The sequence below is a fragment of the Dryobates pubescens genome, chromosome 18 (genome assembly GCF_014839835.1).
Source record: "Dryobates pubescens isolate bDryPub1 chromosome 18, bDryPub1.pri, whole genome shotgun sequence".
NCBI classification, from domain to species: Eukaryota; Metazoa; Chordata; class Aves; order Piciformes; family Picidae; genus Dryobates; species Dryobates pubescens.
Window position 1 is genome coordinate 20,145,674 of NC_071629.1, and position 140,703 is coordinate 20,286,376.

The window sequence follows — 140,703 nt, forward strand, 5'->3', positions numbered from 1 at the left end:
GAAATTCTCTCTTACAGAGTTCAAAGTATCTCCCACAGAGAGTTTATCTAACCTGACTGTGCACTCCACATCCTGCTTGTGCCTGATCCAAAGCAGAGCAGGCTTTGCTATGAGTCTCAGGGAGCCTCAGCCCTATGATTTCAGCTGATTTCAGTCAGTTCTTTAGCCCTCAGCATGGTTTAACTCCACCAGGAACATTGTCTTTGCCCTGATGGTACCTCCTGTCTCAAAAAAGATCAGGGACAGTGTCCAAAATATTGAGTCACACCACTCTATATGACACTAAGTGTGTGCTGAGAGCACCTAAAATTGAGATCATAGGAACACAGAAGGGGGTGGAAGGGACCTCTGGAGATCATGGAGTCCAATGCCTCTGTCAAAGCAGGATCACCTAAGGCAGGTCACACAAGAACACATCCCTGTGGGTCTTGAGAGTCTCCAGAGAAGGAGGCTCCAAGAGCCTCCCTGGGCAGCCTGCTCCAGTGCCCCAGCACCCTCACACCAAAGTTTCTCCTCATTTTGAGTGGAACTTTCTGGGTTGCAGTTTGTGACCATCGCCCCTTGTCCTATCACAGGACACCACTGAAAAGAGCCTGGCCCCTTCTTCCTGACACTCACCCTTCAGGTATTTGCAAACGTTCATAAGATCCCCTCACAGCCTTCTCCTTTCCAGACTAAACAGCCCCAGGAGCTGTCCCCAAACTGGAAATTGGATTTATTATTCAGGGATGAGTCCTAACGTTCCTGACATCATCTTAACAGATCATCATCATCACCTCACTGAAGCTGAACACTTTCATGGCATCAGTTGTTTATTTCACTATCATTTTAGTTGCCAACCCCACCTCTAAGCCACTACTCATAGCAAAGCGCTGTGCAATGGAAGTGTTGCATTTTACCCTAGGCATTTTTCACCAGATATTTCTCCACCCTCCCCAAAAAAAAAAAAAGGAATCCAAAATTTCATCCTCATGTCTATTTACCATTGCAGAAAGTGACAAAAGTGGACAAAATGATTTACTTGGAGCAGAATCTCTGGTGCCTCGTGAGCTGTCCCTGCCTCTGCTAAAGGCTTTCACCAGCACCTTCCTTGGCCTTCCTGCCATGGAATCCCTAGCTGCACAAGGGCCTTTTTCGTGTTGTTCTTACCCATTTTTCCCACAACTATGAAAAACTGTGCCAAGCCCTCACTAAGGAGGCAAGAAAAATCAACCCTGCCCTGTAGTTCTTGCAAGCTAATTTCAGACATGATCTAATGAGTGGGTGGTAACAAGACAGCAAGGCGGGACGGGAGAGAAAGGCCCAAGCAGCGCTGCTGAGGTTAGAAGGGAGCTCAGCAAAAATCAAGTGCCCAGGAGAACAAAACAAAGCCCCTTTCATTCTCAGATATTTATTTTATTTTGTGAAGGTAAATAATGAAGAACAGGAAGTGAAGGCTCATCTCCTGAGGTGTCTGCTAGGTGTTTGGAAGGGGAAAAAAAAATGACCGACCAACAAGTTTGCAGGAAGAGCTTAGGCAAGGACAAAACCTTGTCTTGCAAGACCAGCTTGCTTTGTAGTGGCTTGGAAAAGGGTGATGGCAGGAGCAGGCAGTGCAGCAAGCACTGCCAGCAGCACAGACCAGATGGGAAATGCAAAGAGCTGAGGCACAGCAGCAAGCGAGAAGTAGGTGTGCAGAGTCTTGAGGAGTCAGCTCGAACATGACAGGGTAGGAAAGAAGGGCACACGGTGGAAGAGCTGCACGACTTTGTCAGGCTGGAGAAAAACAAACAGACAGCAAGGTGCTCCCTGCAGGTGCTTGTGCCTGGATCTGAAGACATTTGCCTCTCTCAGATGAGGTATTTATACCAGGGAGGAACACAGAAAACAAAAATGTCCTCTCTCTTTTATTTTACCCTTCTGTCTCTTAAGGTTTGCATGAGGAGAGGCTGTTGTGCTTATTCTGGACTAAGAAAAGAAAACATTTCACTCTCTCTGGACTTGCTATCTTTGTTCCTGTTTAGCACTGCTGGCCTTGCTCAGTACAGACTGAATTACTGAACTTCCTGATCTCTCAGGCCCCAGTTTTGTCACTTCCTTGCACTCAGCTCAGGTTTTGTGTGTTAAGTTTGAAGGTTTGTTAGCAGCAAAGGAGAACCTCAAATCCAGATGCTCCTCCTGTTTACTTGCTGCATGCTCTTACCCAGTTTGGGATACGAAAGCAACCCCAAACTGGACAGGGCTGCAAGGACAAAGCCTTCTCTTCCTTTCAGAAGCTTTTGGCAATTTCCAAGCCTCGAAAGCTAATTATTTTGGCACAAAGAAGCACCAAAGAATCTTTTATCTCTGACATTCCTGTGTAACGTTTCCCTTGACACTTTTGTCTGAGAGGAAAGAGAGGAGTATATATAAAAAAAAAGGCCCACATTTATCTTTTTTGGTTTTTTTGAGCTACAGAACAGCTTTGCTATGAGAAGAAATTAGATAGACAAAAGCTCTTCAGGTTGGCAAACAAACAAACACAACAAAAAAGGAGACATCTGCAGAGGAAAATGGTAGCAGCCTAAAATGCTGAGCGGAGAAGGTGCACACAGAGTAATTGTTCACTTTCTCTTGCAGTACAAAAGCTGAGGGGGCATCCAACTAAGTCATTAAGCAGCAGGTTTAAAACAAACACACCCAAAAGGAAGTACACTTTCATACTGTCCCTAATTGCCTTGTGGCTGTCAGTGCCTCAGGAGGCTGTGGAGACTGAAAATGGATTTTGAAAAGCATTAAAACACATTCGTGGGGGACAGTGTGAGCAAGAGCAAACAAACACAGTGGCTTAGGTGAAACTTCTGGGTTTCAAACCCTTACCCAGCTGCTTTCCCGAAGCTAGGAGGAGACACCCAGTCAGGATGATTGAGTGTGTGGCCCTTTTTCTTCATCACTAAGGGTGTGCCACTGGCTGTTCCCGGGAGCGGCGTGGCAGTCCCTGTTGTGCAGCGCTGAGCTGCGAGCCTGAGCGCTGCGCATCGGTAACAAGCAGCAAACTGTCCTCTCGCATTCTTCTGCTCAGCTCTTCTCCATCTTCCAGCAGGCTTCCTCCGAGGCAGGAGATGCTTCTAGCAGAGCTCTGCAATCCAACCCTCCCCCTCATTTTTCCCTAGAGCAACCACACTTATAATTGTGCAGAGAGAGAATATTGCATTAGCTGGTGAAGTGCAAAGCTCAGGTTAAAACAAGGAAAATTGTAATCCTGTGGTCTGGTATTTTATTGTGAGCCTCTGTAGCTCATACTCAAAGGGTTGAAGATGCAGCTGCCTTCCACTCCAGGTCAAAAGGCTCCTCAATAATAATTTGGTTCTATCTAGAAAAGAAAAACAAAACCAAACCCCAACCAACCCACAAGCAAGGCAAGAGAAGGCAACCAAATTATGGGCTCCCCAGAGCCAAGTGAAAGTAACACTTTACCTCAAACAGCAAGGAAAAACAAATAAACAAAAGGAAAACCCAGAAACTCCACCCTGAAGTCACTCAGCTTCATGTTAAAAAAGAAAGAAAATCAATAAATAATAGGAACTGCAAGAGAAGGTTTTATATGCAACATTTATGCAAGACAAGAATGTACAATTATGCCCAGCCTATTATTATTATTATTGGTTATCATAATGCAAATCCTCTCCCAAACAGTTTCAGAGCAGAGTCAGGAACATTTTCAAACTTCAATAATTGCCTATTCAGCTAAATTCATTGTGTTTGCAAGGAAAATCCAACTGAGCTGGGAGCGTGTGCCAGCTTTTCCCCATGTCACAACATGCTCATTTGTCACCCCAACACTTCTCCAGCCTTGCACAATGCACACTTCACGGCATCCCCAAGCCAAGGACAGACAGCTTGTCCCCTAACCCCTCAGCAGCCCTACCCTCTGCTGCTGCATTCTCCCCTCTCCTCCTCCTCCTCCCTCATTTTAGCATCCAGCAGCAAGGCAGAAAAGACAAGAAAGAGGCAGAGAAATGGGAAGGGGAAAGGACATGGGGGGGTGATTAATGCCGAGTACAGGCTTCACTTAAATGTAAGAAATGAAGCAGGATTAAAGACCCCAGGGGAAAGACCACAAAAGCCTAGCAATGGTCTAGCACAGTGAAAAATCTGTGAGGAGCTACTGATGACTCAAGGTTTCCACAGCACTTGTACTCTCAGCTCATCAAGCAAAAAAAAAACCTAAAGCAGGAGGTATACTTACACTAAGGCAAGGCGGGGGGGGGTCCTAAATTGTTTGGCACCCCTGCTAACCTGGTGTTCCTAGGAAGAGAATAATGCATACTAGACTGTGCCCTTCAAGGGTTACTATCTCAGTGGCAATGCTTTGCAGCTTCCTACTCAGCTCACAGCTCTGTTGCCCCCTCCCTGGAAGCATTCGAGTTGGACTTAAGCAACCTGCTTTAGGGGGAGGTGTCCCTGCTCATGGCAGGGCAGTTGGAACTAGATAATCTTTAAGGTCTCTTCCAATCTTTAAGGTCTCTTCCAACCCAAACCATTCTATGATTCCATGCTCAGTGCTCACACATTAAGGAACACAGCCAGGAGAGAAATGAAAATGGTAGGAGAATGGATGTATGAGCGCAAGATAAAGAGAAAGCACTTTGAAAAGTAGTTGTGGGGGGAAAAAAAAGATGTAGATCAGAAGGGAAACAAGCACAAGGAGAAGCACAGTTCCAACAGGTTCCTGATGCTTTTTAGGATGAATTACACAAAATGCAAAACATAATAAACTGAAAGCACAAACTACCCTTTGATAGAGCTCACCTGGCAACCACAGTCACCTGATAAAACTAAAATGACCATAAACATGCAACTTATTATTATTATTATTTAGAAATTAGGAGCAAGGAGAATAAAAAAGAAATCATAACAGGATATCACATCTCAGTGCATCAAGGGACAACACTTCAGGATGGTGGCAAAAAAAAACCCAACCAGAAACATTAGCCTCAGCCTTGCAAGGAGAATTTCAGGGGAACACAGACATTTCAGTTAATAGGCTCTGACTGGGGGTATTTTAGCTCTAGGCAGTGCAGCCTGGTGCACTTGGAGTTTAATTCTCTGAGGTATCAATCACTGGAAACTCCAGCTGAACTCAGTCAGATGAGCAGCTGATGCTAGTGGGAGTCAGGCACAGCTGTCCTGAAATGGTTAATCAAAGGCATTCCAAAACGTGTATCCAATAAGGTTTTGACAACCAGGGATTAATCTGTAATAAGACTGAGAGGGCAGCAGGACCCTAAATCCAAGGATCCTGCTTGCATCTCTGGCAGAGCAATAAACAGAAAATGGGAAGACTTTTGTTCTGACAGCGATATCCAAGCAAGCTCTTTTCCATATGCAGCACAAGCTGCAACGTGCAGCAGCCCTGCATGAAGCAGGGCAGTCCCTGGGCCTGGAGAGAGCAGGACAGCACCTGCAGCTCTGTGGGCTGTGGCTCCTGCAGGGAATGCTGCTAGGGCCCTGCATTCCTTGCTAATTAAATACAGTCCCCAGGCTGCCAGCCAACAACCCCTGCAACCCTCCCATGGCCACATTTGCAAACCCCTGGTCAAGGAGGGCTGTATGGAGAGCTTTGAAGGTAAATAATCTCCAGTTTAAAGCCCTGCTGCGTACCAGATGCAACCATCCTATTTTTTGTATTTGGTTGCTAATTTCAAACAAAAGCAGCAAAAGGTATCTGTCACCAAACTATACTCTTACATTCCATCTTGTGGAGCTGCAGCTCACTTGCAGAAGCTCAGAAAGCTGCCCTGTGGGCCCTTCTTAGAATCAGAGAATGGGAGGGGTTGGAAGGGACCTCCAGAGATTATTGAGCCCAAACCCCCCTGCCACAGCAGCATCGCCTAGGGCAGGCCACACAGGAATGCATCCAGATGGATCTTGAAAGTCTCCAGAGAAGGAGACACCTTCACCTCTGGGTTGCAGGACCTAAACATCCACAGCATGCCAGCTACCAGGAGCTGGTGATGTGGCAAACAAGAGGACAATAAAACAAGGCAGGGCAGTGCTGCAGCAACGCCACGGCAAACTGCTGTGCTGCCTGCCAGGGTGACATGGAGACCATGCAGTCAGTGGAGCTCTTTGTCAAAGTACAAAATGAGAGTCTTATCTTTTCCAAAGGTTTTCTGGAAACACCATTCAAGAGCTGCCTGTGTGCAAGCATTATGCTCAGCTGCTGCTTTTCCCAGTAGATAGGCAAAGGAGTGCTATCTAATTGCACAGCCTGGGTCCACACTCCACCTTCTGCCTCAAAACAGAGCTCTTCCCTGACGTCACTGAGTGAGGCAAAGCCCATCTGTAAGAAATGGGACTCTGTGGACAAGGGACTTCAGGGGGTTGCTAACTCTTCTTTCCTACTGAGGTTTATTTTCCCATCACAGCCTGATCATGAGTTTCATGGAGGTACAGAGCATAGACATAACTCAGCAAGGCAGCTGGCGTTGGCCACGTCCTGCCTCCTGCCAAAATCCACTTCTGAGGATCGAAAGAAGTTTGGTATAAATTCTCAGTTTTGTGATTGCTCTCCAACCAAGAAATGATTCTGTCACAACCAGGCCTTCCCACACACCCTTCTTTCATCTTAATTTTTTATTCATAGGAACATGCAAATTTCCTGCAACACGGGCTGGAAATTGCTTCTGTTCCATTTCCAAAAGGCTCTGGAGGAGTTCAGCATCAGTCTCTGTCTTACACAGGCCATAAGCCAAATGTTAACAGACAAGAGTGGGGAAAAAAGCAAACCCTGAACCGAGAGCTAGTATGACAAAGGTACAATCTCAGTCCTCCCTCTGGAAATCACTTTTGTTTACTGCTGCCAAGGCCAATGAAACTCTAAGCAAACTGCCCTAGCAAACCCTACAGATTTACACATGCTGAAGCCTTACATCGTTAGGTCTGAAGGTATTTGAAGAATGGTAAAAATCAGAAGAAGGGAGGCCTCAAATACAGCAGCTGAAAAAAAACCAACTCAGTGGGCTTGAGAGGCATCAAGGCCAAGCTACTGATTCTCCAACAGTTTCCCTTTCCTTCTGAAACTGGGGTGGGAGGAGCAAACACACCAATTTTCAGGGAACTCAGTGAATTTCTGGCACCAAAGGCTAGGGACAGCTTGGAAATACCCCAGGGGGACCCAAACTTCATCCAGGGGTCTATTCCAAAATCCCACAAAACAAGGAAAGAAGATCCAGCTAAACCCAAGTATAACCAGACTGGGAGAAGTTCTCCAGATGAGCCCAGATCTGGGTGAGGATCATAACAAAGTGAAACCCTTCCACCCAGCCATAGTTCTGGGCAGCTCTAGTAATAAATTCTTAGTTTGTGAGAAAGCAAAGTCTTCTGTATCCCAGCAAAAACTAGAGAGGAGAGCAAAAACAACCAAGAAGTCTGGGAAACAGTGACACTATCCTATTGTTGGCATAATTGCCAACGTTTTGGTGAGTGACAAATATTTAACCCCAACTGTTAACAGTCATTCAAACTCCCTCACATCCAAGATGCTTCACATGGTGTCTTTCATTTTCATTCACTGGGGTGGGGGTGGAATCAAAGTCCAATCAGTAGGAGCCAAAGGCACTGTGTCACTGAGAATCACCTTGGCTGCTGTGTGCCTCCTTTTTTTTCACCACAGTGTTGACTATTGCAATGGTGCATGTCTGATATATTTTTTAATTAATGTTTTTAATGTCACACTTTCTGCCCTTTTAACTTAAATTAGGTGACACTTGCAGTCTAGTCTAAATGCAGGACAATACAGGCAATGTAAGGCCCATCCCTGGACGTGTTTCAAAGAGGCAGAGATGTGGTGCTGAGGGACATGGTTTAGCCTTGGTAGAGTTAGAGAATGGTTGGACTGGATGATCTTAAAGGTCTTTTCCAACCAAACCAATTCTGTGCTTCTAAATAAGAGCAGACCCTCTATTTCCTTACTTCCAGAGCTTTAACTGCTCTTCAGTGCTGCTTCCCTTACTGCAATAGCAAAGTATATACGCAGGCAGCTCCAGTTTTCAGGTTATATGATCCCAGCCTCCCTCTTTTGTTGTTGCTCATTCATCCCTTTTATGTAACTGTTGCCTTAGCTGTGAAAACCATAAAGGTCAGCTTGACACTAAACTGCATCACTGGGGAAGAGTGATCAAAATCATGGGCAAGGCATAAAAGCTTGCCACCCATTTCCTTGGTTCTGGGGAGAACGGACGTGGGGAACGTTAACTCTAAACACAAACTGCACTCAAAAATCCTCCTGCAATTGAATTTACTGCCCAAGATTGTGTGTGCAGGAGGGGGAAGCTGTAAATAAATGGCCCAGACTTGCTAATGGCTGTATCTAGGGCAGAAGTAAGGGCAGATGGCAGCGCTGTTGTTTTCAATAAACTCAGTGGATCTGATTTTTATCTCGGCCCGCTACGATTTCAGTGGTATTAGTTTATCAGCTTTTATCCTAATATAATCTAACACATCCCAACTGTACTGTGTTGCTCTTGGAACTTTGTTATGAGTGTAATAAGGCTCTGGTGAAGTTATCAGTTTGGCCACAATGAGTGTAAAGAAACTGAAAAATAAGAATAGACCAAGTGCAGTATCTGTGTTGTCTACGCCAAACTCTGCTGGGGAAAGGAGCAACCCCAAGGCTGCTCCAAGCCAGAAGTTTGATGAGGATCTGTGCTTCACTTGTGCTGACATCCCCTTACCCACTCCAAGCCCACTTTTACTGTAATTAAACGCTTCAAGCAGTCAACACTTTGCTCATAATCTCATTTCAGGGGAAAAGCAAAAATTCTGAGAGCATTTGGTGTCCTGCTTTGGTATTTCCCCTCCGGAATGATTGTACTGTGATGTGTAGCAGAGTGGCTGTACACACACAGGGTACACCAAGCTGTAGTGCCAGAGACTCTACATCAAAATGGACATTTCATAGAATCACAGAATCAACAAGGTTGGAAAAGACCTCAGAGACAAGACCAACCTGTCACCCAACACCTCATGACTAACTAAACCATGGCTTCAAGTGCCACGTCCAATCCCCTCTTGAACACCTCCAGGGATGGGGACTCCACCACCTCCCTGGGCAGCACATTCCAATTTTCAGCTACCAGTCATGCCTCTCTGTTCTGAACACTGCAGTTTCACCCCAAATAGCAACCTAAACCTCACAAAAACAGTGAAGAGGATCTTTCCCTCCAGCATTGCTTGTGGAATTGCCTGGTTTCTTCCATTTCCCTCTGGAGTGAGGTGGGTGCTGTCCTGCAAGAAGAACATGGCACAGAATCCCAGAATGGTAGGGATTGAATGGGACCTCTGGCTAACACAAGGCCACCCAGAGCAGGTTGCACAGGAACATGTCCCTCTGTCTGGATGTGTTCCAGTGTGGTCTGCTCTAGGTGATCCTGCTCTGGCAGGGGAGTTGGACTGGATGATATTTTGAGGTCCCTTGCAGCCCCTGACATTCTGTGATTCTATGATGTCCAAGTAGGTTTTGAAAGTCTCCAGAGAAGGAGACTCCACAACCTCTCTGGGCAGCCTGCTCCAAGCCTCCAGCACCCTCAGAGCAAAGAAGTTTCTCCTTAGTTCAAGGGAACACTTCTGTGTTCCTGTGTGTGCCTGTTGCCCCTTGTCCTATCACAGGACACCACTGAAATGAGACTGGCCCCATTTTCTTGCCTCCCACCCTTTAGCTATTGATTAGCACTAAGAAGATCCCCTCTCAGGCTGATCTTTTCCAGGCTAAACAGCCCCAGCATCACAGAGATGCTCCAGTCCCCTCAGTATCTTTGTAGCTTCCCTTGGACTGTCTTCAGTAGTTCCCTGTCCCTCTTGAACCGGGGAGCACAGAACTGGATGCAATACTCCAGGTGTGGCCTCACCAGTGCAGAGTAGAGGGGGAGGAAAACCTCCCTCGACCTGCTGGCCATGCCCTCTCTCTTCTTTTATCAGGAAGGCTGCATAATCTATTCTATTCTAATCTATTTGAGCCTCCCTCCACACACAGAGCTTTGCAGCTCAGGCTGCTTTCCCCACGCTCACTCCTGAGCTGGCAGGCTGGTGTCTTGCTGGGCAGTGCTCACCGGGCAAAGCTGAGGAGGAGGTGACAAGCAGCATGTGGAAATGCAGCAGGAGGCTGAAGCAGGGCCTGCTGAGGTGGCAGCATAGCGGTGGCACGGCAGGCACTTCCCACAGCAACCCACAGCTGCCAGAGCTGCTGCACAGGCAGCACTGAGCTGGCACAGCTGCGCTCTGAGCATCGGGGAATCTGGAAAGAAAGGTTGCAGGCTTCAGACAGGCAGAGATTAGGCTCCAGCAGGGTTGCAGCTAGGCATCATTTAGGCAGCCTCCACCCCCCCCAAGAAACCGCCCCCACCAGCGAGCTGAGCAATCCTTTTGCTGCACTCAGGCTGTGCAGGGCTGCAATTAACCCCAGGTTAGGCTGCAATTCTGCCAGTCCCAGTGGACATGTGGGAGTTTTATTGCTACCCTTGTTCCCACTGACAGACTCATGGAGTTGTTTCAGCTGGAAAAGCCCTCTAAGATCAGCAACCATCAGACTAAGACCACCATGGCCACTAAACCATGTCCCAAAGTGCCGTGGTCACAGGTTTCTTGAACACCTCCAGGGATGGGGACTCCACCACCTCCCTGGGCAGCCTGTGCCAATCCCTGACCAATCTGGCAGCAAAGACATTTTTCCTAAGAGGCAACCTAAACCTCCCCTGGTGCAACTTGAGGCCATTTCCTCTCCTATCACCTGATCCTAGGGAGCAGAGACCAACCCCACCTCACTCCAACCTCCTTTCAGGGAGTTGTAGAAAGCAATAAGGTCTCCCCTCAGGCTCCTCTTCTCCAGCCTGAACAACCCCAGGTCCCTCAGCTCCTCCTCCTTAGCCCTGTTCTCCAGAAATCTTCTCCAGCTTTTGTTACCCTTCTCTGGACATGTGCCAGCACCTCAATGTCCTTCTTGGAGCGAGGGGCCCCAAAGCGGACACAGAATTCCTGAGTTTCCTGAGTTTTCCTGAGTTTCAAAAGGGAGGTTACATCTGCAAGTTGGTCATCACCACCCTCCCCCCACCACCCCCCAAAATAATTACCAAAAAAAGGGAATTAATTTAAAATACACTTTGTTATGTTTCCATTTCAGATTAATTGTTAATTTGCAAGAGAACAAGAAGCTAGGTGAAAGGAGACTTAGAAATGTGCTTGCACATGAGGCAGTCAGAGATGATTGATACGGTGACTGATACTATAATTCAGCTTTTTATGCAGTTTAAATGAGCACTCAATCCTGTACCCTTTAATCAAAAGTGGCATTTCACCTCATGAGTAGTCAGCTGCAGTTCAGTAGAAGAAAGACTGCCCAACAAGAATAGGCAAAGTAGGCTGAGGCCTCCAAAACCAAAGCAAAAAAACAGCAGATCAAAAACATTACTTGAAAAATGAAATATTAATGTGGGCAAGGCTTCCAACTAAATGTTTCCTCTGGTATTTGCTCAAGTGAATGTTATACCTCTAGTGGCAGTAGAAGTGAATTACTTAGCATAATGACTCTGGAAAATTCAGCCTGGATGGAGTTCAGCAGTTTCTACATCTTGGGCATAGGTTTGTAGACACAAAGGTCTGCATCGTTTTGGGAAAGCAGGGTGAGGAGAAGTGGCCTCCAGTTGCAGCAGAGGGGGTTTAGGTTGGAGATTAGGAAAAATGCCTTTGCTGCAAGAGTGGTCAGGGATTAGAACAGGCTGCCCAGGGAGGTGGTGGAGTCCCCATCCCTGGAGGTGTTCAAGAACCGTGTGGCTGCGGCACTTAGGGACCTGGTTTGGTGGTGTTGGGTTGATGGTTGGATCAGTGACCCTAGAGGTCTTTTCCAGTCTTAATGATTCTATGATTCTAAATCCCCATGCCAGTAATTCACACTGCTCAGAGCCTGAAAGTCAATCAGGAGATGTGAGCAGGCCCTTCCAAGTTAATGCTGTCATTTGTCCAAATAAGATGACAGAATGCAGGCTCACATCCAGTGCTTGGATGTGCCCATGGCTTCTGCTAAAGTTACCAGATCACAGGATCACAGGATATTAGGGGTTGGAAAGGCCCTCCAGAGATCATCAAGTCCAACCCCCCTGCCAGAGCAGGCCCACATAACCATAGAATCTAGTGCAGATCACACAGGAGCACCTCTGACCAGGAGAGTGAGGCACTGGGCACGACTGGTTTGGGCTGATGACAGTGCCGGGAGCCTGGCTGTGGACACGTGTCCCCTCCCAAAGGCAGCTGTGTTGACAGCAGAGTCCTCCCCCGGGCTGCCCGGAGGCTGCTGAGCACTGCCCTGCAATAGGTTGCCACCCCTCTGATCTGGATATACTTGTTTGAACACTCCCTAACCTATTTCAGCGAAGAACAGCTGGGCCAGCAAACACTTACTGCTTAAAATGCCAGCTCAGAGTTGTGTAGACATTTTTTCTGGCCTGCAAAGCCAGCTCCAGCTATTTCTACTCTCCTAATCTTTGGCTCTGCATCCCCCACCCCACTGGTCTATGCACTGTTTAATCTATTTTGCCTAACCTAAGTTGTTGTGAGTTGAGGGTTTGTTTTACACTGGATTCCCCACACACAACCTGATCAACTTAAATAAATGCCTTGCTCCGTGTCAGTACAAGAGGAGATGGCATGTGGCTGGGAAAAATGGCCAGGAGGTCCCTACACCAGATTTATCTGCAGAATAAATGCCTGCAGGAAAACATGCTCTGGTACTCCCCTGGCCTTTGGTAGACTGCATGACTCAAGTCACATTACAGTCACAGGATCACAGGATCACAGGATGTTAGGGGTTGGAAGGGACCTCAGGAGATGCCATCCAGAGGGACCTGGACAGGCTGGAGAGGTGGGCACAAGCCAACCTCAGGAGCTTCAACAAGACCAAGTGCAGGGTCCTGCAGCTGGGTGGAGGCAATCCCAGGCACAAATCCAGGCTGGGCAGGGACTGGCTGGAAAGCAGCCCTGAGGAGAGAGCCTTGGGGGTGCTGGGGGAGGAGAAGCTCACCAGGAGCTCTCAGGGTGCACTTGCAGCCTGGAAAGCAAATCAGATCCTGGGCTGCAGCAAGAGAAGTGTGGCCAGCAGGGCAAGGGAGGGGATTCTCCCCCTCTGCTCAGCTCTGGGGAGACCCCACCTGGAGTACTGCCTCCAGTTCTGGAGCCCCTATTGCAAGAGGGATCTGGAGGTGCTGGAAGGTGTCCAGAGAAGGGCCACGAGCATGATCAGAGGGCTGGAGCACCTCTCCTGTGAGGACAGACTGAAGGAGTTGGGGCTGTTCAGTCTGGAGAAGAGAAGGCTCCCAGGTGACCTCATTGTGGCCTTCCAGTATCTGAAGAGGGCTACAAGAAGGCTGGGGAGGGACTGCTCAGGATCTCAGGTAGTGATAGGACTAGGGGGAATGGAATGAAGCTGGAGGTGGGGAGATTCAGGCTGGATGTGAGGAGGAAGTTCTTCCCCAAGAGAGTGGTAAAGCCCTGGAATGGGTTGTCCAGGGAGGTGGTAGAGGCCCCGTCCCTGGAGGTGTTTAAGCCCAGGCTGGCTGAGGCTCTGGCCAGCCTGATCTAGAGAGGGGTGTCCCTGCCCATGGCAGCGGGGTTGGAACTAGATGATCCTTGCGGTCCCTTCCAACCCTGACTGATACTATGATACTAGATCAAGTCCAACCTCCCCTGTCAGAGCAGGACCATAGAATCTAGCACAGATCACACATGAATGCATCCAGGTGGGTCTTGAAAGTCTCCAGAGAAGGAGACTCTCATCAATGGTCTCAGTCTCTCGTTAGCATCCCATTCTCTGGATCCACCAAACTCAACAGGATCTCCACAATCAATTATTTATTATTTATTCTTTAGCCTGGGCCTTCATGTAAGTCAATCAGCACATGGCTGTTGCTGAGTTGTACCCTCCCTTACACAGTTCAGAATATGCCCAGGGCAGGTTCCTTCTAATGCCTTGAGCCAGCGGGGTCACCACAATACCAGATGTGGAGAAACAAAATCTAACCACTGCGTGTACTAACCAGCTACGGGGTGGATCTGTGCTGCTGCTGTCCTCTTCAAGTCAGTGCACACAGTCTGCACTGTACACTTCTCAATCATTGGTGGCATCAAAGCAGAGATCCAGAAAGCTCTTGAATTTCCAGGTCAGAGCTCAACAAACCCAGGCTGCTTGCCCTCTCTGCGGCATGCTTGCGACATACCAAAGACCGCATGAAGTAAGTGCAAGACCATCTGCTTAGCTGCAACAACAGCTTCTTGTTCTCACCTTCCAGCCTGTTTAAATCCCCTTGTCTTTGTCCTGCTGACCACAGTAGGGAATGTGTTCAGCAGGAAGGACAAGTGGTTTCCAGAGTAATTCCCAGCAGAACTCCAAGAGGGAGCTTGGGGCGCGCCTTGGCGCCGCTGCTCAAGAAACAGAGCCTGCCGCATGGAGAGCCCTCCAGAGAGCGGCCAGGATCAGAAAGAGAAGGGCAAACAGTACTCGTGGTCAACTTTGAAAGACAAATCTAACTATCAGGGTAGGCATTTGCTAAGTGGATAGGCTGCCCTGCCTCCCCTCTGCACTGCACAAAGCCTTAACAAGTCGCACGTGTAGAAGGCTGCAGAGGCGGAGGTGCAAAAGGGATTGCATTGAAGTGCAGCTCTTAATAAGATTTTGATAGCAGTGATTTTTATGTTAATCTCCAAAGAGTTTGCTTTTGTAACATTTAACTGATGAGCATATAATCTAGTTTTAATTTAAGCTCTGCAGGTGTTTCCCAGCAGTAAATGTTAAATTCTTATTGCTTCCTCGGGCAGTTCCAGGAGGGGAAATGTCTGGAAGGGCTCCGACTGTCCATTTGTATGCAGATAGCACCGTGGTTGATAATGGCTGTAAATCTGACAGCATAGCCTCTTACTTTGGAGATGACATCATAAATAATGTGTCAACACCGAAACAAACATCTATGGCAGGAAAATGAAATAGAGATGTTATTAGAGGTCTAATGAAACAGCCATAACTGCTTAGTTATAAGAGATGAATGCACATCTCCTTGAAAGAAGCCGAGCCCACGCTGGGCTTGCAGCTTTCTGATGAGCAGGACAATGGAGATTCTCAGCAGGGTCCTACAGACGACACAGAAATAGATCTTACACTTCATAAAGATGATGACTGTCTGTAAAACTTTAAATGTTTGCTCCCTCTGAGGTTTCTAAATGATTATAAATACCATGGTGTCTAAGACTCAGTTTAGAATCATGGAATGGCACTGCGTTGGAAGGGACCTTTAAAGGTCACCTAGTCCAATCGCTCTGCAGAGAGCAGGGACGTCCCCAACTAGATCAAATTGTTCAGAGCCCCTTCCAGCCTGATGCTGAATGTCTCTAGGGATGGGGCCTCCACCATCTCCCTGAGCAACCTGTTAACAGTGTTCCACCACCCTCCTGGTAAAGAGCTTCTTCCTAATGTCCAATCTAAATCTATCCTGTTCTAGTTTCAAACCGTTGTCCCTCATCCTACTGCTCCAAGCCGCTGCAAATCGTCCCTACCCTGCTTTTTGTAGCCCCGATTCAGGTACAGGAACTCTTTCACAGAGCTTCATGCAGCAAAGCAGATGTCAGGAGCTGCCACATGTAGAGCTATAAGGCACCAAGCACAAGGAAGTGAGCCCTGCTACCTGTCTGAAGTGTAATGCAGGCATACTTTGGGCAGAATTCACTCACAGTATCACAGTATCACAGTATAACTAAGGTTGGAAGAGACCTCGAGGATCATCGAGTCCAACCTGTCACCACAGACCTCATGACTAGACCATGGCACCAAGTGCCAGTACACTCAGTGCACTCAGTACAAGATCTGAGAGGGACACCTCTGGTTGCTTGTATCTTACACCAGTTGCCTTCTCAAGAAACAGCATGCATGAATCATAGAATTGTTAGGGTTGGAAGGGTCCTCAAGGATCATCCAGTTCCAACCCCCCTGCCATGGCCAGGGACACCTCACACTACAGCAGGTAGCTCAGAGCCACATCCAGCTTGGCCTTAAAAACCTCCAGGGCTGGGGCTTCTCCCACTTCCCTGGGCATCCTATCCCAGTGCCTCACCAGCCTCATGGTGAAACCTGCCCTTGTTTACATTTAGTATAAAATACAGCTTTAGGCTGTATTTCCCCCAAATCATGTTATCTGCTCTGCAGAAACCATGTCTCTCTAGGGTGCTGTGCTCACCATGTCCATTGGCACAACTTGGAGACCCATTAGCATGGCAGAGGGCTGAGCTAAAGGACTTCTAAGGTGAAACTGGCTTGCCTCCAGCCACTGTGGATCATGGGCAGAGACAGCTTCAACTGCCTTCACTCCTGTATAGGCATGCCCTGGAAGGGATTACACTTTAACAGAGGTCTAGATATTTCCTCAACGGTGCTTTGATATGTGGCTCCCAAGGTCCACATTATTAATCAGAAAAATAAACAATCCAACCTCTGACACACACAACACACACACAGAAAAAACCATCCATGCTAGTCCCCAGTGACAGGCAATGGGAATGCAGCATGCTGCCACTGGAGGGGGGAAGCTGAAAAGCTGCCACATAAGCAAGTCAGGAAAAGCCTTTCACTGGTGAAATAAACTTACAAGAACAGCTTGGACAGCCGAGGTTGAGAACTTCTTGTTTCTGTTGTAAGTCAGAACGTGCATGCTGCTTTAAGGGGGGTGGCTGGAATGCAGGATTTTGGTTCTTTTGATGGGCATTTAAAATAAATTAAAAAAAAAAAATGGAGCCCCTATTGCAAGAGGGATCTGGAGGTGCTGGAAGGTGTCCAGAGAAGGGCCAGGAGGATGAGCAGAGGGCTGGAGCTGCTCTGCTGTGAGGACAGACTGAGGGAGTTGGGGTTGTGCAGTCTGGAGAAGAGAAGGCTCTGAGGTGACCTCATTGTGGCCTTCCAGGATCTGAAGGGGGCTCCAAAAAGGCTGGGGAGGGACTGCTCAGGATCTCAGGTAGTGATAGGACTAGGGGGAATGGAATGAAGCTGGAGGGGGGGAGATTCAGGCTGGAGGTGAGGAGGAAGTTCTTCCCCATGAGAGTGGTGAAGCCCTGGAATGGGTTGTCCAGGGAGGTGGTTGAGGCCCTGTCCCTGGAGGTGTTTAAGCCCAGGCTGGCTGAGGCTCTGGGCAGCCTGATCTAGTGTGGGGTGTCCCTGCCCATGGCAGGGGGGGTTTGGAACTAGATGATCCTTGTGGTCCCTTCCAACCCTGACTGATACTGTGATACTAAATTCAACATATACTTTTAAATAAATTAATTAGAAGGAAAACTCAGTTTTTCCACACAAAGACAGGACAAAACCAGCGCAACATGGGCACAAAGGGAAATGCAGCCACGTCATTTCCTGACTGACCTCAAAGTCAGAAAGGATTCACGTTGCTTTGCCAGCTGTCACTGGAATCATAGAATCACAGAAGGGCTTGAGTTGGGAGGGACCTTAAAGATCCTCTAGACCCAACCCCACTGCCATGGGCACCTCCCACTAGAGCAGGTTGCTCAAGGCCTCATCCAAGCTGATTGCTCAGGGCGGTGGTGGAGTCACCATCCCTGGAGATGGTCCAAGAAACAAGTGGACATGACAGTTTGGGACATGGTTTAATGGCCATGATGGTGTTGGGCTGAGGATTAGACTTGATGATCTCTGAGGTATTTTCTATCCAAAACAATTCTCTGATTCTCAAAAAACCCAAAGCATCTCATTCACTGTTAAGAATTAAATGCACCAAAAGCTAGAGGTAAGACTCTCATACACAAAACCTTCAGGTCTCTGCTGTCTGCATGCAGTCCTCTTCCTATCAGACTTTGTCACAATACAATTTATTCTGTGTTCCTGCCTCAGAATGGGGATTCATGAAAGGATCTTCCCTCACAAAGTGCTTGCAGTCAGCCTCTCCAGCTGTACCAGTGTCACACATGTGCCAATGGGACAGGCATCCTGGGCTAGCACAGAACCCCAGAGCCATGCCCTCTGGATCTAAATGCTACACAATGTCCTTATGCCATGGCAGAGGAAGTGGAACTTTCTGCTCACTGGTAGTGAAAATGACAGGGAGCAGGCATGATGCTGTGTTTCTCACAACTTAAGAAAATCTTCTCCATGACAGACAGGAGTTGAGAGTCTCCCATATAAAGTATTTAAACAGATGGATAATCACCACAGCAACCAAAACCACCACAGAGTCATTCAGGAGCAGCCTCTATCTGCAGACTCCAGTCTCAGGTTTCGTGCTGCAAGGAGGCAATATTTATGTAACAGAAGCCTAGCCAATGCTGGTAGGGAACCCTCAGTGGTTTCTATGGTAGGTAACAAAAAAATCAGAGGACCAAACATTAGCTACAGGAACCAATTTTTTTTCACACCTCAGATCACACCATGCGAGCTGACAAACTTGCTGCAGATCACCTACTGCATCCTGTGTCTCTGCTCCCTTGCATCTGTATTTCTGACTAGTTCTTCCCCCCCATTTTTTTCTTCCCAGCTTCATCAGCATCCCAACAAGGGCTGCAACCTCAGTCTGCCCCTGCCCCCACAAATAATTAATTATTTGGGCAAAATAGAGCAGCCCAAAAGAGGAGAAAGTGAAAGAAATCATTATTATGACCTAGAAAGTTTTGACCAGATGATCCTTGAGGTCCCTGCCAACCTGGCATTCTATGAGTCTGTGAAAGAACAGAACAGAACAGAACAGAACAGAACAGAACAGAACAGAATAGAATAGAATAGAATAGAATTAACCAGGTTGAAAGAGAGCTTCAAGATCATCATGTCCAACCTATCATCCAACACTATCTGATCAACTAAACCATGGACTGAGGAAAACAGAGAAAACTTAGAATCATAGAATCAACCAGGTTGGAAGAGACCTTCAAGATCATCCAGTCCAACCTATCCCCCAGCCCTATCCAATCAACTAGGCCATGGCACTAAGTGCCTCATCCAAGCTTTTCTTGAAGATCTCCAGGGACACTGACTCCACCACCTCCCTGGGCAGCACATTCCAATGGCAAATAATTCTCTCTGTGAAGAACTTCTTGCTGATATCCAGCCTGAACCTCCCCTGGCACCACTTGAGACTGTGTCCCCTTGTTCTGTCACATGGCAGTGGTCTCCATCTCCCACATCACAGAAGAGCAGTCTAATCACAGTACATGACATGTGGGCACACTCACAGACATCCTGGCAGTGATTTTTTTCACCCCCCTAAAGCACTGAGCCTTGCTGGCAAGGCAGTGAGAGGAACAGTAGGGCTGTGCCAAGCCAGGCTTAGTGCATGCCCCAAACCAAATTGCTCAGCACCATTGAGTTTACCAATCACAGAATGACAGAATCATAGATTGGTTTGGTTGGAAAAGACCTCTAAGATCATTGATCCAACCATCAACCAAACACCATCATGGCCATTAGACCATGTCCCCAAGTGCCATGTCCACACACTTTTTGAACACCTCCAGGGATGGGGACTCCACCACCTCCCTGGGCAGCCTGTGCCAATCCCTGACCACTCTTGCAGCAAAGACATTTTTCATGATATCCAAACTAAACCTCTCCTGGTGCAACTTGAGGCCATTTCCTCTTGTCCTATCACCTGACACTACAGAGAAGAGACCAACCCCCACCTCACTCCAACCTCCTTTCAGGGAGTTGTACAGAGCAACGAGGTCTCCCCTCAGCCTCCTCTACTCCAGCCTGAACAACCTCAGTTCCCTCAGCTGTTCCTCACCAGCCCTGTTCTCCAGACCCTTCCCCAGGTTCTGTGGGCCTGCTCCAGCCCCTCAATGTCCTTCTGGGAGTGAGTGGCCCCACAAGCAGGTCTGTACATTTTTTGCATATATCAGTGCTGGTTAAATACTGCTGGCAGAGGAATACCTTTAATAATGTCTGGGGTAAGTCTGCAATATTGCAGAATTACTGTCAGAGATGTGGGGTTTGTGCTTTCTGAAGCGTCAGGCACTAACAACAAGGACAACAGAGCACTGACTCCTGCTGGTATCCATACAAGTTTTCACATTAATTGGAGTTAACACCAGGCTTTTAAACAAACAAAATAACTGAGAAGCAAGCTGCAGCAAGAGATGGGTGGCAGAAGGAGGAGGCCAGCACCACTGCTGGTTTTCAGCAGGTGGGCTGTGGATATACGCATTAAATGCGTGAGAGACAAACCAAAGCTGAATTCTGAGTAACTCATGAAGGGAGACCTAAAACCTGCTTTTAGAGATCCTGAAAGCCCTTGTAAATCAGCTGGATGAAAATACCAACGTGGCTAATGTGTGTCCTTTTTCAGACATGTGGAACAGGCTGCCCAAGGAGGTGGTGGAGACACCATCCCTGGGGATGGTTCAAGAATAGTGTGGCCAGCAGGAGCAGAGAAGTCATTGTGTCCCTGTACTCAGCACTGGTTAGGCCACACCTTGAGTCCTGTGTCCAGTTCTGGGCCCCTCAATTTAAGAAGGACATTGAGACACTTGAGACTCTTGAACGTGTCCAGAGAAGGGCAACAAGGCTGGGGAGAGGCCTTGAGTACAGCCCCACGAGGAGAGGCTGAGGGAGCTGGGGTTGCTTAGCCTGGAGAAGAGGAGGCTCAGGGGAGACCTTCTTGCTCTCTACAACTACCTGAAGGGAGGTTGTAGCCAGATGGAGGTTGGTCTCTTCTCCCAGGCAACCACAGAATCACCGAATCACCAAGGTTGGAAGAGACGTCAAAGATCATCAAGTCCAACCTGTCACCACAGACCTCATGACTACTAAACCATGGTAACAAGTGCCACATCCAATCCCCTCTTGAACACCTCCAGGGATGGTGACTGCACCACCTCCCTGGGTAGCACATTCCAATGGCGAACAACTCTCTCAGTTAAGAACTTTCTCCTCACCTCCAGCCTAGTCTTCCCCTGGTACAGCTTGAGACTGTGTCCTCTTGTTCTGGTGCTGCTTGCCTGGGAGAAGAGACCAACCCCCCTCCTAGCTACAACCTCCCTTCAGGGAGTTGTAGAGAGCAAGAAGGTCTCCCCTGAGCCTCCTCTTCTGCAGGCTAAGCAACCCCAGCTCCCTCAGCCTCTCACCACAGGGCTGAGCTCCAGACTCCTCCCCAGCCTCATTGCCCTTCTCTGGACACTTCTTAAATATCCTTCTTAAACTGAGGGGCCCAGAACTGGACACAGTACTCAAGGTGTAGCATTGCAACAAGATGGGTGCTAAAAGACACATCTTGGTCAAGCTGCTAAATGGAAAAATTTGAAAAAAAAAAATAAATTAGTGTCTTCCACGATTTTAAATTAATAAAACCACTATATTCCTTCATGTCCTGGGTTGTTTCATGACACTGTTGTGAAATGCTAATGGCTGCTGTGCTTATTTCACCATCCAAGTGCATTCATTTTACCGGTGGGTCAAGTCTGGTAATGGGTAAAGGATTTTCCAAGCCTGCTGACTGGATGGCTCAATAGAAGTCTTAAATATTCACCCAGCTTACCCCCACAAAGCTTTTTGCTGCACCAGTAACCTTAAAAAGTTGGGGGTGCTCTTAGGTGGCAACTACACTGCTGCGTTTTTAATCATGCGAGGCTTAAAAACCCAAGGAAAAGAGGCAAGAAAACACCATAGCATAAAATGAGCTAAAGTTGACCAATAGTTTGATTTAATAAATACACGGTAAGTAAACAAGAGGAATATGGAACAAAGGTAACAGGAACCGAGTTTGCAGAGCCAACGCGCCCCATCGGAGCCGTGCTGCTATACGATTAGAGGCGCATCGCTGTCTGTTCCCAGTTCTGTGCTCAGGCAGGTGAGGCAGGCTGACCCTTCCTGCCCCACGGTCTGTAAACCAAATCCGAACGGCTGCAGCCCCACAGCCCAAGGGAGCTTGAAGCCGGACCGGCATGGCCCCAAGTGACCAGCAGCGAGAGCCCTGAGAGGAGGCCAGGAGCCCATTCTGGGGTGGGTCAGAACTCAAAAACCGTTAGATGAGGTAAATTAATTACAAACAAAAACTTCCCATAGGAAAGGAGAGCCAGGCCAGCTGCATCCCGCCCCGCTTCCCACCACTAGGGCCTCCCTCTTCTGCAGCCCGGAAAGCACACCCATGGCGCCGGCGTTCCCTGGGGCCGGGCCGGCGCTGCGCTGCAGGCCGGGGGTCAGGCGCCTGCCATCCCCCCGCGAGCAAGCAGCCGACGAACAAGGACACAGAGCCTAAGACATACACCGGCAGCCCCCCGCCGCCCGGCCCAGGCCGGGCCTGGCCGAGCCGAGCCGACATGGCGCCGGGGCGGGCGCAGGCGGAGGCGTGCCCAGGGCAGGGCGGGGCGGGAGGGGGCGGGGCGCCGCCCCGCTCGCGATGGCTGGCGCCGGCAGGGGGAGGCCGCCGCCATCCCGGCAGCCATAGCGACGACGCTACCTGCAGTGACGGGAGCAGGCGGGGGGCGGGGGGGGCGGCGGCGGACAAAGGGGGCGCCGCCGAGCCCGCACCCAGCGGCCCCGGAGGGGTGAGTGAGTTCGGGGCGAGGGACACAGCGCGACATCTCCGGGATGGGGCGCAGGGGGGAGAGGGAGGAGCGACAGCTCTCCCCCCTCTCCCCTTCCCCCGGGCAGTTAGCTGGGCCTGGGCGGTGAGGGGCCGTGACAGGCCGGGCCTCCTTTCCCCTTCAGCAGGGAGCGCGGGGCTTGTCTTCCGGCGCCGGTAGTTCTGGCCGTGCCGGCTCGGGTGGGGAGCGCTGGCGGACCGTGGTGCCCGCGGCTCTTCCCTTCGGCAGGGCCGTGAGGCGGAGCGGGGCGGCGGCCGCGCTCCAAGGCCCCCGGCAGCTCGGCGCCGCCTTGCCCGGTTGGGCCCCTCTCACCCGCGGGGTTTCCCGGCGGGGAGCGGAGAGCCGGAGCCGAGCAGGCCCGAGGGGGTGAGTGTGGGCTGGCTGCCGGTGAGGCCGAGGCTCGCTGGCAGCGGCTCCGAGGTGTCGGAGGGGAAGCCGTGCAGGACGGCGGAGCTGCCGGCTGCGGTATCGTCACTGGCAGGGCGCAGGCTGTGGGGAGAGGCCGTTAGAGCGCAGATGCCTCAGTCTTTATCTCTGCTGCAGGTTGTTGGAGAACAAAGAGGATCAATTAAGTGTGTGCAGTTATTGCCGCGGCTCTGCCTGCAGTAGGTGCGCTTTGGAGAGTCAAACTGCGCTGCCTTCCCCCCCGTAGCTCTTTGAGGAAAGAGTGTTTTCCTCCGTTAATCTGTGGCATCTTGGCATTCGAGCCGAGTATTTATTCGAACCTGCCCTGAGACAGGGGGAAAGGCCACGTAGCACTAATGAACACCACACACGATTTAAAACCAGCCTGTTTGGTGCGTTAAACACGACCTGAAATTGAGACAATCGAAACTAAAGCAGATGTGCCCTTGAAAGCCTTCCACGGGTTTCTTCGGAAGTGTGTGGGAGAATGGATCAAAAGCGATGCACAGCTGTCATTTCATTTTCCCTTGCTTTTGCATGTCTCTTAAGTTGCATTTGAGTGGAGTTTTTTTTGTGGCCGTCACCTTTTCAGCATTTGAAAAATAAAAGGGGGGGGGGGGGAGGGAAGTGGTCGTAATAAATTTTGCTGTCGGTATCAGCACGATTTATGTGTGTTGTAGTCATCCGCGCTAATAGGTAACACTCAGACTAATTTTACAGCATCCTGGAGACAGTTATTAATTCCATTTCTCGTCAGCCTGTGAAGAGGTAAACAGTAGCATTATTTTGGCCCGGGCTTTGCCGAGTATCAGAGCAGTTCTGCCAGTTTAAAGGTGACTATCCACCTACTTAAACACTTTGCCAAATGTGTGCCTTCGTAGGTTAGCAAACCGAGGTGAGGTTAACCAACTTGCTCAAGGTCATGGAGTGTCAGTGACAGAGTTAGCAGCAGTGGAATGCAGCCATCCTGGCTGCTGGGCTCCGGGCTCTGAGCGTTGGTGACTCTCCCCAATAATTGCCGGTAGTTCAAACATTGGCTTGCGCAAGTGCACGTTGAGGCCTTCAAAAACTTCGGGAGAAACAAAATGCTGCTAGATCTGCCTCGGATAGTGTGCTGTGTTTACGTGGAGCTTCAAGGACTCGCTCAGCTTTGGCAGGAGAGGGAGTTTTGAAGAAGACTCGGCGGTTTGTTTTGTAAATACGCTCTCAAAAGGCATCAGTGCGTTGCCTGTGCGCTGTAGAAAGGCTTATTGTGTAGATTCAGGGGGGGAGGCTGTGAAATGCATCAAAACCAGATTACATTGTAATCAGCCAGTTTTTAACAGGGAAAAAAGGTGGAGATTAGAACTGTAAAGAGCTTATTTCTGAATAAAGTGTTTACTGGGTGACATTCTATAGAGTTATTTGCAGTCGTTAGGAGGGGGGGAAAAAAACCACCCCAACAAACGTCCTCGGAAGCCCGTGGTGATGGGGCTGTTGGCAGTTAAAAGGGGAACAAAAAACTTCCTCCCTTGATTTATTTTCTCAGCAGATACTTGTTAAGTGAAAACAAATCACAATTGGTGGTGTTGCTGACCCTAGGGAGAAGTTAACGTTTCGCTTTGTGGGTGTTTTTCTTCTCTCTGTCGAGTTTAATTTCCAAAGGAAGGGATTTCAAAGGAAACGCTGGCAGATCCGTGCTATTGTGACACCAGCAGTATATATTTAGTAACTTCAGGGAGGAAAGATCCTTATTGTGCTAAAAAAAAAAATAATATAACATGTAGCAGTGACAATTGTTTGTCCGGATTTCAAAGAGCCCTGGAAGGCGAGCTGGCGTTGCTCAGGTGTCACACTTCGGCCTGTGTCCTGTTCTGAGCCTTGCATTTGGCACATCCTGCCCCTGCGGGGAGTCTCGCTGGCAGAACAAGGAGAAGCCCATCTGTGCAGTGTGGGTCATGGAGCTCAGACCACAGGGCTTGGGTTTGTAGCGTTTCTGACTGCTTTTAACGTTGTGCAAATAAATCTCGGTGACCGTTGACCACAAAATTCAAAGGTGGTGGTGGTGGCGGTAAGAATCTGCTGTGCTGTGGCAGGCAAGTGTCCTTTCAGTGGTTGGCCCAGGTGTGCTGACCCAGCAGTGTGCCCAGGTGGCCAAGAAGGCAAAGGGGAGCCTGGTGTGCCTCAGGAATAGCTGGGTCAGCAGGAGTAGAGGAGTTTGTCCCCTCAGACTCAGCACTGGTGAGGCCACGCCTTGAATACTGGTTTCAGTTTTGGGTCTGCAGTATAATAGAGACATTGAGGTGCTGGAATGAGTCAAGAGCAGGGCAAGGAAGCTGGTGAAGGATCTGGATAACAGGTGTGGTGAGGAGCAGCTGTGGGTACTGCAGTTGTTTAGCCTGGACGAAAGAAGGCTGAGGGGAGACCTCCTCACTCTCCACAACTCCTTGAAAGGAGGTTGGGGTGAGGTGGGTGTTGGTCTCTTCTGGCAAGTCACAACTTGTAGGACAAGAGGAAATGGCATCAAGTTACACCAGGGAAGATTTAGGCTGGACATTAGGAAAAACCTCTACACTGAAGGGGTTCTCAAAAGACTGGAACAGGCTGCCCAGGGAAGTGGTTGAATCCCTGTTGCTGAATGTATTTACAACCCATCTGGATATGGTGTAATAGTGGCCCTGGCAGAGTTAGATAATGGTTGGACTTGATGATCTTAAAGGTCTTTTCCAACCTTAGTGATTCTGAAGGCAGGCTGCTGAGCCTTGTTCTGACCATCAGTGCTACTTTAGGGTTGAGCTGTGCAGAAGTCTGATGGCACAGCCTTCCTCTCTAAAAGCCCTTACAGTTTCTTGTTGATGTATGCAATATGATGGGTCAATACTAAGCCATCAAATCTCCCCAGGAGATCTGTCATTTATAATGCAGGCTTTGGGAAAAGTACTTTTAGTGATGCCACTTGGTGAGATGAGGTGAGTAACAAGCCAAAATGATGATCTCAAAAAAGGACACTGGTTGCTTGCTTGCTTAGAAACCCAGACATTTATCTTCTGAATGACACTGCTGGGTCAGCAAACGTGTCTGCTATAGGACTGGGTTTGCCAGGCTTTCCTTTTGCTGGTTTGAGTGGTAACTTCTCATCCAGCCAAGTTAAATAAAAGGAAGCAATCCCAGGATAGACTTTAGAAAAGATTGCTGCCTTTCCTCCTGCAACTTGTGGAGTCCTGGGAAGTTTGTGAATTGTGTTTTCAATGGCTGCACGAGAAAAACGAGCTGGTTAGGAGGCTTAGTGATCCATACCTCCAATAATGTTGGGATCTGCGGGGTTTGGGACACCTGAACTCAGCTGCTAGCTGAGCAGAGGACACTGAAATTGTGGTGTGATGGCAGGTATCAGAATAAAACACATGGAGTGTTCACATAAACGAAAGCACCAAAATGATCTTAATTATTATAAATGTATATCTTTTTTTCATGTAGCCACTTAAAAATACCAAGCAGTAGCTCACAACTGGTTATATGGTTTAAAGCATTTCTTAGGGGGAAGAAAACCACCCTTTTGTAGCTTTCAAAGATTGCTTTTATTGCTGCCACACATAATGGATGTAGTACAGGTATGTGTGAGAAGCAAAGATTGTCCCATGTGCGTGCTGCATACTACATTGAACTCACTTTTGGGGGTGTGGAACCCAAATTCATAACCTGCTGCCTATGAGAAGTTTCAAAACGACGACTTTCGTACTCCTGCAAGCTGGCATTTAAAAACGTTAGCTCTTCATATTGCCTCAGTATGTCTGTCTGGAGCAATGAATCTCACTTAGCAATAGCACATAAAGTTGTTCCAGAAACGCTGCTCACACTTGCCGCACAAAGCGATTCCAGAGTTTGTTAATCCTTCTGCAACCAAAGGGCTTCACCAAACTTCTGAGAGGCACCAGGAGCCTGAATTGCCACTGACAGAGCTATTTCTTTTTCTGGACTCTGCTTAATAAGGTAGCAGAACATCAGCTTGGAACACTGTCATTGGGGATTTGTTTTCAGAATATTATTAGTAGCATTTCAGTGCAGTGGAAACAAACCTGTGCTCTGAAAGGAAACTGGATCTTGGGGAAGGGCACTCCAGTAAAAGCTGGGAGTTTAAATTCTACGGGGATGATGTGCTGCTTTAAAACAGCAGTGCACTTTAAACCCTCGTCTGTGAATAAGAATCAGAGCCTGCAACTCTGAAGGTATGACAGGTACACTCTAGTAAACACCTAAACTGGTGTCATGTTACAAGCAGGAAACACCTAAGCTTGTGTCATGTTTCAGGTATCTGGTGCTTGGAAATGTGAATGTTCAGAATGCAGAAACGGGCATTGAGTTCTGATTGTTCATAACACCGGGGCCACTCACTGCTGCAAAGTTCACAAACTACCTTGCTTAAGGTGCAGGCAAACGGGAGAGCAGCTGAAATGGCCCTTGTTTCACAGAGCTTCATGGGAAGTGGAAATGACAGCCAAGGAGTCAGGAGGAACTCCTTGTTCTTTTAACGTTTTCTACTGCAGAAGGAAGTTAAGCCTGGGAGGACACCTTCGGTTTGATAATTAACCTGTAGGAGATACGGTCACACGTGATGTTCTTGGGGGAAAATAGCTGCGTAGCTGTTTCACTTTGCTCTGGCTGGAGTGTGTCAAGTCAGTGGTATGTGTGCTGAGGGGCCTGGCCTTCGTTTTCTCTCATGAATTACATTTGGGATTGTTGCTTGGTGGGGTCATGGGTTCTGGTTTTAGTTCAGGAATGCCACTCAAAATAAAACCAAACCAGGGAGGGGTGGCAGAGGGGAGAACAGCAAGGTTACACTTGGGGTTAGAGACAGCAGTGGCAGGTTGGAATCAAAGAGTCAGTCCCAAGTCTGTTTGGTGTTCTGCATGCCAGTTATTTTTCAGCTCGTTGCCTGTGAGTGCCAAGCAGTCGTTGAGTCCAAGCAAGGCGTGAAGGTGTTCCCCATTCTTTGGTTCTGAATCTCAGGGGTTTGACATACCTCAGCGCCTACCTGAGCGGATGCCTGCCGCCTCATACCTCATCCAGGAAGCTCACCTGCCTAACACAGTGACTCCTGCTGTCTTATGTCCTTGTGTTTCCTCCTCTCTGCTCTGTTTTTTCTCACGTGGTGGTGTCCTGAGGCAAGGGCGGGCTACCTTTTTCGGTGGTGGTGTTTGGCTGGTGTTGCAAAGGCTCTAGTGTGGAGTGGGACCCCACAGTACTGCTGTGATACACTGGAGAAGTGCTTATCCATGTATTTGATAGCTGGTTGTTCAACAGATGGAAACCCCCATGCAGGTATTATTTCTTCCCCCCCATTTCTGTGTTTTTAAGGGAACTTAAGTAAAAGCAGATCCCTAACCAAGCATTGTATTGATGTTTTTTCACACCTATGTTGTCTGCCTCGGTTTGGTATGGACTTATGGAAATAATCTTCTTGCCTTTTCTCTCTCTTTTTGTTTGTTTTTCCTTTTTTTGTTTGGTTTGTTTTGTTTTCCCTGTTTTTTGTTCCCTCCCCTCCCCTTTTTTTCTCTCTTTCCTTCCCTTTTAGAATTGCCAAAATGCTTTGGGATTCTTAAGCGATTCAAAAGCTGAAGTCTCTGAGGATACAAAGTCGTAAGAGCCCAAGAAGCAGCAAGGAGGACTCAGTGCCAATGCAGCAACAAAAAAGACAGCCAGAGTTAGTGGAAGGAAATCTTCCTGTTTTTGTTTTTCCTACAGAACTTATATTTTATGCAGATGACCAGTCAACACACAAGCAGGTGTTGACTCTATATAACCCCTATGAGTTTGCCTTAAAATTCAAAGGTGGGTTCCTTAGGTTAAGTTCTATTTAAGGGGTAGTTGGTGATCTTTGGATCCACTTATGACTCGTGTAACAACATGTGTGTGTTACAAAACCAAACTCTTTGCTTGTGTCTGTTGATGGAGCTGGTGAGGTGTTCCTTCCTGCTTTTGTTACCACTGCTGTCCTTTGCCTTGCAGTTCTTTGTACAACTCCAAATAAATATGCGGTGGTTGATGCTACAGGTGCAGTGAAGCCTCAGTGCTGTGTTGATATGTAAGTAAAAGCTGGGTGGTTGGGTGTGGGTTTTTTTTCTGATGTACAACACTGTATTGCCTTGATTTCTTATTTAAGAGGTGGTAAAGGGCAGCATAGATATGAGGAAGAAGCTCTTTGGAGTGAGGTGGGGTGAGACGCTGCCCGGGGAGGTCATGGAGGTGTTCAGGGCGAGGTTGGATGAGGCCTTGAGCAACCTGGTGTAGTGGAAGGTGTCCCTGCTAATGCCAGAAGGGTTGGAACTAGATGATCTTCAGGGTGCCCAATCATGAACCCATGAATATATGTATAAGCTGTGTGAAAATGCAATGTTTTGCTCATCTCCCATATTCTTGTGGCCATCTGGTCTTTGCTGTTCTTTCACTCAAGGGCAGAGGATTACAATGTCAGAGGAACTCTTTAATTTTCTTCATCAGGCATAACTGAAATGCTAGTAAATTCATCCTGTAGTACAGTTTGTAAACCAGCAGTGAGAGCAATATGAGACTCCTCTGAGCACTTTTTTTTGTTAGAAATAACAAGGAAAGCAAGACCTCCCAGGACTGAGAGTCCTGCATGAGAAATACTTTGCAGATTGGCAAAGCAAAAATGTTTGCAGTTCTGCTGAGCACACTTTCCTGGGCTGTTTTTCATGCAGCTACTTTTGCCTGCCTTTCATCCCAACCACATCTTATTTGGAGATCTCAGTCTCCCCTTTACTTGTTTGGGGTTTTTTTTTTTTTCCCTGTCTGGTCCCAGCCCAATAACAGAGGAAATTAATAAAGTGACCAAAATGATGTGTCAGTTCTGTAGGCTGCTGTCATTCAAAGTAGAATAGATGCATAAGCTAAAGTAGACCAGCTCTTTTCATCTTCCATGTTGTTTCTGTGTTGATGTACAGCTGGAACTAAAGAAAGCAGGAAGTACTTAAAAGAGCAGGCTGGGCTTCCTGAATAGAAATTTGAAACACCACCTGCAGTCTCTGGCTGACAAATGGTCATACAGTAGAAAAAAAACAACCCACAAACCTTGTTAGATCATAGTATCAGTCAGGGTTGGAAGGGAGCACAAGGATTATCTAGTTCCAACCCCCCTGCCATGGGCAGGGACACCCCACACTAGATCAGGCTGGCCAGAGCCTCATCCAGCCTGGGCTTAAACACCTTCAGGGATGGGGCCCCAACCACCTCCCTGGACAACCCATTCCAGGGCTTCACCACTCTCATGGGGAAGAACTTCCTCCTCACCTCCAGCCTGGATCTCCCCACCTCCAGCTTCATTCCATTCCTCCTAGTCCTATCACTCCCTGAGATCCTGAGCAGTCCCTCCCCAGCCTTTTTGGAGCCCCCTTCAGATACTGGAAGGCCACAATTAGGTCACCTTGGAGCCTTCTTTTCTCCAGACTGAACATAAAGAAGATAGAAGAAGATAAAATAGATAAAGCAGATGAACAGTCTCTCTTCCTTAGGTGTAATGAGGAAAACTCAAAAGTCTCACTAAATAGAAAGGAAGTCTTCAAACATGGAACTGAAATGGAAGGAAGCAGGTCAGAAGATAGCAGTGTCTCAGGGAGCTGTTGGCAGACATTTACACAGGCTTCATTATTTTTGGTTAACCCTAAACAAATGGGGTGTGTGTGTGTTATGAAATAAAGGGGAGGTTTAGGCTGGAGGTTAGGAGGAAGTTCTACACAGAGAGAGTGATTGCCCTTTGGAATGGGCTGCCTGGGGAGGTGGTGGAGTCACCATCCCTGGAGGTGTTCAGGAGGAGACTTGATACTTGGTGCCATGGTTTAGTTGATTAGGTGGTGTTGGGTGATAGGTTGGACTGGATGATCTTGAGGGTCTCTTCCAGCCTGGTTTATTCTATTCTAATGTGCCATATGCAGGATCCCAGGGGAGTTGTTCTGTGCAGCACAAACCCCATCCAGTTCCAATGGTTGCTGTCTGAGGGGCAGTGTTTACTGCTAGGATATGAGCAGTACTATGCAAGTATGGCCATTTGCCAGATAAACAGATATTCTACAGAGCTTCCAATTATGCAATGGCCTCTAAAAGGAAACAGGAGAATGTATCTGTTTATAAGGGTCTGCAGAAAACATCTCTCTGCTTGGCAGCAGATGCATGTTCTCACAGCACAGTGTTATGTAAAGATTCTGTTTAGGTTGGTACTACCATGGCACTAAAAGTGGCAACAAAGTTGTGAAAGGAAGGAATAAGTGTTGAATTTGCTCTCCTAATATGCTGAGGGTTGTATGAGTTAGGATTGCTGGGGGGGGGAGGAGAAAGCCTTTTGTTTCAGTGAAGGCAGTTGCCCAGCCAACACTCAGCTTGCTGAAAGCCTGTCACAAACACACTCTTCTGCCTCTACAGTGATGTAAAACTACATACATTCCTGCAGCCCTCTTGCTTAGGGGAGGACAGTCTGGTTCCTTGTTGAATGCTCTACTCAGTCCAGATACCAGTTACAAGCACTGGCTGGAGAAGAGAAGGCTCCAGGGGGACCTTAGAGCAGCCTTCCAGTACATTAAGGGGGCCACAAGAAAGCTGGGGAGGGACTTTTTACAAAGAGCATGTGGTGATAAGACAATGATGGCTTTGAGCTGGAATAAGGTAGACTTAGACTAGAGATTAGGAAGGAATTCTTTAGAGTGAGGGTGAGGAGGCACTGGAACAGGTTGCTCTGGGAGTCTGTGGATGCCACCTCTCTGGAGGCATTCTAGGCCAGGTTGACTGAGGCCTTAAGCAAGCTGGGCTGGTGGGAGGTGTCCCTACCCATGGCAGAGGGGTTGGAACTGGATGATCTTTAAGGTCCCTTCTAACCCAAACTATCCTGTGAGTCTGTGTGCTAGTGATGGGAGATACAGTGCTTTTCAATGAAGGCTGAAGCACAAAAACCTGGCTCTTGCAGCAATTTGGTGTACATGTCATGAAAAAACAACAAACAAAAATAGCTTTCTGGAAGCATTTTTAAGACTTCTGTTCTATGTTTCTGAGGGCAAAAGCGTTTATTGATCTCTCAGGAGGTGGCAGCCTTCCCAAGGCCAAATCACTTACATGGGGGTATTTTTATCTTTACAATCTAAAATGGCCTTGCACACACCCCCCAAACCCCAACCAAAACCACCCCAAAACCCAACCAACCAAATAAAGTTTTCCACTTGGGGGGGAAAAATAACTCAAATCCATGTTAACCCAAAGAGCTGATAGGAGATTCAAAACCTGAATGTGACTTTTTAATGCTAGAGAAGTATCTTCATAATGAATCATAACTGCAGAGAGGAGGCAGTTGAGCAGAGCACTGCTTGGAGCTCTGTTGTTGCCTTTGATCACTGTTATTTTAAACCTCTGCCTTTTCTAGGTCCCACATAGACACTTTTTTTTGCCCATGAAATGCCCTGAAACTAGAAAGAATGCAGCAGCTGTCTCACTGCTGGAAGCCACCTTGGTCAGTGTGTTTAAAACAGCAGAGCAGGAGTGGCTGCTGGACAGGGAGGGGAAGGTTTACCAAGAGAATAACTGACTCAAGCTGGAACTCAGAGGATATTTCTGCACTGCAATCTGAGATCTGATTGCAGCTTGTGCTGCTGCACCCAGCACAGCCCCTGGGAGCTGCTGAGGTATCTGCAGCAGCCTGCATTTCGGTGCAGGCTGTGAAACGTGCTCAAGGCAGCTAGATTGATGACAGCACAAAGCTCTGCCATTGATACCCAGGTTTACCCACTGAAAAAGAGGTGAGGAATGTTTGGAGACACACAGCTGCCATTTTTACTGCACAGCTGTCACTTTTTTTACTGCACTGTTACATGCTCTTGAGGCTAGGCTTCTGGTTTGGAAAATCCCTCTGCATCTAGCTGCCTGCTGTACATAAAGGGAATGAGTTTTGCTCCTGAGCAAGTACAGCTCAAAGCTTTGAGCCTGCTTTCCTCAGACCCCTAGAATTTTGCCATCACCTCTCCAAGTGTTAGCAGCCCTGCCTTCCCTGCCTTCCCTGCCTTCCCTGCCTTCCCTGCCTTCCCTGCCTTCCCTGCCTTCCCTGCCTTCCCTGCCTTCCCCCCCCATACCTTTTAAAATCAGCATCAAACAACTTTGACAGAGAAAGTATCTTTCAGATAATTGATGTTTCATGCACATTGGCAGCTAGGCCTCAGATGGAGGCCAAGGTGTACTTAAGTGGGAAGAGCAGATTTAGACTGGATGTTAGGAAGGGGTTCTTTACTATAAGGGTGGTGAAACACCCTCAGGAACAGGTTGCCCAGGAAGGTGGTTGGGGCCCCATCCCTGTAGATACTCAAGGGGAGGCTTGGCAGGGCTCTGGGCAACCTGCTCTAGTTGAGGATGTTCCTGCTGACTGTAGGTGGGGTTGGACTGGATGGCCTTTGGAGCTCCCTTCCAACCCAGCCCACTCTAGGCTTCTATACTGGAACAGGATGCCCTGGGAGGTCATGAATGCCCCCTCCCTGGAAGTGTTCAAGGCTGGGGTGGACAGGGCCTTAAGCAACCTGGTCTAGTAGGAGAACTAGATGATCTTCAAGGTCCTTTCCAACCCATTCTATGAATTGCCTCTTCTTTTTGGCCAGCCAGTAAATCATCTGTACTCGGGAACCAGAGCGAACAGAAGGGATGGTGGGAAGTGAAGGCAGGATGAAATCTTGGAGAGCTGTGGGTGCTGGAAGAGGTAGCAGGGATCTGGCCTATTGCAGTGTGTCTTTGTGGGAGGGATGTGGGCTGTAATTGCCCAGGAGACAGGCTTCTGCTGAGTTCCCCTGACTGAAAAGGGTGCTTCCCTCTGCAGCGTGATCCGTCACAGAGATGTCCGGGCCGCTTACTATGGTGTGATAGATAAATTCCGCCTGCAAGTGTCTGAGCAGAGCCAGAGGAAAGCACTGGGGAAAAAGGAGATCATTGCTACTCTACTTCCATCTGCAAAGGAGCAAGAGCAACAAAAAGAAGAGGAGGAGAAACGAATAAAAGAACACCTGGCTGAAAGTGTCTTTTTTGATCAGTCTTTGTGTCAACCAGGTAGTTGAAATCTTTTACCCCTCCTGTCTTCTGAATCGGTTATGAATAGCTCACTGGGGTAAATTCAAAAGCAGTTCTTCTCATTTACCTCTAAGGTTGGGTTTATGACTGGCAGATGACAGTGGCCAAGAACCCAGGCTATGGCTGCTCTGCTTACGAGGCACTTGGTGCCATGGTTTAGTTGATTAGATAGTGGTGGGTGGTAGGTTGGACTTGATGATCTCAAAGGTCTTCCCCAACCTGGTTAATTCTGTATTCTGCTGCCTTGATTAATCAAGCCCATGGTTTAGATGATTGGCTGGTGTTAGGTTGGACTTGATGATCTCAAAGGTCTTTCCCAACCTGGTTAATTCTGTATTCTGCTGGCTTGATTAATCAAGCCCATGGTTCAGTAGATTGGATGGTGTTGGGTGGTAGGTTGGACTTGATGATCTCAAAGGTCTTTCCCAACCTGGTTAATCAAGCCAGCAGCATATAGAATACATAATTAATCAAGCCCATGGTTTAGTTGATTAGATGGTGTTGGGTGATAGGCTGGACTTGATGATCTCAAAGGTCTTTCCCAACCTGCTTAATTCTGTATTCTATATGCTGCTGGCTCGATTAACCAAGCCCCTTTGCTGCCCCACGTTTGCATCTCAGCCCTCAGAGAGTCCATTTTCTGTTCCCCTGGTGCAGAAGTTGTGGTGCAGCCCATGGGAATTTGCCTGCAGAAGGATGGTAGGGTGTTTTTTCCCCTTGGGCTCTCTCAGAACATATGCCCCTCCTGAGTTTGTTCCAAAGCCTTAATCCTCCATTTCCGGAGGAGCAGGAAGTACTGCCAGAACGTCTTCTGAAGTGCTCCTTTGTCTGCCTCACAAACACAGAGAAGCTCCCTGGCTAGCAGAAAACTCTGCATGCTTTATAGGTGAGGAAGTGAATCAACAGTCTTGGGGCAAAACCTGGCCCAAAAGGGGCAGGGGGAGATAGAAAAAGTATCAAGTTGTGCCGGATCTAAATCTAAACCACCTCTCGACTTGGCAGCCTACCTTCTTGTTCCTTCCATTGGTTCACACTCCCAATATTCTTGTCACTGCTTCATTTTTCATGACAAGAGCAAACATCAGTTCTAGAAAACAGCTGAATTTGCTTGAGTGTTCCTCCTGTTCAACCCCAACTGTTTGACTGTTCAGTTTGTTGGCTGGTGAAACACCTTTCACTGGAAACCCCTTCAAGACAGTTATTAGTAGGGTGCCTGGTTAAAGCAAATGCAGGGGGGTGCCTGGCTCCACAGAACTAAATGTTGCTTGTGGTAGCTGTTCCAGTGGAGGAGTTTTGCACCATCCTGGACAGCCTGTCTTCATCCAAGTGCTATTTCTCTGCTTAGAAAAAGCCTTGGTGACTCCATTCTGTTGCTTGCTTGCACAGCAGCTCCAGTCTTTGCCCTCTAACCTGCAACCTAGACATTCCAGGCTCCTGGAATTGCAACAGGGCACACGTTGCTAGTCACTGAGGATAGAAGGGCTTGATGAAAACTTTGGCTGGTTTCCAGCAAGCCTTGAGAATTTGGTGAGAGGGATTCACTGAAGATGTTAGCAGCCCTTTGAAAGATTACACAACTGTGCCTTTGAGGGGGTTCCAGCTGTTCCACTGCAGCACAATAAAGCATATGAGGGAAGAGTTCAGCTCTAGTTTGTGTGCCCTTGTGCTGGGGATATTGCCCTGTTCACTTTCACAGCCTTTAGAGGAAGATTCAAATCTTACTGATTCTTGGTTTGTTTGGGGATTTTTTTTTTTGCTGGCAACTGGTTCTGCCAGGTGCAGCCCCTAATGAAAGAAGGGGAACTGAGCTGGCCCAGGAATCTCTGCTTGTCCTGTAGCCAAGTTTTGTTCTGGAGGGGGAAGCAGTTCTCTGCCTGCGCAGCTCTTCTGGGCGCTCTTTCCTAAGCGAGTGCTAATTGCTGCAGGCACACAGCAGGGAGCAGAGTCGGGACGCACGGTGAAGCCTCAGGCACTGCTTCCTCATCCAGCTGTGAGGAGTTTGTGTTTGTGTGTACAGCTCCTGGGGCTGGCAGGCTCTGTCCCTCCAGACGGAGTCGGGGTGGGGGTGGGGAGGGGTTTGGGAAGCCGTGTGAAAACAAGTTCCAGCGTCAGCACGAGGAGCAGCTTGCTTCTCTCCGGAAGGCAGACAGTTTAGAAGGGTGGGTTGAAAAGTTGATTTCCAACCCTTCCAAACTCCAAAGGGGCAAAGACGACCTCAGGGTGTTGCAGCTGTGGTGTACTGCAGAGCCTGGAAGGCTGCTGTGGGTTGGCCGTTCCTCACCGCTGGCTTCTCTCTTGTGTTTCAGAAAACAGAACTGCCTCGTCGGGACCTAGTTTACTAACAGTCTTCCTAGGAATAGTGTGTGTTGCAGCACTAATGCTACCTACATTGGGGGAAATGGAATCCCTGGTGCCTCTCTACCTCCATTTAAGCGTGAATCAAAAGTTAGTAGCTGCTTATGTTTTAGGTAAGTAGCTGGGATGGGGTAAACGCCTTCCTGCAGCTCCTCTGCTGTTGAGAAGCTTCTCCTTTCTCTGCCAGTGGCTTCAGACCGAGCATCACCTTACAGCTCTGGTTTGCATCTCTGCTTACATTTCACTTGCAGCCATCATAGCTGTTCTGTGTGTTTTAGGTCAGATTCCAGTTGATACTTACCATAGACAGGCCTCAGCGTGCTAATTCCACCTTCATTTGATGGCCAGCCAAGGGCAGTCATCTGCCAGCAAAACTGAATGGAATGTGCTGTTTCTTATGCTTTTGTTGCAGAACCTCAGTCTCTGCTGTTATTCCATTGCCCTCTCCATCTGGTCTGAAAGGCTCCATTCACTGCCTTCTTGATAAGCAGTTGAAATGTGTAGAAGTCAGTTGTTGCAAAGCCTTCCTGAGAACCCACCACCATCCCCACTTCTTCCTGAGTTGGAGCTTGCTGCTAGGTTAGGAGGCAGAGTGAAGTTGCTCATTTCACTAGCTGTGACTCTTTTACCATAGCTATTTCAGATTTGAAGAGCAGTCCCACTGAAACTCAGCTCTCCTGTCCCACCTGGCAGAAATAGGAGGATTTAGAGGAAGCAAGCTAGGCAGATTCAAACTGAGAGCTAGAGGTGAGGGTAGTGATGGGGAAAGATGCAGGTTCTTGATGGTTAATGCACACCCTCAGCTGCCTGACTCGTGCAGTCTGCTGAAGTGGGTTCAAAACCCACTTGTTGCTCTTCACCTGAGCTGATGGGGATGTACTTAGAGATCAGGAGCTTGCAGTAATCCCAGCTTTGGGTTTATCTCTAGTTTTGAAATTTACTCCAGTCCCTGCTGGGAACTACTGTAGTAAACCATCTGACTTCATACAGCTGCAGCAGCTGAACCTAGTTCTAGATTCACTTTGAAGTTCTTGCAGAGCTTGATTCCTTTGGGAGCAGTGGTTTTAGTTTTCATGGAAAGATTCTTCTGTGTGCAGCTCTTGCTGGTGCAGAAAGCTGACTGCTCTTTGGAGGATGAAAACCACTTTCTTCCACACCAAAGTCCAAGTGGATTGTTTGGCAAGGGAGGCCAATGCCACACCAGCTGGGCTGTACAACATTTGGGAAGCATTTGCTTGACAGAAAGTCCCTGCACAAGTGGGGTAGGCTGTCCTGCAGCACCTTCCAGAAGCCTCTGTTGTGGCTCTGTGATGGTGTAGGGAGTCCAAGGCCTGCAGGAGTTGTGCTGGGACTGATTGCCAAGGCTAATACAGACCTGAAGAAATAGCTGAACTCTAATTCCTCCTTAATGGCTAAATTGCTTATCTAATGTAAGGCAGCAGTGCAGCTCTCTTCTGTCATGCTTCTAGCTTCATGAAGTAGATCATTAAATCAGGATAGTAAAATAGCCTCAGAAATGTCTTTATCCATGGTGAGATCTGCAGGCTTCAGCTGAGCTCTCTGCAGTGAAAGCCTGCTGCACTAGCATCATCTGAGCCTGCAAGAAAGGAAGGTTGCCTAAGAGCTGGGAAATTTCTGTTCTGATGCTAGGTGAGGTTGGAATTCAGGGAGCCCTGATGTGGTTTCCACCCCCACTACTCCCCTTTGCCTCATGCAATCCAACTCACAGCTAAAATCTTGCAGGTTTGTGTTTTTTTCCTCTACCAGCACATAATTAAAGTGAACTTTTCAGTGTGTCATTGAGTGGGTTTATTAGCCCCACATTTCCTCCTTTCATCTGCTTTTAATTGGGTTTTAACCTCTGACAGAGCTCTGCATTATTATTGTTTTGCCTCTTCCCTCCCCCTTTAAAGGTCACAACAGAGAGGCTGTAGGAAGCTCCCCCTGCAGACTGACAAGGAAACTTAACATCTTTGTCTGGAATTAGTCTTTGATCAGTTACTCTGCACAGGAGCAGGAGCAAAAATGTCTTGGAGCCTTCAGCTAAGCTGCCTTAACTTGATGATCCAGCATTTGGCTTAGGCTGCCCATCACTAGCCCCCCTCCCTGGTATCTTGGCTTGTCTGCCAGTGTTACACTGCCCTCAGGCAAAATCTCAGGTCTGCCTGTAGTGAGATGAATCACTGCCTGGAGCATCTGTAGCTCCTTTGGCATGTAGTTGCTAGGGACACTGCACTTCAGGGGCCTTTGTTTGACAGTTGCTTGGGGTGCATCAAGAGAAGTGTGGCCAGCAGCTCTAGGGGAGACCACGCCTGCAATACTGTGTCCAGTCTGGGGCTCCCCAGTTCAGGAGAGACAGGGAGCTGCTGGAGAGAATCCAATGGAGAGCTGAGAGGATGATTGGGGAACATGAACATCCCTCCTGTGAGGGAAGGCTGAGAGACCTGGGGCTGTTTAGTCTGGAGAAGAGAAGGCTGAGGGGGGATCTGAGGGGTGGGGGTCAAGATGAAGGTGCCAGGCTCTCTTCTCTGGGGGCCAGTGATAGGACAAGAAACAGTGGGCACAAGCTGGAGTCCAGGAAGTTCCACCTCAACATGAGGAAAAACTTCATTCCTGGGAGAGTGCTGGAGCCCTGGAGCAGGCTGCCCAGGGAGGTGGTGGAGTCTCCTGCTCTGGAGACTTTCAACACCCACCTGGGTGAGTTCCTGTGTGCCCTGCCCTGCGTGACCCCGCTTTGGCAGGGGGGTTGGACTCGGTGATCTCTGGAGGTCCCTTCCAACCCCTAACATTCTATGACTCAGATTCTATGCCTACATCAAAACTGGGAGCCATACTTCTACCATTTTAAGCTAAGTGCTTCCCTAAATCCCTTCTCCCTGTATCCCTAACTCCCTTCTGTGTGTATTTGTGCCGGGGGCAGGCGGCGGCCGTGCTTCCTGTGACGAAGCGAAAGCATTCAGTTCTCCCTTCTTCTCTTGCAGGTCTCATCACCATGGTTATTTTGAGAACATGAGCAATGAGTTTAATAGGATGTCCAACACCTTACTGTATATTCACACCATGAATGTGGACTGCCTTTTCCTCCCATTTGGCTCACTAAGATGCTAGCAAAGCCCCTTGCAGTGATTCGAGATCCCTTCAGAAGTGTAATATATTTTAACTCTGTACAATAAAGACTCAAAGCACTTGGGCAGGTGCTTCTGTAACAAGACAGCTCTGACATGGCTCAGTGATACCTGTGAACATAATTTGGGGTGGGGGGGGAAAAACCCAAACCCACCTTTTCTATCTACACCTACTGTATAAAAACCCCACAGACAGAAACCAAAACAAACCAACGCCGAGAGACTCCTTACTAAAGCAACATTTGTTACTTTTAGCCTATGTTCCCCATCAGTGTGTGCTCACTCTAAAAGCCAGACTGTCTCCTCTACGAGCTGTTTGCTTGGTGGTTGTACAGGCTTGAGGCTGGTGCCTAACACTGCTGGCTCCAGCCCAGGAGGAGAATCCTCGCTCTCTGGGGAAGAAAATTACCAGCTCCAGCGGCGCAGCCATGAAATAAACCATGAGTTTGAGGTGAAGAAGTCATTCTCTCCACTTCCTTCCTTCCTCTCCTTACCAGCCTGGTGTTGAGTGCTGGGTTTCTTACCTGGGGGAAGAATTAACTTCTGCAACAGCCCTTTTGTATCACGGTTGTGGACAATAAAAGCGAGTCCTGTAGTCAGAGCCTTTCGTTCCTCAGGGCTGCGTGCAGGTCCGCAGAGGGCAGCAGCTTGCAAGGCAGACCCTCGAAGGGTTCTCTTGTCCAGGGCCACCTGCAGGCACCGGCCACACCTGCGACTCCATCAAGGCTGCCCAGGACCACAGCAAGTCATCTCGAATGTCTCGAAGGATGGGGCCTCAACCACACCCCTGGGCAACCTGTTCCAGTGTTTTCCCACCCTAACTGTGCAGAACTTCCTCCTGCTGTCCAGCCTAAATCTGCCCTCCACATGCAATCCACACCTCTACACATGCAGTGTGGGAGCTAAGCAGCATTGGCAGCAGGTGAGCTCCCCACTGCACACTGACATTTCAGCCTTCCCCCCACCACCACCACCTTTAGAGCCCACATTATAGCACCAAAGGAATTCCTCTACCCCATCCCTTCCCTGCCCCAGCTAAGATGGGGGATTTCTTTTGTATCAGTCCTGCTCAAATCCCACTTTTCTATTCATTAAACATTTATCCTGGTTCATAGAACAAGTGTTTCCCTTCATTTGGCAGCTCAGTGGGGAGGAGTCCAGCTGAACACCCTTCCTGCTGCAGGGCTGCTCTTGGCTGTGCTTGATGCATACACAGAAACCCCCTTGGTGTCTAAGAAGTCTCTATAATTAATATGCTCTGATCTGTATGCAAATCATCCTGGGAATTAAAACTTCCTTTCTCCCTGCATGTTATGGGTCACTTTTCTGCTGATGCATGGAAATAACAAGAGAAAGGAGGAAGATGCCAGTGAGAGAGAGGTTGGATTTGAATTGTTAATCACTGTACTTTCTATTTTATTTTCCTAATACAAGGAAGCCTTTAAGTGGCAATAAAATGTTGCTTCAGTTTGGTTCTCAGAAGGGCTGGGGTGGTGGATGTTGCTTCAGTTTGGTTCTCAGAAGGACTGGGGTGGTGGATGTTGCTTCAGTTTGGTTCTCAGAAGGGCTGGGGTGGTGGATGTTGCTTCAGTTTGGTTCTCAGAAGGGCTGGGGTGGTGTCATCAGGTATCAGGGGACAGAGGAAAGTCAAACATGAATTCATGTTCATTCCAACCCCAAACCAACACCAAAAGTAAAGCTAGCAGGGTGGTTTGAGAAGGCTGTGTTGCAGAGCCTGTGCTGCAGACAGCCTGCTTGCCTTCCAGTGCTCTCCCTGCCACTGCACAGCTGCACCCTTGGAGCTTCACTGTTCTGAGTTCCATGAGGGGGTTCAGCCTGCTGTGCTGGGAGGGAGGGCAAGGGAATGGCACTGAAATTAGGGAGAACAAAACTGCTGTGTGGTCACCAGGCTAACTGGGAGGTGCTGAGAGAGACATTTTATGGTGACTGACAAAACCACAAACTCACCTCTTTTTATTCCCCCATGTCCTGGAGTTGCAGCCATGGGCCAGGACTGTGCTTGGCCAGGCACTGGCAGAAGTACAGGAGAGAGGAACTCCAGAAGCACACTCACAGAATGGTAGGGGGTGGAAGGGACCTCTCAAGGCCAAGTTCAAATCCCCTGCCATGGCAGGATCACCCAGGGCAGGTCACACAGCAACACACCCAGGTGGGCCTTGAAAGTCTCCAGAGAAGGAGACTCCACAACCTCTCTGGGCAGCCTGCCCCAGGGCTCTGCTGCCCTCAAAGGTGGTTTTCATGTTTCTGACTCTAACCAAGTCTTGACCCCTATTGACCAAGACTTGTAAGACACTGTAGTGCTGCAGGACAGCACACACAGGACACTTGGGAAGTGAGGTGACAGGACAGCACACACAGGACACTTGGGAAGTGAGGTGACAGGACAGCACACACAGGACACTTGGGAAGTGAGGTGACAGGACAGCACACAGGGGACACTTGGGAAGTGAGGTGACAGGACAGCACACACAGGACACTTGGGATGTGAGGTGACAGGACAGCACACACAGGACACTTGGGAAGTGAGGTGACAGGACAGCACACACAGGACACTTGGGATGTGAGGTGACAGGACAGCACACACAGGACACTTGGGAAGTGAGGTGACAGGACAGCACACACAGGACACTTGGGAAGCGAGGTGACAGGACAGCACACACAGGACACTTGGGAAGCGAGGTGACAGGACAGCAGAGACCCAAACTGCCAGCATTCATATTTAAGAAGTTCCATGAGAACATAAGGAAAAACTTTTCCCCTGTGAGGGTGACAGAGCCCTGGAGCAGGCTGCCCAGAGAGGTTGTGGAGTCTCCTGCTCTGGAGACATTCCAAACCCACCTGGATTGTGTTCTTGTGTGACCTGCCCTAGGTGACCCTGCTCTGGCAGGGGGATTGGACTTGATGATCTCCAGAGGTCCTTTCCATCCCTTACCCTTCTGTGATTCTGTGAAGAGAAGCAACTGGTGCAGAAAAAGACCTTGCCCAAAGAAATCAGTAACAAAAAGCTATCAGCAGCTCTAAAGCCACTTCTTTTCCAGGAGCAAGGAGCAGTGCACACAAACCAGTTCCTCAATGCAGAGTGTAACTCGGGGGGTGCAGGTCAAAAGGGGCACCTGGGCAAAATAAGCCTGACAAGTGTGAATTCTGACTGGTTCCTGTTTCAGGGAGGTTCCAGCACAACACAGCTTCACTCCAGGGTTGGGAAAACAAAAGACCTGAGCTCAGTTTCAGTTGAGCCCTGAGGGGAGTGGGATGTATCAAATGAGCCTTGAAGAAAATGCCTTGGGGGTGCTGGGGGAGGAGAAGCTCAACAGGAGCCAGCAGTGAGCACTTGCAGCCCAGAGAGCCAAGCAGAGGCTGGGCTGCAGCAAGAGAAGCAGAGCCAGCAGGGCCAGGGAGGGGATTCTGCCCCTCTGCTCCACTCTGCTGAGACCACAGCTGGAGCTCTGGGGCCAGTTCTGGAGCCTCTGTGCCAGGAAGGATCTGGAGGGGCTGGAAGGTGTCCAGAGAAGGGCCACGAGGATGAGCAGAGGGCTGGAGCTGCTCTGCTCTGAGGACAGACTGAGGGAGTTGGGGCTGTGCAGTCTGGAGAAGAGAAGGCTCTGAGGAGACCTAATTGTGGCCTTCCAGTATCTGAAGGGGGCTCCAAGAAAGCTCGGGAGGGACTTTTGAGGGTGTCAGGGAGTGATAGGACTGGGGGGGATGGAACAAAACTAGAAGTGGGGAGATTGAGATTGGATGTGAGGAAGAAGTTGTTCCCCATGAGGGTGGTGAGAGCCTGGCACAGGTTGCCCAGGGAGGTGGTGGAAGCCTCCTGCCTGGAGGTGTTTGCAGCCAGGCTGGATGTGGCTGTGAGCAACCTGCTGTAGTGTGAGGTGTCCCTGGCCATGGCAGGGGGGTTGGAACTGGCTGAGCCTTGAGGTCCCTTCCGACCCTGACAGTTCTATGATTCTATGTTAGGCATGGCCACAGGGAGACACTGGCTGAGCTTCACCAGGTGGATATGCAAGAGTTCTGTTTTCTGATGCATCTATCCCTGGCTTTCTGCAGGGACACACCTCTGCTTACTAGTGCTGGAGGACACTGGGTGCCTCTGGAAATGAGACCTGAGGACAGTGAATCTGCCTCCTGTTACAGACACCAGGCAAAGCAGTTAAGTGTTCACATCATTTCCCATTCCTGGCTGTCCACACAAACAAACCAAACCAGTCACTTCCTTGCAGTGGAAAAGCACTTTCAGCAGGCACTTGGGAGGGGTTTAAGATGATCCAGCAGAAAGAACCATCTTGTTTACCCAGCACTTGCCATGGCACCAGTCTCTCCAACAAGCAGAGCTGGCAGGCAGGAGCTGGGAGTGCTGCTGAGATCACCTTCAGCAGCGTCACTCCTCGTAGCTATAGGCTTGGGACATGATCTCCTGTAGGTGTTTGCACTTGTCTGGATCAGAAAATGCTTAGCCAGCTTTGTTTCCTCTGGAGGAGTGAATCACAGCATGCTTCAATCTGCAGCAGACCCAACAGCTCTCATTCAGAGCTCCAGGGGCAGGCTCCAGGGGTCCAGGGATTGCAGCTGCTGGAGATCTCCCTGAGGCTGCAGATCACCTGGATGCTGCTCCAGCCCCTGAAAAGGGAAGTGCTGAGCTGCTGACATTTCTCCAAGCATGCCCCAGGAAGCTGACCAAGCCTGCTGGCAGGTGGTGATGGTCCCTGCTCTTACTGAAACAGCTCAGCAGTGGCATTTGCAGCAGCTCCAGGAGAGGCCTGTGCACAGCACTGCATTTCCAGCAGCAAAGCAGAGAGATCCTTCCTGGAATCAGCGAGCTGGGAATTGTCAAAGCCAGACCTGAGGTATTTCACTCTGTGTCCAGGTGTAGGAAGCATCTGATAAGCAACAGATAACCAACAAGCCTAAACTGGAAAGAGGCTGCCAAGCAGCTTTGGCACTAAATCACTGTGCTGAGGGCCTCATTTGTCAATGTGTGTTTAAGACACCTGGCTTCCAGCAGCTTTCCTTCTACATGCCAAGTTCCATCACCCCTTTCCTTTCTCAGGAGCACAGATCTCATACTTCAGACTAACTTGCCCTAGTAATCCATTCACACAGAAGGGAGCTTGCCTCAGCCTGTAAACCAGATCCAGGAGTCTCTTGTTTGTAGAATCATAGAATCAATAAGGTTGGGAAAGACCTCAAGGATCATCAAGTCCAACCTGTCACCCAACACCTCCTGACAACTAGACCATGGCACCAAGTGCCACATCCAATCCCCTCTTGAACACCTCCAGGGATGGGGACTCCACCACCTCCCTGGGCAGCACATTCCAGTGGCCAATTACTCTCTCAGTGAAGAACTTTCTCCTCACCTCCAGCCTAAACTTCCACTGGCACAGCTTGAGACTGTGTCCTCTTGTTCTGGTGCTGCTTGCCTGGGAGAAGAGATCACCCCCCCCACCTGGCTACAACCTCCCTTCAGGGAGTTGGAGAGAGCAAGAAGGTCTCCCCTGAGCCTCCTCTTCTCCAGGCTAAGCAACCCCAGCTCCCTCAGCCTCTCCTCACAGGGCTGTGCTCCAGACCCCTCCCCAACTTTGTTGCCCTTCTCTGGACACCTTCCAGCATCTCAACATCTTTCCTAAACTGAGGAGCCCAGAACTGGACACAGGACTCAAGGTGTGGCCTAACCAGTGCAGTGTACAGGGGCAGAATGAGCTCCCTGCTCCTGCTGGCCACACTGTTCCTGATGCAGGCCAGGATGCCATTGGCCCTCCTGGCTGCCTGGGCACACTGCAGGCTCATGTTCAGCCTGCCATCAACCAGCACCCCCAGGTCCCTCTCTGCCTGGCTGCTCTCAGCCACTCTGACCCCAGCCTGTAGCACTGCCTGGGGTTGCTGTGGCCAATGTGCAGCACCTGGCACTTGGATGTGTTCAATCTCCTGCCCTTGGACTCTGCCCATCTGTCCAGCCTGTCGAGGTCCCTCTGCAGAGCCTCTCCACCCTCCAGCAGATCAACTCCTGCCCCCAGCTGGGTGTCATCTGCACATTTACTGTTGATGGACTCAATGCCCTCATCCAGATCATCAATAAAGATGTTAAAGAGCAGATCTAGATCTGCTCTGCTCTAGTTTGAAGCCATTGCCCTCATCCTGTCCCTGCAGGCTTTGGTAAGCAGCCTCTCTCCAGCCTTCTTGTAGCCCCCTCGAGATACTGGCACGCTGCTATTAGGTCTCCCCACATCATCATCTCACTCTCCCCACTGCAAGGCTCTGGAGCCCCGTGCTGTTTGTACAGGCTGGTGATCATTTTCACCCTCAGGGTTTCTGAACAAAGGTTAAAATGAACTAATTTAGGATTCAGTTCTCATGCTAATATCTGCAGGACTGTGGGCACCTGTTAAGTGTTCAGGCAGAGAAGACATAGAGAAGACCCTAGCAAGTGAGAGGTCTGCAGCACAACCCCTGTGAGGAGAGGCTGAGGGAGCTGGGGTTGCTTAGCCTGGAGAAGAGGAGGCTCAGGGGAGACCTTCTTGCTCTCTACAACTCCCTGAAGGGAGGTTGTAGCCAGGTGGGGGTTGGTCTCTTCTCCCAGGCAAGCAGCACCAGAACAAGATGGCACAGTCTCAATCTGTGCCAGGGGAGGTTTAGGCTGGAGGTGAGGAGAAAGTTCTTCCCAGAAAGAGTAATTGGCCACTGGAATGTGCTGCCCAGGGAGGTGATGGAGTCCCCATCCCTGGAGGTGCTCAAAACAGGCTTGGATGTGGCACTTGGAGCCATGGTTTAGCTGTCAGGAGGTGTTGGGTGACAGGTTGGACTTGATGATCCTTGAGGTCTTTCCCAACCTTATTGATTCTATGATTCTATGGTAAGTGAACCTGGCTGACACAGAGCTGCTCCTCCCTGGCACTTGTGGCTCTCTCCCAGCATGAGGAATCTGTTCCTCTGCTAAATGCAGCGGCCACTGAAGCACTCATGCCAAAATTAAAGTCCCCTGGGCACTGGCATGGTTATCAGTGTTCCCTCAGCAGCTCTGCCCTTCTGCAGAAGGTGGGAGGATGAGAAACACCTCTCAGGTGTCAAGGAAGACAGGTGGGCCCAGGACCCCATTTAGCTGCCCAACAAATCCTGCAGGAGAGTTTTCAAGCAGACCACTCCAGGGCTGCTCACAGGCATGGCTTTGGGAAGGTGCCACTGGAGAGGAGTGGCACAGCCCTGCAGGGACCTGGCTGTGTGCCCTGAAACACTTGCAGAACCCAAACAAGTGTCTCTCTAGTAATAAATACTTTCCGTGGTGTTTTTAAAACCTGAGCATAATATTTGGTGGGCAGAAGATCCAGGGAGGTTCTCCTCCCCCTCGATTCTGCCCTAGAAAGACCTCACCTGGAACAGTGCATCCAGTTCTGGGCCCCCCCCAGGTCAGGAGGGACAGGGATCTGCTGGAGAGTCCAAAGGAGGGCTACAAGGATGCTGAAGGGACTGGAGCACTGCCTGGGGAGGAGAGGCTGAGAGCCCTGGGGCTGGAGAGGAGAAGGCTGAGAGGGATTTGATCAATGTCTATCAATACCTGAGGGTTGGGGGTCAGGAGGCAGGGGACAGGCTCTGCTCAGTTGCTCCCTGTGATAGGACAAGGGGCAATGGATAGAAACTCCAGCACAGGAGGTTCCACCTCAACAGGAGGAGGAACTTCTTCACTGTGAGGCTCACAGAGCCCTGGAGCAGGCTGCCCAGAGAAGTTCTGGAGTCTCCTTCCCTGGAGACTTTCTATCCCTGCCTGGATGTGTTCCTGTGTGACCTGTGCTGGATTCTCTGCTCCTGCTCTGGCAGGGGGGTTGGACTTGATGATCTCCACAGGTCCCTTCCAGCCCCTAATACCCTGTGAGCCTGTGATAAATAGGAATGAGCAGAGCCTTCAATATGGCCTAAGAAAGCTGCCTGCTGCTTCTGGAAGACAAAGGCACCAACACTTGTGACATAAACTCATCTCAGCTGAGGGACAGCAGATGCCATAGTCCTGTACCCACAGCACTCAAGGAAGCAGAGCTCCAGGGGTCATTGCTCAGCAGTGAATGGGGAACCAGCAGAGAGGCAACACTGCCAGGAGGAGTTTGTGAGTTCAGGGGTGGTTATGGCTGCTGTCACACCAGTAGCTCCTCTTCCAGCTCACAGCCATTGCCCCTCATCCTGTCACTACAAGCCCTTGCCAAAGGTCCCTCTCCAGTACCTCATCCAGGTACTGGAAGGCTGCTCTAAGGTCTCCTTGCAGCTTTCTCTTCTCCCATCTGAACAGCCCAAGCTCCCTGAGCCTATTCCCATAGGAGTGGTTCTCCAACCCTCTGATGATCTTCAATGCCTCCTCTGGCCCCTCTCCAGCAGCTCCAGGTCCTTCTTGTGCTGGGGGCCCCAGAACTGGAGGCAGTGCTGCAGGTGGGGTCTGGCAGAGGGGCAGAATCCCCTCCCTGTGCTGCTGCTCTCCCTGCTCTGGCTGCAGCTCAGCACACAGCTGCCTGCTGGGCTGCCAGGGACCATTGCTGGCTCCTGGGGAGCTCTTCATCAACCCACAGCCCCAAGTCACCCCAAGTCCCATTTCACTCTGAGTCCCTCTAGGGCTAAACTAGGGCCACGTTGAGCTGTTGAAGTCCTTTGGCTTTGCTTAGTTTCATCCTTGAGCCTTCCTCCCTTTGTCACAGAACTAAGGAAAGAGAAGAGACTTTGAAGGGCCAAAGCAGGAGGCTGGGTGCAAGAGAGAGACTCTGCTTTAACATTAAAACCTTTTAATCACAGAGGAAAACAAGACCATGGTTACATCTGTAGCAAAGTGCAAACCCAGCAGAACACATTTCTTCTTCTTCTTCTTTGTTCCCCCCCCTCCATTTATTGGCACTTGTTTGAGAAACAGCATAAATATTCAACAGAACTAAAAAAGGAGCCAAGCTGACCCACATGCAGCCATGAAACCTCTGCTGCTGCATCCTCTGGAGGGAGTAAAAACCAACACAAGAGTGGGAGAGACACCAGGAGGTTCAGGCTGGTGAAATAAGCAAGATTCTAGAAAATAATTACAGTAATGACAATAATGATCATCGTAACAACAACAACAAAGTCTTGCCCAGCAACTCTTTGGCACAAAGCTGAACCTGTGAACTGAAGCCAGGCCACCCTGGGCAGAGAGCCACGGAACACAAGCTTTGCCCATCTGCCACAGGGCTGAAGGGCAGCCCGGACTGAAGGAGGGACTGCCATGGGTAAGCTGACCAGGACAGGAAGTTAAGAGGAATGAAAGCAGAAGTAAACCAGCTCCTGTCTTACTTGAGCTGAGCAAAGCCCTGAAGCACGTTCCAGTTGCTCTCTACACTCAGGAGACACAGAAAGTGGTCATTGGTCCTTAGGTCGCCAGGGCCTTTGCACTCCAAGTCTTCCATTTCTCATCTTGCTGGCTGCTGTCAGCCAAAGCTTCATCCCCTTGGGTCCTCCAGAGTGGGCTGCTCTCCCCCTTGAGGAAGCTTCCATACTTCTCCCACTTTCTTCCACATCACAAAGACCTAGTGTTTTACAGCAAGGCAGTTTGCCTCCTCATGAACCTCCCCGGAGAGAAGGCTTGAAACCTGCTGCAGACTCACACCCAGGTGGGGACCCCGGCTGGGGAAGTCCAACCAAGGTGAGGCTGCCCACTGGACAACCTGAAGGAGTTGGCTGTGGTGAGGTTTGCAGGTGTTTTTTCCCCCCTCCTGCCTGGGGAATTTCAGAGTTGAGCTCAGGATTCCTCAACTCACTGACCTCTCAAACACAGGACCAAAAAAAACCAACCCCAACATAATAAAATCCTCCAGCACCTCAGCTTGCCAAATTCTAGGCCAACTCCAAGCAGCAGGGGAAGTTTTCAGCAGCAGAAATAAGGTGATGCCATTAAGGAAGTGACACCAGGAGGTTAAGCAAGTGATCACCTCAGCCTGTACAAAGGCACTCGTGGCTCCTCCCTGTGTGTGTCCAGCCCAAGCCAGATGTGTCTGCTCAGGGAATGCACTTCTCAAGTGCTAAATGCTTAAAAACCTCAGGATTTAATGGTTTGGTCCCAGCACTATTCCTGGTTTTAACTCCCTATTAAAAGGGCCCTTCAGCAGAGCACATCTGGCACACACACACACACACCCCCCACCTAGATGGGGAAGGAAAAACAACCCCAAATCATACCAAGAAGAAATGTCCCACACCTGATTTGGGATCAGTCTCAACCAGCAGTCAGGATCATGAATGGAACCCAGCACATAAATAGGACAACCTCCCAAGTGGTTCTTTTGACACCTAGTAGAACACAGAACTGAGGAACAGCCAACCAGGACAGAAGAACCAATTCCCCCCCTCCCCAAATTCCACCTCCCCCCCAATATTTCCTCTTTCATATGAAGAGCAAAAAAAAAAACACCCCAAAAATAGAATTCTCTTCAGGTCAGGGAGTAAAAACCTATCCAGTAAGCTGCTTCCTGGGGCTCAGGCTGAGGACACAGGCAAAGCTGCCTGCTCCTACATAAGCACCACTGGAAATTCCTCCTCAAGGAAATAGGCTGGAAGGAGGTTCTCTAGAAATCAGGACCACTTCTGGAAGTTCCTATGAGGAACAGAATCAGCTACACACAAGGGAAAGCCTCGGTGCCAGGCAGCCTGGGTCCGGGTGGCCTCTGCGGTTCAGTCAAGAGGGAACTTAGCCGTAAGGTCTACAGGTGAAAAAGGAGATCTGGAGTCAGAGAGGGAGCCTGGAGAGTCTGTGCTGGTGCCAACTTCAGCTGGGGAGTCACAGGAGGAGCCTGCACTGCTTCTGTTATCATCCAGAACGTGTGAGGACAGACTGAAAAGAGAGCAACAGGCAGGTATGAGGATGAGCTGCTCCGGCTGCTCCAGGGGCAGCTGCCACCCTGGGGAAGCCAGCTGCAAACCAACAGGCACCTCGGCCTGGCAGAGGGGGACCCGGGGGCACTGGCTGAGAGTAGGCTGAACAGGAGCCAGCAGTGTGCCCAGGCAGCCAAGAAGGCCAAGGGCATCCTGGCCTGCATCAGGAACAATGTGGCCAGCAGGAGCAGGGAGGTCATTGTGCCCTGTGCTCAGCACTGGTTAGGCCACACCTTGAGTCCTGTGTCCAGGTCTGGGCTCCTCAGTTTAGGAAGGAGGTTGACTTGCTGGAAGGTGTCCAGAGAAGGGCAACAAAGCTGGGGAGGGGTCTGGAGCACAGCCCTGTGAGGAGAGGCTGAGGGAGCTGGGGTTGCTTAGCCTGCAGAAGAGGAGGCTCAGGGGAGACCTTCTTGCTCTCTACAACTCCCTGAAGGGAGGTTGTAGCCAGGTGGGGGTTGGTCTCTTCTGCCAGGCACCAGCACCAGAACAAGAGGACACAGCCTCAAGTTGTGCCAGGGGAGGTTTAGGCTGGATGTTAGGAAGAAGTTCTTCATACAAAGAGAGATTGGCCATGGAAATGTGCTGCCCAGGGAGGTGTTGGAGTCCCCATCCCTGGAGGTGTTTAGGAAGAGACTGGATGGGGTGCTTGGTGCCATGGTTTAGTTGATCAGATGGTGTTGGGTGATAAGTCAGACTCAACCAGGTTGGGAAGGACCTTTGAGATCATTAATTCTACTCTATCTCTGAAGGAGCAGCAAGCCCTGGGAGCTGAAAGGAATCTGCACACCTTGCACTCCCTTCCAAACAGACAGCTAACATTCTGCCAGGCTCCTCCCTCAGCTCACCCAGCAGTGCTGGTACAGGCTGAGCAATTCAGTGCAAGCTTCAGCCCATCTGCTGCAAGGTCCTGGCTCAGTACATATCCAGAGGTCCTTTTTGCCAGGGCAGCTGCTCACAGACTGTGCACAGCTCAGCTGTACCATTCCCCAGGTATTTCACAGGACACAGCATTGTAAACTCTCCTTACTGACAGCACTGAGTCACTGCATAGTTTTGCTTGGAAAAGACCTTTCAGATCATACAGTTCTCTATTAAGTCTGGTGCTAAACCACGTCCCTCAGCACCACAGCTCTGCCTCTGAAGCATCCCTCTGCCAGGGATGGGGATTCAACCCCCTCCATGGGCAGCCTGTTGCAGTCTTTGAGAACCCTCCAGTGAAGCAGCTCCTTCTCACCATCATCTGAGCAGAGATGCAGCAGCTGCTCTGTCCTGCTGGGACCAGGGTGTGCAAACCAGGTTATGCTCTTCAAGCACCTTTAAAACACCCATTTTACCACTGCCACTGCAATGGCCTCAAAGCTGAGAGGCAAGAAGGACAGAAGCAACTGCAAACAACCCTGTCTGGAGAGCTGTGTGGGCACAAGCCATGGATGAAACAGTGACTGAAAATCCTTTGTCCTGAGGATTTTTAACACATTACTTTACCTTCTCCCAGCAGGGAGGGTCAGACAGATTAGTGTTTCTATATGACTAAGAGCAAGAAAGAAACAGAATAGAGGGAAAAAACCCCACCCCTAATCTGCCCACAAGCATTAGCAGTCACATTTGATTGCACCTTGGAAGCAGACTGCCAAAGCTGCCAGCCATGAGGCATCTCCTCCTAAGCATGCTCAGCTCCCATCCCCACGGAGCACATTAGCAGCCAGCCCTAGAAACTGGGAAGCTGTAGAGGCTTCACTGCCTGCTCACTCTGAGCAGCTCAGTGCTGCAAATATCAGCTGTCTAGCACCAAGCAGCATCACTGCTACACGGGAAAAGGACTGCCTTCAGCTGCTGGCAGAGAGGGACCTGGCAGTGCTGGCTGCCAACCAGCTGGACAGGAGCCAGCAGCGTGCCCAGGGGGCAGGGAAGGCCTGTGGCATCCTGGCCTGCATCAGGAATGGTGTGGCCAGCAGGAGCAGGGAGGGAATTCTGCCCTGTACTCAGCACTGGTGAGGCCTCACCTCGAGCACTGTGTGTAGTTCTAGGCTGGAGCATGTCCAGAGGAGAGTGAGCAGACTGGGGAAGGGACTGGAGGGAAAGTGAAGAGGAAAGGCTGAGGCAGCTGGGGGTGTTCAGCCTGCAGAACCTTATCACACTCTCCAACTACCTGAAGGGAAGCTGTAGTAAGGCTCTTCTCCCAAGCAACTTGTGACAAGAGGAGAGGGCATGGCCTGAAGCTGTGCCAGGGGAGGGTTAGGTTGGATGTCAGGAAGCACTTCCTCATGGAAGGACTCAGACACTGGAGTGGACTGCCCAGGGAGGTGGTGGAGTCCCCATCCCTGGAGGTGTTCCAAGGCAAGATTGGATGTGGCACTTAGTGACATGGTCTGGTTGGTGTGGTGGTGTCAGGTCAGAGGCTGGACTTGGTGATCTCAGAAGTCTCTTCCAGCCTCTGTGGTTCTGTGAAATCAACATCATCAACAGCACACTGTTTACCATCCTCCAAGGTCTGCCTGATGGGAAACCTCAGGGCTAAGCATGCTGGTGGATCCTTGAAATAACCTTTTGGGATGATCTTCCATCTCTGTTACACCTGTGGCAAGAGATAAGGAGAGAGAGAGAAAGAGAATTACTACTCATTTAAACTGAAGCCTGCTCTCAATGTATTTCTAGGGAGCAAACAGAAGAGAGGCTCAAACCTGTTACAGTACACTGAGCATTATCTTCTGGGTAAAACAGAGGCCCCACCTGGAAAAGGACATCCAGCTCTGGGCCCCCCAGTTCAGGAGGGACAGGGATCTGCTGGAGAGAGTCCAAGGCAGGGCTACAAGGATGCTGAAGGGACTGCAGCACTGCCTGGGGAGGAAAGCCTCAGAGCCCTGGGGCTGTTTAATCTGGGGAGGAGAAGGCTGAGAGGGGATCTGATCAATGTCTATCAATATCTGAGGGCTGGGGGCCAGGAAGGAAGGGACAGCTTCTGCTCGGTTGCACCCTGGGATAGGCCAAGGGGCAATGGATAGAAACTCCAGCACAGGAGGTTCCACCTCAACATGAGGAGGAACTTCTTCATTGTAAGGCTCCCAGAGCCCTGGAGCAGGCTGCCCAGAGAGGCTGTGGAGTCTCCTTCTCTGGAGACTTTCAAGCTCTGTCTGGATGTGTTCCTGTGTGACCTGTGCTGGATTCTCTGCTCCTGCTCTGGCAGGGACTCTGGACTGGAAGATCTCCAGAGGTCCCTCCCAACCCCTGACATCCTGTGAGCCTGTGCAGCAGAAGTTACACTTGAAGGAAGATGCAGGAGGATGGGGAAACATTTCCAAGCTGTAAGGCATCCACCAGGTCTCTGCATCAGCCTTTGGTTTTGAAGAGCCATGTCACAGCTAGAGAACCTGAGTGCTTCAGTCAGCCAGGACTCTCAACATGTTCTCTTTTAGCATAGTTAAACATGGCCAGAGCTGCACTTCCTGCTTTGTTAAGCAGGTTACCTTAGTTCCCAGCAGCTCTCTAAGGCTGCAGCAATGGAGAGGCATTAGGACAGAACACCTCTTCGTGTTTACCAAACCACAAACCCCAATGCAGCCATCTTCCTGCTTTACCCCTACCAACAGTCCTACTCATTAGGTCGTCTGCAGCACCTCCTAGCTCTGGAAACTCTCTGTAGTGACAGCCATTGGCCAGACACGATGGGGAAAGCTGCAGGCACTGCTGCCAAATGCTGCGTGAAACAAAAGCAGAGGCTGTACCTTTCCTTTTGATTGACCCAAGGACGCTTGGCCGAATGCAGTTGATTGGACTTTGGCTTCTCCTGCTGAAAGAAGGCACGGGGCACACTCACATCACCAGCCACAAAGGAAGGCAAAGAATCAAAAGGCACTTGGATAACGACTTAATAATTGCTGAACGCTTAAGAGCAGCCATTAAACCAGCTTAGCTCTTCCCTCCATCAGAGCAGGAGGCACAAACCTTGAAAGAAGCTGATTAATCACCGCCGTTTCACAGCTGGGGCACTCCAGAAAGCTCCCATCTAGGCCCTGGCTAAATCTCAACGGACAGGCTGCACTTTGCCCAAGAGAGCTCTATGCCCACCCCACTCAAACCAGTATCCAGCCCAACTAAAAGCAGAATCGGTGGCAAACCCTCCAGCTCTTCGGTGCCTTTTGTTTTTTAAACCCTTAAAATTAAATCCAGTTACTTCAGATGTGCTTAAGATCAACACAGAGACTACACTGAGGAGGCAGGTGCCTCTTCAACACCTATTTGAGAGTGCTGGTGTCGTGGTTTGAGGCTGGAGGTCTGAGAACCATGGAGTTACAGACCTCCAGAGACTAGAAAGGTCCAGGAAGTGTAAGTTTTTCTGAGCTCATTCCCAGAGTGCCTGCATAGAGCCTGTATAAAGGGACAGCACAAGCTGCCTCTGCCCCTTCCCCACTCCCTGCTCCCTTCCAAGGTGGACTCCCTTATCTCCTGTTTGGTAGAGGGGAAGGGTTTGGCCTTGAGCAGCCTGCTGGTGGCCTGGGCAAGGCTCATTTCCAGCTGCATCATTTTTGGCTCAGCTATGGGGGGAATCAGAGGTATGGTGGAAGGTGGAAGGAGGAGCATCTGAGGCCTGGATTTTTTGGCCTGGCTTGGTGGAGGTTGGGGAAACTTTGGCTTCATGGGCTTCTGTGGCCCAGACTATGGATTGCTTTGTATTTCATATGCTTTGCACTGTAGGATGTAGCTCAGAATAGCATTTCCACTGAAACTTTCCATTTCCTATCCCATCCTCCTGTGGAGTGTTTTCTTTAACTCCTCTGAGAGCCTTAAGCTAAGACAGGTGTAAAACCTCAAGTTCACATGAGGATCTGAAGCTGTATTGGTGATCAGAAGCCAATGATGTTTGAATAGAATAGAATTAACCAGGTTGGAAAAGACCTTCGAGATGATCAAGTCCAACCTATCACCCAGCACCATCTGATCAACTAAACCATGGCACCAAGTGCCTCAGCCAGGCTCTTCCTAAACACCTCCAGGGATGGGGACTCCACCACCTCCCTGGGCAGCACATTCCAGTGGCCAATTACTCTCTCATTGAAGAACTTTCTCCTCACCTCCAGCCTAAACTTCCTCTGGCACAGCTTGAGACTGTGTCTTCTTGTTGTGGTGCTGCTTGCCTGGGAGAAGAGACCAACCCCCACCTGGCTACAACCTCCCTTCAGGGAGCTGTAGAGAGCAAGAAGGTCTCCCCTGAGCCTCCTCTTCTCCAGGCTAAGCAACCCCAGCTCCCTCAGCCTCTCCTCACAGGGCTGTGCTCCAAACCCCTCCCCAGCCTCATTGCCCTTCTCTGGACACCTTCCAGCATCTCAACATCCTTCCTAAACTGAGGGGCCCAGAACTGGACACAGGACTCAAGGTGTGGCCTAACCAGTGCTGAGCACAGGGGCAGAATGACCTCCCTGCTCCTGCTGGCTCCTTTGGCCACTGGAATGTGCTGCCCAGGGAGGTGGTGGAGTCACCATCCCTGGAGGTGTTCAAGAGGGGATTGGATGTGGCACTTGGAGCCATGGTTTAGTTGTCAGGAGGTGTCAGGTATTAGGTAATAGGTTGGACCTGATGATCTCTGAGGCCTTTTGCAACCTGGTTGAGCCTATGACTGTGTGCATGTGAGCAGCTCTGGCACTCCCAGAGCCTGCTGGGAGAAGCTGTGCTGTTTGCCAGCACTGAGGTGGCCTGCTGCTTACCTTGCAAAGCGCCTTGTTGGGCTGGGGCTGGTGCTTGGAGGCAATCCACTGCTGCTCACCAAGCTCTGCAAAGATGGTGAGAAGCATTGCTGAGGGGGAAAAGAGGTTGGTGTCATTTGGATACAGACACAGCATCACATGCACTCAAATAAACTACCCCAGAAGTGTTCAAGGCCCCAGCCAGGCCCCTGCTCAGCACACACCAACCACATCTGCAGGCAGCTGGGGAAAGATTCTGTTTGCCCCCCAGATTTGCAGTGGATGTTAACCTTCCTTGTGCTCAGCAGGTGCCCCTTGAAATCCTCCTCATGGTTTGGCTCTGATTTTTGTTTCCTTCCATGCTCCCCTGAGTCTCTGTTGTGATGAGCTGAGGTGCAGCTTCTGTTAATCACCTCTACAAATCAGAGCCTTCAGTGAGCACTGGGATGCAGAAGTGGTGCTTGCTGCAAGGCCACTGCTCTGCTAGCCCTGGGCCCTGGTCTGTATGCAGAGGGGGGAGGTTTGGCCTACTCAGTGGTGCAAAAGCAAGTCCATTTTGCAGCCCAAGGGACACAACCCTTAGGAGTAACTCCATATTCCTCCACTGTGAAAGTCTTTGAGCTGCTCTGTCTTCTGCAGGCCAGGAGCTGCAGCAAAGCTGCTGATGGGTCTGGAGAAGAGGGCTTATGAGGAGTGGGTGAGGGAACTGGGGTTGCTTAGTCTGCAGAAGAGGAGGCTGAGGAGAGACCTTCTGGCTCTCTGGATTTACCTGAAAGGAGGCTGCAGTGGGCTGGGTGCTGGTCTCCTCTCCCCAGTAACAAAACAAGAGGAGATGTCCTCAAGCTGCACCAGGGGAAGTTCAGGTTGGATAGCAGAAGAAACTTTATCAGTGGAAGGGTTTTCAAACAGCTGAATAGGCTCCCCAGGGAGGTGGCTGAATCACCATCCCTGGAGGTGTTTGAAAGAGCAGACCTGGCAGAGTTACATAATGCTTGGACTTGGTATTTGAAAGGTCTTTCCCACCACCAACAAAAGAATTCTGGGATATGGTAACAGCCAATCCTTAGGGCAGGTAAATAAGCAGCCCACTATCAACTGAAGCAAGCAGTCAGCATGGCTGGGTGTGTGGGGATGCCACTTCTTGGTGCACAGGAGAAAACACAACAGCTGAAAAAACAGGGCAGATTCCACTGCCATGTAGAATGCATGCAGACTGACAAGCATTTATTTCACCCTGGTCTGGTTAACCTACTTAACAGAGTCTGGTTAACCCTAGTGAGTCTTCATCTGCAGTAGTGTCCAGTTAGAATAGAACAGAATTAACCAGGTTGGAAAAGACCTTGGAGATCAAAGTCCAACCTATCACCCAACACCATCTGATCAACTAAGCCATGGCACCAAGCACCCCATCCAGGCTCTTCCTAAACAACTCCAGGGATGGGGACTCCACCACCTCCCTGGGCAGCACATTCTCTTTCTGTGAAGAACTTTCTTCTCACCTCCAGCCTAAACCTCCCCTGGTGCAGCTTGAGACTGTGTCCTCTTGTGCTGGTGCTGCTTGCCTGGGAGAAGAGACCAACCCCCACCTGGCTACAACCTCCCTTCAAGAAAGACAGGGAAGTACTGGAGAAACTCCAGTGGAGGCCACAAAGATGCTGAGGGGCCTGGAGCATGTCTGTGAGGAGGAGGCTGAGAAACCTGAGGCTGTTTAGCCTGGAGAAGAGCAGACTGAGAGGGGATCTGATCAGTGTTTACAAATACCTTAAGGGTAGGTGTCCAGTGGAAGAAGGGGCCCAGAAATAGGGTGCCCAGTGATAGGATGAGGGGCAGCACAGGAAGTTCTGCCTCAACTTGAGGCAAAAAACAACTTTCCTGTGAGGGTGCTGGAGCCCTGGAGCAGGCTGTCCAGAGAGTTTGTGGAGTCTCCTTCTCTGGAGACATTCAAAACCCCCCTGGATGCATTCCTGTGTGACCTGCCCCAGGTGAACCTGCTTTGGGCAAGGAGGTTGGACTGGATGATCTCCAGATCTTCCAACCTCTACCCTTCTGTGATCAGCAGAACAGTTTTCTGCACACATTATTCCCAGAGGAAGGCAAATAAAGCAGGAGGTTTGCTAACCACAGATTAACAGCTGAGCACTCCACAGAGAGGCACCTCCACAAGGCAGGCACCTCCACAAGGCAGGCACCTCCACAAGGCAGGCAGCTGCCAGCTGGTGGTTTCTGGACTGGGGGGCTTCAGGGTTTTTGGTCTACTCTCTGGTTTCTTGTTTGCAGCTGAGGCAGACAGGAGCAGGTGGCTTAACAGCTTTGCCACTGCTTTGGCTGCATTCATTTGGCACTCCTCCAAGTGATGGTTACCAGGTCTTGCTCACCTTCCCTATTGCTCTGGTAGGAGAAGGAGCTGGAGAAACTGGGACAAAGTCAACTTGCTTCGGCGACGAGGCCTTCTCGAAATCATTGCCGCTCTGTGAACAGCAGAGAGAATGAACCTGACAAGTAGCTCAGCATGAAGGGGAGGGATGGGGGTGGGGCTGAGCGAGATCCCAAGGTTATCCCCCATCCCAGCAACCCTTTTTAGGTGGCCATTGATGAGCTTACCCTCAGCAAAGACCGACAAAGCGCCTCAGGCCTTAGGCGGGGTGGGAAGCGGGGAGAGAGTTTGCACAGGCAGGCTGCGTGCAGTGTCCTTGTGACACACCAGCCCAAGGAACCCACAACTCCTACTGCTGAGGACCTTCTGCCTTGCTAGTGTGACAGACTGCTGAGCTAAAGCAGTGATATATTCACACCTCAACTGCAGGTGAAACTAGGGAAGAAGATGTTGACACCAGGGAGTCCCTAGTGCCTTGACACTGAGGACAGGAACACAAATTAAACTAGGGAAGAAGATGTTGACCCCAGGGAGTCCCTGGTGCCCTGACACTGAGGACAGGGACACAAATTAAAGCAGGAATGCATTACCAGGCTCAAGCTCTCCTCCCATGAGTGGCTCATCTGCATTGCTACTTGCACTTCTCTATAAAGAAGAAAAGAAATGTGTTGTCCCAGGCCCGTAGCAGACTGGATTAAGTGTTCCAGCTTGCCTTAATGCTTACCTTTCATGCACTGTTTCTCTGTTCAGCAAATTCATCCCTTCCTCCTAGGAGATGTGCAGAGGAAAAATGGAAGATTTTAAAATAAAAGGCAAAGTTTTGCTTTAGCAAATCAGAGAATCACAGAACTGTCAGGGTTGGAAGGCTCAGCCAGTCCCAACCCCCCTGCCATGGCCAGGGACACCTCACACTACAGCAGGTTGCTCACAGCCACCTCCAGCCTGGCTGCAAACACCTCCAGGCAGGAGGCTGCCACCACCTCCCTGGGCAACCTGTGCCAGGCTCTCACCAGCCTCCTGGGGAACAATTTCTTCCTAACATCCAATCTCAATCTCCCCATTTCTAGTTTTGTTCCATCCCCCCCAGTCCTATCACTCCCTGACACCCTCAAAAGTCCCTCCCCAACTTTCTTGTAGCCCCCTGCAGATACTGGAAGGCCACAATTAGGTCTCCTGGGAGCCTTCTCTTCTCCAGACTGCACAACCCCAACTCTCTCAGTCTGTCCTCAGAGCAGAGCAGCTCCAGTCCCCTGCTCATGGCCCTTCTCTGGATACCTTCCAGCACCTCCAGATCCTTCCTGTACTAGGGGCTCCAGAACTGGACACAGTGCTCCAGGTGGGGTCTCAGCAGAGTGGAGTAGAGAGGGAGAATCCCCTCCCTTGACATGCTGAAGCATTAAACTGTTCTCTTTCTTTTCACTCTGTAAAAATCAAGCCTATCTACAGGGGAAAAAAAAACAACCCAAACACCTAAACTAAATGAAATCAGGTAGCTTCAAGTCAGTTGTATAAACATTCTGCTGTCAAGAAGTCACCATCTACAATGGAGGAGCCACATGAAGTTCAGCCTGCTGACTTTATAAACCCCAAGTCTGTCGACTGTGGTCTGCTGTCTGGGAGCAGTGCTATTTAAGCCTGCTCAGATATTTGCCACCACCCCACCCCCCCTTCCCTTCCCAAGTGTTTGCTCCTGTGCCCTTCCCCCTCCTTCAGCTGTGACAGCACAAGTACAGTGATGTGGGTAAGAAGATTATACAGATGAAAACCAGCCCAACCAAGAGAGTCCAAACTACTTTTCAGGCAGCACTCTTCCTCACCCAGTTCATCTTCTGGCTGCACAATAAGCCTTGTGCCAACCCCAGGTGAGGGACACTTTGTTACTGGCCCTGAATATTTGTGCTGGCACTACTGCCAAAGACTTGGTGAAACTTTACTCTAAGGGTTTACATTACAGATTTCCTTTATCAAATGTCCATTTTAAGATTCCCCTTTCTGCTCAAAGCTTCCTCTCACCACAACATAAGATGAGGAGAGGCTGAGGGAGCCTGTTGGATTTCTTCTGTCCTGCCTTTCTCCACCTTGTACTGTCCTGGGGTCGGACTGGAAGGTGTCCAGAGAAGGGCAACAAAGCTGGGGAGGGGTCTGGAGCACAGCCCTGTGAAGAGAGGCTGAGGGAGCTGGGGTTGCTTAGCCTGCAGAAGAGGAGGCTCAGGGGAGACCTTCTTGCTCTCTACAGCTACCTGAAGGGAGGTTGTAGCCAGGTGGGGGTTGGTCTCTTCTCCCAGGCAAGCAGCACCACAACAAGAGGACACAGTCTCAAGCTGTGCCAGGGGAGGTTTGGGCTGGATGTTAGGAAGAAGTTCTTCATAGAAAGGGAGATTGCCCATTGGAATGTGCTGCCCAGGGAGGTGGAGTCCCCATCCCTGGAGGTGTTCAAGAAAGGCTTGGATGTGGCACTTGGAGCCATGGTTTAGTTGCCAGGAGGTGTTAGGTATTAGGTAATAGGTTGGGCTTGATGATCTCTGAGGTGTTTTCCAAGCTGGTTGATTCTATGGTAAGATGCTTTCCACTTGCAGACCACACACAGTCTTTGCTGGAAGTGACAGACTGCAGCAGGCTGGGCCTACAGTTTCAAAATGCCACTGCAAGCACGTCACAAAAACTGGGGGGAGGGGGGGAAAAACCCCAACAACAAACAGAAACCAAGCACTTATCAAAACCATGAGACTCTCTGCTCACCTGCTTGATCTGATGAAGCCGGCTGCTGGGAACACGGATGGGAGACGATGGCACAAACTGCAAAGCAAAGCCAGAGGCAATTGGAGCACACTCAGAGACTGCAGAGGCAGGGAGGGGAAGGGGCAGCAAGGTGCTAGCCCAAACTGAAATGACCAAGGTGCTATCCCAAACTGAAAGTATCAAAGTGAAAAAAGCCATTTCAAAAGCTCCAAACCCTTTATAACAGTCTCAGGAGGAATGAACTACGTTAACTGCATGCAAGGACGTGATAATAATGTAACTCCCAAGGACACATAATATCATCACTCCAAGGACATGGCAATAGAGGATAGAATAAAATAGAATAGGAATAGAGTAGAATAGACCACACTGGAAGAGACCTTCAAGATCATCACATCCAACCTATCATCCAACACCATCTAATCAACTAACCCATGGCACCAAGCACCCCATCCAGTCTCTTCCTAAACACCTCCAGTGATGGTGACTCCACCACCTCCCTGGGCAGCACATCCCAATGGCCAATCACTCTCTCTGTGTAGAACTTCCTCCTAACTTCCAGCCTAAACCTCCCCTGGTGCAGCTTGAGACTGTGTCCTCTTGTTCTGGTGCTGCTTGCCTGGGAGAAGAGACCAACCTCTGCCTGTCTACAACCTCCCTTCAGGTAGTTGTAGAGAGCAATGAGGTCTCCCCTGAGTCTCCTCTTCTCCAGGCTAAGCAACCCCAGCTCCCTCAGTCTCTCCTCATAGGGCTTGTCTTCCAAACCCCTCCCCAGCTTTGTTGACCTTCTCTGGACACCTTCCAGCAGCTCAACCTCCTTCCTAAACTGAGGGGCCCAGAACTGGACACAGGACTCAAGGTGTGGCCTAATCAGTGCAGTGTACAGGGGCAGAATGACCTCCCTGCTCCTGCTGGCCACACTGTTCCTGATGCAGGCCAGGATGCCATTGGCCCTCCTGGCTGCCTGGGCACACTGCAGGCTCATGTTCAGCCTGCCATCAACCAGCACCCCCAGGTCCCTCTCTGCCTGGCTGCTCTCCAGCCACTCTGACCCCAGCCTGTAGCACTGCCTGGGGTTGCTGTGGCCAATGTGCAGAACCTGGCACTTGGATGTGTTCGATCTCCTGCCCTTGGACTCTGCCCATCTGTCCAGGTCCCTCTGCAGAGCCTCTCTACCCTCCAGCAGATCAACTCCTGCCCCCAGCTTGGTGTCATCTGCGAATTTACTGATGATGGACTCAATGCCCTCATCCAGATCATCAATGAAGATGTTGAAGAGCATGGGGCTGATCAAAACCTAAGCAAATAAAAGTGATTCTTTTCTCAATATATAACTTCCTTTCATGTGTTTCCCATCTCTCAGCTGTTGAATTTTGTCATAAGTCCTTCAGGGATCAAAAAAAGAAATTCCAAGCTAAAGCTTAAACCAAGGTTTAACTTCTCTGTAAGCTGCCAAGCCCTCCAAAAACCAAGTTGTCTTCTTTGGCTGTGTGTTCAGCAAGTGAGGTTTGCATCCCTCTTCACAGAAAGAGAGCTTGGCCATTGGGATGTGCTGCCCAGGGAGGTGGTGGAGTCACCATCACTGGGGGTGTTTAGGAAGAGCCTGGATGGGGTGCTTGGTGCCATGGTTTAGTTGATCAGATGGTCTTGGGTGATAGGTTGGACTTGATGATCTCAAAGGTCTTTTCCAACCTGGTTAATTCTATTCTGTGTTACTGGTCCCATGCCTTATGCATTAAGAGGCTTTGTCTGCCTCACAAAACATTACTAGAGCTCTTCACTAAAGCTAGGGAGCTAACAACCATTCAGTTACATTCAGTTAACCACTTACCAGCTTCTGATCTGTGCCAGGGAGAATATGAAGCTTTTACTGTCTTACATAAAAGGTTGTGGTAAGTTATCACAGGAAGAAGTTCTTCCCAGCAAGAGAGATTGGCCACTGGAATGTGCTGCCCAGGGAGGTGGTGGAGTCACCATCCCTGGAGGTGTTTAGGAAGAGCCTGGATGGGGTGCTTGGTGCCATGGTTTAGTTGATCAGATGGTGTTGGGTGATAGGTTGGACTTGATGATCTCAAGGGTCTCTTCCAACCTGGTTAATTCTACTCTACTCTAGTTTACATATCCAAACCCCTCCCTCTGAAAAACAAACACCAAGACATCAAGACTCTTCCTCTCACAAAAGATTTTTGCCTGTCAGACTCACACAGAGGGTGTCTAATATTTGTGCCACAATTCAGTCATCCTAATACAGACTCAGGAAGCCTTAACAGTTATCGTCTCTTCATTTTGCTACTCCTTAAGTCCACTTTAGGTCAACTTTACCATTATGGCAGGCTCTCAAAACTCCTGGGCACCCACTGAAGGGTCCTCCAAACTGCAGCAGGCAGTGTGGACCTTGAGCTGACCCTGACTGTCACAAAGAGAAAAGGATGTGGACAAGACATCCCTGCCTATTCACTCTGTCACTCCACAACAGGAATGCATTTGTTCCACTCATTCTATTCCAATGTTATGACTGTGATCCACATGCTTCAAGGTTTGACACTAACATATACCAAACCAGTGGCTTGCAGTGTAAAAGAAAAATTGCAGACTACTCATGTTAGGAACAAGTTCTGCACCTTGAGGGTAGTGGAACACTGGCACAGGTTGCCCAGGGAGGTGGCTGAGGCCTTGTCCATGGAGATATTCAAGGTGAGGCTGGACAGGGCTCTGGGCAACCTGATCTAGTTGAGGATGCCCCTGCTGACTGCAGAGGGGGTTGGACTGGATGACCTTTGGAGGTCCCTTCCAACCCAGACCATTTTATGATTCTTTGATGAAATACTTCTCTGCAAGATCTAATCACAGAATCACCAAGGTTGGAAGAGGCCTCAAAGATCACCAAGTCCAACCTGGCACCACAGACCTCATGACTAAACCATGGCACCAAGTGCCACATCCAATCCCCTCTTGAACACCTCTAGGAATGGGGACTCCACCACCTCCCTGGGCAGCACATTCCAATGGCTAACAGCTCTCTCTGGGAAGAACTTTCTCCTCACCTCCAGCCTAAACTTCCCCTGGCACAGCTTGAGACTGTGTCCTCTTGCTCTGGTGCTGGTTGCTTGAGAGAAGAGACCAACCCCCACCTGCCTATAACCTCCCTTCAGGTAGTTGTAGACAGCAAGAAGGTCTCCCCTGAGCCTCCTCTTCTGCAGGCTAAACAACCCCAGCTCCCTCAGCCTGACTCTGAGTGTCCTACCCCTCACCTCCAACAAGTCATGATCTTGATTTCTCAGTGCTTAAAACTCAATTTTTCCCTCTTCATAGTTTTGTGACTTAATTTTTGTGCAGAGAAACACTGGCCACTTTTAAGGGGTGCTTGCTAAAGCAGACTGAACCCATTTGTTTATGCTGCTCTAATCCCTAATGTTTTCAGAGGGCATAAAGCTTGAGAAAAATCCACTGCAAACCAGCTGGAAGAGAAACACCTTCCCCTTCCCCCCCCCCTTCTGCAGGATGTTAAACAGGAAAGTTTCAGGAGAGCCAGTCTGGCAGGCAGCAGAGCCAAAGTAAGCAGCCACCTGCCCCAGCACCTCTGCCCTTCCACTGCTGTCCCTGCAGTGCCCTCTGCCTTCTGCCAACACAAGCATTTTGTGGAGCCCCACAGTGAACAGGGAACTTGCTGAGCTTTGGGGGGAAAAGACAAAAAATCAATCAAAATGAAACCCCAACATTTTCAAACTCAGCTACTGCTGAAATAGCACCTACACATCTAACCACAGACTGAAATGCTCTGCTTAATCAGCAAAGGAAGGGGAAAAAAACCCAACAACCAACAGAAACCCCCCAAAAAACCCCACCAAAACATTGGCTCACTAGATGCCACTGATACCTTCTGGAAAGAAATCAGCAGTGGCCTAACTGACCCTTTCCTGGCATGTGGTGCAGGTTAAATGCCAAAGTGGCACAGATGCCCCTGTAGCCATCACTACAGAAGTGTTAGTATCATAGGATCAGTCAGGGTTGGAAGGGAGCACAAGGATCAGCTAGTTCCAACCCCCCTGCCATGGGCAGGGACACCCCACACTAGATCAGCCTGGCCAGAGCCTCATCCAGCCTGGGCTTTAACGCCTCCCTGGACAACCCATTCCAGGGCTTCACCACTCTCATGGGGAAGAACTTCCTCCTCACCTGCAGCCTGAATCTCCCCACCTCCAGCTTCATTCCATTCCCCCTAGTCCTGTCACTCCCTGAGATCCTGAGAAATCCCTCCCCAGCCTTCTTGGAGCCCCCTTCAGATCCTGGAAGGCCACAATTAGGTCACCTGGGAGCCTTCTCTTCTCCAGACTGAACAGCCCCAACTCCTTCAGTCTGTCCTCATAGCAGAGCACCTTCCAGCACCTCCAGATCCCTCTTGCAATAGGGGCTCCAGAACTGGAGGCAGTACTCCAGGTGGGGTCTCAGCAGAGCTGAGCAGAGGGGGAGAATCCCCTCCCTTGACCTGCTGGCCACACTTCCCTTGCTGCAGCCCAGGATCTGATTGCCACTGATACCTTCTGGAACGAAATAAGCAGTGGCCTAACTGACTCTTTCTTGGCATGTGGTGCAGGTTAAATCCCAAAAGTGGCACAGCCATCATTAGAGAAGAGTTGGGAGCCTGGAGCTTGGAGAAGCTACTCAGCTGAGCAACTGGAACAACCACAACGGCCCTGAAGATGGAGCCAGAGAGGGTCTGAGCTTCAGTCACCAGAGCGTTTTGGCAACTCCTGTGGCTCCCTTCACAACGAACCCAGACACTCATCGACTCTTTTCAGCCTGCTTAACAAAAGGTAAACGTTCCAGCTGTACTTGTAACACGAAATTAACAGAGTTTCAGTTACTTAAGGAATCTTTTCACCCTCTTTATTACAGCTTAGACTGCAATACAACTCGAATGAGTTTCCCTGAATACAAAGAAGTGGGGTTGGAAGGACACTTTGGCACCTAGATGTCATCTACCTCCTTAGAACGTCTCTGAGATCAGGAAACTACTCTTTTTTTTTTGCTGCAGCAAGAATACTGTGTGAGGTTGTTTAGGGTCCTTAGTGCTGGAAGCTTAATTGTTTTCCCCAAACTGATTTCTCTATGGATGATCCTGATTTAAGATCACAGAAGGGTGAGAGGAGCTCTGAGCTCCTTCCCAATACCACCCTTTCTGCCACCTTCAACAGAACCACGGGCTGGATTGTAGTTCAAGGGGACTTCTGAGTAGACAAGGAACTAAGCCAGCAGAAAAGGGAGCACTTGACTTTTAGCCTAAGTAAAATTGCAGCTGGGTTTTGTTAGCACCTGGTCAGCTGCGAGTGAAGAAGAGAAGTTTAAGGTTATTAAAAAGCATCCTGAAAGTTAAAGGGTTAAGAACACTGAAGAGCCAGCCCATCACCAAACAAGCTCCTACTTCCCAGGAGGTTCTGGGCAAGGAGATGCAAATTCTTCTCTTTGTTGCCCAACGATTGAGGATCTTCCAGAAATAAACACAATACACTGAGCTTTCAGCTCTGTCTGTTTCTCCTTCTGGCTGTATACATACATTCACACCAAGCTGCCAGCCTAAACCTATACATGAAGGAAGAGATTGTTCTTTAAGGACATCTTTACCATGCTGCTACCTTCCACGAGGTTTTATATCCCAGCAGGAGAAAGGTTTTTTCCACCAGTCTCCCAAGATATTTACCCAAGTGTCCCAGTTCTGTAACAGATGCCAACCCTTGCTGAAGATTATGACTGTTCTACTTTTCTCAAACAGAATTTTAGCTAAGGGGCACCAGTCAAGAAAAGAGGAACCCCAAGATTCTTAAACCACTAACATGGGGCTGCCAAATTATTTCAACAGCATCTTCAAAAGGGGAACTTACAAACACAGAATCATTGCTGTTAGCATTACAGGGATTTCATGTGCCTGTTGAATTTCTTCTGTCCTGCCTTTCTCCACCCTGTGCTGTCCTGGGGTCAGACTGGAAGGTGTCCAGAGAAGGGCAACAAAGCTGGGGAGGGGTCTGGAGCACAGCCCTGTGAGGAGAGGCTGAGGGAGCTGGGGTTGCTTAGCCTGGAGAAGAGAAGGCTCAGGGGAGACCTTCTTGCTCTCTACAACTACCTGAAGGGAGGTTGTGGACAGGTGGGGGTTGGTCTCTTCTCCCAGGCAAGCAGCACCAGAACAAGAGGACACAGTCTCAAGCTGTGCCAGGGGAAGTTTAGGCTGGAGGTGAGGAGAAAGTTCTTCCAGAAAGAGAACTTGGCCATTGGAATGTGCTGCCCAGGGAGGTGGTGGAGTCCCTGGAGGTGTTCAAGAGGGGATTGGATGTGGCACTTGGAGCCATGGTTTACTTGTCAGGAGGTGCTGGGTGACAGGCTGGACCTGATGATCTTTGAGGTCTTTTCCAGCCTTATTGCTTCTATGATTCATTTCCCATACTCAAGAAAAAAAATGGAGACTATTCTCCTCCCACCCCAACACAGCTTCATTTGCCCAAAACATTAAGATCACTTGAGTGCAGCTGGATGTTCTCTTGTGTCTACTTGTTTCTTAAGGCTGTTATCCTTCTGATTATAGATGAAAACCTGAGCCCAGAAATTTCCTTTTGGTGAGAGGAAATAAATACCCCATGCACCCTGGCCCTTTGCAGGCTGTGTGATCCTCTGCAGATGTTCTAAATCCCAGCCTTCCACCACAATTTGTGCCACACTGTGACACAAGAGGTGCAGGATTTCTCTCTGGGTTGAAGCACCGTGGATCCAGAGCAACGTTGGAAAGACTGAGATTTGGGAAGCTGTAACAACAGGAGTCTGACAAAAGCTGAAATTGACGACTAGCACCTCCAAGGCATCGAATCACTCACTCTGCAAGCCTCAAGCTTCATCTTCTACCAGCCAGTTCTACCTTGTATCAGCTGCTGCTTGCAAGTCTGCTCTGTCATTGCCAGCTAAAAGATGACTTAAGGTCAGAGCATCACTGCCTGATGGTCGGTTTTGTTTTGGGGTTTGTTTTACATCAGAAATGATTAGCACATTCATTACTGATCCACTCAGTTAATTTTCCTTGTGAACTCTCTTACTCTAGGTGAGAAACATGCACAGCTAGGTGTATGTATATATTTTTATATATAGTACATAATAAATGTGGATAAAGTAGATCTTTTGTGTTTTATTAAAAGAGATGTTATTAATGTATATATAAAACACAGGTCTGCATTTCATTACAACAGTTCTGATCACAATGCACTCTAAGTACTCTCCAGGGCCAAATGGTCTCTAAATAACATTTACAGAATACAGAATTAACCAGGTTGGAAAAGACCTAATGCAACCTATCACCCAACACCATCTAATCAACTAAAGCATGGCACCAAGTGCCTCATCCAGGCTCTCCCTGAACACTTCCAGTGATGGTGACTCCATCACCTCCCTGGGCAGCACATTCCAAAGGCCAATCCCTCTTTCTGGGAAGAATTTCTTACTATCATGCAGCTTAAACTTCCCCTGGTGCAGCTGGAGACTGTGTCCTCCTGTTCTGTCACAGATTGCCTGGGAGAAGAGACCAACCCCCACCTGGCTACAACCTCCCTTCAGGTAGTGGTAGAGAGCACTAAGGTCTCCCCTGAGCCTCCTCTTCTCCAGGCTATGCAACCCCAGCTCCCTCAGCCTCTCCTCACAGGGCTTGTACTCCAAACTCCTCCCCAGCTTTGCTGCCCTTCTCTGGACACTCATTTCTCTCTCTCTGCAGTGCATTCATGCCCCAGCCCAGAGCCTTGTCTCTGAAAACGTGGCATTACTTTCTAGAGCAGAGCCTCACTGTCTTCTTCAATCCTGTTTGCACACTTCTGTGGGAGGTCTAGCAGGTTCCTTACCAGACTGTGGCGATGCATAACGGTGGTGCTGTTCCTGCGGGTTCGCAGAACGTTAGCCTGGAACACCTGCGAGTTATCGCTGTGGAAAGAAACAATGTCACATGCAAAAGCCATTTCCTCCCCAGCAAAAAACACCTCTGCACACAAGCTCAGCCTCAAAAGCTAAGCCACGCAGCGCTTCAGGACAGAGCACTCAAGAGACAGGTAGGGAAGGACTCGGTTAGCTCGCCGGCAGCGAGTGGAAATCCAATTTGCCTCTTCTTCCAAGTCTCAGCTGCTTCAATTAATGAGTTTAATTAATCACATTGAGTCTTCAGAGTAAGTGAAAAAGAAAACTGTTGAGGCAGATCATCTGTGTGGGAATTGATGATGTTGGGAATGGCTGCAGCTTGCATATTGCTTCAGACGTCATTCAACAGAACAAACTTATACATGGCATGGAATCGGTAACCGAAAGCGGCTTCAGTGCCACAGCTAACAGAAGGAAAATGCACAGGATCTTGATAAATCTTATCACCACAAATATTTAATAGTCTAGGCTCTTGGGTTTTTCCAGGAGAGGTTAAATTAAACACACAGTAAAACCAGTTTTTAAAGCTGTAAAGACTTTTGACCACTGCCATGCTTCTGAGCAGAGCAGGTGGCAGCCCGTCCATGTAAGTAACACAGGAGTCCTTATTTGATGTAAAATGAGCTCCTTTCTCAAGGCAACTTCAGTTCTGTTGATTCCCAAAGCATGTTTCACTGGTCCTCACCAGTGTTATCAGCACTGTTGATTGATCAGAGCTGGGCCCCACCAGTGTCAGCGACAGCTGGGGATGAGAGCTGGGCCCCACCAGTGCCATCGACAGCTGGGGATGAGAGCTGGTCCCCACCAGTGTCATCGACAGCTGGGGATGAGAGCTGGTCCCCACCAGTGTCACTGACAGCTGGGGATTGATCAGAGCTGGTCCCCACCAGTGCCATCAACAGCTGGGGATGAGAGCTGGTCCCCACCAGTGCCACCAACAGCTGTGGATTGATCAGAGCTGGTCCCCACCAGTGCCATCGACAGTTGGGGACTGATCAGAGCTGGTCCCCACCAGTGCCATCGACAGCTGGGGACTGATCAGAGCTGGTCCCCACCAGTGCCACCGACAGCTGGGGAAGAGAGCTGGTCCCCACCAGTGCCACCGACAGCTGTGGACTGATCAGAGCTGCTCCCCACCAGTGCCACTGACAGCTGTGGACTGATCAGAGCTGGCCCCCACCAGTGTCATTGACAGCTATGGATTGATCAGAGCTGGTCCCGACCTGTGCCACCAACAGCTGTGGATTGATCAGAGCTGGTCCCCACCAGTGCCATCGACAGCTGGGGACTGATCAGAGCTGGTCCCCACCAGTGCCACCGACAGCTGGGGAAGAGAGCTGGTCCCCACCAGTGCCACCGACAGCTGTGGACTGATCAGAGCTGCTCCCCACCAGTGCCACTGACAGCTGTGGATTGATCAGAGCTGGCCCCCACCAGTGTCATTGACAGCTATGGATTGATCAGAGCTGGTCCCGACCTGTGCCACCAACAGCTGTGGACTGATCAGAGCTGGTCCCCACCAGTGCCACCAAAAGCTGTGGACTGATCAGAGCTGGTCCCCACCAGTGCCATTAACATCTGTGGACTGATCAGAGCTGGTCCCCACCAGTGCCACCAACAGCTGTGGGTCAGCACTTAATGACTGTGACTGCAGAAATTCAGTAAATTTTACAGTTAGCAGAATAAAAATGTTGAGGCACAATCCTACAACCCCCCTGCCTAAAAATCACCAAGGAACTGCACAGGCAAACAGATCCAAATGCGAGACTGTGGTTAAATCCTAACTACAAATCACTGGGCTGTGTCTTTGTTTCAGCTGCTTGACTGGGGATGATCAATCACACTGCACAATTTTCTCAAAGCTCCTCCAAAGACTGATAATCATCACACATACTCAAGACATATCCCAAACCAGAATCCTCCAGTTGAGAATGCAGCAGTTAAGAGCATTTAGATAGATTTTTTTTTTACCTGACTGCAAATAAAACCAACCAACCAACCCACAAATCTTGTCCTGTGAAATAAAAGCCAACAGCAACTGGCAGAAGCACTGTGGTTTTAGCCAAGGATGACCTGACTCTTTCTTGAAAACATCCAAGTACAAACAATCAGCCATCATTTACCATTTCCAGGGAAGTTTCACTCAGTTTACCAAGAGATCAAACAGTTGCCATTTGGGAGGAGGCCATGGTTTAAGTCATGAGGTCTGTGGTGACAGGTTGGACTTGATGATCTTTGGAGGTCTCTTCCAACCTTGGTGATGCTGTGAATCTGTGATGTGATGTTCAGAGATGAGCTTTACTGGCTGAGGCCAGCAGCTGCAGCTTTAGTCTTAAGTGTACTGGTTGGTACACAAATGCAATGTGAACAGTACATCCTACAATACAGGGTTTGAAGGGAGGAAACAGGTTGGAATGATTCTGCAGCACATTAGCAGAGGTTGAGTCCAATATTTGGCATTAACTAGGAGGGAGAGGGGAACAAAACATCCTACAATATCCTTGCTTGCAAAAACAGCAGAACAGGCCAGAACTCAGGCTTGCCTTTCAAAGATAATTCTCACAGCTGCCATGAAAAACCAGTTTTATTTGACACGAAAGCAAGAGTCAAAAAGCTCTGTGAAAGGTAACTTCTGAAGTACTCCACTTAAAAACGTTTTCTGGCCCTATGGTTAACTCTTTCTCTAAGCTCCTTACTCAATCTGTTAGTGGAAGAAGTCAGAACAGGAGGCAGAGCAGAAAGCAAGCAAGCAAGCAAGCAGCTCGAGAGCAGGAGGTTTTGTTTCAGTTTACCCAACAAAGCCATTCTGGGAAAAACTGAAGCTTCTTGCCAAGAGCTGCAATCTTTAACAACAACAAGAAAAGTATTCTGCTGGAAAATTCCTAACAGGCAAACCACTGCCACCACCTCAAACTACTTCAATGGCATTTCAGCTTAATCTGTATAAACACCTAACGTAGAGCGTAAGCACAGTTCCAAGGCTTAACTTCACCTGTCCAAACCCTGAATGAAATCATTCCTTTATTACAGTGTGGTTATGGGATGCCTTGGGTTTTGCAAAGTGTCAAGGATCTCACAGTTTTCATGAAAACAACTTAGGGAAAAAGGCTGAGAGTATAAAAACCATCTCATCTCGGGCACCTAATTAATCTACCTGCTCAGAAATCTCCCCGAGGAGCAACAGCCACTTGTGTACTGCATGGGAATGGAAACTGATAGCTGTTGCACTGCCATTATGTGAAAGAACCACAATTATGCTTACTTAACCTTAAATCATGACTGAATAGGCAAGAATTAGTATTGACTCTGAACTGTGATGCACTGTTAACCATTTGGGTACAAAAGGTTTATGAGATTTGTTTGATCACTAGCTAGCTCCTCATAGAAACATTAAAGAGGGGAAAAAAGCCAACAACCAAACCAGCCCAACAAGCAGTATTTATCATGTGTGACACTGTGTTTTACAGTTTAGTGTCAATATCCTCTCCCAAACTGCAGACATATTCCTACTAGCAGCACACGGATCCACTTTGAAGTTAGGTGGTAGGCACACCAGGGAGCAGATGGGGGCACCTCCCCACTTCACAACAGCCCAGAGGAGGCAAGGGATTGCACTTTGGGTTATAAACTTACCCAAACACAAACCTATACAAGAGAACATGCATATCTGAGAGCCTTCCCCTAGCCACTGCTTGGGACTGCCACTGTCTCTGTCCTGTCAACTGAAGAAAGCTAGACCTGGAACACGGGGCAAACATCCAATCCTCCTTCCCAACACCACCTGATACAGGCTGATGGTAACATCCAAACCAAGTTGCCCAGACAACTCCCTGTCTTTCTCCCAGTATTACATGCCATCAAAATGGTAACATCCAGAAAAACTTCAGGACACTTAGAATCTTAAGAATAATTTGGGTTGGAAAGGATGTTAAAGATCATCTACTTCTGTTATGGGATTAAGAAACAGAGAGAAAAAAGGGCAAGGGTTACCTCCTACTAGACCAGGTAGCTCAAATCTCCATCCAAATTGACTCTGAACAATTCCAGGCTTGGAGCCTGGGCAACCTGTTTCAGTGTTTCACCACCGTCACGGGGAAGAATTTCTCCCCAGTGTCTCATCTAAACCTACATTCTTCCAGTTTGAAGTCATTCCCCCTCATCCTGTCACTCCCAGCCCTTGTCAAAAGTCCCTCCCCAGCTCTCTTGTAGCCCCCTGCAGGTACTGGAAGGCTGGCTCTGTGGTGCCCCTGGAGCCTTCTCTTCCCCAGACTGAACAATCCCCAACTTTCTCAGTCTGTCTTAAGAGGGATGCTCCAGCTCTCTGATCATCTTCTTGGCCCCTGTAGCCCAAATGATACACTGTACTACATAAAATGCAAAACTTCAGTAGTTTTCAAGCTCCCATGAAATGATCTTCACTTAATTCACCCAATTAACCTCAAAGCAGTCTGTTGTTTTTTTCTCAGACACGAGCCATTACAGGAACCACAGAGCTCACAACCAACCACAACCCTGACGCTGTGCCCTGCACATTAATCAGCTACACAATGTATAGCACACCTAGACGAAAACAAAGTGTTTTAACAAAGCTACATCACATCTACCCAGGCTTTCCTGCATGCCTTCACACTTAGAAGGGATACCTTAGAATCCTTTTGGTCAGAAAAGACCTTTAAAATCATTGCGTTCAACCATTCCCTAGCTCTGCCGAGCCTGAGGCTGAGCCATGTCCCTCAGGACCACATCTGTGCCTCTCTGAAACACCTCCAGGGATGTGGATTCGACCACCTCCCTGGGCAGCCCGTTCAAGTCTTCCAGAACGCTTTCAGAGAAGTTTCTTCCAGTACCCAACCTGAACCTCCCCTGCTGCAGCTTGAAGCCGTTTCCTCTTGTCCTGTTGTTGTTACTAGGGAGAAGACACCGGTCTTGACTAAATCCCTCCTCGCTTGGGACACTACTCAGTAAGTCAGGTTTTCCCTGCAGGCACCAGGCACCCCGCCCGTGCCTCAGCGCTGCGGGACGGGGGGCTGCAGCGCGGCCCCAGCCAGGCCTGGATAGACACGGAGCGACCCCCGGGGTTACAAAGAGGGGGAGGCACGGACGCTCTCCCCACGCAGCGGCGGCCAAACTCGCTCACTCTGCGGCCTGACCCGGGGCTCCGGGACAGGCCGGGCCGGGCCGCCCTCACCTGAGCCCATGGATGAGGGGGGCGCTGTTGGATCTCCTCAGGCCGCCCCCGTCGCTCGGGGCCGCGGCGCTCCCCGGCGGCAGCTCCAGGTCCAGCTCCATTTTCTCCTGAGCCATTGCGGCGGCGGCGGCAGCAGCAACGGCGGCGGCTCCAGCTCCTCCCGCTCCGCCGCGACGCCCATTCACTGCTGGCAGCCGCAGCGGCTCCTCATGCCGCTGCTGCCCCCGGCCAGGCGCGGCGCGGCCTCCCCTACAGGCCCCGCGGGCGGCGCCACAGGCGGAATCCGGGGGCGCGCCGGGCCCGGCCAAGAGGCTGACCCCAGCAGCGCCCCATGCTGAGGGCGGCCCTTTCCCGGACTCGCTGTCGCCGAGGGAAAAGCTGCCGGCACTGATGCTGCCTGCTGAGGGTAACCAGAGCTTGGGGCCACACACCCCCCCGGGTCACCCCCCGCCGCACAGCGCATGCGCCGCAGGCAGCCCCGCACCACGGCCGCAGCCCCTGGGCCCGCGGCGGCGGGGAGCATGCGTGGAGCGGTGTCGGGACCGGGACCGGGACCGGGACCGGAGCTTGCTGATTTTGGACGCTTTCAGGCTTGGAGCCTCCGGTGTCTCCGCACCCTCACGGGGAAGCATTACTTCCTAACGTCTCATCTAAATCCAGCTTCTTCAAGTCTTGAAGCCATCATCCTGTCGTTTCATGCCTTTGTACAAAGTCTCTCTCCAACGCTTCTGTAGCCCCCTTCGGGTGCTGGAATGCTGCTATAAGGTCTCTCCGAACCCTTCACAGCAGAGGTGCTCCAGCACTGTGATCATGTTTGTGGCCTCCTCCCGCTCTCACAGTTCCACGTCCTTAGTGTGTTCGAGGCTCCAGAGCTGGACACAGCACTCCCTGATCCTATCAAGTATCTCCCACACTCTTTTGCCCATACCCTAACTTCACACCCACCAGTTTCTCAGCAGCACTGTACCTGCTTATCACATTGTATCTATTTTCCCATGTTGAACTTCCACCATTCACATGCATCCTCCCAAGGCTCCACTTAATGTATTCTCTCCTGTTGCCATGGTCATGTTGGCCAGTCAGTAGTGGTGTGCCCGAGGGATCAGTGCTGGGCCCCATGCTCTTTAACATCTTTATTGATGATCTGGATGAGGGGATTGAGTCCATCATCAGTAACCTTGCAGATGACATCCAGCTGGAGGCAGGAGTTGATCTGCTGGAGGGTAGAGAGGCTCTGCAGAGGGACCTCGACAGGCTGGACAGATGGGCAGAGGCCAAGGGCAGGAGATTGAACACATCCAAGTGCCAGGTTCTGCACATTGGCCACAGCAACCCCATGCAGTGCTACAGGCTGGGGTCAGAGCGGCTGGAGAGCAGCCAGGCAGAGAGGGACCTGGGGGTGCTGGTCAATGGTAGGCTGAACATAAACCTGCAGTGTGCCCAGGCAGCCAAGAGGGTCAATGGCATCCTGGCCTGGGTCAAGAATTGCATGGCCAGCAGGAGCAGGGAGGTCATTCTGCCCCTGTACACTGCACTGGTTAGGCCGCAGCTCGAGTCCTGTGTCCAGTTCTGGGCCCCTCAGTTTAGGAAGGAGGTTGACTTGCTGGAAGGTGTCCAGAGAAGGGCAACAAAGTTGGTGAGGGGCTTGGAACACAAGCCTTATGAGGAGAGACTGAGGGAGCTGGGGTTGCTTAGCCTGGAGGAGACTCAGGGGTGACCTTATTGCTCTCTACAACTACCTAAAGGGAGCATCCTGGCCTGGACCAGCAGGAGCAGGGCAGTGATTGTCTCCCTGGACTCAGTGCTGGTGAGGCCACACCTCGAGCACTGGGCAGGTTTTGGGCCCGTGCTCCAAAGAAGACATTGAGGTGCTGAAGCATGTCCCCAGAAGGTCAGTGAGTCTGGTGAAGGGCCTGGAAAACAGGGCTGTGAGAACTACTGAGGGAAATGGGATTGGTCACTCTGGAGGAGGCTATGAGGAGACCTTCTCACTCTCTACAATTTCTTGAAAAGAGGTTGGAGCCAGGTAGGAGCCAGTCTCTTGTCCCTAGTGATAAAACAAGAGGAAATGTCCTCAGGCGTAAGTCGGACATTAAAAGAAGCATCCTCATTGCAAGGGTTCTCAAAGCCTGGCACAGGCTGCCCAGGGCGGTGGCAGAATCCCCACGCCTAGACGTGTTCCCAAGGGGCAGAGATGTGGTGCTGAGGGACACGGTTTAGCACCAGCCTTAGGTAACAGTCGGACTCGATGATGTCCAACCGTCACCACTGTGTTTCCATGACACCAGAACGGCCATCACCGCCAACAGGCCGCAGCCGGCCCTGGCGCCGCCGGCGGTGTCCGCGCCCATTGTACCGTTTCAAACACGCCCAGCCACGCCAGCCAATCAGTGCGCGCCCTGCCCCCGAAGGCGCTGGGCAGCCGGTACGCAGACAGCTCAGGCAGTGGGGGCCGTATGCCGGCTACGCGCATGCGCAGCGGCGGGACGCCGGTGCAGGACGCATGCGCTGTACGAGGCGGGCAGCTCTGCCTCCGCCCCAGCTCCTGCGCAGGCGCGCTGTGCCGCGGCGGGCGCGGGGGGGGTGTGCGGCTGAGCCTCTCGCTCCTCTCCGCGGGCAGCATCGGTGCGGGCAGCTCGTCCGTCGGCGACAGCGAGTCCGGGAACGGGCCGCCCCCCGGGCCGCCCCCGGCATGGGGCGCTGCTGGGGTCAGCCCCTTGGCCGGGCCCGGAGCATCCCCGGACTCTGCCTGCGGCGCCGCCCGCGGGGCCTGTAGGGGCGGCCGCGCCGCGCCTGGCCGGGGGCAGCAGCGGCATGAGGAGCCGCTGCGGCTGCCAGCAGTGAATGGGCGTCGCGGCGGAGCGGGAGGAGCTGGAGCCGCCGCCGTTGCTGCTGCCGCCGCCGCAATGGCTCAGGAGAAAATGGAGCTGGACCTGGAGCTGCCGCCGGGGAGCGCCGCGGCCCCGAGCGACGGGGGCGGCCTGAGGAGATCCAACAGCGCCCCCCTCATCCATGGGCTCAGGTGAGGGCGGCCCGGCCCGGCCTGTCCCGGAGCCCCGGCAGCTGCGGGGCCCGCAGCCCCGGGAGGGCCTTGCTTGGCGGCAGTCGGCTGCAGGAGCAGCCCGCACCGCAGCCACCCAGGCCCCTACGGCTCTCGGAGGGTGCCGAGACGCGCTGCAGGCCGTGCTTCTCGCAGGCCCCCGGCCGCCCCCTGCGCCGCAGCTGCTGCATGGTGGAGGCCTCTGAAACGTGTCGCTTGTTTCTCGGATGCTCGAGTTGGTGATTGGAAATGCAGAACCGCATCGTGCGGATCTCCGTAGCTCGGCGGGATGAAATTGCTTGCTGGGCCCCTGCAGGAAAAGTAGTGCTTGCGGTGAAATAAAATGGTTGTTAGCAGAGCGCAGGAGGCCGGAGCAAGTAGGGCAGCACTGTGTAATTTTGATTAAAGCACACCTCAGAAAGTTGTTAATACAGTTCTATGTTTTTTCCTCCTCCAGTGACAACTCACAGGTTTTTCAGCCTTACGTGTTGCGAACTCGCAGGAACAGTACAACAGTTATGAGCCGGCACAGTATGGTAAGGAATCTCAAGCATGTTTTGTTTACACCTAACAAGAAATAATTGGGTTGGAGAAATGAAGTTAAACTTGATTTGCACTAAGCATCCTAGCAGACTTCCAGACTGCAGAATGTGCATTTTTTTTTCCATCTGTAACTGCAACCTGCAGTGAAGTAATGTCCTCATCAAGACCAGAGTAGCTGAAGCTGTGTGTGATTCACCTATTGAGTACAGCCTCAAAAGTTAATTTGGCCATGGACTGGAAGGGAAAAAATGCTGTCACTATTTAAAATAATGCAAAGGTATTTAAAGTCATGAAAAGGTATTTTAATTTGTTGTGAAAATAGGGGGAGTGTCTTGAGTCTTTGTTGGCTTGTTTGACTTTTCACTCTTTATTTTGCAAAGACTGAACATAGAAAGTAATTTATTTGTTGGCTGATATTCTGCCCCAGTTCTCTCAGCCTTTCATCATAAGAAAGATGCTCCAGTGCCTTCAGCAACTTTGTAAGCCTCCATTGGCCTCTCTCTTGAACCGGGAAACCCAGAACTGGAAACAATGCTCCAGATGTTGCCTCACCGGCACAGAGTAGATGGGGAGGAGGAGACTTTCCTTTGGCCTTCTGGCCGTGTGCTTCTTAATGCACCCTAAGTCTTCTGTTACAGAAAAGTGAGATGAAACTTCAGTCCAAAATGCTCTGTTAGAAGATTGCTTTAAAAAATAAGGATCCCAAATTTGGCAGTTTCAGATCAGTAGGTGTTACAGCAGGCACAGGCATCTTTAGTGGGAGCTGTTGGCTTGTATTCATGGCATGCTAACCGAAGTTCCAGAGGAATTAGATGCACAGAATTGTGTGCAATTGGGAAAAACAGATTGCAAAAGTAAAGTTTCAGGGAGTGTTGTTCCAGACTGAGTGGAAGCATTGACCTTTCTCCTTAACAGCCAGCTGGTTGAGTGAGTTAGTGCAGGAGTTTCTCTTGCAGTGCACGGCGGGGAGTTGTGTGATGTTGGTATGCTCACGGTTTCATTTATGCCTCTGTGAGGTTTCTACGCCTCGCAGTTGTCTATGTGTGAAGCATTTGAGAAGCTAAGCAGTGTCTGCTTGCAAGTCTGAGACCTGTGCCATTTGCTGAGTGGCAGAATGAATTTGTCAGTGGCAAAAGGACTCTTTCCTCTTGAAGGACGGCGTTCTCGTTTTGCAGCGCTGGTTGAGTCATCCACACGTAGTTGTGCAGCTCAGTTTTGCATTCACTGGGAACGTAGGGGATGGCAAATGAGATGCAGGCAAGCTGTTGATGTGTGATTTAATTCTTGTGGCTGTCACTTTTGTTTCCAGTTGTTGTCATCCTCTCCTATTCGTATTCCGAGTAGCCGACTTCATCAGATCAGAAGGGTAAGTGTAGTTCTCATCTGTGCCTTTGGTGACAGAGTGAAGCTTACATAGCATTTTAAAACCTGCATAATGGGAGTTTCTTTCCTATTGAGTTTTTCATGTACCAAAGGAAATGGAGTCTTTCTCAAGGCCTCATTTCAACAAGGAAGTGTCCTTGCAAGGCTAATTGCTGCCATGTTCAAACTACCTTGCCTTTTTGGAGTGCTGCTTCATTCAAGAGAAGCAGTGGGCCGGGCTGGCGGCATTTTGGTCTTTCTGTTCCTGTTACAATGCTAATGACAAATGGTTTAATCAGAAGTGTTATTCCAAGTAGCTGTGATGAAGCTACTGTTGTGGGAAAACTGATGAGGTTTGTCTTCTACAGGAGGAAGGAGTGGACTTAATGAACAGAGAAACGGCACATGAAAGGTGAGTGTTACTGAAACGAGATGACAAAGTAGCCAGAGCTATCCTCTTTGTAGCTACTGATGAGATTTTTTGTGTTCTAGGGAAGTGCAAACAGCAATGCAGATAAGCCAGTCATGGGAGGAAAGCTTGAGCCTGGTAATCTCTTTATAGATGTTTCCTATTTAATTCTCCTTTTACACTCAACTGACGAATTTAAGGGAAAGAGAGGAATTAACTGTGCAAATAATTTCAGAAGGACTTAAGTTCATCGGTTTTAGCTATTGTGTGCATTTGACCCAATGACTTTCCAGTAGAAGGTTGTGCCTTGGGTTCTGAGGTGATGTCCTGTGTCAGTGTTAAGTCTGAAACCTTGTATTTGCAGAGCGACAATGACTTGGACAAGTCTGAGAAATCTTCCTCCCCTAAGAGGATTGACTTCATTCCAGTTTCGCCTGCACCTTCACCTACAAGAGGAATAGGAAAGGTAGGATAAGTGAAATACCAAACTGAGAGAACAGGAAAAAGTTCTTCCCCATGAGGGTGGTGAGACACTGGCCCAGGTTGCCCAGGGAGGTGGTGGAAGCCTCATCCCTGGAGGTTTTTAAGGCCAGGCAGGCTGGATGTGGCTCTGAGCAGCCTGGTCTAGTGTGAGGTTTCCCTGCCCATGGCAAGGGGGGGTTGGAGCTGAATGATCCTCGGGGCCTTTTCCAACCCTGACAATTCTGTGATTCTATGGACATTTCAGACTTTAAACCAAGGTGAACTGTGAAGACTCAGTAACTTCACAAAGTGCTTGGTAGCTCATGGAAAAAACCCACAACTGACCACCAACAAAAAGCCCCAACCCAACACTGCTTTTTATTGGTTTCTAATAATCAGATTCTTCCCATCTTAGAGCCTGCAGACTGTGTGCCAGTTCTGTCATGTTGAATGCTTTCTGTTGTTCCTGTTTGTGCAGTGTTTGGATGGGTTAGAGTTCCAGTTCTGGGGGGAGCTGGAAGAGGTCATTAGAGTAAGCAGATTTGGACGTGATCTTCAGCTGCATAGATGAGGGGGAAGCTGGTGTAGAAACACTGAAATGGAATGTATCATATATGTAAGAGTAAAAGCGTAGGCAAAGTCCAGAAGCTGCAAATCCATGTGATGAGGAGGGTGAAAATTTTGTCTATCAGTTGTGGCAAGGAAAGCAAATCACCATGAAGGAGGACTTGAGTCTGCTGAACTTGCACTGAAGACTGATGGCAGATGCTGGAGAAAGGGAAGAGGTGAATCTTAGAGAAATTACTTTCTTTGAGGACTGGAAGCCTGAAATGCAGCACAGAGGAGCAGGCAACTCTGTTTAAAGGGCTGCTTGACCTTATTCTCACCCTCTGGTGCTTCTGATTTTGTACTGCTGCTATATTATTGCATTCTTCTGCCAGTACTGGTGCAGAGAGCAATGGGTAAATGTGTTCCTAGTGTAATGCTGATTGTCAGCTGGTCAAATTCCTTTGGAATTGGTAAAGGAGTAGTAGATAACTTGGAAAAAAAACATTTTTGTATTTAGTGATGGACATTCACAGGCTAAGGTCAGGTTAGCTTCAGAACCAAAGAGTTAAATCCTCTCTTCTGGAATATTGTGTACAATTTTCAGGTCAGGTATATTTTTGAGTAAACTGAACTTGTTTGTTTCCTAAATCCTGAGTGCTGTCCTGCTGCTTCTGAGTGTAACAGGAGAAACAAACCCAACAGGTCTTATTGAGAAAGCAGTGTCTATTTCACTCCCAGGTTGCTTGTGGGATTCAATTGTAGGTTTATCTGAGCTGTAGTGCATTAGCCAGTTTATTTTTGCAAGTTTGAATGCTTCTAAGATTCCATTTGATCAGTCTCTGCCTTACTTTATTAGTAGGTGGTGGTTTTTGAACAGAGGATGTCCATTTTGGAGAGGGAGGTGAAACATCTGTGTATTAAAAGGAAACTCTGAAGCATCTCCATGTCACTTTTTCTCTGCAGCAATGCTTTTCACCATCATTGCAAATGTTTGTGAGCAGTAATGGATTACCTCCAAGTCCTATTCCCAGTCCAACAAGGCGGTTCTCCAAGTAAGTAACACCTGCAAGTGACAGGTATACATTGGCTTAAATTCTGGGGTAGTTGGAGCTGATGTTTAAGGCATTTAAAGGACACTTCAGTTTTACAACAGATAAAGTATTGCCACATAAAGAATGCTCTGAAAGTTCAGCCTTTACCTCAGGAGCTTCACATGGGTGCCTGTGTCAGTTCTAAACTAGACTTGGTAACTTGTGGGGAAATTCCTAGGTAGCTCAAATGAGCCTGAAGAGTTTTGTTAGCATGTTAATTTGATACAAAGATTACACACAATTTAGAAGTGGGTTGAAATGAGGTGGTGATGCAGTAAGGGAAGGAGAAAATCCTCACGAAGATAGAATAGAATAAACCAGGTTGGAAGAGACCTTTGAGATCATTGTGTCCAACCCATCACCATCTAATCAACTAAACCATGGCGCCAAGCACCCCATCAAGATACTCCCAACTGTATGTGGCAGATCATCTGCTCTAACAGGCAGCACTGTGTAGGTAGATTCTCTGAGCATTCCAGCTGTGCAGGAGTAGTTGTAATTAATGTCTCAGATGCTGTGGGTTGTGTTGATTTGATGCTGGCTGTGGTGGTGGTCAGACTTGGAAGCTTCACAGGCCTGGCTGAGTATCAGTGTTCTCTCTCTAGCAGGAGGAGTCAAAGTCCAATCAACTGTATCAGGCCCAGTGTTCTTGGCCCCATTAAAAGAAAAGGTATGTGTATTTGCATTAGCAGGTGCTTTAACACAGATGTAGTTTAGCAGCTGAATACTCTTCCCTCACCTCTAGTTTTTTGGCTTGTTCTGCAACTTTCTCTTGTGTTCACAGTGGAATTTGCCAGTCATACCTGAAAAATACAATGTCAAGTAGCTAGTCTGAAACAAACAAGAATGAAGACCTTTAAAAGCAGCTGCCACTTGAAAGAGACAAACTTTATTAGCCATCAAATTAAATGTTATGAATATTCCTGAGCCCTGACATTCCTGAGAGCACCACTGTACAGTGCACACCCTTCAGATCATCCTAGGAATGTTGCTTATCGAGCAGTATCTTCTAAACTTAGTACTGAATGTTTGTTTTCACTCTGAAAGTTCAGAAGGTGAGTGTTTAGAGGAATGGCACAGATCAGTGCCCTTTCCTCCTGAAAGGGGAAAAAGGCCACTCTTTCCTGGAAGTATTCCATGCTGAGGATATTCAAATGATACCCCCAGAACAGATCTCCCTAGCAGAGCTGTAAGACTGAGGGATTTACAAGCTTGCCTCTAGCTACGCTTGTCCTTTCTGCAGGGTTTTTTAACTTGAGCATTCTTAACTGCACCAAAAGCATACCCATTTATTTGACAAGATTTATATTTAGCCTTTGAGAAAAGTTGTTGTTTATTGGGTTGGTTTTTTTTTTCAGCACTTTGTCTCCTGTCAGACAAAGAATGCTGTCTAATTTATTAATCAATGTAGTTGACAGAGGAGAGAAACAAATGTTCTCATGGATGCCAATTCCATCTTGGCTGTTAACTCTCTGTGGGTCTTAACCAAAGTTTAGCAGGCTGAGTGATCAGTGAAGAACATATTTCTGCTGCATTGTTTTACTTCAAACATTTTAGAGTGGACTTTACACAGGTGGTGTAAAAACAGGGCAGGCTTTGCTCACCACATCCATGTGGAGCGCCTGGGCAGGCTCACCACATCCACGTGGAGCATCTTTTACAGAGTGGACTTTGCCTTTTTTGAGTCCAAAATATCAAGGAACTGACTTAAAATTTAAAGTTGAATTTTAAAACCCATTTAAATGAGCCTAATTAACTTTCTTCTAAGTACCTAATCCTGTAGTTTCCCGAATTCTAGCAGTGGCTTTATGGTTTGCATGGCACGGTAGCAGGTTGACACCATGATGAGGAAGGAGGAAAACAGTGTATTGAGAAACATTTCACTGCTGTTAAGGGATGAGTGCTGCTAGACAGTGTGGTGTAGCAGTGCAGGTTTGGCTTTGTGGAGTTTCAAGTGGGAAAAGAATTCCTTAAGTGGGGAGTTTGGGGTTTTCCACATTGTTGTAGAAGTCTGAGTGGTTTCTAAGTGGGGTTTGCCCATTCTACTCATTAGAAGCTGTTACTCCTTCCCTTCAGAGAAGAGATTTTGGGGGGGGTCATCAGTCTTTCCTACAATGAGTGCTAGTATGACTCTCTTGCATAACACACACTGGGTTTGTGTTAAGATGCTCAACCTCTGTCAGCTTTCCAAACTGCTGTGCAGTGTAGGTAAAAAGCCAGAAAATGTTATTTCCGTTTCCCATGGTTTTGTTGCCAGGCTGAAAATTAAACCACACTGTAGCTGAGAGGGTTATTGACAAGTTCATGATGCTTCCAAATGTGCCTGTTGGGCAGCAGCTATTAATGAGCTAGCTCATTCTCAAGGCAAGTTACAGTAAACCGGATCTGAATTGATGTTTTAATCTTTTGATGCCAGTAGGTAATTACAGGTAGAGAGAGAATGATCTGTGGTAAGTGGAAATGCATACACATGCCAAATACTTCCTCTTCAGCTTTGCTGTAGGTGTACATATGCATCAGGATTTGTTGTCTGCAGCAGGGTGAAACTGAACTGAGCTGACATTCCCATTTTCACACCATCAGGAGTTTCAATCTCTGTATTTTGGCTTCTGTCAGTTGCCTCATCTCAACTGCTCACTTAAAATTAAGTCACTTGATTAGTTTGCTTTAGAGTGTTTTGTCTGATTATAAACCATGTAGCAAGTGCCTTAGTTTTATGTCTTTGAGATCATCATAGCCTCTCACATACTGCTGCAGCAGTGGTTAAATCAAAGATGGAGTGATTGGTTAAATAACAGCTAGCATCAAATTAATGTTTTACCCAAGTGCTTGGTTGGCTGAGTTAGAGATTTGTGTTACAGATGCAACCTTGCCCTATTGTGGGACAAACCTGTCTCTTGCAGTAGACAGATCTTAAATGGGCATTCCAGAGACTGAAGTGAGTTTGACTATTTGCACTGTTTTCTTCAGGTGAAATGGAAACAGAAAGTCAGCCAAAGAGACTTTTTCAAGGGACAACCAACATGCTTTCTCCAGATGTTACACATCTGACAGATCTCAGTTCATGGTAAAATACCTCACATGCCCTGAAATGCTGAATCAGGGAATGTGCATTTGTCACAAGCTTTCTCTTTCTACTTTTTTCCCTTTGTTTGCTCTTCCTAGAAAAAACAAGTGGTGTTTTGTATGTAGCTTGTGCATGCATATCACTGGGAGCTATGCCTGTGCTGGTACAGTGTGACGATGTTCTGCCTCCTTGGATCAATTCCTCCTGAGCCTAGGCTTTGTGCATCAAAACTTCTGCTCTGAATGTAATTGTTACAAATCCCTTTTGGTTCAGAAGTGAAGTTAATTCTCCAAGATGCTTCATCATTTGGGGGATGCTGTGGGCAGTGGTCAGAAGTTACCTGAACACTGTGAACGTGTGTTCAGGCTACATAGTTCATATTCACAGAATCAATAAGGTTGGAAAAGACCTCATAGATAGAATAGAATAGAATAAACCAGGTTGGAAGAGATCTTCAAGATCATCAAGTCCAACCCATCATCCAACACCACCCAACCAACTAAACCATGGCACCAAGCACCCTATCAAGTCTCCTCTTGAACACCTCCAGTGATGGGGACTCCACCACCTCCTCAGGCAGCCCATTCCAATGAGCAATCACTCTCTCTGTGTAAAACTTCCTCCTAACCTCCAGCTTAAACCTCCCCTGGTGCAGCCTGAGACTGTGTCCTCTTGTTCTGGTGCTGGCTGCCTGGGAGAAGAGACCAACCTCCGCCTGTCTACAACCTCCCTTCAGGTAGCTGTAGAGAGCAATAAGGTCACCCCTGAGTCTCCTCCAGGCTAAGCAACCCCAGCTCCCTCAGCCTCTGATCATCAAGTCCAACCAGATGTTGATACATCTGTGATTGTTAGGCTCATAGAAAGCCGAGTTCTGTGTCAAGAGCCACACACTAAGTGTTCTAAATTAACTGAGTGTTCCTACAATTTCAGTTCACAGAATGACTTGAAACTGCCTAGTATTCTGGTGGTGTTTTTCTTTTCCATGTTAACTCCAGATAAGTTGCAAAAGGATTAATTTATAAGCCTGCAGATACCAAGACTTGAAAAGCCAAACACAGGAATTCCTTACAAACTTGAAAAATAGGTATCAAACCCTTGCTTTGAGTAGTGGAACATGAGAGAACATGCTGGCTAATTGCTGCCAACTGGGCTGCATTGCTGATCAACTTCAGAGTCATTTGTCTTTGGAATGGGCTGCCCAGGGAGGTGGTGGAGTCCCCATCCCTGGAGGTGTTCAAGAGGGGCTTGGATGTGGCACTTGGTGCCTTGGTCTAGTCGTGAGGTCTGTGGTGAGAGGTTGGACTCGATGATCCTCGAGGTCTCTTCCAACCTTGGTGATACTGTGAACTTCTTACTATTCCTTTCCTATAACCATTTAAGGTTTTATTCTCATGAGCTGTCACCTCTTTTCTGTGACTGAGGAGAATCAGTGGTGTAGTTCTGCATGTTAAAAAAACCCTAAAGCATTCTGCTCCTCCTTCCCGTAAGGAGCATGAATCTGTACATAACATGCTACAGAAAACAAGGAGTCTTCAGGGCTGCCAGTCTTGCAGTAAAGACTGAGTGGTAGTATATGTCTCCTACACCTTCTCTCCAAAATGAGAGCACCTTAGCCTTGATCAAAGTCATTAAACTAAACTACTTCTTTCTTTCTGTTACTAAACTCCCTCTTCCTTTCCCCGCCAGCCTGTCTTCAGATATCCTGGATGGGAGCAGCAGCAGCGTTGGCTCTTCCTCTGACTCACTGACTAAAGGCAGCATAACCACAGAGTCTCCAGTGGCATGCTCAAATTCATGCTCTTCCTTCATTTTGATGGATGATCTCTCACCTAAGTGACTTCAGTTCTGAGTCGGTGTCTGGCTGTGCTGTTCCCTCCCTGTACACTTGTACAGAGAAACGAACTCTGATCCTCGAACCGCTGTAGCACCAGGATTTAGTAGGAAGGAAGAGCTGCTCTTAAACTGTAATCCTTGGTGACTTCCCAGTGATTGATTTATCCATTTAATGGACGTTGTAGACCATGTATTAATGTCTGGGTTTGCAAATTGACCTTTTCTTCTGTTGTTTTGGGTTGGTTGGTTGTTGGTTTTTTTTTTTTTCACTCAACAAGATGTCTGCTCAGATGATACTAACTTGTGTTTGCTTTCAGGAACTTGCATACACTTTCTGATTCCAAGAATAGGTACCCTGCCTATTAGTGTTGCAATTCTTAGGAGAACACTTCTGTTGTTATCATTGTCACCATTGTCTAAGGGAAATCATTTTGGTTCAGAAGGATTTAAAGAAGATTACTAATTTATTCTCTGGCACTTGAGTAAAAAAAAAAACAAAACTATTCTCCTTGGGGTTTATTTTTTGTTGGTTGTTTGTTAGTTTGGGATTTCTTTTATTTTTTGGTGATGTCTTTTTGTGTTTGTTTCAGTCACCAGCCTCCAATTCTCTTATGGAAGGGAGGGGGGAAAAAAAAATACCCAACCCTTACTTTTGTTTTACTTAGTGCTGCTAGTCATTTTTTTATTGCAGAAAGACCACAGTGGGTATGGAAAGCTCATTTTTTATTGCAGAAAGACCACAGTGGGGTATGGAAAAGCTCACTGTGTTACATTCAAAACACCCCGACCAACCAAGCCGATGACTGGCACTGTGGCCATCAGTGAAGAAATACCAGTGCTCTATGAACATGACTCACATAGTTCTCTCCCCAGATCCTTTGCCCTACAGATTGTATATGAAATAAGGTCAATGTTGAGTTAAGGTTTGACCAAGGGGGGTGGGGGGGAAGAAAAATAATCAATCCAAGACATACAGTGCAGATAACTTATTTGAACTACTGTGTAGGAGAACCATGTATGGCACCATCGATGTCTCCTGTGGCATTGAGGTCATAGGTATTTTTGTGCCTTAGGGGACATTGTTACAAAGTTATGGAATGTAAACCAGAGGGGTGGGGTGGGAAAAGTCCTTTTGTGTACAGCTTGTTTATAGAGTGCTTACCAGAGTCTGTCTGTCGTTGATGCTGCTTCCCTTAGTGTTCCTTTCCGAGGTGTGTGTGTGTGCGTGTGCGTGCGCTCCGTGAGGAGGTGCTGCGGGCAGGCCCTGCTCTGGCCCCGCACAGCGTTTGTACCTTTGCTGGTCACCAGCAGCAGGGCAAACAGACAGAGAAGAGCATGTGGATTTTGGAGGAGAGACTTCCAAGTTTTTAAGATCTGGACACCAGCTCTGCAAAGTGAGAGGTGTGGCTGAGCTACGAGGAGGAGTCTCGGTAGTACCTTGGGCAGAGAGGAGAGAGAGCTTCTCCTTTTTAAAGACTTTCAGCGGGGCAAAAATAAATCAGTTTGTAATCTACTGTGTTATGCTATTTATTATTTATAACTCTGTACAAAGTCTGTGGTGATGAATTATAGTATTTTTTTATGATTGAATTGAGGTGGCTTTTGTCTGGTGTTTTTTTTGTTTTGGTTGGGTTTGGTTCTGTCTTTACGTTCAGTAATTGCTGGCTGGTTCGTATTTAATAAGCAACGTTTTGTCTGCCAGAATCATAAGCTTCCCTTTCTTTCCTTTCTTCCTTCTTTTATTTGAATGTTTTGTAACATAAATGCTTTTGTTTATCTTAAAGGAAAAAAAAAAAAAAGTACAACTTCTGATCTTTCTGAAAGAAAATAGCACTGAATTTAAAGGAAGATTAACGTGCTCGAAGGAGCGAGCACAACCTCTGGCAATACTCTCTGGCTGAAAAAGAGGGGGAGGTGGGGAGGACTTGTAGGGTTTGGATTTGGTTTTTGGGGTTATTTTTCATGTGTTGTTTTTTTTTTTTTCCCCCCTCCTGTTCTGAAGAAGCTGTGGAGTTTCCAGAAGGTGTGTACATAGCAGATTATTTTTAAGAGTGTTTCCATTCAATTGTAAGAAGCACCATAATGGTCCAACAGTGGCACTACTCTTTGTATTCCCATTTTCACCTGTGGAGCTTTAGTTCTCCCCCCAACTCTTCCCCTGTTCCCCGCCCCCACCAACCTTGAATAAATGTGCATATTGTAAACTCTTGTCCACTGGTGCCATTTTTAAATGAGCTCTTCAGTCTGTTCAGTGTTAATTCTGTTTGTATGTGCACGGTGCAATTGGATTGCTGATGTCACTGATGTGAGCCAAAAGTGTGCCCAGGTGGCCAAGAGGGCCAATGGCATCCTGGCCTGCATTAGGAATAGTGTGGCCAGCAGGAGCAGGGAAGTCATTGTGCCCTGTGCTCAGCGCTGCTGAGGCCACACCTTGAGCCCTGTGTCCAGTTCTGGGCACCTCAATTTAAGAAGGACATTGAGAGACTTGAAGGTGTCCAGAGAAGGGCAACAAGGCTGGGCCTTGAGCACAGCCCTGTGAGGAGAGGCTGAGGGAGCTGGGGTTGTTTAGCCTGGAGAAGAGGAGGCTCAGGGGTGCATGTCTGGATTTGTTAACTGTCTCCTCTGCAGTGAATGGGATACCAGTTTTGGGAAGAGGGCCAGCTGGTGCTGGTAGTCAGCTACCAGAAGCATCTTCTTCGGAGGAAAGGCTGAGAGACCTGGGATTGGTCTGGAGAAGAGAAGGTTGAGACTAGGTCTGATCATTGTTTATAAATATCTGGAGGATGGGTGTCAGGAAGAAGGGGCCAGGCTCTTTGCAGTTGGTGCCCTGTGATAGGACAAAGGGCAATGGATACAAACCCTGGAGGTTCCACCTCAGCATGAGAAAAAACACTGAGAGTGCTGGAGCCCTGGAGGAGACTGCCCAGAGTGGTTGTGGAGTTTCCTCTGTAGACTTTCAAGACTCCCCTGTATGTGTTCCTGTGTGGCCTGCCCTAGGTGATCCTGCTTTGACAGGGGGGTTGGACTTCATGATCTCCAGAGGTCCCTTCCTACCCCTCCAATGCTTTTATAACGACCCAGCTGCTTTGTGTGACTTCAGCAAACTTAGTTCTGTTGAATTGCCACGATGAGTGTGTGAGGATTCTTGTCCTCCCCCCACCCACTTCTATCACAGTATCACAGAATCACCAAGGTTGGAAGAGACCTCAAAGACCATCAAGTCTGACCTGTCACCACAGACCTCATGACTAAATCATGGCACCAAGTGCCACATCCAATCCCCTCTTGAACCCCTCCAGGGATGGGGACTCCACCACCTCCCTGGGCAGCACATTCCAATGGCCAATTACTCTCTCAGAGAAGAACTTTCTCCTCACTTCCAGCCTAAACTTCCCCTTGAGACTGTGTCCTCTTGTTCTGGTGCTGCTTGCCTGGGAGAAGAGACCAACCCCCACCTGGCTACAACCTCCCTTCAGGTAGTTGTAGACAGCAACGAGGTCTCCCCCGAGCCTCCTCTTCTCCAGGCTAAGCAACCCCAGCTCCCTCAGCCTCTCCTCACAGGGCTGTGCTCCAGACCCCTTCCCAGCCTCGTTGCCCTTCTCTGGACATATTCAAGCGTCTCAATGTCCTTCTTAAACTGAGGGCCCCAGAACTGGACGCTGGACTCAAGGTGTTCTAATTCAGGAACTGTTAATGCCACTGTTTTGCTGGGCGTCACCAGCGGCGACTTACCTTTACCCTTGCAAGCACTGAGAAAGAAAAAAACCTACAATATCAGCAAATCCCCAGGCCATTCAGGCAGCATTCCAGCTGGGCTATTTTTAAGCCATTCATTAGCACAGCTTTGTGATACCCTTGTGCAGCATCCCGGCCCGCTCTGCCTTTCGACGGTGTCTGAAGCAGGCTGAATCCTCATTCCCTCGAGTTTCAAATGCTGGAAGGATGATTTCCCCCACCCCCCTTTTTTTTTTTTTTTAATTTAAGTTGTGGGTTTGGTGGTGGTTTTTTTTTTTTTTTCTCTCCAACCAATGGTTTAGAAAAATGTGTGTGTCAGCTGGGGAACTCGTGTGTGTTTTGATAATCTCAAGTGTTCTGAAGCAGGAAATGGATCTCGGTGTGCATGTTTCATTCGCCCTCATTGAATTTCAAATGGGGGATCACGGGCCCAAAAAAGGCTCTATTGAAGGGGCTGGGGGTTGTTTTTTTTTGGTTGGGTTTTTTTTTCTTCTCCTTTCCCCCTGACTGTATGTGATTAAATACTTTCTCCTACAATGGAAGTAATTAAACTGTCAGTGGGTGAGGATGTAAATCCGAGCCCCGCTGGCTTTATTGGAGGAGTCGCTCCGGAGCTGCGCAAGGAAGAGCTGTGCGGCATAAAATAAAACACTGGTGTGGGGTTTGTGTTGGAAGGGCCTGGTGAAAAGAGAGGGCTCAATTACTCAGCTGCCCCTGTGCACTGCGCTGGTTAGGCCATGCCTTGAGTCCTGTGTCCAGTTCTGGGCCCCTCAGTTTAGGAAGGAGGTTGAGATGCTGGAAGGTGTCCAGAGAAGGGCAACAAAGTTGGTGAGGGGTTTGGAACACAAGCCCTGTGAAGAGAGGCTGAGGGAGATGGGGTTGCTTAGCCTGCAGAAGAGGAGGCTCAGGGGAGACCTTCTTGCTCTCTACAACTCCCTGAAGGGAGGTTGTAGACAGGCGGAGGTTGGTCTCTTCTCCCAGGCAAGCAGCACCAGAACAAGAGGACACAGTCTCAAGCTGTGCCAGGGGAGATTTAGGCTGGAGGTTACCAAGAAGTTCTATACAGAGGGAGTGATTACCCATTGAAATGTGCTGCCCAGGGAGGTGGTGGAGTCACCATCCCTGGAGGTGTTGAGGAGGAGACTTGATGGGGTGCTTGGTTGCATGGTTTAGTTGATTAGGTGGTGTTGGATGATAGGTTGGACACAATGATCTTGAAGGTCTCGTCTCGTCTCTCCTCTCCGAACCTCTCCTCTCCTCTCTGAACCACTCTGAACCTCTCCTCTCTGAACCTCTCCTCTCTGAACCTCTCCAAACCTCTCCTCTCCTCTCTGAACCTCTCCTCTCCTCTCTGAACCTCTCCTCTCTGAACCTCTCCGAACCTCTCCTCTCCTCTCTGAACCTCTCCTCTCCCCTCTGAACCTCTCCTCTCCCCTCTGAACCTCTCCTCTCCGAACCTCTCCTCTCTGAACCTCTCTGAACCTCTTCTCTCCTCTCTGAACCTCTCCTCTCCTCTCTGAACCTCTCCTCTCCGAACCTCTCCTCAAGATTCCTAAATGGAAGGCTTCAGCTTGTCCCTAGGCAGAGCCATGTTTGGGGGCTGTGTGCAGAGGTTAACTTGAGCAGGCTTGGGTGGACTTGGGCCTCTCATCCTCTGGTGCACAGACACAGTGGGAATAGTCTTGGGAATAAATTTTTGCAAGTGCCTTCTTCTCTGTAGACCCTGCTCATATATTGTGTGGTGACAAAAGTGGGGAACTTGTTTGTCCTGGAGGAATGTCATCTGTATGTAATTATCATCATAGAATGGTTTAGGTTGGAAGGGACCTTAAAGATCATCTAGTTCCAACCCCCCACCCCCGCCTTAGGGAGGGACACCTTCCACTAGGTTGCTCAAAGCCTCATGCAACCTGGTCTTGTACACCTCCAGGGAGGGGGCTGTGGATGTGGTCTACCTGGACTTCAGCAAGGACTTTAGCACTGTCCCCTACAGCAAACTGCTGGCCAAGCTGTCAGCTCATGGCTTGGACAGCAACACTCTGTGCTGGGTTAGCACAGAGGCTGGAGGCTGAGCACAGAGATTGGGGTGAATGGTGCCACATCCAGCTGGCAGCCAGGCACTAGTGGCGTCCCCCAGGGATCAGTGCTGGGCCCCATCCTCTTTAATATCTTCACTGATGATCTGGATGAGGGGATTGAGTCAGTCATCAGCAAATTTGCAGATGACACCAAGTTGGGAGCAGATGTTGGTCAGTTAGAGGGCAGAAGGGCTCTGCAGAGGGACCTTGACCAACTGGACAGATGGGCAGAGGCCAACAGGATGGCATTCAACAAGTCCAAGTGCCAGGGGCTGCACTTTGGCCACAACAACCCTAGGCAGAGCTACAGGCTGGGAACAGATTGGCTGAGAGCTGCCAAAGAGAGAGGGACCTGGGGGTGCTGATTGACAGCTGCCTAAACATGAGCCAGCAGTGTGCCCAGGTGGCCAAGAAGTCCAGTGGCATCCTGGCATGCATCAGGAACAGTGTGGCCAGCAGCAGCAGGGAAGTCATTGTGCCCTGTGCTCAGCACTGGTTAGGCCACACCTTGAGTCCTGTGTCCAGTTCTGGGCTACTCAGTTTAAGAAGGACATTGAGATACTTGAAGGTGTTCAGAGAAGGGCAATGAGGCTGGGGAGGGGTCTGGAGCACAGCCCTGTGAGGAGAGGCTGAGGGAGCTGGGGTTGCTTAGCCTGGAGAAGAGGAGGCTCAGGGGAAACCTTCTTGCTCTTGACAACTACCTTAAGGGTGATTGTAGCTAGGAGGGAGTTGGTCTCTTCTCTCAAGCAACCAGCACCAGAACAAGAGGACACAGTCTCAAGCTGCACCAGGGGAAGTTTAGGCTGGAGGTTAGGAGGAAGTTTTACACAGAGAGAGTGATTGCCCATTGGAATGTGCTGCCTGAGGAGGTGGTGGAGTCACCATCCCTGGAGGTGTTCAAGAGGGGATTGGATGTGGCACTTGGTGCCATGGTTTAGTCATGAGGTCTGTGGTGCCAGGTTGGACTCAATGATCTTTGAGGTCTCTTCCAACCTTGGTGATTCTGTGGTATATATATGGAAGGCTCCACGAATTTGTGTGTGGTGCTCTTGGTAACTCCATAATGAAAATGCTTTTCATGAATGCAGGTTGAAATATTTAATGAAGTCATAGGACTGTTTCATGGGATATTTTTCTTTTTACTCTTTGTCTTTTCTTGGAGTCAAGGTCAAGAAACATTTTTGTAGCTCTGTAGAGTGCCTCTTGTATTCCAAGGCTATTATGTAAGTGGCATCTGTCTGTAATCAGTGGAAAGGAACTTTGCCAGCCATTGGATATTCCAGTCCCTCTTGAGACCTGTCAAGTAATCCTTAGCAAATTCAGTGATTGATGGAAGATGGCTCAGGAAAGGTAGCAGGTGACCCAGTGAGAAGGATGTAGTAACTAGCTCCTTTGGCAATGAATTGCAGAGTGTTAGCACAGAATGTGCACCTATCTTATCCAACTAACCTTTGAATGAAAAATGTGGTTTCCAAGCAACTGGCACTTTCCTGAGGGTCTGCACTGTTCAGGTTAGAGGAAAACACTCCTTGCTGGCAAGCCTAGGAGTGTATTGCTCAATCCACATCCAGAGAGTTGAGCTGTGCTTGCAACTTGAAATTAAGGGGAGCAGTTGTCTCCGTTTTGGGCAGGGAGCTGGTGGCTGCCTTTCCTTAAGGGCTGGTTATCTAATTCACAGCTGGGACCTTGTCATCAGGCTAAAGTCAAAAGTGGATTTGTTGGGGTTGTTTTTTTAGGGCAAGTCTGTTTTCTAAGGGAATAAACAGGCTGCAGAGCCGGTTTAAGCACAATAGGCTGGCTTTGCTTCCTGCTGTGGATGAAGAGACACGATGTGAGCAGGTTCTGGTGGCTGCTGCAGGCTTGTTGCTGCCATTCCCAAAGAGACACTGCACACAACTTCCACTCCCAGCTCTCCCTGTACCTCAAGGCTATCCCTTTTATTAGTGTGCTGGGCACCTAATGGAACTCTCTTGTTTCAGTCCAAACCATTTTGCATTCAAGCTGCTTTTTATTACTTGCTTTTAGATCTCAAAGCCTTTGGATACGGGGCCTGTTGGGCCTTGGGTTTGAGTCTTGCCTCTGATCAACGTGCCAGAGCCAACAGCATTTGTAAACCTGGAGCAATTAATTCTGTTCTCCTTGCATTATAAAGCTGGGCAATGCAAAGTAAGTAGGCTCTTGCTGCTGACAAAGAATGCAGGTTAGCTTCGGTGAGCACAAAAAAACCTGTGGGGTCTTAGGAGAAATAAGACCAGAAAAGAGAGAACAAAGAGAGAACCTACTTCTAGTGAATCAGCTTGGCTGCTTTGGCACCAGGCTCCTGGGTTGGGTTGTAATGCAGATCACAGAATCAGCCTGGCTGCTTTGACACCAGGCTCTTGGGTTGGGTTGTAATGCAGATCACAGAATCAGCCTGGCTGCTTTGACACCAGGCTCCTGGGTTGGGTTGTAATGCAGATCACAGAATGGTTTGGAGTTGAAGGGACCTTAAAGATCATCTATTTCCAATCCCCCTGCCATGGCCTTCCTCTAGCTCAGGCTGCTCAAAGCCCCATCCAGCCTGGCCTTGAACACCTCCAGAGAGGGACCATGCAACAAAATTCCCCATGTTTTCTTCCCCAAACACTCCTCACTATAAAGTAAGAGCTTGCTGCTGAAAGACCACCAGTTTTGTTCCTCTCACACAGAGGGTGGTCTGTGAGTAACAGGTTGCAGTAGTGTCCTCTGATTCATAGATTTTGTAGAATGGTGTAGGTTGGAAGAGCTCTTCAAGATCATCTACTACAACCCCCCTGCCATGGGCAGGGACACCTCCCACCATCCCAGGTTGCTCATCCAACCTAGTCTTGAACCTCCAGGGAGGGGATATCCACAGCCTCTCTGGGCAGCCTGTGCCAGTGTCTCACCAGCCTCACTCTAAAGAATTTCTTCCTAATCTCCAGTCTTGGTCTCTACTCTTCCAACTCAATGCCACTGCCCTCATCCTAGCACTACAAGTCCATGTAAAAAGTCCCTCCCCATCCCCTTTCAGGTACTGGAAGGCTGCTCTAAGTTCTCCCTGGAGCCTTCTCTTCTCCAGGCTGAACAACCCCAACTCCCTCAGCCTGTCCCCATAGGGGAGGTTCTCCATCCCTCTAATCATCTTCATGGCCTCCTCTGGACCCACTCCAGCAGCTCCATATCTCTCTTCTACTGTGGGCACCAGAACTGAAGGGCAGTACTCCAGGTGAGGTCTCATGAGAGCAGAGTGGGCAGAATCACCTTCCTTGTCCTTTGGGTCACACACAACAGGTCCACAGACCCACTGGTGACAGCAGGCTGTCCAGTAATTTATTTCTGCCTGAGAAGCATCCTAGAATCAACAAGGTTGGAAAAGACCTCAAAGATCATCAAGTCCAACCTGTCACCCAACACCTTTAGTCTCCCTTAATTCATTTCTGAGGGCTATGAGATTCTAATCGTTTGCTGTTAATTACTGCCAGTTGACCAACTTACTAAAGAGCTATGTGAGGAGAAAGTTCTTCCCAGAGAGAGTTGTTAGCCATTGGAATGTGCTGCCCAGGGAGGTGGTGGAGTCCCCATCCCTGGAGGTGTTCAAGAGGTGGATTGGATGTGACACTTGGAGCCATGGTTTAGTTATTCATGAGGTCTTGGGTGACAGGTTGGACTTGATGATCTCTGAGGTCTTTTCCAACCTTATTGATTCTATGACTCTATGAAAATTCCTGGTGGATGTCTTCTTTTAGGGTATAGCAGCATCTGGATTTTAGGATTACTCTTCAATATATTTTTTCCCCAAGATAATATTTTTTTCCCATTTTCTGGAAGAATTCTCCACTGGCTTTTAATTCTGCAAGGCACTGGGATGCAGCTTGTGCAGAAGTAACTCCTGCTTAACAGCCTGAGTCAGATGAATTCAACAACATGAATTTGCTTTCTTTTCAGAAGGTGACTGGGTTCTGGGCCCCTCTGTTCAGGAAAGAGGTTGACTTGCTGGAAGGTGTCCAGAGAAGGGCAACAGAGCTGGGGAGGGGTCTGGAGCACAGCCCTGTGAGGAGAGGCTGAGGGAGCTGGGGTTGCTTAGCCTGGAGAAGAGGAGGCTCAGGGGAGACCTCGTTGCTGTCTACAACTCCCTGAAGGGAGGTTGTAGCCAGGTGGGGGTTGGTCTCTTCTCCCTGGCAACCAGCACCAGAACAAGAGGACACAGTCTCAAGCTGTGTCAGGGGAGGTTTGGGCTGGATGTTAGGAAGAAGTTCTTCATAGAGTGATTGCCCATTGGAATGTGCTGCCCAGAGAGGTGGTGGAGTTGCCATCACTGGAGGTGTTTAAGAGGAGACTGGATGGGGTGCTTGGTGCCATGCTTTAGTTGACTAGGTGGTGTTGGATGATAGGTTGGACACAATGATCTTGAAGGTCTCTTCCAACCTGGTTTATTCTATTCTATTCTATTCTATTCTATTCTATTCTATTCTATTCTATTCTATTCTATTCTATTCTATTCTATTCTATTCTATTCTATCCCTTTCATCATCTAAAAACCCCCAAACCACAACCTTCCTGCATCCTGCTGCAGTCCCCACCAGTTCTGAGCTTTCCCCAAAGTTCAGCAAGTTGGTTAGAAGCACTGAGCTGTTATTTGTACTAAGGGAGTTTATAAAGCAGATTATGAAACCCCTATTGTGCTAGAACAAAGAGAGTTTCGTTTCTTTCCTTTTTCCCCCCCCTTGCCCCAGATAATTTGCAGTTTCAATTTGCCATGAGGACTGGAAGGGTTTATCAATGCAGTGCATGGACTTTATGATCTTTGAGGTCTTTTCCAACCATATTGATTCTATGATTCTATGAACTTCTGGTTTTCAGGAGGGACAAAAAAATAAGCTCTGTAATATGCAGGTAGGAAGCAGGTGATATAAAAAAACAACTGTAGGCCAAAATAGAATCACAGAATCAACCAGCTTGGAAAAGACCTCAGAGATCATCAAGTCCAACCTGTCACCCAACACCTCCTGACAACTAAACCATGGCTCCAAGTGCCACATCCAAGCCTTTCTTGAACACCTCCAAGGACAATGACTCCACCACCTCCCTGGGCAGCACATCCCAATGGCCAACAACTCTTTCTGGGAAGAACTTTCTCCTATACCTCCCCTGGCACAGCTTGAGACTGTGTCCTCTTGTTCTGGTGCTGGTTGCCTGGGAGAGGAGACAGAATCACACAGAATCACCAAGGCTGGAAAAGACCTCAAAGATCATCAAGTCCAACCTGTCACCACGACCTCATGACTAAACCATGGCTCCAAGTGCCACATCCAATCCCCTCTTGAACACCTCCAGGGATGGGGACTCCACCACCTCCTTGGGCAGCACATTCCAATGACGAATGACTCTCTCTGTGACGAACTTTCTCCTCACCTCCAGCCTAAACCTCCCCTGGCACAGCTTGAGTGTGTCCTCTTGAAAAAAGAGACCAACCCCCTCCTGTCTACAACCTCCCTTCAGGTAGTTGTAGAGGGCAATGAGGTCTCCCCTGAGCCTCCTCTTCTCCAGGCTAAGCAACCCCAGCTCCCTCAGCCTCTCCTCACAGGGCTGTGCTCCAGACCCCTCCCCAGCCTCATTGCCCTTCTCTGGACACCTTCAAGTGTCTCAATGACCTTTAAATTGAGGAGCCCAGAACTGGACACAGAATAAAGATTGTAACCAAAGCTAACAATCCCAGAGTGTAAATCTAAACGTTGAGCCAGGCTGTGACAAAGCAAACCCTTTGCTCTCCAAGGCCCCTACCTACAGCTGTGGAAAGATGTAGCTAATTGGTATGAACTCAGCAGCTCAGCCTCAACCCTAGTTAAGTGTCAGCATTTCTCTGTTTATGACCAGCCCCTCCAAGAATTTGGAAGAATAATAAATGTGGAAGGGGGAGCTAGAAGAAAAATGCCTCTGTGCCTATGATGTAGGAGTATTGGGTTGAAAAATGATACAGAGAACAAAGCAGAGCAAGCTGGGACAAATGTGCTTTGAATAAAGGGCTGAGGATGTGCTCCGTACAGCACACTTCACATCTTGTTCGTCTGCAAGAACAGACTGTGAAAGAAACAGCTTTGTGTGGGAGACAAGACATCAAAGAGCCTGGAAGGGCTGCCACTCTAATGGGAAACATTTGCCTCTTGAGGACTGGTAGGGCTGCTGCTGGTCACTTTCTTCCTTATGTTTTGAGGGATTTTTCCCCGCCCCCCCTCCCCCCTCTCCTCTATTAAAACCCAGCAGCATGGAGAGGATCGCAGAAGCACAGCATTGTTTTGGTTGGAGAAGACCTTCAAGGTCATTGAGAACAAGCATTGATGTAACAGCTGCCTAAACATGAGCCAGCAGTGTGCCCAGGTGGCCAAGAAGGCCAATGGCATCCTGGCCTGCATCAGGAACAGTGTGGCCAGCAGGAGCAGGGAGGTCATTCTGCCCTGTGCTCAGCACTGGTTAGGCCACACCTTGAGTCCTGTGTCCAGGTCTGGGCCCTTGCAGTTTAGGAAAGATGTTGAGCTGCTGGAAGGTGTCCAGAGAAGGGCAACAAAGCTGGGGAGGGGTCTGGAGCACAGCCCCATGAGGAGAGGCTGAGGGAGCTGGGGTTGCTTAGCCTGGAGAAGAGGAGGCTCAGGGGAGACCTCATTGCTGTCTACAACTCCCTGAAGGGAGGTTGTAGCCAGGAGGGGGTTGGTCTCTTCTCCCAGGCACCTGGCACCAGAACAAGAGGACACAGTCTAAAGCTGTGCCAGGGGAGGTTTAGGCTCAAGGTGAGGAGAAAGATTGGAATGTGCTGCCCAGGGAGGTGGTGGAGTCCCCATCCCTGGAGGGGTTCAAGAGGGGATTGGATGTGGCACTTGGTGCCATGGTCTGGTCATGAGGTCTGTGGTGACAGGCTGGACTTGATGATCTTTGAGGTCTTTTCCAACCTTTGTGATACTGTGAACACCACCACTGCCATTAAACCATGTCCTACAGTGCCATGTCCAAAGGTTTCTTGAGCACCTCCAGGGATGGGGACTCCACCACCTCCCTGGGCAGCCTGTGCCAGTCCCTGACCACTCTTGCAGCAAAGAAGTTTTTCCTACTCTCCAACCTAACCTTCCCCTAGTGCAGCTTAAGGCTATTTCTTCTCATCCTATCCCTTGTTAAAAGGGAGAAGAGAGCATCCCCTCACCCTCCACCTGGGTCCGGCCTCCTTTCAGGGAGTTGTGTAGAGTGAGAAGGTCTCCTCTCAACCTCCTTTTCTTCACACAAAACAAGTCCAGATCCTTCAACTGCTCCTGGTCAGATTTATTCTCTAGACCCTTCACCAACTTCATTGCCCTTCTTATGATCATAGAATCACAGGATCACAGAATGTTAGGGGTTGGAAGGGACCGCTGGAGATCTTGAAGTCCAACCCTGCCAGAGCAGGAGTATAGAATCCAGCACAGGTCACACAGGAACACATCCAGATGGGGCTGGAAAGGCTCCAGAGAAGGAGACTCCACAACCTCTCTGGGCAGCCTGCTCCAGGGCTCTGGGACCCTCACAGCAAAGAAGTTTCTCCTCATGTTGAGGTGGAACCTCCTGTGCTGCAGTTTCCATCCATTGTCCCTTGTCCTATCCCAGGGTGCAAGTGAGCAGAGCCTGTCCCCTCCCTCCTGACCCCCAGCCCTCAGATATTGATAGGCATTTATTAAATCCCATCTCAGTCTTCTCTTCTCCAGATAAAAAGCCCCAGAGCTCTCAGCCTCTCCTCCCCAGGCAGTGCTGCAGTCCCTTCAGCATCCTTGTAGCCCTCCCTTGGACTCTCTGCAGCAGATCCCTGTCCCTCCTGAACTGGGGAGCCCAGAACTGGATGCAATATTCCAGGTGAGGTGTGACCAGGGCAGAGTAGAGGGGGATGATGAGGATGAGAACAGCACAAAAGCAGAATCTCAAGGCCTTCCTAGCTGCTCTAGGGGCTTGGGACGGCGTGTGAGGAGCGCCTGGTGTGGGTGACCACAGGATGGCGTATGGCGGCTTGCAAAGCAGAGCGATGTGTTCCATGGTCACACAGCCTGGCGGCTGCTCATGCTGCAGCTCCCAGCGCTGGGAATCAGAGATTCGTACAATTGTCAGGGTTGGAAGGCACCTCAAGGCTCAGCCAGTTCCAACCCCCCTGCCATGGCCAGGGACACCTCACACTACAGCAGGTTGCTCACAGCCACATCCAGCCTGGCTGCAAACACCTCCAGGCAGGAGGCTTCCACCACCTCCCTGGGCAACCTGTGCCAGGCTCTCACCACCCTCCTGGGGAACAACTTCTTCCTGACATCCAATCTCAATCTACCCATTTCTAGTTCTGCTCCACCCCCCCCCAGTCCTATCACTCCCTGACACCCTCAAAAGTCCCTCCCCAGCTTTCTTGTAGCCCCTTTCAGATGCTGCAAGGCCACAATTAGGTCTCCTGGGAGCTTTTCTTCTCCAGACTGCGCAACCCCAACTCCCTCAGTCTGTCCTCACAGCAGAGCAGCTCCAGCCCTCTGCTCATCCTCATGGCCCTTCTCTCGACACCTTCCAGCACCTCCAGATCCTTCCTGGCACAGAGGCTCCAGAACTGGACCCAGAGCTGCAGCTGTGGTCTCAGCAGAGTGGAGCAGAGGGGGAGAATCCCCTCCCTGGCCCTGCTGGCTCTGCTTCTCTTGCTGCAGCCCAGGCTGTGGTTGGCTCTCTGGGCTGCAAGTGCTCCCTGCTGGCTCCTGTTGAGCTTCTCCTACCCCAGCACCCCCAAGTCCTTTTCTTCAGGGCTGCTCTCAAGCCAGTCCCTGCCCAGCCTATATTGGTGCTTGGGATTGGGTCCAGTTTTGTTCAATATCTTTATCAACGACCTGGATGAGGGGACTGAGAGTACCTCAGCAAGATCCTGATGATACAAAACTGGCCGTGTTGGCTGACACCCCTCAGGCTGTGCTGCCATCCAGCGAGACCTGGACAGGCTGAGAGCTGGCTGCAGGCAAACTTCATGAAGTTTAACAAGCACAAGTGCAGGGTGCTGCATCTGGGGAGGAATAACAGCAGGCACCAGGACAGGTTAGGAGCTGCCCTGCTGGAAAGCAGCTTCATGGAGAAAGACCTTGGAGTGCTGGTGGGCAGCAAGTTGTGCATGGGACAGCAATGTGCCCTTCTGGAAAGAGAGCCAAGGGGATCCTGGGGTGCAGCAAGAAAAGTGTGTCCAGCAAGGCTAGGGAGGTTCTTCTGGCCTGCAGAGACCACATCTGGAATACTGTGTCCAGTTTTAGAGAGACTCCAACAGAGAGCCATGAGGATGATAGGGGGACGTGAGCATCTCCCCTGTGAAGACAGACTGAGAGCCCTGGGTCTCTTAGTCTGGAGAAAAGAAGGCTGAGAGGGGATCTGATCAATGTCTATCAATATCTGAGGGTTAGGTGTCAAGGGGAGGGGGCCAAGCTCTTTTGGGTGGTGCACAGGAATAAGACAAGAAACAACAGGTCCAAGCTTGAACATAGAAGATTTTGCCTCAGCATGAGGAGAAACTTCTTTGCAGTGAGGGTGATGGAGCCTTGGAAGAGGCTGCTCAGAGAGGTTGTGGAGTTTCCTTCTCTGGAGACTTTCAAACCCCACCTGGATGGACTCCTGTGCAGGCTACCCTGGGTGATCCTGCTGTGGCAGGGAGGGTTGGACTGGATGATCTCTGGAGGTCCCTTCCAACCTCTGATATACTGTGACACTGTGTTACTGTGTGATTGGGAACTTCTGCCAGCTCCTTCTTTTCACTCTTCCTTTGGGAGTAAATCCTAGCTTTCCAGAAGGGGCTTTGGAAAAGACCTCTAATAGGATCATCAAGTCCAACCCTCAACCACCACCATGCTCTCGTGAGGGAGGTTTGGGCTTCACTGGACTGGTAATCATAAAAGTGCTTTTTAAATAGGGCAGGTGCTCTTTGGTTATAAGAGCAACACAGTCACATACTAGAGGAGACTTTGAGCAGAGAGACTGGGTGGAGAGCACAGCCACAAAGGTGATCAGAGGGCTGGAGCAGCTCTCCTACAAGGGCTGGCTGAGGGAGTTTGGGCTCTTCAGCCTGGGGAAGAGAAGGCTCCAGGGAGACCTTAGAGCAGCATTTCAATATCAGAAGGGGATCTACAGGAAGGCTGAGGAGGGACTGTTTAGAAGGGCATGTAGTGGTAGGATGGGGGGCAATGGTCTGAAGCTGGAGCAGGGTAGATTTGGGCTGGACTTCAGGAGGAAGTTCTGCACAGTGAGGGTGGTGAAATACTGGAGCAGGTTGCTCAGGGATGTGGTTGAAGCCCTGTCCCTGGAGACATTCAAGGTCAGACTTGATGTGGCTCTGGGCAGCCTGATCTAGTTGGAGATGTCCCTGCTGACTGCAGGGGTGTTGGACAAGATGTCCTTTGAGTGGCCCTTCCAACCTGATGCAATCTGTGAATCAAATCAGCTGTTTTCCCAGCCTCAGGACCATGCTAAGGCACATTCCAGTTGGTTTCAATGAACTGCAGTGCACAAGCTGAGGTGGTTTGGGGTTTGTTTGGTTCCTGAAAAGCAGTGCTGCCACCAGGCCACATGCAGAAAGCATCTTTCTGTTTCTCTTTGTGGGCTAACACACACCTGGCTCCTGGAGAACTGAGAGCAGCTTCAGCTGTGCAACCTGCAGTGCAAGGAGAACATGAGAATATCAGCCTGCACTGAGCCACTGTCTGACCATGCAGCTGTGCTCCAGTGTCATGTCTAGGTGAGCATTTGGGTAAGGCTGGCTGGAGCATGCCTTGGTGTCATCTGCTGCTGCTGCTTTTGACAGGGATTGCATTATTATTTGCTCAGGCACTGCAACAGGCTGCCCAAGGAAGTGGGGGACTCTCTGTCCCTGGAGGTGTTCAGGGAACATGTGGACATGGTACGCTGGGACAAGGTTAAGTGGGCACGGTGGTGTTAGACTGAAGGTTGCACTCAATGATCTGAGATGTCTTTTCCAGCCAAAACAATTCTAGGAGTCTATGATTTACTGGAAATCCAGATGTAAAAATAAGCAAGCCTTGGCCTGTGTGCTGGGAAGCTGCCTGCAGGGTTACAGCACTGGCCTAGGAAGGTCCAGCTGCTGCCCTTCCAGCACTGCAGGCTAACCCAGCCTAGCAAGGATGAGGGTGAGGATGGGTGAGCCTGGTTTTCTGAGCTCTCTCCATAGAATAGAATAGAATAGAATAGAATAGAATAGAATAGAATAGACCAGACCAGGTTGGAAAAGACCTCTGAGATCATTGAGTCCAACCTATCACCCAACACCATCTAATCAACTAAACCATGGCACCAAGCACCCCATCCAGGCTCTTCCTAAACACCTCCAGGGATGGGGACTCCACCACCTCCCTGGGCAGCACATCCCAATGGCCAATCTCTCTTTGTATGAAGAATTTCTTCCTAACATCCAGCCTAAACCTCCCCTGGCACAGCTTAAGACTGTGTCCTCTTCTTCTGGTGCCAGTTGCCTGGGAGAAGAGACCAACCCCCACCTGGCTACAACCTCCCTCCAGGTAGTTGCAGAGAGCAATGAGGTCTCCCCTGAGCCTCCTCTTCTGCAGGCTAAGCAACCCCAGCTCCCTCAGCCTCTCCTCACAGGGCTGTGCTCCAGACCCCTCCCCAGCTTTGTTGCCCTTCTCTGGACACCTTCCAGCATCTCAACATCTTTCCTAAACTGAGGAGCCCAGAACTGGACACAGGACTCAAGGTGTGGCCTAACCAGTGCTGAGCACAGGGCAGAGTGAGCTCCCTGCTCCTGCTGGCCACACTGTTCCTGATGCAGGCCAGGATGCCATTGGCCTTCTTGGCCACCTGGGCACACTGCAGGCTCTTGTTCAGCCTACCATCAACCAGCACCCCCAGGTCCCTCTCTGCCTGGCTGCTCTCAGCCACTCTGACCCCAGCCTGTAGCACTGCCTGGGGTTGCTGTGGCCAATGTGCAGCACCTGGCACTTGGATGTGTTCAGTCTCCTGCCCTTGGCCTCTGCCCATCTGTCCAGCCTGGCGAGGTCCCTCTGCAGAGCTCTCCTACCCTCTGACAGAGGATGCTGTGCCAGGGCTGAGCACCCTCAGTGCTGCTGCTGCTGGGAGTTCTGGTTTGGCCCCTGGAGCAGCCCCTGGCCCTGTCTGTGCCTGTGCTGCACGTAGGTTTGCCTGGGGTGGGGAGCGGCTCCTCTGCTCTTTCATAGTTTGCCTTCTCCTTCGCACGTCTCCAGCAGGAAGTGCAGATTCAGCAGGCATTGTATGCCTCAGCAGCCTGCCAGCTGCCTTGCTGAAGCTGATTCACAATTCAGGTCACTCCTGATAAGTTTGCAAACAATGAGCAGTGATTTCTGCGCTCGATAGCAGCTGAGCCGAGCCGGGCTCCCAGCCTGTCAGCTGAGGGAAGCTGTGCCTTTGCTTTGTAAAAGTTCATGGGGCAAACGTGGGCTTCACTTTTTGTGCCCCTGTGATGCTCCAGGAATTCCTTCCTTGGTTAGGAATGGCTTTAACTGAGTGCTGTTGTCATTACTAAGACTCTCAAACTGAGTGTGAGGAGGCACAAAGAAGGCATATGATTGATGGGGGTTAAGTATGAGCTGGGAAATGGACCTGGGACTTCTGACTTGCAGTTTGGATCTGTGGTCACTGGATAATTCTGTTAACCCCTTTGTAACTCACTGAAATCATAGAATCATAGAACTCTTGAGGCTGGAAAAGACCTCTCAGGTCATCGAGTCCAACACCACCATGGCCACTAACTGTGTCCCAAAGTGCCATGGCCACGGGGTTCTTGAACACCCTCAGGGATGGGGACTCCACCACCTCGCTGGGCAGCCTGTGCCAATCCCTGACCACTCTTGCAGCAAAGACATTTTTCTTAATATCCAACCTAAGCCTCCCCTGGCACAATTTCAGGCTGTTTCCTCTCCTTCTATCCTAGGGAGAAGAGACCAACCCCCACTACCTTTCAGGGAGTTGCTGGGAATGAGAAGGTCTCCCCTCAGCCTCCTCTCCTGCAGACTAAACACCCCCAGCTCCCTCAGCTGCTCCTAACCAGCCCTGTTCTCCAGACCTTTCACTGCCTTTGTTGCCCTTCTCTGGACCTGCTCCAGCAACTCCATGTGAGGGCCCCAAAACTGAACACAGTATTTGAGGTGTAACCTCACCAGTGCCAAGTACAGGGGCATGATCACTTCCCTGGGGATAATTCCAGTGATAAAAAGAGCAATCTTTTCCCTTAGGCTGACTTCAAGTGGCAGCCACTGAAAGCCTGTACTGAGGAACTGGCCCTGAGGAAGTGACTCTCTCTACTCATGGCTCATCAGCCCCAGCAGGAAACAGCAGGTCAGTGTTAGAAGGAACTTACAGAAAGGCTAATGAGTGTGTGGTGCAGCAAGCACTGAGAGAAAGTGTGGTTCAACAGCCAGCAGAGGAGCTTGGGGCTCCTTGTCTCGGTCCTTATTCTACTCCTTCTCTATTGGTTCACATCTGTTTAACCAGAGGGATGCCAAGGTGGTGACGATCTGTCAGATGAGGTGAGGCTGTGCCCTCTCCTGATCTGTGCACAGCTCTCCCTGGGCAACAGGGTCAGCACAGAGCTCACACCCTTTCCCAGTCTGTTGGTGTGAAATGAAATCCTCTTGACTCTGTTTCTCAGCTTGGCAGCAGTAGGTGTTCCGGAGGTGTGTAAGGTCAATAGCTACAAGCGTAGCAGCCTAGAACTGCAGGATGGCTTTGACCATTCTCTGCACAGGTTGATACAATCCAGCGGCAGAAGCAGGACTCTGTAGAATCATAGGATCAGAGAATTGTCAGGGTTGGAAGGGACCTCAAGGCTCAGCCAGTTCCAACCCCCCTGCCATGGCCTCACACTACAGCAGGTTGCTCACAGCCACCTCCAGCCTGGCTGCAAACACCTCCAGGCAGGAGGCTTCCACCACCTCCCTGGGCAACCTGTGCCAGTCTCTCACCACTCTCATGGGGAACAGCTTCTTCCTGACATCCAATCTGAATCTCCCCACTTCTAGTTTTGCTCCATCCCCCCCAGCCCTGTCACAGTGCTCCTGCCAGATGGTAACAGGGCTTTGTTTACAGGTAAGCCTGGAGAAGCTCACCTGGGTGCACTTTCTCAAGGGCATGAGGTCACACCACAGGCAGGCTTGCAGTTTTGAAGCCTGTTTGTCACCGTGCCATGCCTTGGGTTTGTTGTTTTTAATCCTCCTTTAGTGTTGGAATTGGAAATTGAAGCTGGAGAAATGTGAAAGCAATTGGGTCTAATCCATTCCTGTTGTTACTCCTTTTGTTTGCACTGGAGGTACTCCAAAGCTGAATTCAGCAGATGATGAACAACTTGTTCTCCAAAGCTGGAAGCGAGGGCAGAAGGTTTTAGGGATGATCACGCAACTCTGAGCCTCCTTCTCAGACAACTGAAGCTCCCACAAGAGGGACAATATATGGTGAGTTTGGGTTATTGAACTGACTACAACAGTCTAGTAATAAGCCCTTTAGTCATAATAAGGCATTATTATCCATTAGAACAATTACTTGAATGAAACCCAACTGCTAGCTCGCTTAGACTGGATGGAAAACCCCTAGCTGTTGATCTCAGCTGTCAGGGAGCTGAACAGATCCTAACCATGAGCTGGCAACAAATGGTTCTGAGCCTGGGAATCCTCTTCCTGCTTCCCTTTCAGTATTCAGTATCACTAAGGTTGGAAGAGACCTCAAAGATCATCGAGTCCAACCTGTCACCACAGACCTCATGGCTAGAGTAGGGAGGACACTAGTGCCCACTGCAGGCTTGAACTCACAAGCTTCCCATTAAGGGTCTTATGTGCTACCAACTCTCTCCCCTTTGCTGGAAGCAGCTCCTCCAGAGCTGCCACTGGTGAAGTGTTGCCTGCTCTTCACTCACTGCCCATCTCAGCTGCAGCTCCAAAGAGAGTTCCAAGCCCTCTTTTGGTTAGGTGGAGAAAGGAGAGTGCTAGAAGCTAGGGAGAGGCTGCACATGACCAGCTGGGGACTAAGTGGTGTTTGTTAGGGTTTGGTTTTTGCAGGGGGTGGTGTTTCTGGTAAGAACCAACCTGAAACTCCTCAAAGGTCTGCAAGAATGAACTCATCCTCACTGCTGGTTAGTTCTTCCTGTGCTCCTGTGAGCTGTTGGAGGGGTCATGGCAGACACAGCACCCCCGTGGTAAAATGAAGCATTTCTTTCTTGGAGAAACCACCATTACTGTCTCTCTGGCTCACTCCATTTCATTTACTTTCTAAACAGCTTAGATCACAAAGGGCTCCAGGAGGGGTGCAGTGCCTGCAAAGAAAGGGCCTGGATGATTTTCTGCACTTCAGAGAGTCTTGTGAAACTTGTGCTTCCTGCTCTTGCCCAGAGAAGAGGATTTGTAACAGATGATCCTGCAGTCTCTGCTCTGTGTGATTTGGAGGGTGGAGAATCCACCAAGCTTGTCATGCCTGGGAGGCCAGAGAAGCTTTCTGCTGAACTGCATGAGTCCTGTCTCAGTAATGGAAAAGTATCTCTGTCCTTAAGCCCAGCTGACACTGAGATCCCCTCCTTGTATCAGCTCTGCCATGCCAGGGCACAGCTCCTCTGAAAGTCTGCTCAGACAGTGCCACAACCTTGTGGCATGTCCTTGGTTGTGCTGAAGTTGAGCACTCCTTTGTTACCCTTTAGGCATCATCTTCCTCCCCCCCTGCTTTGCTTCTGACCCAGGATGCTGATTGCTCTCCCTACTGCTTCTCCTTCCAGAGCTGCTGTTTGCAGTAGTGATCCCCAGTGAGTACCACCACAGCAGACTGCCCTGACTACCACACATCATAGAATCATTGCATCATTAAGGTTGGAAAAGACCTCTAAGATCATCGAGTCCAACCTTCTACCCAACACCTCCATGACAACTAGACCATGGCACAAAATATACTAACAACAGAAACAACACTGCAGGAAGGGGCATGTCACAGAATCACAGGGGTTAGAAGGGACCTCTGGAGATCATCTAGTCCAACCCCCCCAGCTAAAGCAGGGTCACCCAGAGCAGGTTGCAGAGGAACATCTCCAGGTGGGCTTGGAGTCTCTCCAGAGAAGGAGACTCCACAATCTCTGGGCAGCCTGCTCCAGGGCTCCAGCACCCTCAGAGCAGAGAAGTTTTTCCTTAACTTCAAGTGAAACCCCCTGGGTTCCAGTTTGTGCCCATTGCCCCTTGTCCTGTCACTGGGCACCACTGAAAAGAGCCCAGCCCCATCCTCTCGGCCTCCACCCTTTAGCTATTGATCAGCATTGATCAGATTCCCTCTCAGTCTGCTCTTCTCCAGGCTAAACAGCCCCAGGTCTCTCAAACTCTCCTTGTAAGAGAGATGCTCTAATCCCCTCAGCATCTTCATGGCCTCTGTTGGACTCTGTCCAGTACTTTCCTGTCTCTCTTGATCTGGGGAGCCCAGAACTGGCCACAATAGTCCAGGTGTGGCCTCAGCAGGGCAGAGCAAAGGGAGAGGAGACCCTCCCTCGACCTGCTCTTTATTCCAGCAGAAGCAGCTTTTCTCTGACTCTTCAGTGGATGCATAGGGGCAAAATATTTTCTGGAACAATTTATCTCCTCAGTAAGTAGGAAAGAACCTTTTGCTTTTAAAAGCAAAACAAAGCAACATCTGATTTTACTTGCCTGGAGTGATTTCTGTCCACAACAGAAAATGCACCAGTGGAGTGCTCAATGAGATGCTGGTTTTGCTTAGATCTGAGGAGCTTCTAGGGAGAAGGCAGAAAATTCAATGTGTTCCACACAGTTACTGACCTCAAAGGCTCAGTGGAGCCAAGGATAACAGAAGGAAGAGTTAAAAGTCTTCCGGACCACAGCACAGAGGGATTATCACTCCAAACCTTGGGTAGAGTTCACACAGCAAAGAGGATCTCTGCTTTTCTAGGAACTCCAGCTCCTACTGTTTGTCAGACATGCTTGGCCAAGGCACAATCACTGCCCCAATGTTATCCAGGGTGCTGTAATTGGGACCAAGACTTCAACGCGAACCCAAGCATGTCAGTGCCCAGCTTGGGCACAGGGGAGGAGGGAGGGGATTTTCCCTTCTGGGGGTTGTGTTTCTGCAAGGCATCCAGGTACCATCCATATGTCTGAATTCACAGAATGCCAGGTTGGAAAGGATCTCAGGGATCATCTGGTGCAACCTTTCCAGGTGATAGTAAAGTTGGAATGGAATGGAATGGAATGGAATGGAATGGAATGGAATGGAATGGAATGGAATGGAATAGAATAGAATAGAATAGAATAGAATAGAATAGAATAGAATAGAATAGAATAGGAATAGAATAGGAATAGAATAGACTAGAATAGGAATAGACTAGACTAGACTAGACTAGACTAGAATAGACCAGACCAGGTTGGAAGAGACCTTCAAGATCATCAAGTCCAACCTATCACCCAACACCATCTGATCAACTAAACCATGTACCCCATCAAGTCTCCTCCTAAACAGCTCCAATGATGGTGACTCCACCACCCCCCTGGGCAGCACATTCCAATGGGCAATCACTCTTTCTATGAAGAATTTCTTCCTAACATCCAGTCTAAACCTCCCCTGGTGCAGCTTGAAACTGTGTCCTCTGAAGTTGTAATGAGCTGGCCCAGCACCCTGTCAAGCTGAGTCTTAAAACTCCCCAATGGAGGGGAATCCATTGCTTCCCTTGAGAGAGGATTCCAGTGTCTGACTGTTCTCATGGGGAAACATTTCCTTCTGGAGTCCAACCCATTCATACAACATGGATGTGTCAGAGTTCAAAGGTGGGAACTGCTCAACCTCCTGGTTTGCAAACCTTGCCTTCTCCAAAGCCCAGCACCAGCAAGTCCCCAGGCTTGTGCCTTCAGCCCTGCTGCACTCTTATTTTATCATAGTACCCTAGTATCAGTCAGGGTTGGAAGGGACCACAAGGATCAGCTAGTTCCAACCCCCCTGCCATGGCCAGGGACACCCCACACTAGATCAGGCTGGCCAGAGCCTCATCCAGCCTGGGCTTAAACACCTCCAGGGATGGGGCCCCAACCACCTCCCTGGACAACCCATTCCAGGGCTTCACCACTCTTATGGAGAAGAACTTCCTCCTCACATCCTATCTGGATATTTTTTCTTTGCTTCTCTTCAAACATCTGGCTTTAGGAGTTGGGGCATCTCATCTTTCACTTTGAATCTCTCCATTCATTCTAGTTCCTGACACCTGGGAATTGCAGACCCTAAGAGTTCAGAAACTAGAGGATTAAGACAAAAAAAACCCCAAACCCAACAAACCCAACCCAACCAACAAAAGTCCCAGACTCTATTGTCTTCATTCCTGGAGGAGGTGGTTTGTAACTCATGCTCCTGAACACTGTAGTTAGGTGTTCAGCCCATTTCTTCTGGAAAAAAACCCCAATCATTACTTTTGTTTTGCCCTTGAATAACTTTCCTGAGGGCTTTCTTCTCTTTCCAGGTCAGCAGTAACACCGGTGGAGAAAGACTAACTGCTTAAAACCCAGAATCGAGTCTGGGTGGAGGACACAGATAAGCAGCCTGGCGTGCAGAGCTGGTGGGGGTGTTTTGGATGACTTGTTCTTCCTCAGCTGACACGATTTCACACCATACTCCTTCCAGCCAGGCTGAAGCTTTCCTGAAACAGGGAAGTTTGGGGCTTGGGTTCAGCTGTGAGAGATGAACATTTCTTTCCAGTGAGTGTTCCTGCCCCTCCTTGAGCGAAACCACAGCTCAGCCTTGACCATCGAGGCACCAGATTTCTTCCTCGATGCTTTTCTTGAGCCCCATGGATGCCCCCTGTCCCAGAGGGGCTGTGACCAGCTGGTTTGAGGGCTGTTTCTCAGACCTATCTGCAGAGGCTGCTGGAAAAGAAAGCAAGAGGTGCACCTCTGGGCCAGGCCCTGGCAAGTGCTCCGCATTGATTTCCCCCCCACACCCCCCTGCTTGGGCTTTGCTGAAATGCATGACCATACTTCAGGCCCTTGAAGGGCTGCTTCTCTAATCTCCCCAGAAGGATTACTGCTGCTGGAAATCATGAGGGCTTGGACCAGCTATCAGCTTTATCAGGAAAGCTTCTTTCCGGCCAAGCGAGTAAGAGCTGTGCTGAGCAGCGATCTTGGGCTGAAGCTGCTCTGCTCATATTTCACAGATGGCCTCAATGAATGATTTACTAGGAGAGTAGAAGATTAGCCAGATTCCTCCAACTGCATCTCAAGTCATATAAAGCCCTGGGTTTTATTGGGGGCCTGGGCAGGTCCTAATTCTTGAGCCCTCTCAGGCTGTTTCGCAAGGACTTAATTGCTCCACGCTCCCTATCCTGGAGCGTCAGGTGCCTCCTGGTGAGGAGCCCAGGGAGCCAGGCTCCTCTCATCAGCCTCACCCAAGGCTAGGGAAGGCTCCTCCATCCAGCCAGGCGCCCCAAGACACGAGATGTCGTGGCTCTAGCTGTGTTTTATTGGGGAGGTTAGTGTGCTGCTGGGAGGGAGATGGTGAAGGGAGTGCTTTAACACAAGGCAATGAGGTGTTTCCATCAAATGAGACAAGCTTTGCAGATTCTTCCTCTGCAGAAGGGCCATTGCTGGAGAGTTCACACGAACAGTGGTTTGGGCAGGGTAACAAAACCTCTTGCTTTACTGTTTTAGCTGGTCTCCAGGGCTTGGATGGGCTCTTCTGGGGGAAGAGAGGTTACCCCATGTTATGGAGTTTCTCACATATTTCTCTTTTACACTTGGCAGCCAGGGCTTTGTGTCTGACTCTCCATGACAATTCCCACTGAGTTTGGCTGCTTTAAAGGACTGCAGTATTGATTAAACACCCAAAGTGGAAAAGCAGGGTTGAAAGTGGTCCTATTTTTCCCCTGTAGAGTGAGACTTGCTAACAGCCTTGGCTAAATTATTCACCAGTGGGCTCACGAGATCTACAGAGCTTTGCATGATTTCCATCAGGCTTTTCTCTCCAGGTCTTTAAATAAAATATATTAGAGGGGAAAAAACCCCCACAACAATAGTCATAAGACCCCTAAAGGGCTTGCAGAGATGGGCTGCACATCACTGGCAATAGATGAAGAGCACGTGCCAGAAAGCGGAGAGCAATACCATCATGTGCTGGTCTCATGTAAACAGTCTTTGGTTTATAGCAGTCAGGGATGAGAGCTCTGAGACTGGCTGGAGGAATCAAGCCCTAGCAGAAATGTTTAAAATGCTTGGGTTGTAGCCAAGAGGCTAAGAAGAGAGGGGGGTTGTGTCTGCCTCCCCCTCCGCTGTGATCTCCTCGCATGCAAGCAAAACGCTATGTAAGCAACGGGGATGAGAAGCAGCAGCCCTGGCAGCCTTGTCCCCAAGGCATCAAAAAAGGTCAGAGATGCTCAGGCTGCCCCAGGGCTGCATTTGCTACTTTTCTGACTTCTTTGGTTTTTTTTTGCATCACCATTTTGATGCATAACTTGGGGCTGTGCCTGCTCCCCAGTGGTCACTCATAGAACCGAACCGAACCAGACAGGACAGGACAGGACAGGACAGGATAGGATAGGATAGAATAGAATAGGATAGAATAGGATAGAATAGGATAGGATAGGATAGAATAGGATAGAATAGAATAGGATAGAATAGACTAGACTAGACTAGACTAGACTAGGATAGAATAGAATAGAATAGAATAGAATAGAATAGAATAGAATAGAATAGAATAGGAGATCATCAAGTCCAACCTATCACCCAAGACCATCTGATCAAATAAACCATGGCACCAAGCACCCCATCCAGGCTCTTCCTAAACACCTCCAGGGATGGTGACTCCACCACCTCCCTGGGCAGCACATCCCAATGGCCAATCTCTCTTTGTATGAAGAACTTCTTCCTAACATCCAGCCTAAACCTCCCCTGGCACAGCTTGAGTCTGTGTCCTCTTGTTCTGATGCTGATGGCCCTCTACAACTACCTGAAAGGTGGTTGTAGCCAGGAAGGGGTTGGTCTCTTCTCCCAGGCAAGCAGCACCAGAACAAGAGGACACAGTCTCAAGCTGTGCCAGGGGAGGTTTAGGCTGGAGGTGAGGAGAAAGTTCTTCACCCAGCGAGTCATTCGTCATTGGAATGTGCTGCCCAAGGAGGTGGTGGAGTCCCCATCCCTGGAGGTGTTCAAGAGGGGACTGGATGTGGCACTTGGAGCCATGGTTTAGTTAGTCATGAGGTGCTGGGTGACAGGTTGGACTTGATGATCTCTGAGGTCTTTTCCAACCATATTGATTCTCTGGTTCTATGATTCTTGCCAAAGCAGACCCTGTTGGCTATCCAGCCACACAAATCCATCTCCAGAGGAAGCTGCTAGAGAATATAAAATATAAGAGAATATAAAAGACCATAATTGATGCATCTTTAGCCAGGGTTTTGATTATGTTGAATAGAGAAGAAAACTTGAAAAAGCATTTATTCTAGAAAGTGTGAGTCCTGTATGAGGTTTGTCTCCATATGATGTTTCACCTGTCCCTGGGGTTATTCTATGATTCTGCACTCAGATTGGATGTTAGGAAGAAGTTGTTCCCTAGGAGGGTGGTGAGAGCCTGGCACAGGTTGCCCAGGGAGGTGGTGGAAGCCTCCTGCCTGGAGGTGTTTGCAGCCAGGCTGGAGGTGGCTGTGAGCAACCTGCTGTAGTGTGAGGTGTCCCTGGCCATGGCAGGGGGGTTGGAACTGGCTGAGCCTTGAGGTCCCTGCCAGCCCTGACAATTCTGTGATTCTATGACTCTATCTTTGTACAACAGAGCACTAGAGGACACAGTCTCAAACTGTGCCAGGGGAAGTTTAGGCTGGAGGTGAGGAGAAAGTTCTTCACAGAGAGAATGTGCTGGAATGTGCTGCCCAGGGAGGTGGTGGAGTCACCGTCCCTGGAGGTGTTCAAGGTGGGATTGGATGTGGCAGTTGGTGCCATGGTTTAGTAGTTATGAGGTCTTGGGTGACAAGTTGGACTTGATGGTCTTTGAGGTCTTTTCCAACCTTATTGATTCTATGGTTCTCTATCTGCTCTGGTTCCTTACAGCTGAGATACAGAGCCCAGCAAGCAGCCATCCCATGGTACTGTGGAGTTTCCATGACAAATGAGAATCCCTTCCAGGCAGCTTTCCTTTTCTTTTCTTCCCACCTGAGTCCTGTGAACTTCCATATCTGTTATGCCCTCACCACTCCAAATGCTTTCAAAGCTAGCAAGGAGCCAGATTTCCTTTCTTTGGCCAAGCAGGAAAATGAAGAGAAAAGGCAGGAACGATTACATTACAGGATGCCTTCTCCACCATCCTGCTTAGCAATCACTTTGTAAAGTGATCTGAAAGGTTATTTACATTGGGACACATCTAAGGGAATGAATAAGAACAAATGTTCCAAAAAGGGCTCCCAGCTGTTTCCTTTCTTAGCCTTGCCTGTCTCTGCTGCTGAGCAATTGTCCTCATGCTGGCCAGCAAGGCAGGGCTCCTGGGCCATGGGCAGGAGGGATCCTGGCAAAGTGCAATAAAAGCTGGTGAGGAAGAAGTATTTTAAAGTCATCTCATGAGCTCATTGGCAATTTCATTTCCTCTTCAGCTCATTACTTCTTTCTGTTTGGTTTTGGAAGGAGGTGTCTTCAGCCTCTGCGTGTGGATGAGGGCAGGGAGACGGACAACAGCCCTTTCTGGAGGACCAGATCTGCTGGCAGAAAGAGTTGCTCAGGAAGAAGAGAATAAAAAGCAGGACAGCATTGCAAGGGGAATGGTTGACAGCATTGCAAGGGGAATGGTTTACAGCAGTGCAGCCCCCCAGTGCCAGCACAGACCCCCAAGCACACAGCCCTGCAGGGGGTGCACTGCAAAAGGCTGGAAGGGCAGCCTGGTGCCTTTTCAGAGTAAGAGCTCAGGGAATCATAGAATCAGAAAGGTTGGAAAACACCTTTAAGATCAAGTCCATCTGTCAACACAACACCATCATGCTCACTAAGCCATGTCCCACAGTGCCATGGCCACAAGTTCTTTGAACACCTCCAGGGATGGGGACTCCACCACCTCCCTGAGCAGCCTGTGCCAATCCCTGACCACTCTTGCAGCAAAGACATTTTTCCTGTGATCCAGCCTAAACCTCCCCTGGTGCAACTTGAGGACATTTCCTCTTGTTCTATCACTTGTTACTGGGAAGGAAAGACTAACTCCCACCTCACTACAATCTTCTTTCAGGGAGCTGTAGAGAGCAATGAGGTCTCCCTTCACTCTCCTCTTCTCCAGACTAAACAATCCCACTTTCCTTAGCTGCTCTTCACCACCCCTGTTCTCCAAACCCTTCTCCAGCTTTCTTGCCCTTCTCTGGACCTGCTCCAGCACCTCAACGTCCTTCTTGGAGTGAGGGCCCCAAAACTGAACCCAAGACTGAAGGTTTGACCTCACCAGTGCTGAGTCCAGGGGAGCAATCACTGCCCTGCTCCTTCTGGTTGCACTATTGCTGATCCAGGCCAGGATGCTGTTGGCCTTCTTGGCCACCTGGGCACTCCCTGAGCCTCCCTGTTAGTATATTTTCAGCAGTGACTATTTTCAGTTGGTTTCTTGCAGGAAATTCTGCCCTGAGCTCCCTTCTGTGCCACCCTCTGCAGTTACATTACGAGGGCAAACCACATCTGCATGGAAGAGTTCACCTAATGTGAATTTCCCTAACACTGGAAGACCCAAAGGTTCCTTCTCATCCTTCCTCCTTTCCTGCTTTGTGGTTATTGCTCCAAATGAGTAAACCAACAAACCTTGTAAGGAAGGGGTGACAAAAAAAGATGAAAAGAATAGAATAGAATTAACCAGGTTGGAAAAGAACTTTGAGATCATCAAGTCCAACCTATCACCCAACACCATCTGATCAACTAAACCATGGCACCAAGTGCCTCATCCAGGCTCTCCTTAAACACCTCCAGTGATGATGACTCCACCACCTCCCTGGGCAGCACATTCCCATGGCCAGTCTCTCTTTCTATGAAGAATTTCTTCCTAACCTCCAGCCTAAACCTTCCCTGGCACAGCTTGTGACTGTGTCCTCTTGTTCTGGTGCTGGGTGCCTGGGAGAAGAGACCAACCCCCACCTGGCTACAACCTCCCTTCAGGGAGTTGCAGAGAGCAAGAAGGTCTCCCCTGAGCCTCCTCTTCTCCAGGCTAAGCAACCCCAGCTCCCTCAGCCTCTCCTCACAGGGCTGTGCTCCAGACCCCTCCCCAGCTTTGTTGCCCTTCTCTGGACACCTTCCAGCATCTCAACATCTTTCCTAAACTGAGGAGCCCAGAACTGGACACAGGACTCAAGGTGTGGCCTAACCAGTGCTGAGCACAGGGCAGAATGACCTCCCTGAAAAAGGGCAAGATTGGCCCAGCTGTGGGCATAAGAAAGTGAAAGAACATTGAAGGAAGCTTTCAGAGCTTTGTTTTTGTGCCAGACCTTGATCTCCAGGCACTGATTTAGCTGTTCTAGTCATGCATTGAAGCATGTTCCTCTGTCAAGCACTGCATTCCCTACAGAGCAGCTCTGGAGCAGCTGTTAGCTCCAGGCTTTCCACGGGCTGAGGTTTCAGGGTTAGAAACACTTCATCTTCCACCAGCACATCCCCCTGACCTGCTGGATGATCTGTCTTCAGGCAAGCTGAGTTTCAGGTTTCCATTGTGATGCAGAGGCTGAGCTCAACCCAGCCTCCAGAGATGCTTGCCATGAAGTTCAGGGTGGAGGAATCCCAGAACAGAGTAGCTTAGGTTGGAAGGGACCTCAGAGATCATCTACTCCAACCTCCCTGCCATGGGCAGGGAGCCCTCTTAACTAGACTTGGCTGCTCAAGGCTTCAACCAGCCTGGCCTTGAAAAACCCCAGGGAGGAGCCATCCACAGTCTCCCTGGGCAACCTATTCCAGAGTCTCACCACCCTTGTACTGAAGAAATTCTTCCTAAGTTCCAGTCTAAACCTACTCTCCCTCAGCTTCAAAGCATTTCCCCTTGTCCTATTGCTAGACAACCCTTATGAAAAGTCCCTCTCACCCCTTCCTGTAGGCTCCTGCCAGATGTTGCAAGGCAGCTATAAGTCACCCCAGAGTCTCCTCTTCTGTAGGCTGAACAACCCCAGCTCCTTCAGCCTCTCCTCATAGCAGAGGTGTTCCAAGGTTGGAAAAGATTCTATGGTCCTGCTCTGGCAGGGGATATTGGACTTGATCTCTGGAGGTCCTTTCCAACCCCTAACATCCTGTGATCCTGTGACCCCTAAGGTCATTGAGTCCAGGTGTCAACCCAACACCACCTTGCCCACTAAACCACGTACTGAGTCCAGTTCTGGAGCCTCTATCACAGAAAGGATCTGGAGGTGCTGGAAGGTGTCCAGGGAATAGAATAGAATAGAATAGAATAGAATAGAATAGAATAGAATAGAGTAGAATAGAATAGAGTAGAGTAGAGTAGAGTAGAGTAGAGTAGAGTAGAGTAGAGTAGAGTAGAGTAGAGTAGAATAGAATAGACCAGGTTGGAAGAGACCTTCAAGATCATTGTGTCCAACCCATCAACCAATCCAACACAACCTAAACAACTAACCCATGGCACCAAGCACCCCATCAAGTCTCCTCCTGAACACCTCCAATGATGGTGACTCCACCACATCCCTAGGCAGCTCATTCCAATGGGCAATCTCTGTGAAGGGCCACGAAGATGAGCAGAGGGCTGGAGCTGCTCTGCTGTGAGGACACACTGGAGGAGTTGGGGTTGTGCAGTCTGGAGAAGAGAAGGCTCTGAGGAGACACTCTTGTGGCCTTCCAGTATCTGCAGGGGGCTCCAAGAAAGCTGGGGAGGGACTTTTGAGGGTGTCAGGGAGTGATAGGACTGGGGGGAATGGAGCAGAACTAGAAATGGGTAGATTGAAATTGGATGTTAGGAAGAAGTTGTTCCCCAGGAGAGTGGTGAGAGCCTGGCACAGACTGCCCAGGGAGGTGGTGGAAGCCTCCTGCCTGGAGGTGTTTGCAGCCAGGCTGGATGTGGCTGTGAGCAACCTGCTGTAGTGTGAGGTGTCCCTGGCCATGGCAGGGGGGTTGGAACTGGCTGAGCCTTGAGGTTCTTTCCAGCCCTGACAACTCTGTGATTCTATGTCCAGAGGCTGAGTCAGCTCCCTCTTGTCTAGAGACTGAGCACTGTCCTTTGCCACATGCCAGCTGAGAATCACACCACCTTTGCTGCAAGGAGCCATGCTTGGCTGCCACATGCTCACCACCAGTTCCACAAGCCGCTGCTCCCATGCATTCCAGCAGACACCTTCTTGTCTTCAAGGTGGTGCAAGGTCTTCCTTTGGCAACATCTTGAGGCACAAATTCATGGAGGTGCACCCCACAGCTTGCAGAGCACCCAGGCCAGCTGAGACCCCAGGGCTGAAGCAGGACAACCTTGACTTCATTGCTGCTAAAGACAGATTATTTGTTGATGTCAAAGTTACTGTCTTGGGCAGCTTTCATCTTACTACTGCACAGTGGCATCCTGGGGTGCATCAAGAAGTGTGTGGCCAGGAGGTCAAGAGAAGTCCTCTTCCCCCTCTACTCTGTCCTGCTGAGGCCACATCTGGAATACTGTGTCCAGTTCTGGGCTCTCCAGTTCAAGAAGGGCAGGGACTTGCTGGAGAGGGCACAGCAAAGGGCTACAAGATGCTGAGGAGACTGCAACATTTCTCATGAGGAAAGACTGAGAGAATTGGAGCTTTTCAGTCTGGAGAAGAGCAGCCTGAGGGGGATCTCATCAATGCTGATCAGTACTCAGAGGGTGGGTGTCAGGAGGATGGCACCAGTCTGTTTCCAGTGGTGCCCAGGGACAGGACAAGGGGTGACAGGCACAAACTTGAACCTAGGAAGTTCCATCTAAACATGAGGAGGAACTTCTTGAATTGAAGGGTGACAGAGCCCTGGAGCAGGCTGCCCAGAGAGGTGATGGAGTCTCCATCTCTGGAGACATTCAACCCCTGCCCTGGGTGTGCTCCCGTGTGACCTTCTGTAGGTGAACCTGCCTTGGTAAGGGGGGGGTTGGACTCGATGATCTCCAGAGGTCCCTTCCAACCCTTAGCAGTGTGTGATTCTGTGCAACTTCAGAATGCTTTAAATTAAGTCTGGAGGCCAAAAGTGTGTTAGTCATTGCCCATACATCTCAGGGGAAGCAGGGCTCTCCAAAGCTATTGTTAACATCGGGCATCTGCTTCGTGTTTAGAGTGATTTATTCAATGATGGGAGACAGGTAAAGGAACCATCGTGGAAGACAAACTAGAAAAGACTGGAATGTTCAAAGCTCTGCAGCCATTGTTAAATCAAAGCTGTCTGACTTCAAAAGGAATCTGTAACTTGATTAGCCCCTTCAAACAATGTGCAACGCTCACAGAGTTGGCAGAGACTGTTAGAGGCAGAGTAGGTAGCACAGTCTGCCCTGGAGAGGGGGGGTGGAGGGGGTTTGCTTGTCCCTTCTAAGTGCAAGATCCTGTTCTTATGTCATGACTCTGGCTTTTTTTTCCCCCCCTCCCTCTCTTCTTTTCCTCTGGAGAAAATTTCAGCCAAGCACTTGAACTGTCTGAGGCAGCCAGGTCAGAGAAGAATACGCTGAGGGCTTTTTTCTGTTGGTTGGGGGGTTTTGTTGTTGTTGTTGCTTTTGAGTTTGGTGGTTTTTTGGTGGTTCTTTTAATGTTAGAATAATTCAGGAAATCCTTTCTTTAGAAAGCTCTCTCCTGCTTCCATGCTTTGAAACAGGGACTTGGAACCCAACAGGGGAAGATGGGCTTTGTGCTGAAGATGGGCTCCTTGCCATCGCCGGGAGGGCCCAACCACGCTTGTGTCAGCTTTATGAGCCTCTGAAATTCGAAGGCCAGTTTGTGTCTGGGCAGCAGGGCTTTGCAAGAGCTTAGCTAAGATTAGGGGAGAGTCTCTGCTCGTGTCTCCCAGTGCCTGGTCCTCACCGGCCTGTGTGAGGGGTGAAATTGCTCTTCCCTGGCAGGGACTAATTCTTCCCTGGTAAGGGCTAGTTCTTCCCTGGTAAGGGCTAGTTCTTCCCTGGTAAGGACTAATTCTTCCCTGCTAAGGGCTAGTTCTTCCCTGGTAAGGGCTAGCTCTTCCCTGGTAAGGACTAATTCTTCCCTGGTAAGGGCTAGCTCTTCCCTGGTAAGGACTAATTCTTCCCTGGTAAGGGCTAGTTCTTCCCTGGCAGGGACTAATTCTTCCCTGGTAAGGGCTAGTTCTTCCCTGGCAGGGACTAATTCTTCCCTGGTAAGGACTAATTCTTCCCTGGTAAGGGCTAGCTCTTCCCTGGTAAGGACTAATTCTTCCCTGGTAAGGGCTAGTTCTTCCCTGGCAGGGACTAATTCTTCCCTGGTAAGGGCTAGTTCTTCCCTGGCAGGGACTAATTCTTCCCTGGTAAGGACTAATTCTTCCCTGGCAGGGACTAATTCTTCCCTGCTAAGGGCTAGTTCTTCCCTGGTAAGGACTAATTCTTCCCTGCTAAGGGCTAGTTCTTCCCTGGCAGGGACTAATTCTTCCCTGGTAAGGGCTAGTTCTTCCCTGGTAAGGGCTAATTCTTCCCTGCTAAGGGCTAGTTCTTCCCTGGCAGGGACTAATTCTTCCCTGGTAAGGGCTAGTTCTTCCCTGGTAAGGACTAATTCTTCCCTGGTAAGGGCTAGTTCTTCCCTGGTAAGGACTAATTCTTCCCTGGCAGGGACTAATTCTTCCCTGGTAAGGGCTAGTTCTTCCCTGGTAAGGACTAATTCTTCCCTGGCAGGGACTAATTCTTCCCTGGTAAGGGCTAGTTCTTCCCTGGTAAGGGCTAATTCTTCCCTGCTAAGGGCTAGTTCTTCCCTGGCAGGGACTAATTCTTCCCTGGTAAGGGCTAGTTCTTCCCTGGCAGGGACTAATTCTTCCCTGCTAAGGGCTAGTTCTTCCCTGGTAAGGATCACAAGATCACAGGATCACAGGATGTCAGGGGTTGGAAGTGACCTCTGGAGATCATATGGTCCAACCCCACTGCCACAGCAGGACCATAGAATCCAGCACATCCAGCACAGGAACACATCCAGACAGGGCTTGAAAGTCTCCAGGCAAGGAGACTCCACAGCCTCTCTGGGCAGCTTGTTCCAGGGCTCTGTGACCCTCAGAGTGAAGAAGTTCCTCCTCAGGTTGAGGTGCAGCCTCCTGTGCTGCAGCTTACATCCATTGCTCCTTGTCCTACCACAGGGTGCAGCTGAGCAGAGCTGTCCCCTCCCTCCTGCCCCCCAGCCCTCAGATATTGATAGACATTTATTAAAGCCCCTCTCAGTCTTCCCTTCTCCAGACTAAACAGCCCCAGGGCTCTCAGCCTCTCCTCACAGGGCTCAGCCTCTCCTCATAAGGACTACTTCTTGCCTGGTGAGGACTAGCTCTTCCCTGGTCAGGACTAGCTCTTGCTAAGAGCAGGACTTTGGGAGGGAGAAGAGAAAGCTGGCTCCCAGCATGCTGGAAGAGAGGTGAGGACTGTGCCTGGAAGCAAGAGCTGGTGGGTTCTGGGGTGATGGATCTCTGCCCATTCGATCCCCTCTCCCCAGCCTGATGGGATACTGAATCACAGAACAGCAGGTTGGAAGGAATCTCAAGGATCACCTGGCCCAGGTTTTCTTGGGCCAAGATGGCCCAGCACCCTGTCCAGCTGAATCTTCAAAGTGTCCAGGATGGGGAATCCACCACCACTTCCCTGGGGAGATTATTCTAATGGCTGACTGCTCTCATTGTGAACAGTTTTCCTCTTGTGTCCAGCTGGAATCTCCCTGGCAGTAGCATGTACCCATAGTGCCTGCTTCTCTTGTCAGGAAGCATTGGTGGCACTCCCAAGAGATAACCCTCAGCTCCTCCAGGCACTGGTGCAGGCAGAAAGGAACACAGCACTGCTGCATCCACCCCAGGTCAGGCAGCACCTACCCCATGGGTAGCCCTAAGTACTCAGTGGGAGGGAGGCAAAAAGCTCTACCTGGAAATCCTCAACTCCTCCTCCAGCTGAACCTAAGTTTGTTCATCTCACCAGCTCTTGGTGAAAAACACTGCCCTGGATTAGGATAGGATAGGATGGGATGGGATAGGATAGGATAGGATGGGATAGGATAGGATAGGATAGGATAGGATGGGATAGGATTGGATAGGATGGGATGGGATGGGATAGGATAGGATGGGATAGGATAGGATGGGATAGGATAGGATAGGATTGGATAGGATGGGATGGGATGGGATGGGATGGGATAGGATAGGATGGGATAGGATAGGATAGGATGGGATAGGATAGGATGGGATAGGATAGGATGGGATAGGATAGGATAGGATAGGATGGGATGGGATAGGATAGGATGGGATAGGATAGGATAGGATTGGATAGGATGGGATGGGATGGGATGGGATGGGATAGGATAGGATAGGATAGGATAGGATGGGATGGGATAGGATAGGATAGGATGGGATAGGATAGGATAGGATGGGATAGGATAGGATGGGATAGGATAGGATGGGATAGGATGGGATAGGATGGGATAGGATAGGATGGGATGGGATGGGATGGGATGGGATAGGATAGGATAGGATGGGATGGGATGGGATGGGATGGGATGGGATAGGATAGGATAGGATGGGATGGGATGGGATGGGATGGGATGGGATAGGATAGGATGGGATGGGATGGGATGGGATGGGATGGGATGGGATAGGATAGGATAGGATAGGATGGGATGGGATAGGATAGGATAGGATGGGATAGGATAGGATGGGATGGGATGGGATAGGATAGGATGGGATGGGATAGGATAGGATGGGATAGGATGGGATAGGATAGGATAGGATAGGATGGGATAGGATGGGATAGGATAGGATGGGATGGGATAGGATAGGATGGGATAGGATGGGATAGGATAGGATGGGATGGGATGGGATGGGATGGGATGGGATGGGATGGGATAGGATAGGATGGGATGGGATAGGATAGGATGGGATAGGATGGGATGGGATGGGATAGGATGGGATAGGATAGGATGGGATGGGATGGGATAGGATGGGATAGGATGGGATGGGATGGGATGGGATAGGATGGGATAGGATAGGATGGGATAGGATAGGATAGGATGGGATGGGATGGGATAGGATAGGATAGGATAGGATGGGATAGGATAGGATGGGATGGGATAGGATAGGATAGGATGGGATGGGATGGGATGGGATAGGATAGGATAGGATAGGATGGGATAGGATGGGATGGGATGGGATGGGATGGGATGGGATAGGATGGGATGGGATAGGATAGGATAGGATGGGATGGGATGGGATGGGATAGGATAGGATAGGATAGGATGGGATAGGATGGGATAGGATGGGATGGGATGGGATAGGATAGGATGGGATAGGATAGGATGGGATGGGATAGGATAGGATAGGATGGGATAGGATAGGATAGGATGGGATGGGATAGGATAGGATGGGATAGGATGGGATGGGATGGGATAGGATGGGATAGGATGGGATGGGATAGGATAGGATGGGATGGGATAGGATAGGATAGGATGGGATGGGATAGGATAGGATGGGATAGGATAGGATAGGATAGGATAGGATAGGATAGGATGGGATGGGATAGGATAGGATAGGATAGGATAGGATAGGATAGGATAGGATGGGATGGGATGGGATAGGATGGGATAGGATAGGATAGGATGGGATGGGATGGGATAGGATGGGATAGGATAGGATAGGATGGGATGGGATGGGATAGGATGGGATAGGATAGGATGGGATAGGATGGGATAGGATGGGATAGGATGGGATAGGATAGGATGGGATAGGATAGGATAGGATGGGATGGGATGGGATAGGATGGGATAGGATAGGATGGGATAGGATGGGATAGGATGGGATAGGATGGGATGGGATAGGATAGGATGGGATGGGATAGGATAGGATAGGATGGGATGGGATAGGATAGGATGGGATAGGATAGGATAGGATAGGATGGGATGGGATGGGATAGGATGGGATAGGATAGGATGGGATAGGATGGGATGGGATAGGATAGGATGGGATGGGATAGGATAGGATAGGATGGGATGGGATAGGATAGGATAGGATAGGATGGGATGGGATAGGATAGGATGGGATAGGATAGGATGGGATGGGATGGGATAGGATGGGATAGGATAGGATGGGATAGGATAGGATAGGATGGGATGGGATGGGATAGGATGGGATAGGATAGGATGGGATAGGATAGGATAGGATGGGATGGGATGGGATAGGATGGGATAGGATAGGATGGGATAGGATGGGATAGGATGGGATAGGATAGGATGGGATAGGATAGGATAGGATGGGATGGGATGGGATAGGATGGGATAGGATAGGATGGGATAGGATGGGATAGGATGGGATAGGATGGGATGGGATAGGATAGGATAGGATGGGATGGGATAGGATAGGATGGGATAGGATAGGATAGGATAGGATGGGATGGGATAGGATAGGATGGGATGGGATAGGATAGGATAGGATGGGATGGGATAGGATAGGATAGGATAGGATAGGATGGGATGGGATGGGATAGGATGGGATAGGATAGGATGGGATAGGATAGGATGGGATGGGATAGGATGGGATGGGATGGGATAGGATAGGATAGGATGGGATAGGATAGGATGGGATAGGATGGGATGGGATAGGATAGGATGGGATGGGATAGGATAGGATAGGATGGGATGGGATAGGATAGGATAGGATAGGATAGGATGGGATGGGATGGGATAGGATGGGATAGGATAGGATGGGATAGGATAGGATGGGATGGGATAGGATGGGATGGGATGGGATAGGATAGGATGGGATCGGATAGGATAGGATGGGATAGGATGGGATGGGATAGGATAGGATGGGATAGGATGGGATGGGATAGGATGGGATGGGATGGGATGGGATAGGATGGGATAGGATGGGATGGGATGGGATGGGATAGGATGGGATGGGATAGGATAGGATGGGATAGGATGGGATGGGATGGGATGGGATAGGATAGGATAGGATAGGATGGGATCGGATAGGATAGGATGGGATAGGATGGGATGGGATAGGATAGGATGGGATAGGAATAGGAATAGAATAGAATAGAAGAGTAGAGTAGAGTAGATTGGAGTAGAATTAACCAGGTTGGAAAAGACCTTTGAGATCATCGAGTCCAACCTATCACCCAGCACCATCTGATCAACTAAACCATGGCACCAAGTGCCTCATCCAGGCTCTTCCTAAACACCTCCAGGGATGGTGACTCCACCACCTCCCTGGGCAGCACATCCCAATGGCCAATCTCTCTTTCTATGAAGAATTTCTTCCTCACATCCAGCCCAAACCTCCCCTGGCACAGCTTGAGACTGCAGCAGCTCTCTGCAGGGGCACCCCCAAGCTGCTGGGCAGGGGCTTCTCAGTTTGCCTTCTGTAAGCAGAGTGGATAAATCATTGCTGTTGCCCTGGCCTCTGCATGGCTTCAGAGCAACCTGCTGTCCTGCTGCAGAGAGGCACTGATGGGGTGCCTGGCACTGGGCAGCCAGAGCAGCCTGGACACTTCCAGTGCCTGCACTTTGCCTGCAGGATTAAACCCAAGTCTGCACACAGCTGTAGCTGCACACAGGCAAGGTTTGTTTCTCTCCTTTGCTTGGGGGGGTGTGGGGTTGTTGTTCCTTCTTTTCCCCAAAACACACCTTGACCCAAGGGATGACCCAGCTGGATCTTATCAGCCTGCCAAGGAAGGAGCCCAGTGAAATGTAGATTTTGGGGCAAAAACACTGCTCTTGGAGAGCTTCCCAGGGCTCTGCTGTAAACTCAGCACGCCTGTCCTGCCAGATTCAGCCAGCCCCTGGGTAGTGTCACCTCCTGCCATGCTGCTGAGGAGGCTCCAGCAACATGCCCTCCCCATGGGGGACAGGCTGTTGGGGGTGACCAACACCTATCAGGCCTGCAGAATGCCAGAAGGCCAATGGCATCCTGGCCTGCATCAGGAACAGTGTGGCCAACAGGAGCAGGGAAGTCATTGTGCCCTGTGCTCAGCACTGGTTAGGGCAAACCTTGAGTCCTGTGTCCAGTTCTGGGCCCCTCAGTTTAGGAAAGATGTTGAGATGCTGGAAGGTGTCCAGAGAAGGGCAACAAAGCTGGGGAGGGGTCTGGAGCACAGCCCTGTGAGGAGAGGCTGAGGGAGCTGGGGTTGTTTAGCCTGGAGAAGAGGAGGCTCAGGGGAGACCTCATTGCTGTCTACAACTCCCTGAAGGGAGGTTGTAGCCAGGTGGGGGTTGGTCTCTTCTCCCAGGCAACCAGCACCAGAACAAGAGGACACAGTCTCAAGCTGTGCCAGGGGAAGTTTAGGCTGGAGGTGAGGAGAAAGTTCCTCCCAGAGAGAGTTGTTAGCCATTGGAATGTGCTGCCCAGGGAGGTGGTGGAGTCCCCATCCCTGGAGGTGTTCAAGAGGGGATTGGATGTGGCACTTGGTGCCATGGTCTAGTCATGAGGTCTGTGGAGACAGGTTGGACTGGATGATCTTTGAGGTCTCTTCCAACCTTGGTGGTACTGTGATACTGTAATGGAAATAAACTGCCCCCACGTTGCCCTGGTGCCATTCACCCCGCGTGAACCCTGCAGCCTGTTTCTCTGCCCTGGCCAAAAGACCACCTGGGAGAGGTGGCTGAGGTGTGGCCAAGCCTGGAGCTGGGCATGGCAGAGCCCCTGAGGGGCTGAGGGTGTCACAGACAGGTTGTGAGGAGCAGGCTGCTGGCTGGCGTGGGAAGCTTGCGGAGCTGCGGGCAGCAAGCCGAGCAGTCCGGGGCTGCTCCAGTCGGAGAGACGTCCCGGGGCTGGATCCACCCAGCCCAGCCCCAGCAGAGCTGCTTGGCCAGACGACAGGCCTGGCTCCCTCTGCGAGGTGGAGCAGTGCCAAAGGGGGGTGGGAGGGGGTTAATTTCCAGATGCTTTTCAAATACAAATGAAAAAGACTCCGCTGCAAACTGGCTCCGAGCTGAGGCTGCTCCTGCAGCCGGCTTGGTGACTGCTAGGGGCTGGCTGCCTGGGCAGGGAACCTTCCATTGCCATCTGCTGCCCTGGTGAGCGCTGGTGAGCCCCGTGCCCAGCCCAGCCGTGGCTCCTGGCACAGCCTTGCCCTCCCTTGCCCTTCTTTTGGAGGGAGGGGGGAGTGCTCCTGGGAGAAGACAGCTGGCAGCGGCGCAACAGGGCTTAAAAGCCTGGGGTGGGGAATGTTGTCCTGGTGATGCTGCAAAGTGCCTCTGGGGGCTGGGCAGGTGAGAGGGTGACGCTGCAGGACCCCATGCTGTGCACCTTGCTTTGAGTTTAGTCAAGGACACGTTTCTAAGCCAGCCCGGGGTGAATGCCTCTGCAAGCAACTTCAGCCTGGCAGCTGCCAGCCAGTGGAATGAAAATGGTGAATGTCCTGCTGCCAGCCATCGCCTCCCCAGGCTGAGCCCACCCCCTCCCCAGCACTGCCAGCTGCTTCATCAGCACAGGGCTGGTTCATTCCTCACCACTGCAGCAGGATTGCCCTTGCAGAGAACCAGAGAGCTGCTGAGGTTGGAAGAGACCTTTGAGAGCATCACATCCAACTGCTCGCCCAGAGCTCACAATCTCACCACTGCTGTTAAGCCACTGCCACTGAACCACTGCCACTAAACCACGTCCCTCAGCACTACATCTGCACATCTTTTAAGCACCTCCGGGGGTGGTGACTCCACCACCTCCCTGGGCAGCCTGTTCCAGTGCCTGAGAACCCTTTCTGTGAGGAAATTTCTCCTAATATCCAACCCAAAGCTCCCCTGGTACAACTCAAGGCTGTTTCCTCTTGTCCTATCACATCTTGCATGTGAGAAGAGACCAACCCCCATCTGGATCCAGCCTCCTTTCAGGCAGCTGTAGAGGGCAATGAGGTCTCCATCAAGCCTCCTCCTCTGAAGGCTAAACAATCTCAGTCCCCTCAGCCCAGGAGCTGCCCCCCAGCAGGTGCTCTTGGGAAAAAAGCAAGCTGATCTGGGCTGTAGAAACAGCCCCCAGCAGGCCAGGAGTGAGGACAAGGTTGTCAGGGGTGACTCCAGGGCTGTTTCAGCAGTGCTGGGGCTTCCTGGGCTTGCTGGGGACTGTATGGGAGCAGAGCAAGCCTGAACCTGCTCTGCTGTCCTGGAGCTCACTGTGAGCAGCAGAAGTGCACATGATGGACAGCTTCACACTGCCATCTCCAAGGAGGGGACACAGGCATTGCTGCTGGCCTTTGGGGAACAGAGCCAGCCCTAGCAGGACCACCAAGGAGCAGTTCCTCCTTCCATCCTACTTGTAGCTATTTTGTTGTTTTGTTGCTAAACTGCTTGAGAGCCTGGCACAGGTTGCCCAGGGAGGTGGTGGAAGCCTCCTGCCTGGAGGTGTTTGCAGCCAGGCTGGATGTGGCTGTGAGCAACCTGCTGTAGTGTGAGGTGTCCCTGGGCATGGCAGGGGGGTTGGAACTGGATGATCCTCGAGGTTCTTTCCAACCCTGACAATTCTATGATTCAGAGGTCCCTTCCAACCCCTAGCATCCTGTGATCCTGTGATCTTCTGACACCTGAGGGAAGGCAGGGCTTGAAGGATGCACACCTGGGTTGTAAGGTCCCTCCTGCAGTGAAGGTGATGCCAGGATACACATTGTCCCTGCATGGCCATATCCTGCACAGCCCTGCTCCTGCACACTGTGCTGCTGACACCAGAGCTGTGTGTATTCTAATCCTCCATCCTCTTTCAAATGGCATTTGTATCCTCCTGGCATCTCACACAAGGCTGAATGGGCAGCAAGCATAAAGGCAAAATAATCCCTGTGCTGGGAATGCCTTTGCCCAACCCTGACCTGCCTCCACAGGCTGGTGCTGAGGATCACAGGCTCACAGGATGTCAGGGGTTGGAAGGGACCCCAAGAGATCATCAAGTCCAACCCCCCCTGCCAGAGCAGGAGCAGAGAATCCAGCACAGGTCACACAGGAACACATCCACACAGGACTTGAAAGTCTGCAAAGAAGGAGACTCCCCAACCTCCCTGGGCAGCCTGCTGCAGGGCTCTGTCACCCTCACAGTGGAGAAGTTCCTCCTCATGTTGAGGTGGAACCTCCTGTGCTGGAGTTTATATCCATTGTCCCTTGTCCTGTCACAGGGTTCAAGTGCGCAGAGCCTGTCCCCTCCCTCCTGCCCCCCAGCCCTCAGATATTTATAAACATTCATTAAATCCCCTCTAAAAGGGGCATTTTAAAAGTCTTTTTTTAGGCTTTTTAAAGACTAAACAGCCCCAGGCCCCTCAGCCTCTCCTCCCCATGCAGTGCTCCAGTCCCCTCATCATCCTCGCTGCCCTCTGTTGGACTCTCTCCAGCAGATCCCTGTCCCTCTTGAACTGGGGAGCCCAGAGCTGAGCGCAGGGATGCTCTCCCGTGTCTGAAGCTTTGGAGATGGGAGCGAGGAGCCTGCCTGAAATGTTTGCATCTGGATTAGAGCCCCGAATGCCAGCAGATGCAGCTCCGTTCACCCCCATCACTCACGTCCTCCTGCCTTGACACGCCTGGTCGTCGGGCAAACCCCACAACACGTTTGCCCTTTCCCCTCTCCCCCTCCTCTCGCTCGGTTTGTTGGCTACGGCTCCTGTTACCCTCCGCTTGCGGCTCTCCCGGGATACACGTCCTGCCAGCAGCCTGTAATCATTTAACATATGAATGCTGTCAAACACTTTAATCAAACCTGAAATTGCTGCCTTTGTGCCCTGGGCTAATTCATTGTGACTGCGGAAAGTGAGCCTGGCTCCCCTCAGACAAAGAGGACTTGCAGCCCGGCTCTTTGTCTGCTCTCTTTGCATAATTTCCTGAACCCTGCCCCGTTCCACCTGCTCACCCATGTTAAGCTTATTTATGGATAATTTATATGCAGCCAACTCCACAAATGCAGCCTGGCAAGGATTATTTTGTTTCTGGAGGAGGAGGAGGAGGAGGAGCTCTGGGAAGGAGCTGCAAGTTCCCTTCTAGTTTGTAAGGCTCAAGGCTCCATCAGCACTTCCCAAGCCTTCCCTGAGACACCGAGGTGCAAAAGCACCACTGCGCTGGGAAATTCCAGCAGCCTTTTAAGGGGATAAGTCGCAGATCTTTAGGTGCTGGCCGTGCTTTTGTGAGCAGAGAGCGCCAGCAGAAGGGCTCAGCGGGATGCTCTCGGCGCAGCTCCCCGGCCACATCCAGCGCAGGGATTCTGCGGCGCTCCTACCCCTGCCCCTGGGGCTGTGGGAGGAAGCAGGAGGTTCCTGGGAAGCAGTGTTCCCAAGGCTGTTTGTTCCACACCCTCCTGGCAGCTGCTGAGAAGAAGCAGAAGAAAGGGCAGGGTAAGGCAGCTGGATGCTGCAGAGCAGAACCCGGCTGGGCCAACAGGACCACTTTGAGGGTGATGGAGCCCTGGGGTAGGCTGCCCAGAGAGGTTCAATCTCCTCCTTTGGAGACTTTCAGAATCCACCTGGACATGTTCTTGTGTGTCCTGGCCTGGATCAGCAATTGTGTGACCAGCAGGACCAAGGAAGCACAGGGGAGGGAACACCTTGAGTCCTGGGTTCAGTTTTGGGACCCTCACTACAAGAAAGACATTGAGGGGCTGGAGGCTGTCCAGAGAAGAGCAACAATGCTGGGTGAAGGGTCTGGAGAACAGGGCTGGGGAGGAGCAGCTGAGGGAGCTGGGGGTGTTTAGTGTGGAGAAGAGGAGGCTGAGGGGAGACCTCATTGCTGGGGAAGGGTCTGGAGAACAGGGCTGGGGAGGAGCAGCTGAGGGAGCTGGGGGTGTTGAGTGTGGAGAAGAGGAGGCTGAGGGGAGACCTCACTGGTGTCTACAGCTCCCAGAAAGGAGGTTGGAACCAGGTGGGGGGTGGTTTCTTCTCCCTAGTAACAAGTGATAGGATGAGAGGAAATGGCCTGGAGTTGCACCAGGGGAGGGTTAAGTTGGACATCAGGGAAAATGTCATTCCTGCAAGAGTGGTCAAAGATTGGAACACTCTGCCCAGGGAGGTGGTGGAGATTCTTTGAACATAGAATCATTGAATCAATAAGGTTGGAAAAGACCTCAAAGATCATCCAGTCCAACCTGTCACCCAAGACCTCATGACTTCTAAACCATGGCACCAAGTGCCACATCCAATCCCCTCTTGAACACCTCCAGGGATGGGGACTCCATCAACTCCCTGGGCAGCACATCCCAATGGCTAACAACTCTCTCTGGGAAGAACTTTCACCTGCAGCCTAAACTTCCCCTGGTGCAGTTTGAGATTGTGTCCTCTTGTTCTGGTGCTGCTTGCCTGGGACAAGAGACCAACCCCCTCCATCCCTTGAGATGTTCCCAAACCTGTGGCCATGGTTTAGTGGGCATGGTGGTGTTGGCTTGATGGTTGGACTTGATCTTAGAAGTCTTTTTCAGCCTTAATGATTCTATGATTCTCTGTCCCTGCTCTCTGCTTCCACCAGTTCTCCAAGGTGCCCCAGAGGAGGCTCCCAGCAGCTGCCTATTTGGCCAGGGATGGCCACCCCCTGTTCACCTGGAGCAGAGTGAGCCCTGGGTAGCTGCCCTGTGGGAGCAGCTATTTCAGGCCAGCAGCAATGAGAAGCAAGACTGCCAAGCCAGAGCTGAAGGGGTGTCTGCTGGCCAGAAATAACTCATGCAGCCTCTGCCAAGATCCCAGCTGCCTGCACTGGGGCTGCTGGTGACCCCTGGGTCACCCAGCCATGCTCCAGCCCACGGGCAGCAGGGCTGTCCCTTGGCAAGAAGGAGCTGGATGCCCTCAGAGGAGCTGTGGCAGCGCAGGTCAGCCCCGGGGTGGTGGCTGCAGCCATGCAGGCTCCTCAGCAGCTGTCTTTGCAGTTAGCCCTCTGCTTCCATCAGCATCCCTGGGAACAAGGCTTGCCCTGGGATGGCTGCAGTGGAAGCAGGGGGTGGCCTTGAGGAGAATGCTGGCCCAGCAACCACCATGGGATGCTGCCTGCCAGGGTTGATGCTGGGGCACTGCAGGGCCCTTTCCCACACCTGCAGGGAACAGCTAAAGCAGGTGTGGATGGTGCTGCCAGGTGAAGCATTTAGTCAGAGATTTTCTCAGCCAAGGAAATGTGCTCCTGAATAGAATAGAGTAGAGTAGAATAGAATAGAATAGAATAGAATAGAATAGAATAGAATAGAATAGAATAGAATAGAATAGAATAGAATAGAATTAACCAGGTTGGAAAAGACCTCAGAGATCATCAAGTCCAACCTGTCACCCAACACCTCCTGACTACTAAACCACAGCACCAAGTGCCACATCCAATCCCCTCTTGAACCCCTCCAGGGATGGGGACTCCAACACCTCCCTGGGCAGCACATTCTAATGGCCAATTACTGTCTCTGGGAAGAACTTTTTCCTCATCTCCAGCTTAAACCTCTCCTGGCACAGCTTGAGACTGTGTCCTCTTGTTCTGGTGCTGGGTGCCTGGGAGAAGAGACCAACCCCCACCTGGCTACAACCTCCCTTCAGGGAGTTGTAGAGAGCAAGAAGGTCTCCCCTGAGCCTCCTCTTCCCCAGGCTAAGCAACCCCAGCTGTTTCTGTTTCTGTTTAGAGGCTACTGAAGAAACCTCTTGAAGAAACCTCTTAAAGTTAATAGTCTGAATCCTCTGAAGAAAATTTAATCTAGAATCTGACAACTTTATCACATTACTTACACCTAACCATTTCATCTACAGCTGAAAGGGATATGAGAAGGAAATAGACCCCAGGAATACACCCAAACCACTGTGGGGTTTTCCTGTGAGGCAGAGCCCAACAGAGGCTCCACCACACACTGACCAGGATAGAGCCACAGAATTGTTTTGGTTGGAGAAAGCCTCTAAGATCATCAGATCCAACCATCAACCCAACACCACCATGGCCACTAAACCAGGTCCCACAGTGCCATGGCCACAGGTTTCTTGAGCACCTCCAGGGATGGGGACTCCACCACCTCCCTGGGCAGCCTGTGCCATCCCTGACCACTCTTGCAGCAAGGCCATTTTTCCTAAGAACCAACCTAAACCTCCCCTGGTGCAACTTGAGGCCATTTCCTCTGGTCCTATCACCTCATACTAGGGAGACAAGCCCAATGCCCACTCACTGAAACCTCATTTCAGGGAGCTGCAAAGCCTCCTCTTCTCCACACCAACCACCCCCAGCTCCCTCAGCTGCTCCTCCCCAGCCCTGTTCCCCAGACCCTTCCCCAGCTTTGCTGCCCCTCTCTGGACATGCTCCAGCTAGTTCCCCAGGCTGGCTGCTGCAGAACCATTTGGTGCTTGGCAGTGATCCCTTCAGCCACCTCCCCAGCAGCTGCCTCAGTAACACACCCTGCACTATGAGTGCTCATCACTTTTGCTCCCAAGGCTTTACAGCCCATCAAGGAGCCCTGCAAACAGCAGTGCTGGTCTCTGCCAGGGGCTGGGCACCCCTCTGTACTCCCCTTCCCCAGCCCCACAGAGGCTGCAGGGTGAGAGCAGGGAGCTGGGATGTGACCCTGGTGCCGCTGTGCTGGTGGCTGCCCGAGCTGGGAAGTATCAGCACACCTTGGCAGGAGGAGTGATGCATTGTACCAAGAGCAGGGCTCCTCCATTGTGTGGTACACAAACATGTGCTGGGAGTAAAGAAAAGTCCCTGGCATTCTCCAAGCCTGCTGCCTGGGGATTGCTCAGGGTCGTTTCACCCTGGCTGCTGGGCACACTGAGACCCCAAAGCACAAAGCAGCCCTGGGACAGGGTGGCCCAGAGTGAGGTCTCCCCACTGGCAGAGGTGATGCTGTGGGTCCCACCACCCTGCCACTGAGGACACCCACAGAACCACAGAATGGTTTGGGTTGGAAGGGACCATCAAGATCATCCAGTTCCACCTCCCATGGGCAGGGACACCTCCCACTAGCCCAGGTTGCTCAAGGCTTCATCCAACCTTGCTCAAGGGAAAAGCATCCACAGTTCAAGTCTCTGTTTCTGACATTAGCACAAGCAGGGCTGCTGGATGCCCCTGGCACACCCATCTGAATACTGAATACTGAATACTGAATCTCCTTCCCAGTCCCCTGTGACCCTTCCCCTGGGGTTATGACACAGGCCCCAAGCCAGCTCTGCCAAGGCTGCATCTCCTGGGATGCTTGCTATAGGCAAGCAGAGCCAAAAGCAAAAACCCAGACTGTCCACTGAGCCAAAGGTCCCAGAGGAGGAAAAACAAACACAGGAAAAGCCACAATGTTCAAGAACATCACTGGATATTTAGATGATGCCAATGTCCTTAAAATCTGCTTGTGTCTGCAGAAATGCTGCAGAGCTGCTGTCAGTCCTTCATGACATAGAAGAGCAGCAAACAAGGTAGTGTCACATGCCACCCATCACCTCCTGGCCTCCAGCCACAAAGCTCCCAGGGTCTCTGCTGCCATGGTCATCCATTTTTACCCCCACCAAGCCAGCAGTGGAAGGGATCTGCCCCTCCATGCTGGCCTGTCACTTCATCTTGCCCCCTCCTACCCAATCTCCACTCCACTCTGTCTCATTCCAGCTCAACTCATCCCATTCCAACCCATCCCACCCTGTCCCACCCCATCTCACATCATCCCTCCCCATTCCACCCCCGTTCTACAGCTCTCCATCTCCTGATCACCTTGGACAACAACTCACCCTGCTGGGGACACTCAGGGACATTTTGCTGCCATTCCAGATGCTCCACCTGTGCCAAGGGAGGGAGCCCCAGCAGTGTGCTGGGGAGCTCTGCAAGGAAAGCCTGGACTTGACTGTGAGGGTCACAGAGCCCTGGAGCAGGCTGCCCAGAGAGGCTGTGGAGTCTCCTGCTCTGGAGACTTTCAAGCCCTGTCTGGATGCATTCCTGTGTGACCTGTGCTGGATTCTCTGCTCCTGCTCTGGCAGGGGGGGTTGGACTGGAAGCTCTCCAGAGGTCCCTCCCAACCCCTGGCATCCTGAGATCCTGGGATGCAACATGGCACAGCTGTTGCTGAGTGTGCACCCCAAATTTCTGCGTTCCAGCGCACAAAGAACTTCTTCAGGGTCTGACATGGACAAAAGGACCCCTGAAAACATTGCAAGAGACCATTAAAAGTGCTCCTGATCCAAGGCAAGGAGCTGGGGAACGAACTAGACCAGGCTATTTTTAGCAGCAGTGGCATTTGGACAGCATGAGAATTGCTTTGTACAAATTTAGAGCAGCTGATGTTTCAACAAAAAGCCTGCTGGCTCAGCTGAAATCAGCCAGCACAACCACCTAGAGAAAGAGCAGCCAGTCCAAACCAGCCCCTCCAACCCAGGCAAAAACCAGCCCCGGCCAAGTGTCACCCAGGGCCACCTAAAGCAGTCACACGGGGCTCCTGCTCAGCACCAGGCACGCAGGGAGGCTCTGGTCAAGCTTTTGCCACCATGCTGTTCACTGTGGTGAGTGGGGGCAGCTTCCATGTCCCCTGGCAGGTATGTCACTGTCCCTTGGCAGGTATGTCACTGTCCCTTGGCAGGTATGTCACTGTCCCTTGGCAGATAGAGGATCACAGAATGGCTTGAGTTGGAAGGGACCTTAAAGACCACCCAGTTCCAACCCCCCTGCCATGGGCAGGGACATCTCCCACTAGAGTATCACAGTATCATAGTATCAGTCAGGGTTGGAAGGGACCACAAGGATCAGCTAGTTCCAACCCCCCTGCCATGGGCAGGGACACCCCACACTAGATCAGCCTGGCCAGAGCCTCATCCAGCCTGGGCTTAAACACCTCCAGGGACTGTGCCCCAACCACCTCCCTGGACAACCCATCCCAGGGCTTCACCACTCTCATGGGGAAGAACTTCCTCCTCACCTCCAGCCTGAATCTCCCCACCTCCAGCTTCATTCCATTCCCCCTAGTCCTATCACTACCTAAGATCCTGAGCAGTCCCTCCCCAGCTTTCTTGGAGCCCCCTTCAGATACTGCTGAAGTTAGATACAGTAGGTTGCTCAAAGCCTCATCCAGCCTGGGCTTAAACACTTGGTGGATGTGGGGCAGGCTGTGGATGTGGTCTGCTTGGACTCCAGCAAGGGCTTTGACACCGTCCCCCACAGCAAACTCCTGGCCAAGCTGTCAGCCCCTGGCTTGGACAGCAGCTCTCTGAGCTGGGTTAGGAACTGGCTGGAGGCTGAGCCCAGAGAGTGGTGGTGAATGGTGCCACAGCCAGCTGGCAGCCAGGCACCAGTGGTGTGCCCCAAGGATCAGGGCTGGGCCCCATCCTGTTCAATATCTTCATTGATGATCTATGATTCTATGACTTCCAAGAATGAAGTGTCCACAACTTCTCTGGGCAACCCTTTCCAGCATGTCACCACTACTTCTTAATGTCCAACCCAAATCTACTCTGCTCTAGAATCATAGAATCACCAAGGTTGGAAAAGATCTCAGAGATCATCAAGCCCAACCTATCACCTAATACCTAACACCTCCTGACAACTAAACCATGGCTCCAAGTGCCACATCCAATCCCCTCTTGAACACCTCCAGGGACTCCACCACCTCCCTGGGCAGCACATTCCAATGGCCAATCTCTCTGTCTGGGAAGAACTTTCTCCTCACCTCCAGCCTAAACCTCCCCTGGCGCAGCTTGAGACTGTGTCCTCTTGTTCTGGTGCTGCTTGCCTGGGACAAGAGACCAACCCCCACCTGTCTACAACCTCCCTTCAGGGAGTTGTAGAGAGCAAGAAGGTCTCCCCTGATTCTCCTCTTCTCCAGGCTAAGCAACCCCAGCTCCCTCAGCCTCTCCTCACAGGGCTGTGCTCAAGGCCTCTCCCCAGCCTCCTTGCCCTTCTCTGGACACCTTCAAGTGTCTCAATGCCCTTCTTAAACTGAGGAGCCAAGCTTCAAATCATTGCCTCTTGTCCTATCCCCACAGTCCCTTGGCAGACGTGCCCCAGGGCGCTGCCCCTGCTGCAATGCCTGTGCCCAGGGCCAGCTGCTCTGCCTCAGGTGGACTGGGAGGGGGAGTCTGGGCAAGGCTTGAGACCTTACAAACAATCCCTGTCAGCATTTGAAACAGCCCAGCTATTTAAAACCCAAGTGCTGGTGACTCCTGACCCTGGACATTTTTTGCCTGCCTGCATTTCTGCAGCAGCTGGGCTTGGAAGAAGGAAAAGCCCTGCAAGTGCAGTGCCACCCTGCTGCCCAGGAAGGGGACAGATTCCTCTCACATCCAGGCAGGCATTTCAGTTGCTGAAGGAAACCAGACATTGCCTGGGATATGTTTTCTCCCCACCCATGCAAGGAATGCATCTCCCTCGTGCTGTCGCTGACACTTCCCTCTCGCTCACCCCTAGCAGTGGTTGGGGTTTGCAGCCAGCCTCAGACTGACCCAGTGAGCTTTGAAGAGCAAGTGACATAGCTCCCTGCAAAGACTGGGGCAAGGGATGAGGAATGTGGGGAGATCCAGCTGGGAAACTCCACGGGTTGCAACCCCCCAGGTTTGAGGGCAGCAGGCAGCAGGATGGCCAGTGCAGTTACCACCTGGGTGCTGTGGGAGCTGCGTGAGGCCCAGGACCCTTTAACTGCCCATCCTACACCCAGAAGCCAGCCTAGACTCCTCTGAATCCTGAGAGGTGGGGTGAGCCCTGCATGATCCCACAACAGTCTTTCAATCACAGAATCACAGAATCAGCCAGGTTGGAAAAGACCTTTGAGATCACCAACTCCAACCTAGCACCCAGCACCATCTGATCAACTCAACCATGGCACCAAGAACCTCATCCAGGCTCTTCTTAAACACCTCCAGGGATGGTGACTCCACCACCTCCCTGGGCAGCACATCCCAATGGCCAATCTCTCTTGCTGGGAAGAACTTCTTCCTAACATCCAGCCCAAACCTCCCCTGGTGCAGCTTGAGACTGTGTCCTCTCCTGTCAGTGGTTGCTTGGGAGAAGAGACCAACCTCCACCTGGCTACAACCAATGAAGCTGTGTGATCAGGGCTGATGCTGAAGGTCTGGAGAATGGCACATATGGTGCCCTGACTGGTTTGTGGGTGCTGCATCCTCATCCTTCCCCTCACCAACTCCTCATCCTCAGTCTCACCAACTCCTCTTCCTCACCCTCACCAACTCCTCTTCCTCACCCTCACCAACTCCTCACCCTCACCAACTCCTCATCCTCCCTGTGTCCCTCCCTGCCTGGCCATCTCCTTCCCTATCCCTGTGGGAAGTGACTCTCAACCAGAACTGAGCAGATGCTGCAGATTGGATCCCTTGCCCTCCCTTCCTCTCTCAACACAGCAGCCCCTGAAGCACTGCTCCCAGTATGGCTGTGGACACAGAGTCTGGTCTCAGTCGTGCAGGGCAGGTGCAGGGGCTGCCTACAGACCCCAGCCAGAGCACAGTGTTCTACCAAGCCAGGGTGGGAGTGTGCCCAAACCTCTAGTTACAGCAAAGGCAGCAGGGATGTGCCCCATGCCCTGCCATCTGTCTTTGTTCTGCTAACTCCCTTCTGCTGCTGGAGCTGGCAGCTCCAGTCTTGGCTGGCCACAGATGCTTTCCCAAGGCTGCTGAAGGAAGTATAGGAGCATAGGATCATTAAGGTTGGAAAAGACCTCTCAGATCATCAAGTCCAACCATCCACCCAACACCACTATGCTCACTAAGCCATGTCCCACAGTGCCATGGCCACAGGTTTCTTGAACACCTCCAGGGATGGGGACTCCACCACCTCCCTGGGCAGCCTGTGCCAATACCACTCTTGCAGCAAAGACATTTTCCCTAATGTCCAACCTAAACCTCCCCTGGCACAATTTCAGGCCATTTCCTCTCCTTCTATCACCTGACCCTAGGGAGAAGAGCCCAACCCCTACCTCGTTCCACCCTCCTTTCAGGTAGTTGCAGAGAGCCAGGCAGTCTCCCCTCAGCCTCCTTTTCCAATCGCAGTTCCCTCAGCCACGGGAACCATCCTGAACTGTCATGCCACTGCCAAGGAATCCTAAGGCAATGTCTTCATGGTGGAAGCTCTGGTGATGTCCTAGCCATGGAGCCTGGACACAGATGAGAGCCAGCTCACCTGGGTTTGCAGCCAGCCAGCAGCAGAAGTGGCAGACACAGGGAGAGGGGATGGGGAACCAGTGAGAGGTCAGGGCACAAAAAGGTCCTTTGTGTGTCTCAGACAGTGACCATAGCACCCCTGAGAGACCTGACAAGTCCCTTGCCCCTTGCTTGGTGACAGCAAGGGCAGAGAGAGCACAGCCAGCACTGCCCTTCCCCACGCTGTGCTTGCTGTGGTTCCTGCTGCTCATTGTTTGTCTTTGGACAACTGCTGGGTGCTGGTGAAAACGCTGGGAGCCCAGGCTCACACAGACTCACACATTTCAACACCAATGATTATTCATCCCAGCCACTCAGGCTGGAGTGTGGGATTCATTACTTGCTGCTCTCCAGCCTCCTGCTTAAAAATGTTCCCAGCCCAGATGCAAGGACGTCTGCCCAGGCAGCCAGGCACACAAGCACCCGTGGCAGAGCTCACCGGCAGTGCCCTGCCAGAAAGCAGTGTCCAGACCACTCAGTGAGCACCCAGCACACAAAGGCATCCCAGCTCTGCTCAGAAACCCTTCTCTGCCCCAAAAGGAGCCTCCATCTGCTGCAGCTATTACCTCTGTCTCTACCAACCAGCACTGGTGGAAGTGCTCAAGGCCAGGCTGGATGAGGCCATGAGCAACGTGGGCTGGTGGGAGGTGTCCCTGCCCATGGCAGAAGGGTGGGAACTGGATGATCTTGGAGGTCCCTTCCAACCCAAACCATTCTAGTTCTGGGCCCCTCAGTCTAAGAAGGACATTGAGACCCTTGAAGGTGTCCAGAGAAGGGCAACAAAGCTGGGGAGGGGTCTGGAGCACAGCCCTGTGAGGAGAGGCTGAGGGAGCTGGGGTTGCTTAGCCTGGAGAAGAGGAGGCTCAGGGGAGACCTTCTTGCTGTCTACAACTACCTGAAGGGAGGTTGCAGCCAGGAGGCAACCAGCACCAGAACAAGAGGACACAGTCTCAAACTGTGCCAGGGGAGGTTTAGGCTGGAGGTGAGGAGAAAGTTCTTCACAGCAAGAGTAATTGGCCGCTGGAATGTGCTGCCCAGGGAGGTGGTGG

The 140,703-nt window shown here is 50.3% G+C and overlaps 3 protein-coding genes and 1 non-coding gene across 6 annotated transcripts; 3 read left to right on the plus strand and 1 right to left on the minus strand.

Moving 5' to 3' along the window:
- The first annotated feature begins 22,414 nt into the window (after positions 1-22,414).
- MOSPD1 (motile sperm domain containing 1) lies at positions 22,415-39,736 on the plus strand. 3 transcript variants are annotated; one of them, XM_054169590.1, is made up of 6 exons: positions 22,415-22,527; positions 28,523-28,779; positions 28,957-29,032; positions 33,806-34,035; positions 36,360-36,521; positions 39,390-39,736. In XM_054169590.1, the coding sequence occupies exons 2-6, from the start codon at positions 28,626-28,628 to the stop codon at positions 39,419-39,421; spliced, it is 654 nt and encodes a 217-aa protein (XP_054025565.1). In that variant the 5' UTR covers positions 22,415-22,527; positions 28,523-28,625; the 3' UTR covers positions 39,422-39,736. The 3 variants fall into 3 exon arrangements, with proteins under 3 accessions (XP_054025565.1, XP_054025567.1, XP_054025566.1); XM_054169592.1 differs by having other exon boundaries at positions 33,806-34,032; XM_054169591.1 differs by lacking the exon at positions 22,415-22,527 and adding an exon at positions 22,914-22,932.
- Positions 39,737-49,927: 10,191 nt separating this feature from the next.
- On the minus strand, positions 49,928-74,681 carry LOC104303609 (P2R1A-PPP2R2A-interacting phosphatase regulator 1). The gene is made up of 10 exons (XM_054169668.1): positions 74,341-74,681; positions 69,083-69,161; positions 61,215-61,271; positions 59,200-59,243; positions 59,066-59,120; positions 58,477-58,569; positions 56,123-56,211; positions 54,146-54,210; positions 52,902-52,998; positions 49,928-50,382 (listed from the first exon to the last, which is right to left on the minus strand). Exons 1-10 carry the CDS (start codon positions 74,454-74,456, stop codon positions 50,223-50,225), a joined length of 855 nt encoding a protein of 284 aa, XP_054025643.1. The 5' UTR covers positions 74,457-74,681; the 3' UTR covers positions 49,928-50,222.
- Positions 74,682-76,889: 2,208 nt separating this feature from the next.
- Positions 76,890-88,325, plus strand: LOC104303607 (P2R1A-PPP2R2A-interacting phosphatase regulator 1). The gene is made up of 10 exons (XM_054169583.1): positions 76,890-77,362; positions 77,838-77,916; positions 79,233-79,289; positions 79,654-79,697; positions 79,778-79,832; positions 80,059-80,160; positions 81,669-81,757; positions 82,402-82,466; positions 84,767-84,863; positions 86,550-88,325. The coding sequence occupies exons 1-10, from the start codon at positions 77,247-77,249 to the stop codon at positions 86,698-86,700; spliced, it is 855 nt and encodes a 284-aa protein (XP_054025558.1). The 5' UTR covers positions 76,890-77,246; the 3' UTR covers positions 86,701-88,325.
- LOC128898123 (small nucleolar RNA U109) lies at positions 86,304-86,451 on the plus strand. Its single transcript, XR_008462717.1, has one exon. It is a non-coding gene; the product is annotated as a small nucleolar RNA U109 (small nucleolar RNA).
- Positions 88,326-140,703: the final 52,378 nt, after the last annotated feature.

What these genes read in the sequence shown, in the direction of transcription:
- LOC104303607 (XM_054169583.1), top strand. Translation starts at nt 77,247, where the DNA reads ATGGCTCAGGAGAAAATGGAGCTGGACCTGGAGCTGCCGCCGGGGAGC. An exon ending in GGGAGGAAAGCTTGAGCCTG is followed by an intron (nt 79,833 to 80,058) that starts GTAATCTCTTTA and finishes TTGTATTTGCAG; the next exon opens with AGCGACAATGACTTGGACAA. An exon ending in CTGACAGATCTCAGTTCATG is followed by an intron (nt 84,864 to 86,549) that starts GTAAAATACCTC and finishes TTTCCCCGCCAG; the next exon opens with CCTGTCTTCAGATATCCTGG.
- MOSPD1 (XM_054169590.1), top strand. Translation starts at nt 28,626, where the DNA reads ATGCAGCAACAAAAAAGACAGCCAGAGTTAGTGGAAGGAAATCTTCCT. An exon ending in CCTCAGTGCTGTGTTGATAT is followed by an intron (nt 29,033 to 33,805) that starts GTAAGTAAAAGC and finishes TTCCCTCTGCAG; the next exon opens with CGTGATCCGTCACAGAGATG. An exon ending in AGTAGCTGCTTATGTTTTAG is followed by an intron (nt 36,522 to 39,389) that starts GTAAGTAGCTGG and finishes CTTCTCTTGCAG; the next exon opens with GTCTCATCACCATGGTTATT.
- LOC104303609 (XM_054169668.1), bottom strand. Translation starts at nt 74,456, where the DNA reads ATGGCTCAGGAGAAAATGGAGCTGGACCTGGAGCTGCCGCCGGGGAGC. An exon ending in CTACCAGAGCAATAGGGAAG is followed by an intron (nt 56,212 to 58,476) that starts GTGAGCAAGACC and finishes TTTCCCCCTCAG; the next exon opens with CAATGCTTCTCACCATCTTT. An exon ending in TGGGTCAATCAAAAGGAAAG is followed by an intron (nt 52,999 to 54,145) that starts GTACAGCCTCTG and finishes CTCTTGCCACAG; the next exon opens with GTGTAACAGAGATGGAAGAT.